The 108546-nt window shown below is 44.4% G+C and overlaps 3 protein-coding genes across 4 annotated transcripts in view; all 3 read left to right on the top strand.

Annotated features, from left to right (window-relative positions):
* The window catches only part of GRAMD1A (GRAM domain containing 1A), a 182007-nt gene extending 180732 nt beyond the window's left edge, over window positions 1–1275 (top strand). Inside the window, exon 19 of the mRNA XM_077456438.1 lies at window positions 1–1275. This exon is cut by the window's left edge and continues 2580 nt beyond it. The gene's annotated coding sequence lies outside the window, so the exon portion shown is untranslated.
* Window positions 1276–5587: 4312 nt separating this feature from the next.
* Window positions 5588–10874, top strand: LOC143933357 (uncharacterized). Its single transcript, XM_077456224.1, has 2 exons — window positions 5588–5655; window positions 5926–10874. The coding sequence occupies exons 1-2, from the start codon at window positions 5588–5590 to the stop codon at window positions 7238–7240; spliced, it is 1383 nt and encodes a 460-aa protein (XP_077312350.1). The 3' UTR covers window positions 7241–10874.
* A 25910-nt stretch (window positions 10875–36784) lies between these two features.
* On the top strand, window positions 36785–108150 carry SCN1B (sodium voltage-gated channel beta subunit 1). Of its 2 annotated transcripts, none has more exons than XM_077456440.1 (7): window positions 36785–37059; window positions 66236–66746; window positions 92330–92496; window positions 96343–96580; window positions 98088–98229; window positions 99104–99207; window positions 100766–108150. In XM_077456440.1, the coding sequence occupies exons 2-6, from the start codon at window positions 66695–66697 to the stop codon at window positions 99168–99170; spliced, it is 666 nt and encodes a 221-aa protein (XP_077312566.1). In that variant the 5' UTR covers window positions 36785–37059; window positions 66236–66694; the 3' UTR covers window positions 99171–99207; window positions 100766–108150. The 2 variants fall into 2 exon arrangements, with proteins under 2 accessions (XP_077312566.1, XP_077312565.1); XM_077456439.1 differs by having other exon boundaries at window positions 36786–37059; window positions 99104–99198.
* Window positions 108151–108546: the final 396 nt, after the last annotated feature.

Raw genomic sequence — 108546 nt, forward strand, 5'->3', positions numbered from 1 at the left:
TTCCTCTGGGGATGGGGAGTCATGTGACTCAGTCTCCTTCCTCTTATGGCAGCAAAGCTGCTTGGGGATTGGTCAGAGAAAGCTCATCTCTATGTAGGCTTCAACAGCATATAAAGAGCGCCCCAGGTTTATAATAAGCCCAGTAAAGGTTTATTTGTTTGACGACAGGTCCAAGGGTATAACCAACACGTTTTGGTGGCTCTACACTCCCCTTCATCAGCGCTGACAGGTTATACTGGGCAGAGACTGTATAAAACAAGGTTTGGAATGTTTGCCAAGTCATCAGTTCAGATTGGACACTTGCAAATATTCAAATTTCTAATTTTATACAAATGCTGCCCGGTAAACTGGCAGCGCTCAAGCCATGTTAAAGGAGAAGTTGTGAGCCCCCAAAATGAGTTGGTTTGATCACCTAACCAGTTGCCAAGATAAGTTGTCATAGATGAATAAACTTTTCCTGGACTTAAAATAAACCTATTGCCCCCTCATCCTTTAAATACTGGTTTGACCACTCTAAGGAAACCAAGGCTGACCAAGAACTTCCTTTGAGAGCTGGTTCTTCACTTACTATTTAGTCCAGTGCTCCACCAACACACTTTTGAAACCCATGTCAAGACTTGGAACTTACACAGAGATGCACCCCCAAGAGTACAGATTGGCAGGGGAGTAAAGGGGACGTAACTGTAAGCAGCTGCAGGGGGGCAAAATTATGGGACCCTTCATGGACAAAGCACAGGTCCACTTTAACCATAAGCTCTTATGTATCTTGCAAATCCTGCACAGTATACCCCTCACTTGCACAAAGCCATTGAATTGGCTAAATTAATTTTAATGGGAATACATTCTATCAGTTAGAATCTAGCCTTGTGGGTGAGGCATGGGATACAATGTGCCTCGCTGTCATTGGCTGCCGGTAAATTGATAAGCTTATTGTTAGTACATCACTGTGCATAGGGGGATATGGGCCTTTCACACTGAAACTCCAGTTTTGTTGAAAAAAAAAATTTTTATTCGAGTCTGTGTATGTTGAGTATTTTAGAAAACATTATTGCGGATTCTTAGCTGCTTCTGCATTGTAGATATTGAGCTAGGCTTTTCCAATGCATGTGCTGAAATCTTTCTAAAGGAGCGCTCAGCAAGGGGTTCGGGTCTTTAGAATAACCAGGTGATCAGTCCCGGTGTTGCATTAAAGAAGCACTGCCTGTGCAAATATCTCATCGTAGAATAAACTCCCAGTACCAATTAGAATCCATCTTGACTTCCTTAAATTGAAGACTTCCTATATATATATATATATATATATTTTTTTTTTTTTTTTTTTAATTATTATTATTATAAATATATATATAAATAAATATATATATATATATATATATATATATATATATATATATATATATATATATATATATATATATATATATATATTTTTTTTTTTTATTATTATTAATATATATATATTAATAATAAAAAAAAAAAAAAAAAAATATATATATATATATATATATATATATATATATATATATATATATATATATATAATTTTTTTTATTAATATATATATATTATTAATAATAATAATAATATATATATATATATATATATATATATAGTTTTCAATTTAAATATATATATATGTGTATATATATATATATATATATATATATATATTTTTTTTTTTTTTATTATTATTTTATATATATATATATATATATATATATATATATATATATATATATATAGAAAATAAATATATAGGAAGTCTTCAATTTAAGGCAGTATAGAAAAATGTAAGAATTTTTTATATATATATATATACATACACACAGTGCTGTGAAAAAGTATTTGCTCCCCTTCCTGATTTTGTATTCTTTTGCGTATTTGTCACACTTAAATGATTGAGATCATCAAACAAATGTTAATATTACAAAAAAATAACCTTGAGTAAATATAAAATGCAGTTTTTAAATGATGATTTCATTTATTAAGGGAAAAAAGCTGTCCAAACTTGCCTGGCCATATGTGAAAAAGTAATTGCCCCCCCCCCCCTTTGCTAAATCTTGAATGAACTTCGATTAACCACATTTTCTGGAAAACTGAGTTAAATTTGACTTGACGCACCCAGGCCTGATTACTGCCAGACCTGTTGAATCAAGAAATCACTTAAATAGAAAGCTGTCTGACAAAGTGAAGAGCACTAAAAGATCTCAAAAAGCAACCAACACATCATACCGTGACCTAAAGAGATTCAAGAAAGTGAAGAGCACTAAAAGATCTCAAAAATCAACACATTATGCTGTGACCTAAAAAAACTCAAGTAAAAGATGAGAAACAAAGCAATTGACATGTATCAGCCTAAAAAAAGGGTTAGAAAAGCCATTTCTAAGGCTTCGGGACTCCAGCCAATCACGGTGAGAGCCATTATTCACAAATTGAGAAAACTTGGAACGGTGGTGAACCTTCCCAGGAGTGGCCGGCCTACCAAAATTACTCCAAGAGGACAACGGGGACTCATCCAGGAGGTCATAAAAGAACCCAGAAGAACATCTAAAGAACTGTAGGCCTCACTTACCTCAGTTAGGGTCGGTGTTCATGATTCAACAATAAGAAAGAGACTGGGCAAAAATGGCGTCTATGGGAGAGTTCCAAGGCCAAAGCCACTGCTGGCCAAAAAGAACACAAAGGCTCGTCAGAAATTGGCCACACAACATCTTGATTTATCCCTAAGACTTTTGGGCAAATATTCTGTGGACTGATGAGACAAAAGTTGAAGTTTTTGGAATGTGTGCGCCCCCGTTACAACTGGCAAAAAAACGAACACAGTATTTCATAAAAAGAACATCATACTAACGGTCACACAAGGAAGTGGTAGTGTGATCGTCTGGAGATGCTCTGCACCTTTAGGACCTGGACACCATGCCATAGCTGATGGAACCATGAATCTTGCGCTCTACCAGAAAATCCCGAAGGTCAATGTCCGGTTCCTGACGTCAAGTTCAACCGCACTTGAGTTATGCAGCAGGACAATGATCCCAAACACACCAGCAAGTCTACCTTTTGAATGTCTCAAAAAACAAAACAAAAATGAAGGTTATGGAGTGGCCCAGTCAAAGTGTGGACTTAAATCTTATTCAGGTGCCGTGACCTTAAACAGGCCGTTCCTGCTAGTAAACCCTTCAAAGTGGGTCAATTAAAACAAGAGTGGGCCAAAATTCCTCCACAGCGATGTGAAAGACTCATTGCCAGTTTTTGCACCGCCAAGGGTGGCCCAACCAGTTATTAGGTTTAGGGGGCAATTACTTTTTCACATAGGGCAAGGCAGGTTTGGACAGTTTCCCCCCCCCCCCCCTTAATAAATGAAATCATTTAAAAACTGCATTTTATATTTTCTCGAGGTTATCTTTGTGTAATATTAACATTTGATTGATGATCTGAATCATTTATGTGTGACAAATATGCAAAAGAATACAAAATCTGGAAGGGGGCAAATACTTTTTGATAGCACTGTGTATGTGTGTGTATATAATATATATATAATAAAAAAAAATATATATATTATATCAATATAATTATTATTATTTTTATTATATATGTATATACTGTATATTTTTTTAAATATATGCATATATATATATATATATCATATCTCTCTCTCTCTCTCTCTCTCTCTCTCTCTCTCTCTCTCTCTCTCTCTCTCTCTATATATATATATATATATATATATATATATATATATATATATTTATTTATTTATTATTTTTATTATATATGTATATACTGTATATTTAAAAAATAAAATATATATATATATATATATATATATAGTAAATATCCAGGGAAGACTGGGACTTTAGATGAAGCAAATTGGATAGTGGAAGTAAATAACATCATATTTAAATTTCACATATATACATTTATATATATATATATATATATATATATATATATATATATATATATATATATAAAACATTTTTTTTCCCAAAACTGGAGTTATTTATGGTTAGGGAGTCCCTTAAGAACCAATTTTAATATTGATTACTTCCGTTTGTGTATTATAATAGTCCAACTGCCTGTTAATTTAATTTATTTCTCCATAACACAGTTCAACTTTGTGTTAACCTATTTTTTAGTTTATCAAAGGCCTGCAAAGTATTTCATTCTTAAAGGGGTTGTCCAGGTATTAACATTTTCGTGTCAATCTCATTCCCCCCCCCCCACTATTTGGAAAACAAGGGTGCTTTGCAGCCAATCGGAAGCCTAGTCTTGATTGCCCATGTGGCCATCCAGGTCCTAAGGGTCCTGTGCCCCACCACTGCGGCGCGCAGCGTTGCATGGCTGCTCCTCCAGCTTGGGTGGCGCCTCTTGCATCCTGCCCTAGCCAAGATCTTAATATGAGAAAGGGCATCGGTGATCGCCAGGTAGTTTTGCCAGTTCCTCTGTCCTGGGTCCCTGCCTAAGGTGCCCTACCGATTAACCTCTGGCCTGGCAGGACCAGCTAGGGGCATTCTAATTTGGGAAGGGAGGGGGAGTGGTGATGGTCCTGGATTACAGTTTATTTTCTAACAACCCCTTTAACTGTATCACTGCCACCAGTCCCTGCTGCAAGGCTTCAGCATATATGTTGTGGGCCCTATACTGAGCTATAGGGCATGATATCACTGCCAGTGTCCCTCTCCTAAATCATTGTTTTATGTATTTATTGTATTAGACCGAAGGCATTGTAAGAATGGGCCGGACCCATTATTATCGGCGCTCAGAAAATACCTCACCAGACTCCATTGCTGTAAAGAGCAAGGAATGAATTCTTAGGCCCGTGTACCCACAAAGGGCCCACTCAGTAGTGGCCACGGGGTCCTTTTTTCTTTGTGACCGATATTTAGGAGACTCCACGTGCTCCATATCTGATCATATAACCTAAGAATGTATGAACTACTTCAGTTCCCGTGCTGTCAACTTGTCAGCACAACTCTTGTGTGGCTTATTTCAGCATGCTTCCCCCCCCCTTTCCAGTCTAATGCCCGTCCCCTGAATATAAGCCTCGCCCCTGAATATAGACCTCACCCCTGAGGGCCTTGCAGGTCATTTAAATGGAACAATGATTTTAATTTTGAGTAAAGAGATGAGAATCATGCCTTTCTGATTTTTCCATAACTGTGTTGATGCTGGACAGGGAAGAGGCCCACTTTGGCTCATCTAGAGGGGGATCCATATTTTCTGAGTGTTAAGGATGAGTCTGGCAAAGATGGGCACTGCTTTTTTTTTTTCTAAACATTTATGTTCTTTCCAGCATTGTGTTTTGTTGGTGACAGTAAGAAGAGCGTAACAGCCGGTTATTGCTGCACCCCACCTCGGCTCCTCCACACACACTGTATTAAGTTATTTTGCACAATTTAATGTACTGTCACTTTATAAAAGTGTTACTCCAGAATTTCTAAGATTTTAATTTAAGAGCCTGTACATGGAGGGGCTGAGAAGGGATTGTTCTAGTATGTATAGTTTTGGGATAATTTGGGGTACTGCACTGCCCAGAGAACAGCGGCACTCAAGGGGCAAAATATCAGTGTCATCCGTACCAACCAATCAGATGTTAGCTTTTGGTTTTTCGTGCTTCAACAGCCCATGTACTGGGAAGTCAGTCTTCAGTTCTCCAAAGTATGCATGTGTGCGTTCCTTCGCTATCAAATGACAGTTTTCATCAACTGGAGGATGTATAAAGCAAGGAGTGGAGGGGTCTTGTGGTCTATGATCAAACTCTTTGTCTCTTTTTTGCTCCTCCAGGCTGATTATACTGATAGAGTTCAGGCAGATGACACAGATAGTTAAGGGGCAGCTGCACCAATGAATCACTTATATACTCCCCCTTTGCCCTCGTAAAAAGCCCAAAGCCATACACATGGAATCTTTGGTGTGCTGACTACATAGGGGGAGGCAACAACAGTTTTCAGCCTTCAGACTCTGTGCCACTGCTCCGTCTCCTGCTATTGATCCTTCTCCTTCCACTGCTCCACCTCCTGCTTTTGATCCTCTTCCTTCCACTGCTCTGCCTCCTGCCAGTCCTCCTCCTTCCCCTGCTCTGCCTCCTGCCAGTCCTCCTCCTTCCCCTGCTCTGCCTCCTGCCAGTCCTCCTCCTTCCCCTGCTCTGCCTCCTGCCAGTCCTCCTCCTTCCCCTGCTCTGCCTCCTGCCAGTCATCCTCCTTCCCCTGCTCCACCTCCTCCTCCTTCTTCCATTGCTCATGCTATTGATCCTCCTTCTTCCTCTGCTCCGCCTCCTGCCAGTGCACCTCCTTCCATTGCTCTGCCTCATGCTATTGATCCTCCTCCTTCTTCTTCTCCGCCTCCTGCTATTGATCCTCCTCCTTATACTGATTGGCATCCTGCTATTGCTCCTCCTCCTTCCCCTGCTTCACCTCCTGCTTCTACTGCTATTGCTCCTCATTTCCCTGCTCCTCCTCCTGCTATTACTCCTCCTTTTCCACTGCTCCTTTTCCACTGCTCCACCTTCTGCTATTGTTCCTCCTTCCACTGCTCCACCACCTGCAATTTTGCTCCTTCCACTGCTCCACCTCCTGCTATTTTTCCTCCTTCCACTGCTCTGCCTCCTGCTATTGTTCCTCCATCTTCCACTGCTCTGCCTCCTGCTATTGATCCCACCCCTTCCACTCCTCCTCCTCTTGCTATTGATCATACTCCTTCACCTTCTCCTCCTCCTGCTATTGATCCTACTCCTTCACCTTCTCCTGCTATTGATCCTACTACTTCCCCTTCTCCTCCTCCTGCTATTGATCCTACTCCTTCCCCTGCTCCGCCTCCTGCTATTGATCCTACTCCTTCCCCTGCTCCACCTCCTGCTATTGTCCCTCCTTCTTCCACTGCTCCGCCTCCTGCTATCGATTCTCCCCCTACCGCTGCTCCTCTTCCTGCTATTGATCCTACTCCTTCCCCTGCTCTGCCTCCTGCTATTGATCCTCCCCCTACCACTGCGCCTCCTCCTGCTATTGATCCTCCCCCTACCATTGCTCCGCCCCCTGCTATTGTCCCTCCTTCTTCCACTGCTCCGCCTCCTGCTATCGATTCTCCCCCTACCACTGCGCCTCTTCCTGCTATTGATCCTACTCCTTCCCCTGCTCTGCCTCTTGCTATTGATCCTCCCCCTACCACTGCGCCGCCCCCTGCTATTGTTCCTCCTTCTTCCACTGCTCTGCCTCCTGCTGTTGCTTCTCCTCTTCCCACTGCATGATATTGATCCTCCTCCTTGTCATGTTCATGCTGTTGTCTCTCCTCCTCCCATTGCTCTGTCTCCTCCCACTGCTCTGCCTTCTGCTATTGCACCTCCTCCTCCCCACTGCTCTGCCTCCCACTATTGTTCCTCCTCCTCCCCTCCGCCTCCCACTATTGCTCCTCCTCCTCCCCTCCACCCCCCACTATTGCTCCTTCTCCTTCTATTGCGCTGCCTTCCTTCTGCTCTTTGGACTAATAGTGAGCATCTGCTGACCCCTACTAATAAGTTCTCTGACTTCTGTAAACTCTTGAAAGTGTCCCTCCCACACCTACTCACCAACCTTTCAGAGCAGACACTCCCACTGCAAGCCTGATTTCAAGGTTAACCTGGCAATGTAGCCAAGCTTAAAAGACTGATGCAGCTTTTGAAAGGCTGCGTATGGGAAAAATCGTCACCAAGAGCTGAAATATGATTGGTTGCGATGGGTGCACATGGCCAGTTTTCATGAATTAAATCAGATTTCTAATGTGTTTGGCTTGGCTTGTTTATTGTGAATAGTGTTCTGAGTTTTGGGACTCTTCCCCAGATGTAAGGGAGAAATGCTGCTCACGTTTTTCACTATTGAGGTTAAACTACGGAAGTTGTTTTCAGTTGCACTGCCACCATTGGCTGTTTTTTCTTTAGCAAAAACGGGCCATTAATAAAACCGGCGATGGATACAATCAGATACAGCTCTGATTTTTGCATATGAAATATCAAATTGCTTCTTACTACTTTTAAGTAGAATTAATAAATGACCAGGTTCCTCACATTGATCCTTTAAAGCCCAAATCCAGCTAATTATTCAAGGTTTGTATGGAGAAGAGGTTAGAACCTCTCAGATTTGTATTACCAAGAATTATAGTCCCAGATCCTGGGGCACTGGTAACCCCATCCACAGTCTGCCCACTTCCCACGTGGTTGCACCCAAATTATGCCCACTTTATGGGTTGATCCTGCCCATATCCCACCTCTGAATATGTGGGTACTGCCCACTTGCAGCCCTGATGGCACTAACTCAAATAAAGTTGATGTTGTGATCCCAGAACATGGCGTTAACGGAACAGAGGGACAAAATGTGTGGCCGTCCCAGTAAATCCAGGACAGTTGGCACCTATGCCTCTCTATTTGGGGAGATATACCTTCACTCCTTGTGCCAAGAGCAAGGTAAGACAGAAATGAATGCATTATCCTTGTATTGGGAACATATACAGCAACCAAAGTATATTTATATACTTGAGTTGAGCAGGGTCTGCTCCTTATGCCTTCCTGTCCTAGCATCACCCACACCCTCACATTTCTTTTCCTGGAGTCACCTGGACAGAAAGTAAGAGGAGATCTTCCCAATGGGGACACAGAGTAATAATCACTTCTGATTTTCCAACTCTTTTGAAAACGAAAGGGTTTTGGCTGGAGTTGGGCTTTAATGCATTGGAAAGGAAACATGGCATTGCTCTCCTCTTTCTCAAAATACTAATTGCCTGGCCATTCCTAGCTTAAATACTATGAGTCACTAATGCCGCGTACACACGACCGGGCTTTTTGACAGCAAAGGTCCGACGGAACGAGTCCGTCGGACAATTCGATCTTGTGTGGGCTCCATCGGACCTTTGCTTGCCAAAAATCTGGCGGACTTTAAAAATAGAACATGTTTTAAATTTTTTCCACCGGAACTCCGCCGGACCCAGTTCCTACCGAGAAATCCGCTCGTGTGTATGTTAGTCCGATGGACAAAAACCGACACGAGGGCAGCTATTGGCTACTGGCTATGAACTTCCTTATTCTAGTCCGGTCGTACGTCATCACGTTCTAATCCGTCGGACTTTGGTGTGATTGTGTGTGGACAAGTCCGTTCATTCGGAAAGTCCGTCAGAACTCCGCCGAAAGTCCGTCGGACCTAGTCCCTCAAAGTCCGATCGCGGCATTACACAGGTTAAAAGGTCAGGGTGAGGACCAATTTGTATACCATTTCCAGGAAGCCATTAGATGTGCAGGACGGCCGGTTACTAGTATTTTCAGGAGAGGTCAGTGTTGGTGGCCTGCATATCTTCTCAGTTGATGTTTCCTAAGACCACGGTACTCAATTAAGGTTCATCGTTTCTGAGTTTCATGATGGCCGATTTGCTGTTGTTGGATTTTATTGGTGAGTTGGTGCAACAGAAAAAAAATAAAACTTGCGTAGTTTATCCAATAGATCAGTTGGTGCAGAGACAAAGTTATAAAGTGCTGTGAGGACCACCCAAGGTCCAAGGATACAAGAAAAGCCCATCGCACACAAGGCAGGGGCCACCGTATGGATGGAAGTGGAAGCAGTTACACGACTTATCTCCAGGCTGCTTTGATGGCTTGTTTGTCGTAAAAGCTATCTGCCCCTTGTTACCATTTCATGATGGGTTGACTCAACGATGAAAAAAAAAATATGTAGCAGATCTACAATTTTTCTGCCTGTATCCAGATTCAACTCACAAATCCCAACCGTCTGAAATCCTAAACTGTGAAGATCTAATATTCGGGTGAACCAAATAGTGCTAAATTAGAGGATCTTGTTTTGAGCTTCCCAAGTGTCTTCCTCGAGATAGTCAACCATAACTTTCAAAAATGCTACATGGAACCTGTGCTCAGGAGATAACCTTAGGCCAGTGATGGTGAACCTTGGCACCCCAGATGTTTTGGAACTACATTTCCCATGATGCTCCAGTACACTGCCGAGTGCCAGAGCATCGTGGAAAATGTAGTTCCAAAACATCTGGGGTGCCAAGGTTCACCATCACTGCCTTAGGCTGTTGCCAGGGCAAGCCAGCTCTATATTAGATACAAGATTTCATCTTTCTGACCGAGACGGTGATTTGAGTTTATATTTACTAGAGCTCCTCAGGGACGGAGGACTGATGGTTTCTGTGTAGGCTTCACGGAATATGCCAGAACTATAAAAATAAATACTATCATCCTAATGTCCTTGTGGGACCATCCTCATAGCTCTACTCGATGGGGGGGGAATTACTAAAACGGGAGCACTCAGAATCAGGTACAGCTGTGCACGGTAGCCAATCAGCTTCTAACTTCAGCTTCGTCAATTAAGCTTTGACAATAAAACCTGGAAGCTGATTGTTGCTATGCAGAGTTGCACCAGATTTTGCATGCTCCAGTTAGTAAATAACCCCACTGTCTTTCTCTGCACCACCCAACGAACCATCTCATTCTTTATAAGGGGAAACATTCTGAAGGATGCTACTATTGACTAAATGTTTTTTTTTTTTTTTGTTATTCTTCATCCTTCCTTGTAAAGGGCACCTGTCATCAAACTTCAGCCATGTTGTATATTGACTGGGAGTTTGCGTCATCGGAATGGTGGCAAATTGCTCCAGACTGGCTGATTGGCTGAATTCTGGGTTGGCTTACGAAATAGCTACCTCCACCATATATATATATATATATATGTAATATATAATGGACAGGTTCTCTTTAAGAAGCACTTTGTGATAATATATTTCCATTGACAATACAATCCAGCCTATTTTGTAGCCACTGGCAGTGCAGGTTTTAGATAGACTTGAAGACACTGTGTGTGAACGTGTGTCCATCGCTAATATTTATTAAAAATCTTCTGAAATGATCACTGTTGTGTTTTATTTTTTATTTTTCTGGCATAATAATGCCTAACCATCCTTGTAGTTTATCTGGACTTTGAGTCAAACGAAGGCCAAGGGGACTTGTATTTTTTTTTTTAGATGGAGGTTAACAGTACAGCCATGGCCAAAGGTTTTGAGAATGACACAAATATGAATTTTCACAAAGTGTGCTGCTTCAGTGTTTTTAGATCTTTTTGTCAGAATTTACTATGGTATACTGAAGTATAATTACAAGCATTTCATAAGTGTCAAAGGCTTTTATTGACAATTACATGAAGTTTATGCTAAGAGTCAATATTTGCATTGTGGACCCTTCTTTTTCAAAGACGTCTGCAATTCGCCCCGGTATGCTTTCACTCAACTTCTGGGCCACATCCTGACTGATGGTAGCCCATTCTTGCATAGTCAATGCTTGAAGTTTCTCAGAATTTGTGAGTTTTCTTTTGTTGACCCGCCTCTTGAGGATCGACCACAAGTTCCCCTTAATGGGATTAAGGTCTGGGGAGTTTCCTCGCCATGGACCCAAAATTTCGTTTTGGCAAGGTGCTCCATCATGATGGAACAGGCATTGTTCCCCACCAAACTGTTCTTGGATGGTTGGGAGAAGTTGCTCTGAGAGGATGTTTTTTTGTACCATTTTGTATTCATGGCCGTGTTCTTAGGCGGTAATAAAAACTGGGATCCAGGCGCTACTGGCTGTAAGGTCACCCAACGTGGGATTCGTATGATCACAGCTTGGACTGTGCTGCTGTCAAGTAGCATAGGATTGGATGCTGGAAGTCTGAAGACAAACAAGGCTGATGTTAAATCCGATTTAAGGGTCTTCAAACAAGACATTCAGATGAGATAGTAGATCCAGATCTTAAAGGGGTTGTAAAGCTTTTTTATTTTCTAAGTAGGTTCCTTTAAGCTTGTGCATTGTTGGTTCACTTACCTTTTCCTTCGATTTCCCTTCTAAATGTTTTTTTTTCCTTTGTCTTAATTTCTCACTTCCTGTTTCTCCTCAGTAAAGTTCACACCATCATCTGAGCGGTGTTTAGTCGGCCAGAACAGCTTACTGAGGAGGAACAGGAAGTGGGAAATTCAGACAAAGAAAACAGAAAAAAAAACATTTAGAAGGGAAATCAAAGGAAAAGGTAAGCGAACCAACAATGCACTAGCTTAAAGGAACCTATTTAGAAAATAAAAAACGAGCCTTTACAACCCCTTTAACCACTTGCCGACCGCCTCACGCCGATGTACGTCATCAGAATGGCACGGGCAGGCATAAGCACATATATGTACGTCCTTTGCCTCCCGCGGGTCGGGGGCCCGATCGGGCCCCCGCCCGGTGCCTGCGGCGGTCGGTTTTCGTTCGGGAGCGATCCCGGACGAGGGGACGGCCATTCATTCATGGCCACCCCCTCGCGATCGCTCCCGACGAATGGAAATCCCCGGTGACATCACTTCCTCTCCTGTAATGTAAACACAGGAGAGGAAGTGATGTATTCTCTCCTCTGTGTCGGTATTTTTCGTTCCGACACGGAGGAGAGCGGATCAGTGAGTTGCACCAACACATCCCACACACAGTAGAACATGCCAGGCACACTCACACCCCCCCTTTACCCCCCGATCACCCCCCCAATTACCCCTGCCCCCCAGTCACAGTGACACCAATGTCATTTTTTTTTTTTTTTTTTTTTTTTTTTGCATTGGTGTCATTTGTGACTGTAATAACTGTTAGGGCAGTTAGGGTTAGCCCCCTTTAGTTCTAATGTACCCCCCTAACCCCCCCAATAAAGGTTTAACCCCGTGATCACCCCCCGTCGCCAGTGTCACTAAGGCTGGGTTCACATTGCAGCGGTTTATGAGAACGAATGTGATTCGCACCGCACTGCAGTGCAAATCACATCCGATCTCTGTGCGATTCGAGTTCAGCCATTCGCCGCACCCGCCGCACCCGCCACACCCGCCGCACCCGCCGCAAATTCGCACGGGACCCTTTTTTTGGCCCGCAGCAGAATCGGATCGCATGGGTGTTCACACCATGCGATCCGAGTTTGCAGATCGCACTGCGATATGCGAACTGATCTGGGGGTGTCAGTAACATTTCACTGACACTCCCAGCAGTTCGCATAGGGCAGTGTGAACTGCCGCCGGGAGGCATGCGATGCGGGAACCCGCCGCGGATTCGCGGCGTTTCCGCATCGCTCCAGTGTGAACCCAGCCTAATAAGCGATCATTTTTCTGATCGCCGTATTAGTGTCACAGGTGACGCTAGTTAGGCAGGTAGGTATTTAGGTTCGCCGCAGCTTTTTATAGCGCTAGGGACCCCCATATACTACCGCATAAAGCCCCCTGATTGCCCCCTAGTTAACCCTTTCACCAGTGATCACCATATAACTGTTACAGGTGACGCTGGTTGGTTAGTTATTTTTTTATAGTTTCAGGGCACCCGCCATTTATTACCTAATAAAGGTTTAACCCCCTGATCACCCGGCAGGTGTCATTTGTGACTAATAACTGTTAGGGCAGTTAGGGTTAGCCCCCTTTAGTTCTAAGGTACCCCCCTAACCCCCCCAATAAAGGTTTAACCCCGTGATCACCCCCCGTCGCCAGTGTCACTAAGGCTGGGTTCACATTGCAGCGGTTTATGAGAACGGATGTGATTCGCACCGCACTGCAGTGCAAATCACATCCGATCTCTGTGTGATTCGAGTTCAGCTATACAGATAGTATGGCTGAATTCGTGTCGCACCCGCCGCAAACTCGCACGGGACCCTTTTTTTGGTCCGCAGCAGAATCGGATCGCATGGGTGTTCACACCATGCGATCCAAGTTTGCAGATCGCACTGCGATATGCGAACTGATCTGGGGGTGTCATTAACATTTCACTGACACTCCCAGCAGTTCGCATAGGGCAGTGTGAACTGCCGCCGGGAGGCATGCGATGCGGGAACCCGCCGCGCATTCGTGGCGTTCCCGCATCGCTCCAGTGTGAACCCAGCCTAATAAGCGATCGTTTTTCTGATCGCTGTATTAGTGTCACAGGTGACGCTAGTTAGGCAGGTAGGTATTTAGGTTCGCCGCAGCTTTTTATAGCGCCAGGGACCCCCATATACTACCGCATAAAGCCCCCTGATTGCCCCCTAGTTAACCCTTTCACCAGTGATCACCATATAACTGTTACAGGTGACGCTGGTTGGTTAGTTATTTTTTTATAGTTTCAGGGCACCCGCCATTTATTACCTAGTCTCACTAGTGTACCCCTAAATTTAGGGGTGTCTACTTTCTAAAATGGGGTCATTTGGGGGGGGGGGGTTTGTGCCATCTTGGCATTTTATGGCCTTCAAAACTGTAACGCCCTTAGAAAGCCTGAAGGCGGTGCTTGGTTTTTGGGGCCCCGTACGCGGCTAGGCTCCCAAAAAGTCCCACATATGTGGTATCCCCGTACTCAGGAGAAGCAGCAGAATTTATTTTGGGGTGTCATTTCACATATGCCCATGGCATGCGTGAGCAATATATCATTTAGTGACAACTTTGTGAAAAAAAAAAAAGTTTGTAATTTTCCCGCAACTTGTGGCAAAATATAAAATATTCCATGGACTCAACATGCCTCTCAGCAAATAGCTTGGGGTGTCTACTTTCTAAAATGGGGTCATTTGTGGGGGTTTTGTGCCATCTTGGCATTTTATGGCCTTCAAAACTGTAATAGGTAGTGAGAAGTGAACTCAAAAAATTACGCCCTTAGAAAGCCTGAAGGCGGTGCTTGGTTTTCGGGGCCCCGTACGCGGCTAGGCTCCCAAAAAGTCCCACATATGTGGTATCCCCGTACTCAGGAGAAGCAGCAGAATTTATTTTGGGGTGTCATTTCACATATGCCCATGGCATGCATGAGCAATATATCATTTAGTGACAACTTTGTGAAAAAAAAAAAAAAAAAAAAAAGTTTGTAATTTTCCCGCAACTTGTGGCAAAATATAAAATATTCCATGGACTCAACATGCCTCTCAGCAAATAGCTTGGGGTGTCTACTTTCTAAAATGGGGTCATTTGTGGGGGTTTTGTGCCATCTTGGCATTTTATGGCCTTCAAAACTGTAATAGGTAGTGAGGCGTGAAATCAAAAATTGACGCCCTTAGAAAGCCTGAAGGCGGTGCTTGGTTTTCGGGGCCCTGTACGCGGCTAGGCTCCCAAAAAGTCCCACATATGTGGTATCCCCGTACTCAGGAGAAGCAGCAGAATTTATTTTGGGGTGTCATTTCACATACGCCCATAGCATGTGTGAGCAATATATCATTTAGTGACAACTTTGTGTAAAAAAAAAAAAAAAATTTTTTTTTTGTCATTATTCAATCGCTTGAGGCAAAAAAATAAAATATTCAATGGGCTCAACATGCCTCTTATCAATTTCCTTAGGGGGTCTACTTTCCAAAATGGGGTCATTTGGGGGGGTTTTGTACTGCCCTGTCATTTTAGCACCTCAAGAAATGAGATAGGCAGTCGTAAACTAAAAGCTGCGTAAATTCCAGAAAACGTACCTTAGTTTGTAGATGTGACAACTTTTGCGCAAACCAATAAATATACAATTATTGACTTTTTTTTTACCAAAGACATGTGGCTGAATACATTTTGTCCTAAATGTATGACTAAAATTGAGTTTATTGGATTTTTCTAATAACAAAAAGTAGAAAATATCATTTTTTTTCAAAATTTGCGGTCTTTTTACGTTTATATCGCAAAAAATAAAAATCGCAGAGGCAATCAAATACCATCAAAAGAAAGCTCTATTTGTGGGAAGAAAAGGACGCAAATTTTGTTTGGGTACAACATTGCATGACCGCGCAATTACCAGTTAAAGCAGCGCAGTGCCAAAGTGTAAAAAGACCTCTGGTCATTTACCAGCAAAATGGTCCGGTCTGAAAGTGGTTAAGATAATATAAGTAGGTGGTTTTTATTCACTGCAGTGGAGAAATACAACACAGTTCTAGGCTTCTATATGCGAGTAAAAGTGAAAGTGTTTCTGCCGTACAAATATCAAGTTTACAATATATACATATGAATATGCATAAGTTCTAGGCGTGTTATAGGTGTGATCGTATAGTTTAGTCCAATCAGCATTCATATCTTCTTAGTAGCAAGGGAACAGTTAAAGTGGTTGTAAACCCTTACAACACACTTTGACCTTAATCTAGGCTTACCTGTAGGTCCAAGAAATATCTCCTAAACCTACACGGTTTAGGAGATATTTGCCAAAAGACAGGCACCACTGTCTACGGCGCATGCGCCGTAGACAGCGGCGCGCAGGCGCACTGAGCGTGGCACTGTCAACTACGAAGATGCCGCGCGTGTCGGCTCCCGTGCGCATGCGCGGGAGTGACGTCATTGCGGCTTCGCCGAATGACAGCGGCAGAGCAGCGAGACCTCATGAGAAGATGGATGCGCCGGACTACAGGGGACAGCGGCGACTTCGCTGGCTCCTGTGTCAGGTAAGTGACACATAATGGGCTACTATGCGATGCATAGTAGTCCATTATGCTTTACCTTTGCAGGGAATGAAATAGGAAGCCAGTTACATGATGTAACCACCCATTTAAAGAGGAAGTAAACCCTGATGAGTTTACTTCCTCTTTGATTCCCTGCAAAGGTAAAGCATAATGGACTACTATGCATCGCATAGTAGTCCATTATGTGTCACTTACCTGACACAGGAGCCAGCGAAGTCACCGCTGTCCCCTGTAGTCCGGAGCGTCCATCTTCTCGGTGGGGTCTCGCTGCTCCACCGCTGTCATTCGGCGAAGCCGCAATGACGTCACTCCCGCGCATACGCACGGGAGCCGCCAGTCGGGGCATATTGCCGTTGACAGGGGCGCGCCCAGTGCACCTGTGCGCCGCTGTCTCTGGCGCATGCGCCGTAGACGGCGGTGCCTGTCTTTCGGCAAATATCTCCTAAACCGTGTAGGTTTAGAAGATATTTCTTGGACCTACATGTAAGCCTTAATCTAGGCTTACCTGTAGGTCAAAGTTGGTTGTAAGGGTTTACAACCACTTGAATTCTCAGTTTATACACATTGAGGATACTCCACTGACCAGAGTGAATCTTACTGTGGGCCAGATGTGGCCCACGGGCCATAGTTTGGAGACCCCTGACATAGATTCATGTTCAGAAAGTGAACAAGTATACACTCTGCAGATAGGCAATGAGAAAATATTCCAAAATGTAACCTGCGGTGATATATGGAGAAGGTCATTTTTGCAGAATGCTTGGAATTACCGCTGATGTCCAAATAGTTGGGAGCTTCTAGGTAGGGAATCAGTGATTTCCAGACACATGAACTTGAATGTCCAACCACATGCAAATAACTCGCCTAGTGTAATATATCCCGGGTAAGTTATAGTGGTGAATTATTTGCATTTTTCTGGGACATTCAGCTTCATATGTTTGGAAATGATAGATTACCTACCTGGAAGCTCCGACCTATATGAACATTGGCGAGGAATCCAAGTATTGTGCAAAAATTAAAGTTGAAGTTTAGGCAATATAAAACCAACATCCCTATTGGTTCTTATATTAATCTTTAATAAATAAACATTATGGGATTTTTTGTTTTTATTCTTTAGCCAACGACAACAAAAGGCTCCATAAGCATAAAAAATAAAGCCATCGCTAATTCATGTGTTTTTACAATAGAAGGAAACGTAAACCAATATTATCCTCCATTAATTCAGATTCGCAATATTTTATTAATCACAAATTACTCATTAATAAGGATCATTAGCACTTCTTGCGTTTATGCACGAGGAGGATATTCATGTTAATTTTATAGGTAGTGGTTCAAGACTCAAGCTGTTGGATGAATACAGCTTAGGGCACATAGACGGATGTAGTCATAACTTTTGGGGCATCAGCCTCAAAATTAGAACAGGAAGGAAGGACGCCTTTGCAGGCTTTGCAGAAAGGGCTAAATAAAATGATATTCATTGAGCAGCCACTAGGGGGAGTAGCTGCAGATTTCCTTCTGAAATGCCCTTATGAAAATATAGAGAAGCAAGGAAAGAGTGAAATCCCTGTTAAAACGTCATTTGTGCATTATCCAATAATAGTCTATATCAGTGTAGGTCCATGTTCTTGGGATAGCGGGCCTCAGGTGTATCCCCTGACATTTTTAAAGGGATGCGCATAATATTAATGGATATATAGTGCTACTGAAAGCTGTAAGCCCTGGTTCACATTGGAGTGATTTGGCATGCGACGCCGCATTTGTGGGGGCCACGGCGATTCCCAAAAGTAGTGTGTCACCCCCCACCCCGAAGGTGGGACTGACTTGCAGGAATTAAATTGTGTGAGTTCAGCTGAACTCGCACGATTTCGTTCCCCCTGTCAGTGTGAACCTGGGCTAAATCGTGCAACAGGAGATGGTTGGAGACTGCAGACATACTACAGGAGATGGTCAGAGACTGCAGACATGATACATGAGATGGTCAGAGACTGCAGACATGATACATGAGATGGTCAGAGACTGCAGATATGATACAGGAGATGGTCAGAGACTGCAGACATGATACAGGAGATGGTCAGAGACTGCAGACATGATACATGAGATGGTCAGAGACTGCAGATATGATACAGGAGATGGTCAGAGACTGCAGACATGATACATGAGATGGTCAGAGACTGCAGATATGATACAGGAGATGGTCAGAGACTGCAGACATGATACAGGAGATGGTCAGAGACTGCAGACATGATACAGGAGATGGTCAGAGACTGCAGACATATTACAGGAGATGGTCAGAGACTGCAGACATGATACAGGAGACGGTCAGAGACTGCAGATATGATATAGGAGATGGTCAGAGACTGCAGATATGATACAGGAGATGGTCAGAGACTGCAGATATGATACATGAGATGGTCGGAGACTGCAGACATGATACAGGAGATGGTCAGGGACTGCAGACATATTACAGGAGATGGTCAGAGACTGCAGACACGATACAGGAGATGGTCGGAGACTGCAGACATACCACAGGAGATGGTCAGAGACTACAGACATACCACAGAAGATGGTCGGAGACTGCAGACATGGTACAGGAGATGGCCGGGGACTGCAGACATACTACAGGAGATGGTCACAGACTGCAGACATGATACAGAAGATGGACGGAGACTGCAGACATGGTACAGGAGATGGTCAGAGACTGCAGACTTACTACAGGAGATGGTCGGAGACTGCAAACGTGGTACATAAGATGGTCAGAGATTTCAGACATATTACACGAGATGGTCAAAGCGCACAGGCATATTACAGTAGATGGTCAGGGACTGCAGATATATCACAGGAGATGGTCAGAAGCCAGCCTGAAGGATAAGCAACTAGGAAAATGCTGCAAGGGCCCTTAGGAGACTCACAAGAAGTGCCAGTCCACAGGTTGGCCACTAGGATGATTTAATGGACTCCAAATGATGGAGTTCAGGTGTTTCTAGGGCCGGGTCCTGTGTCCATAAGCTTGTAGTGCATTAGGGAAAAGGGTGGATGACCAATTATCTCTTTATAGGACCTACTTGGGCTGCCCATGGATTTGAGAGGATGATCTTACGTGGCAGAAGCCAAAAAAACCTTTGAGGGCAAGCCTTCTCCTGGTGGACGCTCTATAACAAGGATATGCAATTAGCGGACCTCCAGCTGTTGCAGAACTACAAGTCCCATGAGGCATAGCAAGACTCTGCCAGCCACAAGCATGACACCCAGAGACATGATGGGACTTGTAGTTCTGCAACAGCTGGAGGTCCACTAATTGCATATCCCTGCTCTATAAACTTGTGTAGTCACATTGAAAGCCTGCATTCTCTTCAGTGGAGTAGGGAGTGGAGAGTAGGATGGTGTCCTCTAATAAAGGCCTAAACAATCGCCATCGAAGGCAATTCTCCAACCCTTCCAATCATTTATTCTTCCCAACAGCAACCAGCATGATTTGGTAAACCCATAGATTGACCTTTTGCCATCTGCTGCTCATGGGCACCTTTTTAGGATGATATGGTGAAAACTTGGCATGGTGTTCTCCTCAGGGACCTGACCGGGCTCATCCCATGGAACACCGTGGCTTTTAATCACGGCTCAGGCCCTGGCCCCTCGGTCGGAAGGGGTTAATGTTTTTGATTGCCCTCTAGTATTGTTTCCGCTGAGCTAGAAAGCACCGACTCAGCACATCTGCATTATTAATGAGTTCTGAGCTTTTAAGTTAACCCCCCGCTTCCCATGAAGAACTGCTGATGTTTCCTATGACCAGGGGTGTTGCTAGGTCTACAGAAGATCTCTGGCTAGAGCCCATAGCAGCGTAGTAAAGAAAGTTATACGCTTGGGCGGGCATACACATGTATATACAGTAATATACGTGTGTGTATATATCCCCAGAGAGGCCCCCACTTACATTAGGGTCCCCAGAGAGCCCCCCTTACATAAGGGTACCCAGAGAGCCTCCTCCTTACATCAGAGTCCCCAGAAAGCCCCTCACTTACATCAGGGTTTCCAGAGCGTCCCCCTTAAATTAGGGTCCCCAGAGAGCCTCCCCCTTGCATCAGGGTCCCCAGAGAGCCCCTCACTTAAATCAGGGTTCCCAGAGAGCCCCCCTTATATTAGGGTCCCCAGGGAGCCTCTCCCTTAAATCAGGGTCCCCAGAGAGCCTCCCCCTTGCATCAGGGTCCCCAGAGAGCCCCTCACTTACATCAGGGTTCCCAGAGAGCCCCCCTTACATAAGGGTACCCAGAGAGCCTCCTCTTTACATCAGAGTCCCCAGAAAGCCCCCCTTACATCAGGGTTTCCAGAGCGTCCCCCTTAAATTAGGGTCCCCAGAGAGCCTCCCCCTTGCAACAGGGTTCCCAGAGAGCTCCCCTTACATTAGGGTCCCCAGAGATCCTCTCCATTAAATCAGGGTCCCCAGAGAGCCCCCCCTTGCATCAGAGTCCCCAGAGGGCCCCTCACTTACATCAGGGTTCCCAGAGAGCCCCCCTTACATAGGGGTACCCAGAGAGCCTCCTCTTTACATCAGAGACCCCAGAAAGCCCCCCTCACATCAGGGTTTCCAGAGCGTCCCCCTTAAATTAGGGTCCCCAGAGAGCCTCCCCCTTGCATCAGGGTTCCCAGAGAGCCCCCCTTACATTAGGGTCCCCAGAGAGCCTCTCCATTAAATCAGGGTCCCCAGAGAGCCCCCCCCCCCTTGCATCAGAGTCCCCAGAGGGCCCCTCACTTACATCAGGGTTCCCAAAGAGCCTCCCTTACATTAGGGTAACCAGAGATCCTCTCCCTTAAATCAGGATCCCCAGAGAGCCTCCCCCTTGCATCAGGGTCCCCAGAGAGCCTTCCCCTTAAAATCAGGGTCCTCAGAGAGCCTGCGCCTTGCATCAGGGTCCCCAGAGAGCCTCCCACTTACATCTGGGTCCCCGGAGAGCCTCCCCTCCCCTTGGGAACCCCTGCAGAGACTCAGGGCTATGGGCCCCAGATTCGCGGCTATAGCCCCAAAAGCCACCCCCTAGTGACGCCACTGCCTATGACCCTGAGGGAAAAGCACAGCCATGACCATGAAAAGGACCAAGTCTGAGCTAGGGACCGCTCTGGACTAATTGGTCACTAGTAGTTTAGTAGGTTGTTCCTGGAAAAGTAAGGAAGGGATCGCTTCCAATGGGTTGACCCCAACAGTGCGTGGTGATGATGCCCCCCCCCCCCCCCGTAGTGGGTTTGGGCTGCTGCCTTCCTGGTCCAATAGATCAATTTTTTTCCGTGGGAAGTGCTTGAATGAGGAGGGAATGAGAAGCGCCCGTGGTCTGGGATGAATGCAACTCTTGATGTAGGATTACAATCATTTATAGGCAGTACATCCAAACTGAGCCAACGCATTTCAGGGGAATTGCCTCCACCTTTTTTAAGGCTTATGGAGAAATGTACCCTACCTAAATTTCTTACGGTGGCAGAGTGCCAGATCGTAGTGGTGGGTGCAGGGGCTGCACAAAATTTAGGTACTACTACAAAGACCACCTTTTTCCATCGGCACATACCAACAGCTCTGAAGAAGAGGGGAGGCAATTACCCCGAAATGCGTTGGCACAATTTGCACTTTTTTTTATACTCTCAATAAATGATTGTAATCCTAAATCAAGAGTTGCATTCATTCCGAACACCAGGTGCCCCCCCCCCCATTATCGATTAAGTGTACCTGTCATTTGAGCCAGTGGTATTTCTGCAGCTCGTTGGACTTTGTATCTGCATGACCGCTGCCATTAGTGGCTGTAAAGGAATTAGCGTGTGTGGCGGCAACCAGGTGAGGAGGACAAATACAAGTGTGTCTTGCCTACAGTCAAGCATGGTGGTGGGAGTGTCATGGTCTGGGGCTACATGACTGGGGGGCTACAGATCATTGAGGGGACCATGAATGCCAACATGTACTGTGACATACTGAAGCAGAGCATGATCCCCTCCCTTCAGAGACTGGGCCGCAGGGCAGTATTTCAACATGATAACGACCTCAAAAATACAAGCTGTACACTCACTACTTCACATTGTAGACAAGTGTCATTTCTTCAGTGTTGTCACATGAAAAGATAGAATAAAATATTTAAAAAAATTTGAGGGGTGTACTCTCTTTTGGGAGATACTGTGTGTGTGTATATATATATATATATATATATATATATATATATATATATATATATATATATATATATATATATATATATATAGTATATTTAAAACAAAATATATATATTTTATTTATATAAATATATATATATACATACATATACATTTTATATTTAAAAAAATATATATATTTTATTTATTTTATATATATATATATATATATATATATATATACACACACACATATATATATTTTTGAAATATACAATGTATATGTGTGTGTGTGTATGTATATCTATATATATAATAAATAAAATATATATTTTTTTAAATATACAATGTATATGTATTTTATTTATAATATATATATATATATATATATATATATATATATATATATATATATATATACATTGTATATTTAAAAAATATATATATTTTATTTATAAAATATATATATATATATATATATATATATATATATATATTTTTTTTTTTTTTTTTAATATACAATGTATATATATATGTATGTATGTATGTATGTATGTATGTGTATATATATATATATATATATATATATATATATATATATATATATATATATATATATATATATATATATATATATATATATATATATATACACACACATACATACATATACATTGTATATTTAAAATATATATATATATATATATATATTATTTATAATATATATATATATATATATATATATATACACACATACACACACACACACATATACATTGTATATTTAAAAAAAAATATATATATATATATATATATATATATATATATATATGTGTGTGTGTGTGTGTGTTTTATACATCATTACAGAATTCCTTCTTTTTTCAACTGAAGCCTCTCATATTTCCGCTCCGTTGCCGCGTCCTTTCTGTTTCTCGCGGTTTTATTCCCACCGTCTACGTTTCGGTGCGTCTTCCCCCACAGGGAATATTACTTGCTGGGCTATTAAACATCCTTTCCATTAGGACGTTAGATTGAATTATTTGCAGCAGCCAGCCCGGCAGCGGTGTGACAGCTCAAGACGCAGTGCCAGGGATGGTGCGCCGATTGGAAATATTTGCCAGGGATGGTGAATGAACATAACGCAGAGTGGACCAAAATCTCATAGAAGCTTCAACATGCTAATGCAAGTTCTTTTTTTTTTTTTTTTTTTTGTTTTGTTTTCAATATTTAGAATTCCACAGCTTTCATTAAAAAAAAAAAAAAAAAATCCCTGGTGATTCTGCCACGAATGCCACATGTAAACGAATGGAACATAAATTAATTATCAAATAATAATAAAAACATTTTATTATTATTAGTTTGTTACATTCAATTCTTTTATTATTTGTTATTTCAGATAATTTGTATTCGTTACGTTCACTAACAGGCAAATTTGAAAGGAAATTCCACTACCTATAATTTAATAGTTAGTTATTATTAGTTTGTTCGTTTTTATTTTGGATTTTTTAATTTTCGAAATTTTAAAATTTTTACAAATTATTGAAAAATAACGAATACCGCATCTAAAAGAATGGAATGTAATGAATTCTAATTTTTACAAATTTACTAATTTATTCAAAATAACTAATTTCGATTAGAAATAAATGACCCGAAAATCGAAAAAAGAAAAAAAAAATTTTATTTTTTTGGCCATGCATATGCCTATTTTCTACTCCCACTGGCCTCAGTCCGGCCCCCCTAACCTCTGAAGGACAATAAACTGGCCCTTTGTTTAGAGAGTTTGGAGACCCCTGGTCTAGGGGGTTAAAAAAAATTGTAATTGGGTGTCATAGAGCAATACACGGCAAAAACGAAAAAAAGTGACTCGGGGTCGGGGGAAAGCTGCTTTTGAAAAGTTTAACCAGAATGTCCCCTCCCCCCATCATATGCATATGTGAGAACTGTCACAGGCAACCAACTGTCAGTTTACTGCTACCCCCCATATGTTCCCTGTCTTCTCATTGATGGAGAGTGTATGTTCTCCGGATTGATTGGTGGGCTGCCAAAAAGAATTCAATACCGGATACAAAAACATGTCCTCCAGTAACGGGTCCATCAAAAATCAGGAATTGTTTTAAGGCCTTGTTTACGCTTTGCCTCCAAGTGTGGCATTGGACAGACTTTTTTTTTTAAAGCACTCTGCATGCCAATCAAAGCTTCTGTCACTAATGGTGACCTTACAGTCCTGGTCACATGTTGGCAGTGGCGGCTGGTGCTCAAAATTTTTGGGGGGGCGCAAACAAACGGAAAAAAAAAAACATCAATTGCAGCCACTGTGCCATCAAACGCAGCCACTGTGCCATCAAACGCAGCCACTGTGCCATCAAACGCAGCTACTGTACCCATAAATTGCCGCCACTGTGCCATCAAACTAAGTCACTGTGCCCATCAAGCACAGCCACTGCGTCCATAAAATGCAGCCACGGTGCCCATCAAGCGCAGCCACTGTGGCCATCAAACACAGCCACTGTGCCATTAAACGCAGTCACTGTACCCATAAATTGCCACCACTGTGCCATAAAACGCAGTCACTGTGCCCATCAAGCACAGCCACTGTGCCCCTCAAATGCAGCCACTGTGACCCTCACACAGCCACTGTGCCATCAAACGCAGCCACTGTACCCATAAATTGCTGCCACTGTGCCATCAAATGCAGTCACTGTGCCCATCAAGCGCAGCCACTGTGCCCATCAAATGCAGCCACTGTGCCATCAAATGCAGCCACTGTGCCATCAAACGCAACCACTGTACCCATAAATTGCCACCACTGTGCCATCAAACGCAGCCACTGTGCCCCTCAAATGCAGCCACTGTGCCATCAAACACAGCCACTGTACCCATAAATTGCTGCCACTGTACCATCAAATGCAGTCACTGTGCCCATCAAGCGCAGCCACTGTGCCCATCAAATGCAGCCACTGTGCCATAAAATGCAGCCACTGTGCCATAAAATGCAGCCACTGTGCCATCAAACGCAGCCACTGTACCCATAAATTGCCACCACTGTGCCATCAAACGCAGCCACTGTGACCCTCAAATGCAGCCACTGTGCCATCAAACGCAGCCACTGTACCCATAAATTGCAGCCACTGTGACCCTCAATTGCAGTCACTGTGCCTATCAAGCGCAGCCACTGTGCCATAAAACGCAACCTCTGTGCCATCAAACGCAGCCACTGTACCCATAAATTGCCACCACTGTGCCATCAAACGCAGCCACTGTGCCCATCAAGCGCAACCACTGTGGCCATCACAGGCAGCCACTGTGCCATTAAACGCATCCACTGTACCCATAAATTGCCACCACTGTGCCATCAAATGCAGCTACTGTACCCATCAATTGCTGCTAGTTTGCCCATCAATTGCTGTCACAGTGCCCATCAATTTCCGCTACTGAGCCTCATCAATTGACGCTACTGTGCCCCATCAATTGCTGCTACTCTGCCCCCATCAAATTCTGCCAGTGTGCATCGCCCGGGAGTCGGGACTTACCTGTCTCACCTTACCTGTCTTACCTGCAATGCATGAATCTATCTATGGTGAGAGAGAGAGGTGACAGGAGAGAGGGGGCGGCTCTTTTATTGACGCACCGCCACTGCGCGTTGGTTTGTTTCTCTTCAAAAATGATCCCCCGTGTCACTTTCTTGGTCCTTTAAAGCGTCTCCAAAGCCTCCATAGAAGTCTATGACAAAGCTCACTTACAGCACCTCAAGCTTTTGAGGAGATTCTATTCAGTGTTAGCTTCACTTTGTATTGGAGGTATGAGATATATATCTTTTTTTTTATTGTTTTGTTTATTATCATTTATACTGATTTTATTTTTAATTAAAAAAAATAAAAAAATTTACACTGTACCTTTATTTTATTTTTGATCAACTTTATCTCTATCACATGAGACCATTCCTTGTGATTTTTGAGGGTCAAGGATTAAATTACAGCAGAGAATGTAGAGCCAGGAGAGTCGCCCCCCTTGATTAGTAGTTTCACCTAAACAAGCCATATCTAACCCTACCAATAAAATTCTCTCATTTGCAATTTCTTTCCATTAGATACAAACATTTTTCATTGCCTCTGTTCAAAATAAATAAATAATAATATATAAATAATAATATTAATAAATAAAAATAAAAAATAAAAAAAAAACAGCCACCTGAGCTGTGGATCTCTGCAGCTCCTCCAGAGTTACCATGGACCTCTTGGCTCTTCTCTGATGAATGCTCTCCTTGCCCGGCCCGGTCAGTTTAGGTGGACAGCCATGTCTTGATAGGTTTGCAGTTGTGCCATACTCTTTCCATTTTTGGATGATGGATTGAACAGAGCTCCGTGAGATGTTCAAAGCTTGGGATGTTTTTTTTTTAACCTAAAACCTAACCTTAAACTTCTCCACAATGTTATTCCTGACCTGTCTGGTGTGTTCCTTGGCCTTCATGATGCTGTTTGTTCACTAAGGTTCTCTAACAAACCTCTGAGGGCTTCACAGAACAGCCGTATTTATACTAAGATTAAATTACACACAGGTGGACTCTATTTAACACTTTTCACATATTAATTTGGAAAAAAATCTTGAAAACCATTTATCATTTTCCTTCCGATTCACAATTATGTGCCACTTTGTGTTGGTCCATCACAGAGGTCTCCAAACTTTCTAAACAAAGGGCCAGTTTAATATCCTCCAGACTTTAGGAGGGCTGAACTGTGGACATCAGGAGTAAAAAAAATGATCCTTGCATCAGTGGGAGTAACCAATGCATCTTTGGTATTAATGGGTGAAATAGTATCCTATTGCTGGTGTCAGTGGGAGGAATAGTGCCCCATCATTGGTATCAGAAGAAGGAATAGTGCCCCATTATTGGTGTCAGTGGGATTATTAGTGCCCCATTATTGGTGTCAGTGGGATTATTAGTGCCCCATTGTTGGTGTCAGTGGGATTATTAGTGCCCCATTATTGGTGTCAGTGGGATTATTAGTGCCCCATTATTGGTGTCAGTGGGATTATTAGTGCCCCATTGTTGGTGTCAGTTTGAGGAATAGAGCCATATCATTGGTGTCAATAGGAGGAATAGCGGGAATAGCGGAAGGAAGTGGAAGTGGAAGGGCCGTAGTTTGGAGACCCCTGGTCTATCACATAAAATCCCAATAAAATACATTTATGTTTTTTGATTATAACATTTCAAGGGGTATAAACACTTTTTCAAGACACTGTGTATATATATATATATATATCTGTATATGTGTTTTTTTGTTTATTTATATATATATATACAGTGTCTTAAAAAAGTGTTTATACCCCTTGAAATGTTATAATCAAAAAACATAAATGTATTTTATTGGGATTTTATGTGATAGACCAGGGGTCTCCAAACTGTTGTCACGTGAAAAGATACAATAAAATATTTGCGGGGTGTAGTCACTTTTGTGAGATACTGTATATATATATACACACACACAGTATATTATATGATTATATATATATATATATATATATATATATATATATATATATATATATATTTTTTTTTTTTTTTTCTAACATATATCTGTTATATCTGTATATGTGTTTTTTTGTTTATATATATATATACAGTATCTCACAAAAGTGAGTACACCCCTCAAATTTTTGTAAATCTTTTCTTGTAAAGTAGTGAGTGCACAGCTTGTTTAACTTGTATAGCTTGTAAATTTGCTGTCTATATATATATATATAGATAGATAGATAGATAGATAGATAGATAGATAGATAGATAGATAGATAGATAGATAGATAGATAGATAGATAGATATGAGATAGATAGATAGATATGAGATAGATAGATAGATAGATAGATAGATAGATAGATAGATAGATAGATAGATAGATAGATAGATATATATAGATATATGTACCGTATATAGATAGATACTGTGTGTATGTATGTATGTAGTATATATACCCTGTTTCCCCTAAAATAAGACCTAGTGTGATTGTCGGTGATAGCTGCAATAAAAGCCCTACCCCCCAAATAAGTCCTAGTTAAAGTCCTTGTAGGTCTTCTTTTCAGGGTAGGGCTTATTTTTGAGGAAACAGAGTAGGGCTTATTTGGGTGGTAGGGCTTATATTGCAGCCATCACCGACAATCAGGCTAGGTCTTATTTTAGGGGAAACAGGGTATATATATATATATATATATATATATATTTTTTTTTTTTTTTGAAAAATTAGAGTTTCCCTTTAAGTGTCGGTTTTGCGGCCTCCACTGTAACCGTCTTCTTTGCCGTAGTTTGCCTAGAAACCATTATAGCTGAGTTGACATCTGGGTGATCACACGGCGTCTGTCTCACGCAGCCAATCAGAGCAGCCGATTGACGCTCCCTAAATTAAGCCTGATCTGTTTTTGTTTTTCCCTCCCAGTTGAAGCTCGCAGTTAACCTAATTTTCTCCTCCTTGCAGCTGAACGGCAGAGCAAATGCAGAGAGATGAAGAAATGTGGCCTCGGCTCGAACGCAGGCACTTGGATGGCGACCACCTACAACAGCATCAAAACAACCCGGCGCACGGCGATGACTCCGTTGAAGGAAAGTGTCTTCAAGATGAAGTTTAATCTGCTTATATTTTCCTTCCCTACTTCTTCCCCCCCCCCCCCCTAACACGCTAATAAAGTTTTCAGTTTTCATTACCTTTTAGATGCCATCACTGGGCCTCTGCGCTTCTCTATGCAATGCAGGCAGATCATGGCCGGTGGGAGGGGCCAACAGGGTACTGTACATATCTTCCTGAAAACCAGTACTAGGGGAAGGTCATCTAGAGCCCAGGGCAAACACACCAAACTGCACCCCCCCCCCAAGATGTATGAGCGTTATGTGTCAGCAAAAATCCTCCCCATGCTTACCCCCTAAGCTTAAATTTCCACTCCTCCCAGTACAAATTCACTCCCCCTGCTGAAATCCCTCCTCGCAGCACAAATCGTTGCCCTCATCCCCCAAATCCCCACAAGACAAATGACCCCTCCCCCCCCCAAAAAAAAATCACGCTCCTACTAAAAATTCTCTATCCCTCAAAGTTCCCCTCTGAGTACATATTCCCCCCCCCCCAACTCAAATCCCCCCTCCCAGCACAAATCCCCACCCCCCTCAATTTCCCCTCCAAGTACACATTCTCACTCCCAGTACTCCATATCTCCTCCTAACATAACCCCCCCCCCCACCCCCACTTCTTGCACAAATCCCCCTCCCCACTCATCCTTACTAACACAAGTCCCCCCAAACAAAGATTTCCCGAACAAAGATATCTAATGTGGATGGTCCCCGCTGATATGTAGTGTTCACAGTTCTATTCTGTCCCTGGTTTAATCTGTGCATTTAACATCTGTGGCAGAGTTTCTCCCTGAGGAAGTGGACTTTGTCCCAGCGAAACGCGTTGGTTATTCCTATATGGCACACCCTGAATGAACATCTGGGGCTCCACCAGGCACCACGTTGATGGGGACACCTACAGCCACAGGATGGAGGCAGTTTTTTTGGACTTTTTTTGCTTTCACTTTCTTTCTTTGGCCCATTTAAGGGAATGTCCCCCTCTATTGCAATATATGTCTTAACCACTTTAATACCGCGCTATAGCTGAACGATGGTTACAGCGCGGCCTTCTCATTCTGGGAGAGCGTCCATGGACGTCCTCCCAGAACATGCCTCCCACGTGCCCCCGGGATGCACATTGGGTTTGCTCTGTCGAGGTCCCTGGGCCAATCACAGCATTACCCATCAGAGCCTCCTCATCCGTGCCCATCAGTGCAGCTTATCAGTGCCAATCAGTGCCCCCTAATCAGTGCCGCTTATCAGTGCCAGGGCCGTTTTTAAGGCAGGGCAAAAGGGGCAGCTGTCCTGGGCCCTGTCATTGTTGTGGGGCCCAAAGCAGCTGCCTCATACTTGCCAACTATCCCAGATTAAATTTTCTTGTCTCTTGCTGTGTCCCGATATCTCAGTGTGAAGTGCTGCTACTAATGCTGCCCAGCTCTGCCCTATTGTTGTGTACAGTTGACTCACTTGCAGACCCTGTGTTTACATGTAAATAACCGGCATTCATATGTAAATAGCAGCAGCATTCATGCGTAAATATCTGCATGGATATGTAAATAAAGGCGGCATCCATATGTATAGCATGACCCCTGGAGTGAGGAGATGATGTGCTGTAACCTCTAGAAACCAGTCAGTGAGCGGTAATGATACACTGTAACCTCTGGCAACCAATCGCAATAGCTGCCTGATCTGATTCAGTAAACCAATTTTGAGTCTAGCTGCTATTTATTATATGTCTCAGAGCAGGTGGAGAGCGAAACTGCATGGGGGGGGGGGGGGGGGGCAAGAAAAGTTTTGCCCAGGGTCCAATCAATATTAAAGACGGCCCTGATCAGTGCCTCCTCATCAGTGCCCATCACTGCAGGATATCAGTGTCCATCAGTGCCTCCTCATCAGTGTACATTAGTGCTGCCTTATCAGTGCCCATCAGAGCACTTTATCAGTGCAGCCTATCAGTGTCCATCAGTGCTGCCTTAATAGTGCCCATCAGAGAACCTTATCAGTGCCCATCAGTGAAGTCTATCAGTGCCCATCAGTGCAGACCATCAGTCCCCATCAGAGCTTCCTCATTAGTGCCCAACAGTGCAGCTTATCAGTGCCCATCAGTGCAGCCTCATCACTGCCTCCTCATCAGTGCCGCTTATCAGTGTCCATCACTCAACATATCAGTGCCCATCAGTGCCTCCACATCAGTGCCCATCAGTGCTGCCTTATTAGTGCCCATCAGAGCACCCTATCAGTGTCCATCAGTGCTGCCTTACTAGTGCCCATCAGAGCACCTTATCAGTGCCTGTCAATGCAGACTATCAGTGCCCATCAGTGCAGACCAGCAGTCCCCATCAGAGCCTCCTCATCAGCGCCGCTTATCAGTGCAGCTTATCAGTGCCTCCTTTTCACTGCCCATCACTGCAGCATATCAATGTCCATCAGTGCCTCCTCATCAGTGCCACTTAGCAGTGCACATCAGAGCCTCCTCATCAGTGCCCATCAGTGCCGCTTATCAGTGCCCATCAGTGCAGCTTATCAGTGCCCATCACTGCAGCATATCAGTGTCCATCAGTGCCTCCTCATCAGTGTCCATTAGTGCTGCCTTATCAGTGCCCATCAGAGCACCTTATCAGTGCCCATCAGTGAAGCCTGTTAGTGTACATCAGTGCTGCCTTATTAGTGCCCATCAGAGAACCTTATCAGTGCCCATCAGTGAAGCCTATCAGTGCCCATCAGTGCAGACCATCAGTCCCCATCAGAGCTTCCTCATCAGTGCCCAACAGTGTAGCTTATCAGTGCCCATCAGTGCAGCCTCATCACTGCCTCCTCATCAGTGCCGCTTATCAGTGTCCATCATTGCAACATATCAGTGTCCATCAGTGCCCATCAGTGCTGCCTTATTAGTGCCCATCAGAGCACCTTATCAGTGCCCATCAGTGCAGCCTATCAGTGCCCATCAGTGCTCCCTTACTAGTGCCCATCAGAGCACCTTATCAGTGCCTATCAGTGCAGCCTATTAGTGTCCATCATTGCAGACCATCAGTCCCCATCAGAGCCTCCTCATCAGCGCCGCTTATCAGTGCCCATCAGTGCAAATTATCAGTGCCTCCTTATCACTGCAGCATATCAATGTCCATCAGTGCCTCCTCATCAGTGCCACATATCAGTGTACATCGGTGCCTCCTCATCAGTGTCCATCAGAGCCTCCTCATCGTTGCCCATTAGTGCCGCTTATCAGTGCCCATCACTGCAGCATATCAGTGTTCATCAGTGCCTCCTCATCAGTGTCCATTAGTGCTGCCTTATCAGTGCCCATCAGAGCACCTTATCAGTTCCCATCAGTGCAGCCTATCAGTGCTGCCTTATTAGTGCCCATCAGAGAACCTTATCAGTGCCTATCAGTGAAGCCTATCAGTGCCCATCAGTGCTGCCTTACTAGTGCCCATCAGAGCACCTTATCAGTGCCTATCAGTGCAGCCTATCAGTGCAGACCATCAGTGCCCATCAGAGCCTCCTCATCTGCACTGCTTATCAGTGCCCATCTGTGCAGCTTATCAGTGCCTCATTATCACTGCCCATCACTGCAGCATATCATTGTCCTCAGTGCCTCCTCATCAGTGTCCATCGGTGCCTCCTCATCAGTGCCGCTTATCATTGCCCATCAGAGCCTCCGTGTCAGTGTCCATCAGTGCCGCTTATCAGTTCCTCCTTATCAGTGCCCATCACTGCAGCATATCAGTGTCCATCAGTGCCTCCTTATCAGTGCCCATCAGTGCAGCTTATTACTGCCGATCAGTGCAGCCTCATCAGCACACATCAGTGAAGGAGAAAAATTACTTATTTGCAAAATTTTATAACATAAACTAAAAAAAATATATATATATTTCTTAAATGTTGGTCTTTTTTTCGTTTGTTCAGAAAAAAACACAATGGTCATTAAATACCACCAAAAAAAAGCTCTCTTTGTCTCAAAACATGATCAATGTAATTTGGATACAGTGTTGCATAACTGCTCAACTGTCAATCAAAGTGTGAGAGCGCTGAAAGCTGAAAATTGGCCTGGGCAGGAAGAGGGTGACAGCGCCCGGTATTGAAGTGGTTAATGTGGATGGTCTCCCCCCGACATGCGATGTTTGTGGTTCTATTCCTTCCCTAGTCTAAGCTGGATGCACATTGAACATCTATGCTATGTTTCGTGCCAGCTCTCCCTGAGGAAGCGGGCTTCTCCCAGCGAAACGCGTCAGTGATTCCTATATGGCACACACTAAATGAACATTTGGGGCTATGTCTAAATATGTATAACTAACAATATATGTAACTGCAGTTCTTTTATATTTGACGCTTATGTGTTTTGATCTTTTTTAATCTTTTTTTGTATAAAGGGTCCCCGGATTTCCCGCTGAACCTCCCCTGAACATGGCTCCCCTCGCTCATCCGCTCCTCTGCAGCATTGTCAATAAAGAGCGATTTATAATGTCTCTGCACAATGAACACACCGCCGTACGGATGAGCTCCACAGAAGCTAATTACACGCAGCACCGCACACACACACACACACAACATATGGAGAGCAAACAGGTTCTGGTCCGCAGGAGAGGCCGAGCGGAATCCACCGAGAGGGGAATCCGGCTAAAACCACCCCAAAACCTGCGCAGCTGCCGCGTGTACGCAAATTAAACGGCACTGTAGGGAGTGCAAGAGCTCATGACCACACCGCTTTGCACGGGATAGGTAAGCCGCGGAGCTCTTGGCCCTGCAAGGGTTAATGGGGAAAACAGAGGCGCCCCTCGTCCCTTGCAGATATTTTCCAACAGGCGGGATGGGTAACCTCGGCCCTTTAAGGGGAGACATCTGGCCACGTAATGGAGCCCACGAGGCAGATATTTGGGGAGGGAAAATGGCTAATTGGGCCCGATTTGGACATTTTCACTTAGGGGCGTCCTGACTTTTGTTGCCGGCGGTTTAGACATTAATGGCTGTGTGTTGAGTTATTTAGAGGGGACGGCAAATTTACACTGTTATACAAGCTGTACACTCACTACTTTACATTGTAGACAAGTGTCATTTCTTCAGTGTTGTCACATGAAAAGATAGAAGAAAATATTTACAATAATGTGAGAAGTGTGGAATACTGTATATTTATATATGTATATGTTCCAATATATATTGGATATAAGGCTTTACTAAGCACTGTTCACCTATTATGATAATTTACATATATATATGTATATGCTCCAATAGATCTCAAAAAAATTTCATTCATACTTTAGCGGTCCGTGTTGCGTTTTGATCCATTGAAAACTTTGATCCCCTACCATTATTAGATTGTCAGCTTTTCTGTCCAGGCTTTCTATTCCAAGCGTTAACTGTCCCTGCGCACATCGCAATGCCGTTTTTACAGCCCCTGGGTGTGCGTCACTTTGAACCGCTCCGCCGAAGACGCTAGCGCTACGTAAATCGATAGTAATAGTATGTCTGAGGTGGTCGCCTCATCCCGACTCACTGCTGACGTGGCCAGCCCTCCACGTGAAAAAAATCGCAGTGGTACTGCAATCCTTGTTGCAGGATTTCTATATATTGGATATAAGGCTTTACACTAAGCGCTGTTCACCTATTATGATGATAATATATATATATATATATATATATATATATATATATATATATGTATATATGTATATATGTATATATGTATATATGTATATATATATATATATATATATATATATATATATATATATATATATTTATTTATTTATATATGTATATGCTCCAATATATATTGGATATAAGGCTTTACTAAGCGCTATAGTTTTATATATATATATATATATATATATATATATGTATATGCCCAAATAGATGCGGCTCTCCAAAAATTTTGATTCATACTTTAGCGGTCCGTGTTGCGCTCTGATCCATTGAGAACTTTGATCCCCTACCATTAGATTGTCAGCTTTTCTGTCCAGGCTTTCTATTCCAAGAGTTAACTGTCCCTGCGCACATCACAATGCCGTTTTTACAGCCCCTGGGTGTGCGTCACTTTGCACCGCTCCGCCGAAGACGCTAGCGCTACGTAAATCGATAGTAATAGTATGTCTGAGGTGGTCGCCTCATCCCGACTCGCTGCTGCTGGTGTAGCCAGCCCTTCACGTGAAAAAAATCGCAGTGGTACTGCAATCCTTGTCGCAGGATTTCTATATATTGGATATAAGGCTTTACACTAAGCGCTGTTCACCTATTATGATAGTAAATATATATATATATATATATTTATATATATATATATATATATATATAAAATATATGTATATGCTCCAATATATATTGGATATAAGGCTTTACTAAACGCTATAGTTTTATATATATATATATATATAATTATGTGTATATGCCCAAATAAATGCGGCTCTCCAAAAATTTTGATTCATACTTTAGCGGTCCGTGTTGCGTTGTGATCCATTGAAAACTTTGATCCCCTACCATTAGATTGTCAGCTTTTCTGTCCAGGCTTTCTATTCCAAGCGTTAACTGTCCCTGCGCACATCGCAATGCCGTTTTTACAGCCCCTGGGTGTGCGTCACTTTGCACCGCTCCGCCGAAGACGCCAGCGCTACGTAAATCGATAGTAATAGTATGTCTGAGGCGGTCGCCCCTCATCCCGACTCGCTGTTGCCGGTGTAGCCAGCCCTTCACGTGAGAAAAATATCGCAGTGGTACTGCAATCTTTGTTGCAGGATTTCTATATATTGGATATAAGGCTTTACACTAAGCGCTGTTCACCTATTATGATAGTTAATATATATATATATATATATATATATATATATATATAAAATATATGTATATGCTCCAATATATATTGAATATAAGGCTTTACACTAAGTGCTGTTCACCTATTATGATTATATATATATATATATATATATATATATATATATATATTTATTTATATTTATTTATATATGTATATGCTCCAATATATATTGGATATAAGGCTTTACTAAGCGCTATAGTTATATATATATATATATATATATAATATTATGTGTATATGCCCAAATAGATGCGGCTCTCCAAAAATTTTGATTCATACTTTAGCGGTCTGTGTTGCGTTTTGATCCATTGAAAACTTTGATCCCCTACCATTAGATTGTCAGCTTTTCTGTCCAGGCTTTCTATTCCAAGCGTTAACTGTCCCTGCGCACATCGCAATGCCGTTTTTACAGCCCCTGGGTGTGCGTCACTTTGCACCGCTCCGCCGAAGACGCTAGCGCTACGTAAATCGATAGTAATAGTATGTCTGAGGCGGTCGCCTCATCCCGACTCGCTGCTGACGTAGCCAGCCCCTGCCACATGTGCGGAGCCTGGATTCAGCACCAAGGACAGAGACCAGCCTTGCATACAAATGTGTGGAGTATAGAGGGGAGAGCAGCACTGCAGCAGCACCAAGCCCAGCAACCAATCTGGGCTGGCAGAGCCATAGCAGCACCCAGCACCATCCTTGCCATATCTCTCTCTTCTTCTTCTCTGTCTCATCAATGCAGAGTGGAGCAGACACACAGAGGGAGGGACAAAGCGCATTCAGGAAAAAGGGAGATATGACAATGATAAAGCAAGGGAGAGGAGAGGGAAAGTGACAGGGGGAGGGAGGAGAGAGGACTGGACAGGGTGGGAGAAAGGCAAAGACAGGCAGATAGAGAAAGAAGGGGGGGGGGGTGGGGGAGGGAGACGACAGGACAGCTTAGGGGGAACCAGCGCAGGCAGAGGCTCACACGGAGGGTCTGTCTCCTAGGGAGACGGTAGGGGATACACCGCATTGCGTTGCATGGATAAATCTCAGCCCTTGAAGGAAATCCCTGACTAGGAGACGGTTACCTGGCTGGGGTCCCTCGCCGCCAGCCACCTGCACCTGGGAGCACGCCAGCGTCGCCGCACAACCCGACAAGACTACAGAGGCCGTTGGGGAAGCGAGGACAAGGCAAGGCAAGGCAAGTAGCGCTTATCCCCGACAATTCTCGGCGTGCCGCATACAATGAGGATGAGTTCACGGCGGAGAGAGGGGGAGATACTGCAGAGAGGAGGAGGCTGGAGAGGGAAGGGAGGCCGGAATCAGCTGTGCAGAACGCAGCGGCTCGGGGAGGGGGGGGGGGGGAAATTAAAAAGTGATGCGGACAGGATGGGGGGGGGGGAGGTGGGTTACTGGGGGTAACATCAAGAACAGAGGGGCATAGAGGGACTCCAAAAGTGAAGTAGGACAAGGGGTGGAAGGATGGCCACAGGGCACCGAGGTGCAGATGTAGTCGCAGAGGCTTGCAGTGGTTTCTAGAGAGAGAGAGAGAGGCAGGCAGGATGGGAGGACAAGGAAAGTGTCGGGGCAGCCCGGGGCTGGGGGGGTGGGGGGAGGCAGGATGGGGCGATAGAGGGTGAAAGCGGTGGGCTTATCTGATGGGGTACCGCTAGAAATTGTTAAGACCCACAGATGGGATTTGGAAGGATGAAGCAGATGGGACGAGAAGGTGGAAGGACAATGAAAGAAAAAAAAAAAAACGAGGAACAACAGAGATGGGTAGGTGATGCAGGCAGGTTTAGGGGGGTAATCATAGCTTGGGGGGGGGAGGTGGGGAGTGGTAGGGTACCATTAAGTCATAGAGATATTTGGATAATGGGATGGGATGGGAAAATGGGGAGAGTGAAAAGGTTCAACAAGGAGGCAGGGGGCATGAGGACTGGGATGTAGGTAGGAAGAGATGATGGGGTTAAAAGGTATGGGGTACCACTGAGGATGCAGAGGAAGAAGAGAGAGATTTGTTAAAGTAGCGCAGGTAGGATGGGATAGTGGGGATCAGCAAAGGTGTATCACTAATACAGGGAAGAAGGGTGGAGGGGGGGTGATGGGGTACACCAAAGAAGGAGACATATGGAAAGTGATGAAAGCAGGATGGGGTAAAAGTGATGGGGCACCACTCAGCAGCAAAAGGCATGTAGAAGGTGATGCAGGCAGGCGGGGGGTTTTTCTTGATGGGTTACCACTCAGCAAAAGACATATGGAAACAGATGTAAGCAGGATGGGATATAGAGAGGGGATAGCATTCAGAAGATATGTAGAAAGGGATTATGGCAGGATGGGATACAGTAAAGTGGTACCACTCAGAAAATAGCATGTAGAAGATGATACAGGCAGGATGGGGTACAGTGATGGGGCACCACTCAGCAGAACACATGTAGTAAGTGATACAGGCAGGATGGGGTACAGTGATGGGGCACCACTCAGCAGAAGACATGGGTAAAATGAGGCAGGCAGGATGGGGTACAGTGATGAGCACCATTCAGCAGATTACATGTGGAAAGTGATGCATGCAGGATGGGGTACAGTGATACCACCCAGCAGAAGACATGTAGAAAGTGATGCAGGCAGGATGGGGTACAGTGATGGGGTACCACCCAGCAGAAGACATGTAGAAAGTGATACAGGCAGGATGGGGTACAGTGATGGGCACCACTCAGCAGAAGACATGTAGAAAGTGATACAGGCAGGATAGGGTACAGTGATGGGCACCACTCAGCAGAAGGCATGGGGAAAGTGATGCAGGCAGGATGGGGTACAGTGATGGGGTACCACTCAGCAGAAGACATGTGGAAAGTGATGCAGGCAGGATGGAATACAGTGATGGGCACCACTCAGCAGAAGACATGTATAAAGTGATACAGGCAGGATGGGGTACAGTGATGGGCACCACTCAGCAGAAGACATGTAGAAAGTGATACAGGCAGGATGGGGTACAGTGATGGGGCACCACTCAGCAGAAGACATGTGGAAAGTGATACAGGCAGGATAGGGTACAGTGATGGGCACCACTCAGCAGAAGACATGTAGAAAGTGATACAGGCAGGATGGGGTACATTGATGGGGCACCACCCAGCAGAGGACATGTAGAAAGTGATACAGGTAGGATAGGGTACAGTGATGGGCACCACTCAGCAGAAAACATGTGGAAAGTGATGCAGGCAGGATGGGGTACAGTGATGGGGTACCACTCAGCAAAAGACATGTAGAAAGTGATACAGGCAGGATGGGGTACAGTGATGGGCACCACTCAGCAGAAGACATGTAGAAAGTGATACAGGCAGGATGGGGTACAGTGATGGGCACCACTCAGCAGAAGACATGTAGAAAGTGATACAGGCAGGATGGGGTACAGTGATGGGGCACCACTCAGCAGAACACATGTGGAAAGTGATACAGGCAGGATGGGGTACAGTGATGGGGTACCACTCAGCAGAAAACATGTGGAAAGTGATGCAGGCAGGATGGGGTACAGTGATGGGGTACCACTCAGCAAAAGACATGTAGAAAGTGATACAGGCAGGATGGGGTACAGTGATGGGCACCACTCAGCAGAAAACATGTGGAAAGTGATGCAGGCAGGATGGGGTACAGTGATGGGGCACCACTCAGCAAAAGACATGTAGAAAGTGATACAGGCAGGATGGGGTACAGTGATGGGCACCACTCAGCAGAAAACATGTGGAAAGTGATGCAGGCAGGATGGGGTACAGTGATGGGGTACCACTCAGCAAAAGACATGTAGAAAGTGATACAGGCAGGATGGGGTACAGTGATGGGCACCACTCAGCAGAAGACATGTAGAAAGTGATACAGGCAGGATGGGGTACAGTGATGGGCACCACTCAGCAGAAGACATGTAGAAAGTGATACAGGCAGGATGGGGTACAGTGATGGGGCACCACTCAGCAGAACACATGTGGAAAGTGATGCAGGCAGGATGGGGTACAGTGATGGGCACCACTCAGCAGAAGACATGTAGAAAGTGATACAGGCAGGATGGGGTACAGTGATGGGGTACCACTCAGCAGAAAACATGTGGAAAGTGATGCAGGCAGGATGGGGTACAGTGATGGGGTACCACTCAGCAAAAGACATGTAGAAAGTGATACAGGCAGGATGGGGTACAGTGATGGGCACCACTCAGCAGAAAACATGTGGAAAGTGATGCAGGCAGGATGGGGTACAGTGATGGGGCACCACTCAGCAAAAGACATGTAGAAAGTGATACAGGCAGGATGGGGTACAGTGATGGGCACCACTCAGCAGAAGACATGTAGAAAGTGATGCAGGCAGGATGGGGTACGGTGATGAGGTACCACTCAGCAAAAGACATGTAGAAAGTGATGCAGGCAGGATGGGGTACAGTGATGGGCACCACTCAGCAGAAAACATGTGGAAAGTGATGCAGGCAGGATGGGGTACAGTGATGGGGTACCACTCAGCAGAACACATGTGGAAAGTGATACAGGCAGGATGGGGTACAGTGATGGGGTACCACTCAGCAAAAGACATGTAGAAAGTGATGCAGGCAGGATGGGGTACAGTGATGGGCACCACTCAGCAGAAAACATGTGGAAAGTGATGCAGGCAGGATGGGGTACAGTGATGGGCACCACTCAGCAGAAAACATGTGGAAAGTGATGCAGGCAGGATGGGGTACAGTGATGGGGTACCACTCAGCAAAAGACATGTAGAAAGTGATACAGGCAGGATGGGGTACAGTGATGGGCACCACTCAGCAGAAGACATGTAGAAAGTGATACATGCAGGATGGGGTACAGTGATGGGCACCACTCAGCAGAAGACATGTAGAAAGTGATACAGGCAGGATGGGGTACAGTGATGGGGCACCACTCAGCAGAACACATGTGGAAAGTGATACAGGCAGGATGGGGTACAGTGATGGGGTACCACTCAGCAGAAAACATGTGGAAAGTGATGCAGGCAGGATGGGGTACAGTGATGGGGTACCACTCAGCAAAAGACATGTAGAAAGTGATACAGGCAGGATGGGGTACAGTGATGGGCACCACTCAGCAGAAAACATGTGGAAAGTGATGCAGGCAGGATGGGGTACAGTGATGGGGCACCACTCAGCAAAAGACATGTAGAAAGTGATACAGGCAGGATGGGGTACAGTGATGGGCACCACTCAGCAAAAGACATGTAGAAAGTGATACAGGCAGGATGGGGTACAGTGATGGGCACCACTCAGCAGAAGACATGTAGAAAGTGATGCAGGCAGGATGGGGTACAGTGATGGGGTACCACTCAGCAAAAGACATGTAGAAAGTGATGCAGGCAGGATGGGGTACAGTGATGGGCACCACTCAGCAGAAAACATGTGGAAAGTGATGCAGGCAGGATGGGGTACAGTGATGGGGTACCACTCAGCAAAAGACATGTAGAAAGTGATACAGGCAGGATGGGGTACAGTGATGGGGCACCACTCAGCAGAAGACATGTGGAATGTTATGTAGGCAGGATGGGGTACAGTGATGGGGCACCACTCAGCAGAAGACATGTGGAATGTTATGTAGGCAGGATGGGCAGATAGTGATGGAGTAACACTAAGCAGGAGAGATGTAGAACACGATGTAGGCAGGATGTGGGTGTTTTGCTTGGTGTCTATTAAAGGTTCTTGCAGTAAAAAGCCAAGGAAGCTTAGACCTCTGTAGTGTATTAATGTGCTTTACTAAGCAGAAAAGGCGACACATACAACTGCAGGAGACACGACTCGTAGCCGGCAAAGTATTACAAAAAATGCCTACAACATGCACAACCAAGTATCATTTCGGCAATGAGGAAGCCTAGCACAAGACATGTGGAAAGTGATGCAGGCAGCGATGGAGTACCACTAAGTAGGAGAGATGTGGAACATGATGAGGTACCACAAAGCAGCAGGGATGAGAGAAGAGATGCAGGTAGGATGACAGGATAGTAAAGAAAGGATGTTAAAAGGGAGATAGGCAGGATGGTGGATGGTGATATGGTACTACTCAACAGGTGAAATGTTTAAGGTTATGCAGGCCGGGTGGGGGAACCGTAATGTAGTATCACCAAGCAGAAAAGATGTGGAAGGCAATGCAGGCAGGACTGGTAGAAATGGACGTGGTACCACATAAAAGAAGAGACGGTCTTCCGGTTCTGCGGCACAGCATGTGGGCTCCAGGAGCTCCAATGAGCAAAGGTGGTCCCTCAAAGTAGCGCCAAGATCTGTGAGACTTCAATATGTGGTTGTGTTGACCACCACTGTTGGGAAGGTTGCAGAGACCTCACTGAGCCTGTCCTAAGAGGTTGTGGTCCTAGAAGGGAGAGAATGGGGACAGAGAGCTTTTGGAAAACAATATGGCAGATACCCTTAACTGTGAAGGCCCAAAAAAGTCCTTTGCTAGACTTTATGGACCACTCAGCAATACCGGGACAGGTCCATCCAGGGCAAGGATGAGGTGCTGTGCCTCCTCCCCCACTACTAATGCCTGTTGTAGAATGGGTGTGCTGCCCTACGTTTATTCTCAGCCCCCTTGTTCTGCTGTGCCCAGGGCAGCTACTCCTCTGCCCACCCCTTGTCCTGGCATTGCCACTCTTTTTCTGCCATTGTTCTTCTATGTTTCTGTGAAAAGTGATGTAGGCAGCGTGGTGGAGGATAACGGTTATCACTCAGCAGGGGACGTGTAGAGAATCATTCAGGTAGGATGGAGGTAGAGGTGGGGTATTGGTCGGGTACCATTTAGCAGAAGAAATGATAAAGGTCACACAGGCAGGATGGTGAACAATGAATTGGTACCGTGCGTTATGAGAGATATGGAAAGTGTGGCATGCAGGATGGGGGAGTTCTGATAAGGTACCATTCTTCAGGAATGATGCTTATGTAACGTACGCCCCAAGGAGCCGCGTATGTAAAGGCACTGCCAGCCCACCTGGCCACGGCTGCCCCTTTCACTAGCCCTCCTGGCTACTCTTCCACAGTCCCCCCAGACTGACATTGCATCCATTCTAGACTGCTTCCACCCAGTCCTCTCAGTCCTCCCAACAGTCTCACTCACCAGCCAACCTGGCTGTCTTCCTCCCTGGAGATTTTCCCGGCAGTGTTCTCCTCCAGCTCTCCTCATACCTGCTCCTGTGCCACAGCATACCTCTGTGTGTCGTGAACAGGGTCCCTTCCGCATCCGAGCTCCCAGACCCAAGGTCACCCCCACCCCAAACTAGAGGGTTACCCTCATGGGTCTCCATCTCCAACAGAATCCTAACACTCCATCTCCAGCTTCCAGCTGAACTCCATTGCCCCATGTGGGCTGACCCTGCGTATTTGAGGGGGCCTGCCCCCTGCCACCCCATCTTTTTGGAGATTGGTCAGGGCTCTCAAAATACTCCAGGCAGCTCCTCCTTACCTGCCCTCATATTCTTCTGGAAGTTTCCTTCAATTTCCAGAAGTAGGGCAAGGTCTCAGAGATGCTGCCTGTGAGTCATCCAGCCCTCCCTGAGTCACTCACCCGACCCAGATAAAAACACAGACTTGGCTGACAGCCAAGCCTGACAATTTACCTACACTACAGAAAAAAAAATCTTATTGTAGCACACTAGAGGGTGCTACACTTAAAATTTTGCAGACAGGATTGGAGGACACTGATAGGGTAACACTTATCATTGTAGAAAACAGTGCCAGCAGAATGGGGGGACACTGGCAGGTGGGGTACTACTCGGCCAGAGAAATGTGGAACATGATGCAAGCCTAGATGCATGGCGTTGACAGGATGATAATATTGTAAGACCGACATACAGTACAAGTTTGTTGGGTTGCCTAGTTTTTAACCATTTGTTAATATTTAGATGTAATTCTTTTTCTCTAAGTCAATGCTTTTTTATTTTTTCATGTCAAGCTTATTAAATATTGTGCTACAGGCGGACAGAGGGATTGGCTTTTTGTATTGACTTTTGAAACCGTATTGGGCATCTAGTTTATGGTAATGTAGCACCGTCCCTGCTAGATGGGATGCAAGGAAAGCTAGGTACATTTCATTCTTTTTGGACCCACTGTGATCAGTGGAGAAGTTTGTGATTACTTTGGGCTGTTCTGGTTGCAGGATTGATTGTCGTCCCCCCCCCCCCCCGCCTTTTGGAGGATTCCAGAACATATTGGGCTGGAAAGGTAAATCAACAACCTGAATATTTATGTTAGGGGAAGGTGCCCAGAAGGTGGCTGGGCAGGGTCATACTAATAGCATCAGGGGCCCCTGGGCAAAAATAACTCACCGGGGCTTCACTCCCTCCTGGCCATCCTCTCCTATTCATGGCATGTGATCGGAGCAGTCCACATCCCGCCCACACAAGCAGCAACATTAGTAAGATGCTCCACTTTGGGGGTTCTTCCCTTAGCCCCGCAAATCGGCGGAAGAGCGCAGGAAACCGTGAGAGGAAAATAGCGAGTGGAGATGTCCTTCTGATTGTAGATTTATCCCAGTGACGGGCTTCTGCTGTCCCTGTAGCTCAGATTCCAGGACCCTGCCTGGAACATGGCCATCACGGGACAGCTTAGTAAAAAGTGTGACTGTCCCAGAAAATCCGGGACGGTTGCCAAGTATTATGCGATGCAAGATTATCACGGAGGCCCCCATACACCTAGGTCTCCTGGGCAGTGCCCAGAGGTGTTCATGCGTTAAGATGGCTTTGTGGCTGGGGAGTGCATGAATAATATGAGGTTTGGAACTGCCTTCTCCAGGAGGAGAAGTTCCCAGCCTGAAGGGCTGCTGCCCCTCTAGGCAGCCCAACTGAAATTTTACCTGTGCTCATCGAGGTCCGAGCTATGCTAAAGCTGGGTGGGGCCTGTTTGCTGAGAATCTCTGAAGCTAACCAAGGAATTTCACCGTGGATCTGGTCTAGAGAGTTTACTAGAGAAACATCTGTCTGATATTGGAGGGAGGCATCCAAGCATCCAGGGACGTTGTGAGTACAGACCCGAGTGCAGGATCCTGGTGACTTTTGACGCTGTCATACCTCGTGTGTCAGTACTAGTGCTTGCCTGGCCTGGGATATCTGTGACAGTGCGGTCCAATTTCTGGGCCATTACTAAAGGGGACGGTCCTTGGGAGCAAAGCCAAAGGCTATTTTCAATCTAACTGCTAAAGTGAGAGCCCAGGAGAAACCCTTTTTCTTCTAGATTTGAATAGGGCAGGTAAAGAAAAGAAACAGTACCGGGGTTGAATTGCTGTTTATGCCCCCTTTAAGTCACTCTAATTTTCTGTCCTGGGGATACCGTCAACAGGAAAGAAAGAATGCATAAATCTAAAGATTTACTGTTTTTACCAGAACAGGAAAAGTGACAATATCTCCCAATGGGGACACTTATTTCTGGTGACAACAGTCCAACGTCCTGTTGTGTCTCCATTAACGGGAGTGAGGGGAAATCACTGCAATGGGGACAGACATGTAGAACCTCTCTGACACCCCCAAGGCAGGATAGCTCCTGCAGAAGCCACCTAGCATGTCAGTCCATGGCTAAAATGGGGGGGGGGGGGGGAACCAAGAAAGGATATTGGACGCCAGTCACTTTTGTCTTTTTAAAGTTTAATTGCAGAACAGTTAAGGAGGTGAGGAGGGTTAGGGGGTACAAGATACCTTAGCAGATCACGTACAGACTGTCCAGCTCAAGATCAATGTCCAGCTTTACAGTGAAAGAACCTTTAAGCAGGGCTGTCTTTAATATTGATTGGACCCTGGGCAAAAATTTTCTTGGGCCCCCCTTCCCATGCAATTTCACTCTCCACCTGCTCTGAGACATACAATAAATAGCAGCTAGACTTAAAATCAGTTTACTGTATCAGATCAGGCAGCAATTGCGATTGGTTGCCAGTGGTTACAGCATAACAGGATGTCTCCAATTTACAAGCCGACCTGGATGCTCTGTCTAATTGGGCGACTATGTGGCAGATGAGGTTTAATGTTGAGAAATGTAAGGTTATGCACTTGGGGGCTAAGAATATGCATCATACATGCTAGGGGGAGTACAACTGGGGAAATCCATAGTGGAGAAGGATCTGGGGGTTTTGGTAGATCATAAGCTCAATAATAGCATGCAATGCCAAGCTGCGGTTTCCAAAGCGAGCAAAGTCCTTTCCTGTATTAAGAGAGGTATGTACTCCAGAGAGAGAGACATAATTTTGCCCCTGTTCAAATCATTAGTAAGACCTCATCTGGAATATGCCGTTCAGTTTTGGGCTCCAGTTCTCAAAAAGGATATCGGGGAACTGGAGAAAGTGCAGAGAATGGCAACCAAACTGATAAGAGGCATGGAGGAGCTCAGCTACGAGGAAAGATTAGAGGAACAGAATTTATTCTCTCTTGATAAGAGGAGATTAAGGGGGGATTTGATAAACATGTACAAATATATAAGGGGTCCATATAGGGAACTTGGTGTCGAGTTATTCACTTTACAGTCAACAATGAGGACAAGGGGGCACTCTTTACGTCTAGAGGAGAAGAGATTTCATCTCCAAATACGGAAAGGTTTCTTCACAGTAAGAGCTGTGAAAATGTGGAATAGACTCCCTGCAGAGGTGGATCTGGCCAGCTCAGTAGATTGCTTTAAGAAAGGCCTGGATTATTTCCTAAGTGTACATAATATAACTGGGTACTAAAATTTATAGGTAAAGTTGATCCGGGGAAAATCCGATTGCCTCTCGGGGGATCAGGAAGGAATTTTTTCCCCTGCTTTAGCAAATTGGATCATGCTCTGCTGGGGTTTTTTGCCTTCCTCTGGATCAACTGTGGGTATAGAATTGGGTATATGGGCTGGTATATTTATTTTATATATATATATATATATATATATATATTTTTTTTTTTTTTTTGGTTGAACTGGATGGACTTGTGTCTTTTTTCAACCTGACTAACTATGTAACTATGTAACATTACTGCTTAATGACTGGTTGCTAGAGGTTACAGCACACATTACGGCTCACTGATTAGTTGCTAGAGGTTACAGCAAATTATTTCTGCTTGTTAATTGGTTGCTAGAGATTACTGTACAGTATTACTGCTCACTGAACGGGTGCTAGAGGTTACAGCACATCATCTCCTCACTGCAGGGGGGCATGATCTACATATGACTGCCGCCTTTATTTACATATCAATGCCACCAGCCGCAGCTATTTACTTAGTAATGCCGCCAACTTTTACATGTGAATGCCGGTTATTTACATGTAAACACAGGGTCTGCTGGTGAGTCACCTGTACACAACAATAAGGCAGAGCTGTGCAGCTTTAGTAGCAGCACTTCACACTGAGATATCGGGACACATCACAGGACTAAAACTTCAAGGGACAAGGGAATTTAAACTGGGATAGTTGGCAAGTATGTGGCAGTTGCTTTGGGCCCCACAACAATGACAGGGCCCAGGGCAGCTGCCCCTTTTGCCCTGCCTTAAAGACAGCCCTGCCTTTAAGCAACACAGTAAGCACGTTCCCAAATTCAGTGCATCCTCCAAGTGCGTCTCTAGGTCCTTCTGAGAGACCAGACTTCTTCCTGGTTCTCTCCAGCAAGGGGTCTCCGTCTTGAAAACAGCTTCCTCCACATACTGTTGCCACCTGTTTGGGATTCACCTGGACAGTTCGGGTTTTGAATCATGTGTTCAGGGGTTTCAATCCACCTGAAACCCGGACACAATATTCAGACAGCATTGTGGCTTAGAACAGAGCCCCATAGGAGGGTGAGGGGAGCACTATGCATGCCACATTACTATTTTCTTTGGAGTGCCCAAAGGTGTCCCAGGCCTGTTACAATCCTATAGATCAGAGATCTCCAAACATTCTAAAGAAAGGGCCAGTTTACTGTCCTTCAGACTTTAGGGTGGCCGGCCTGTGCCCAGTGGGAGTAAACAATGCCCAATCTTTGGTATTAGGGGGAGAAATAGTTGGTGTCCATGGGATGAAACGTGCCCAATTTTTGTTGTCGTTAGAAGAAATGATTCCCAATCGTTGATGTCAGTGGAAGGAATACTGCCCATTGGTGGTGTCAATGGTATGAATAATGACATCAAGGGCCCGATAAAGGCAAACAAAGGGTCGCATATGGCCCCAGGGCCGCAGTTTGGAGACCACTGTTATGGTGTATAAAATATATATATTTGCTAAAGCGTTCGGGTTTGGCTTGAAGAAAAAGTGGCAACCCTACCTCCACGCCAGGTAGGACAGCTTCAGGACCACTTCAACACATGTTAGACAACAAACCAGGCTATTGGACCCAACAGCAGAGCTCCAACCATCAGCACCTCCCTAGGTCTCAGCCCAAGGGAAGGAAGAGAGCACATGGCCTGTCCCAAATATTTATATCCTCCCCCAGCATGCACCAGTGGCATAAACCTCCTACTGGATTGGCTTGACTTAGTTTTGTTTGTGAAATCTCGTAATATAACCACTAACACCAGTGACACCTACTGGTGACAGTGAGAAATAACAAGCCAATTTTAGCTTAGGGAAAAACCTGTTAAAAAACTATACAAATAGTCTGAGCTAACTACAGCTCAGCCAAAAACTAAACTGGCATAGTGGCCCCTGTTTAGGACAAGGGGGGGTTACAGGCAGAGATAAAAACCTATTCCTTCCCCAATATAACAACATTTTCAAAAAAGGCTAGTATGAACACTCCCTTAGGGTGACGGTGAGAAGCAGGTCAAGCCTTGATGAGGGGGGACTGGTGAGCCCCTAATACTCGTTGGATAGCTCTGTCACTTCTACTGTGGCAAATAACGCAATACTAGACCTGATAAAATATTTTAGCTGCTTTTATCTTTCTGTCATTTTTAATTGCCATGCAGATGTAGACAGAGAGGTGTAAAGAAATTTGGAAGGTGGTGCAAACAAGATTAGATGATAGGGAGGAGATGATGGGGGGGGGGGAGGGGGTGAAAGATGGCACTAAGCAGACATTATCACACAGAGGCTCGAGGGTTTGGAAAGTGGTGCAGGCAGGATGGGGACATAAAGGACTAGAGGTTATTTACCTCTCATTTTATGATGTCTGCATTATTTCAGGGTCAATAAAAACTGACATCAATGATCTTTTTAGCTATCATTAAGGTTGGCATTTGTTCCATTTGCCACCAATGTAAGGAACATTCTTCCCAATGACCACCAATGTAAGGAACATTCTTCTCACTGATCATCAATGTAAGGAACATTCTTCTCACTGATCACCAATGTAAGGAACATTCTTCTCATTGATCACCAATGTAAGGAACATTCTTCTCACTGATCACCAATGTAAGGAACATTCTTCTCATTGATCACCAATGTAAGGAACATTCTTCCCACTGATCACCAATGTAAGAAACATTCTTCCCACTGATCACCAATGTAAGGAACATTCTTCTCACTGATCACCAATGTAAGGAACATTCTTCCCACTGATCACCAATGTAAGGAACATTCTTCCCACTGATCACCAATGTAAGGAACATTCTTCTCACTGATCACCAATGTAAGGAACATTCTTCTCACTGATCACCAATGTAAGGAACATTCTTCCCACTGATCACCAATGTAAGGAACATTCTTCTCACTGATCACCAATGTAAGGAACATTCTTCTCATTGATCACCAATGTAAGGAACATTCTTCTCACTGATCACCAATGTAAGGAACATTCTTCTCACTGATCACCAATGTAAGGAACATTCTTCCCACTGATCACCAATGTAAGAAACATTCTTCCCACTGATCACCAATGTAAGGAACATTCTTCTCACTGATCACCAATGTAAGGAACATTCTTCTCACTGATCACCAATGTAAGGAACATTCTTCTCATTGATCACCAATGTAAGGAACATTCTTCCCACTGATCACCAATGTAAGAAACATTCTTCCCACTGATCACCAATGTAAGGAACATTCTTCTCACTGATCACCAATGTAAGGAACATTCTTCCCACTGATCACCAATGTAAGGACCATTCTTCTCACTGATCACCAATGTAAGGAACATTCTTCTCACTGATCACCAATGTAAGGAACATTCTTCTCACTGATCACCAATGTAAGGAACATTCTTCCCACTGATCACCAATGTAAGGAACATTCTTCTCACTGATCACCAATGTAAGGAACATTCTTCTCACTGATCATCAATGTAAGGAACATTCTTCTCACTGATCACCAATGTAAGGAACATTCTTCCCACTGATCACCAATGTAAGGAACATTCTTCTCACTGATCACCAATGTAAGGAACATTCTTCTCACTGATCACCAATGTAAGGAACATTCTTCTCACTGATCACCAATGTAAGGAACATTCTTCCCACTGATCACCAATGTAAGGAACATTCTTCTCACTGATCACCAATGTAAGGAACATTCTTCTCACTGATCACCAATGTAAGGAACATTCTTCCCACTGATCACCAATGTAAGGAACATTCTTCCCACTGATCACCAATGTAAGGAACATTCTACCCACTGATCACCAATGTAAGGAACATTCTTCTCACTGATCACCAATGTAAGGAACATTCTCACTGATCACCAATGTAAGGAACATTCTTCTCACTGATCACCAATGTAAGGAACATTCTTCTCACTGATCACCAATGTAAGGAACATTCTTCTCACTGATCACCAATGTAAGGAACATTCTTCCCACTGACCACCAATGTAAGGAACATTCTTCTCACTGATCAGCAATGTAAGGAACATTCTTCCCACTGATCACCAATGTAAGGAACATTCTTCCCACTGATCACCAATGTAAGGAACATTCTTCTCACTGATCACCAATGTAAGGAACATTCTTCCCACTGATCACCAATGTAAGGAACATTCTTCCCACTGATCACCAATGTAAGGAACATTCTTCTCACTGATCACCAATGTAAGGAACATTCTTCCCACTGATCACCAATGTAAGGAACATTCTTCTCACTGATCCCCAATGTAAGGGACATTCTTCTCACTGATCACCAATGTAAGGAACATTCTTCTCACTGATCACCAATGTAAGGAACATTCTTCTCACTGATCACCAATGTAAGGAACATTCTTCCCACTGATCACCAATGTAAGGAACATTCTTCTCACTGATCACCAATGTAAGGAACATTCTTCTCACTGATCACCAATGTAAGGAACATTCTTCTCACTGATCACCAATGTAAGGAACATTCTTCTCACTGATCACCAATGTAAGGAACATTCTTCCCACTGATCACCAATGTAAGGAGCATTCTTCTCACTGATCACCAATGTAAGGAACATTCTTCCCACTGATCACCAATGTAAGGAACATTCTTCTCACTGATCACCAATGTAAGGAACATTCTTCTCAATGACCACCAATGTAAGAGACAGCTGAAACATGGCTCTAAGCCAGTGGTTGTCAACTTATGAGCTCAAGGGGGCCTTATATTTTGTTGGATGAACTGGATGGACTTTTGTCTTTTTTTTCAACTAGACTAAATGTAACTAAATGTGTCCCCTGACAGCACCAAAGGGCTGCATATAATGTTCAGTATATGTAATGCCTGAGAGGACTGTCATAGGCTGCAGACCTAATAGAGGAGACGAGGGTCAGTATACAATGTTGGCTGAGGAGATGCAAAACTGTGAACCTGTTACATGAGGTTAGTAGAGATCAATGCTATTACCCTAATCCATGTTCTTAATTTAGATTGCAGAGGTCCGAGGGCCGCACATCATATGAATGGGTCGCATGTGGCATTCACAGGCACAGTAAAGCTGCATTTATTGGGCCATTGTGTGTGATTTTGTAGACAGGGCCCCAGTGCACTGTATTGCCCGGGGGCCTATAATGCTCTTAAGATGGCACTGGATATATATCACATAGAAGTCCAGAGGTTTGGAAAGTGATGCAGACAGGATGGAAGGATTGGGGGGTGATCTAAGAAGATATAATCAAATAGAGGTCCAGAGGTTTGGAAAGTGATGCAGATGTTGGGCAGACAAGGCCTGGGTAGCACCAGGCTGGGGCTGAACGTCCTGTAGGCAGGTCTCAGGTTTGTGCAGCAGCTTGGCAAGGTCACAGCCATTGTCCCTGCAGAGGCTTCTGGCTGCAGCAGTCTCTCGGAAATCTGTCTTCAAGCCTTCCTGAGCACAGCCGGTGACTGTGGACTGCAGTGCTCAGCAACCGCAGCGCCTGGGAACAAGACACAACCCTAGCTCCTAGCTGGCATACGGCAATGCCAAGCCGGGGACACAGCAAGTCCCAAGGACAAACCCGCCTTGTTTCATGGGGCAGTGCAAAGGACAGGGATGACGTACAAAGAGCAACAACCCCCAATCAGCACACTGACATTCTTTTCTTTCATTTCTGCAAAAAAAAAAAAATTTCATACCTTCCATGTAATCCAGAATTTGCCAAAACCCTGAAAGACGATACTTAGAAAATAACCGCAGCTATCCCTGAAAATAGATAGCGACAAGTATTTTCTGATTCTGCTAGACAATTTGATAAGGATTGACTAGCCAGCAGTAATGTGTAGACCCAGCATTATATAATGCAATATAATTATCTTAGGCACAGTGCTGCAAATGTGAACCTTCCTGATATGTTGACGCTGGAGTCCCGCCTTTTTTTTATGCCTTTTTTTTTTTTACCGATTATTAATAATCATGTATTTTTATGTGCTGCCTTATTATTATTATGAAACGGAATTTATATAGCACAAACAGTTTGCGCAGCGCTTTACAACGTGAATCATCAAAAGGCTTTATAACGTGTTCTGCTGCACCAAAAAAAAAAATGAGCAATACATCTTACAGATGTGAACAAGCTCCTTCTAAAACAATGGGCAACAGATGCCGCTCTCCATGGGCAATTTCATGCAGATTTCCATGTGCTATCAGTACTTGCTTCCCTGTGCTGCCATTGTCATCAATAAACCAGGGACATAGCATCAATGGGGCTGAGGTGTAAGATACAAGACAGTGGCATCTGCACTATATTTTCAAAAGTATTGGGACACCTGCCCTTTACACGTACATGACCATTAAAGAAGAAGGAAACCCTGATGGGTTTACTTCCTCTTTCATTCCCTGCAAAGGTAAAGCATAATGGACTACTATGCATCGTATAGTAGTCCATTATGTGTCAGTTACCGGACACAGGAGCCAGCGAAGTCACCGCTGTCCCCTGTAGTTCCGAGCGTCCATCTTCTTGGTGGGTCTCGCTGCTCTGGCACGGTGATTCGCCGGAGCAGCGATGACGTCACTCCCGCGCATGGGACCCATCACTCGCGGCATATCGCTGCGATCTGCGGCTTACCCAGTGCGCCTGCGCGCCGCTGTCTATGGCGCATGCGCCGTAGACAGCGGTGGCTGTCTTCAGGTAAATATCTCCTAAACCATATAGGTTTAGGAGATATTTCTTGGACCTACAGGTAAGCCTTAATCTAGGCTTACCTGTAGGTCAAAGTGGTTTGTAAGGGTTTACAACCACTTTAACGGCATCCCAGTCTTAGTCCGTAGGGTTCAATATTGAGTTGGCCCATCCTTTGCAGCTATAACAGCTTCAACTTTTCTGAGTCGTTAAGGAGTAGGGTTGGAAAGCCGGCTGTGGCATTGGGAAGGCCACCCACAAGGTTTAGGATTGTGTTTATGGGAATGTTTGACCATTCTTCCAGAAGCGCATTTGTGAGGTCAGGCACTGATGTTGGAGGAGAGTCCTGGCTCACAGTCTGTAATTCTTCCCAAAGGTGTTCTATTGGGTTGAAGTAGGGTTGCCACCTGTCCAGGATTCACCCGGACAGTTCGGGTTTGGAATCATGTGTCCGGGTTTCAGACTGCCTGAAACCCGGACACATTATTTAGACTGGGCTATGGCTTCCCAGCAGGGTTTCTGCATGCAGTTGTCTAAGCTGAGAGTGTCAGGGTTCTCAGGTCAACCCTTACATCAGAGTTCCCCTTTACACCAGAGGTCACAGTGTTTCCCCTTACATCAGAGTCCTCTCCATACATCAGAGTTCTCTGTGTTACCCCTTAAATCATGGTTCCCAGAGCATCCCTTACTCCCCAGAGTTCTCCCTTACATCAGAGTCTGCAGAGTCCCCCTTATAGTGAAAGGTAACGCTGCGAGTTCAGATGTAAAAAGGGGGCCCTTGTTATTAACTTCATATGATTAGAAATGTTATTTAATAGCAAAATATATGTATAAAAAAAATTGCTGTGCGCCGCTAAAGTGTTCGGGTTTGTGGCAACCCTAGATTGAGGTCAGGACTCCATGCAGGGCAGTTAAGTTCCTCTACCCCAGACTCGCTCATCCATTTCTTTATGGACCTTGCTTTGTACACTGGTGCGCAGTCATGTTGGAACAGGAAGGGGCCGTCCCCAATCTGTTCCCACGAAGTTGGGATCATGAAATTGTCCAAAATGTCTTGGTATGCTTAAGAGTTTCCTTCTCCGGAGCTAAGGGGTCAAGCCCAACCCATGAAAAACAACCCCACATCATAATCCCCCCTCCACCAAATGATTTGGACCGGTGCACAAAGCAAGGTCAATAAAGACATGGATGAGCGAGTTTGTGGTGGAAGAACTTGACTGGCCTGCACAGAGTCCTGACCTCAACCCGACAGAACACCTTTGGGATGAATTAGAGCAGTTACGCAGCCTCCTCAGTTCTCACATGACAGGTTTCCTGTAAAGGCACTTTTTTCAGGAAGGCATATTTCATCATGTGTGACAAGTGATCTGTCCCCGGGGGTCAGGCAAGGAGGAAGCCATTGATCAGTGCAATGATCTGACCGTTCTCCTCCATCTCTCCTCTCTGCAGTCAATGCAATAATATTACACGGTGCAGAGACCACAGCCCACGCCCCAGGGACATCAGTGCTGGGACTTGTGGTTCCTCAGCTTCCAGGACTGGCAGGCTACACAGCTGGCGCAGAGGGCTTTTGCCCAGTGATCCATCTGAAATGTTGTGGGGTCAAGTATCCGAAAGTGTAAAGATTATACAAGTAGATTGTAGCCTGTGTGGCCAACCTTAAGTACAGCCTGCATAGGAGGATCTGTATGTTAGAAGTTTAATGCACAGCAGTATACTAGCTATTGAATGACTGAGGATCAGTAAATATGTTACAGGATGAGAATGTGGATCAGTGTGTAAGACATGGAGTAAAGCAAGCATCAGTGAGTGAGTTACACAGCTAGTTTGTGGATGTGGATCAGTGAGAAAGACTTGAAGTAAAGCAAGTATCAGTGAGTAAGTGATAGAGCTAGCTTGTGGGTGTGGACCAGTGAATAAGACTTGGAGTAAAGCAAGTATCAGTGGTAAGTAATAGAGCTAGCTTGTGGGTGTGGATCAGTGAGTAAGACTTGGAATAAAGCAAGTATCAGTGAGTAAGTGATAGAGCTAGCTTGTGGGTGTGGACCAGTGAATAAGACTTGGAGTAAAGCAAGTATCAGTGAGTAAGTGATAGAGCTAGCTTGTGGGTGTGGATCAGTGAGTAAGACTTAGAGTAAAGCAAGTATCAGTGAGTAAGTGATAGAGCTAGCTTGTGGATGTGGATCACTGTGCAAGACTTGGAGTAAAGCAAGTATCAGTGAGTAAGTGATATAGCTAGCTTGTGGGTGTGGATCAGTGAGTAAGACTTGAAATAAAGCAAGTATCAGTGAGTAAATGATAGAGCTAGCTTGTGGGTGTGGATCAGTGAGTAAGACTTGGAATAAAGCAAGTATCAGTGAGTACGTGATAGAGCTAGCTTGTGGATGTGGATCAGTGAGTAAGATTTGGAATAAAGCAAGTATCAGTGAGTGAGTTACACAGCTAGTTTGTGGATGTGGATCAGTGAGTAAGACTTGGAGTAAAGCAAGTATCAGTGAGTAAGTGATAGCGCTAGCTTGTGGATGTGGATCAGTGAGTAAGACTTGGAGTAAAGCAAGTATCAGTGAGTAAGTGATAGAGCTAGTTTGTAGATGTGGATCAGTGAGTAAGACTTGTAATAAAGCAAGTGTGAGTGAGTAAGTGATAGAGCTAGCTTGTGAATGTGGATCAGTGAGTAAGACTTGGAGTAAAGCAAGCATCAGTGAAAAAAGTTAGAGAGCTAGTTTGTTGGTGTGGATCAGTGAGGAAAATACCAGATGAGTATATGCAATGATCAAATCTAGGATGATAATATTGACTGGAGAGTAAGAGAACAAGAACATAAATGACTTTATAAGAAAGAGAATAAACATGTGGCTTGGTAGTTAAGTGAGAATATGGACGAATAATACACATTTTGCAGCTTAATTGTGAGATATGATATCATGTGGATCAGTGAAAAAGACAGAGGGTACATATGGATCAGTGAGTAAGTTAAAGGGCTAGTCTGAGGGTTGGTGAGTAATATACCAAGTGTGACTGGGGATCAAGGAACAGGATGCCAAGGGAGGACATGGATTTTTAAAATACAAGCTGATAGCATGGCTTGGTGTGTAAGAGAACACGAATAGGGGTCTTTTTGCAAAAGGCAAAAGTTACGTGAAAATATGAGCAATTGGATCTCTAAGACACATGTAACTTACTCTTAAGATATTTAATTGGAATATGGGTCAGTGAAAAAGACAGAGGGTACATATGGATCAGTGAGTAAGTTACAAGGCTAGCCTGAGGAGCAGTGAGTAAAGGGAACAAAAAGAAAAAAAAAGGAATTCAAAGAAAACCTGTGAGTAAAATAATAGGTTGATAAGTTGATAGTATTGCTTGTGGAGTAAGAGAACAAAAGCAGAGATCACTGCGCAGGAGGTAAAATAACAATGTGGCTTAGTGGTTAAGTTAAAAAAGTAAAAAAACGAGCAACTGGATATTTAAGACACGCTGTAGCATAATTGTAAAGATATTGGATCGAAATGTGGGTCAGTGAAAAAGACGGATGGTGCATATACACCAGTGAGTACGTTAGTATGCTAGCCAGGGGTTTGGTAAGTAATATACTAAGTGTGAATCTGGATCAGTGTTTGCGACAACAAAGGGACACATTTATTTTTAAAATACAAATTGGTAGCATGGTTTGGTGGATAAAAAAAAAACATGAACAGGGGTTGTTTAGCATGAGGCAGAATAATAATCTGGTATGCCTGAGGGCTAGTGATTAGTGATTAGTAATAGGATACTAAGTGTAAACATGGATCAGTGAATAAGATGCTAAATGGCAACATAGATTTATTTTTTTAAATAAAAGTTGATAGTATTGCTTGTAGGGGTAAGAGAACAAAAAATGGGAACTCAAAGTATTGGCATGATGGCCAGGCAAGTAGCATTTTCAGAAGAAGGCCAGTTACTCAGTTTCCTTGGTTCTCACGTAACAGGTTTCCTGTAAAGAGCGCTTTGCAAGAGGCAGAATACAAATGTGGCTTGGTGGTTTAAGCTACAAAATTAGCAACTGGATGTCTAAAAATACTGTAGCTCAATGGTAAGATATAGGATCGGAATGCGGATCAGTGAAAAAGAAAGAGGGTACATATGGATCAGCGAGTTAGTTAGGGAGCTAGCCAGGGGGTCGGTGAGTAATATTCTAAGCTGAATGTGGATCAGTGAATATGATACCAAAAGAGGACATGAGTTTTTCAAATACAAGGGGTCTTCCAAAAGATTATGCACTTTTGTATATTTAATAGAGTTTAAAAAAAAAGTGGGGACATTTTTTGAAGAACCCTTGTACAAATGGATATTGTGGCTTGGTGGGTAAAAAAAAGAACATTAACAGGGATTGCTTATCAACAGACAGAATAGCAATGTGGTATGCCTGAGGGTCAGTGAGTAGGAATAGGATACTAGGTGTAAATGTGGATCAATGATTTAAATGCCAAAAGGGAACATAGATTATAGAAGTTGATGGTATTGCTTGGGGGGTGTAAGGGCTAGCCCCCGGACCAGTGAGTAAGATCATAAGTCTGAATGTGAATTAGTGAATAAGAGGACATTTATTACATTTTTTAAATACAAGCTGATTATATTGCTTAGGGGGTAAGAGAACAAAAACAGGAATAGCTGGGCAAGAGGCAGAACACCAATGTGACTTGGTGGTTAAGGTCAAATATGAGCAACTGGATGTCTAAGCCCTTGTACACACAGTCGGAGAATCTGTCGGAATGTGTCCTATCGGACCGTGTTGTCAGATAATCCGACTGTGTGTGGTTTGCATTGGACTGATTCCGTCTGAATATCCGTCGGACCCAATTTTCCAACTTGTTGGAAATATTTCCCGACCAACTGCTCCGATCGGACATACTCCGATCATGTGTAGAGAATTTTGATCGGACCAAGTGCCACGCATGCTCAGATCAAATTCCTACATCAAAGCTATTGGCTACTAGCCTGAACGTAGTCCCATCGTAACGAAATTACGCCATCACGTTCTGAAAGATCGGATTTTTCAACAACTTAGTCCGACCGTGTGTATGCAACAGTTTCGGACAAGATCCGACGGACAAAATCCGACGGATTTGGTTGTTGAAATCTCCGACCGTGTGTACAGGGGTTAAGACATGCCGTGGCTTAATTGTAAGATATGGGATCAAAATGTGGGTCAGTGAAAAAGAAAGAGGGTACATATGGATCAGTGAGCAAGTTAGGGAGCTAGCCAGGGGATTGGTAAGTAATATACAAAGCTGAATGTGGATCAGTGAATAAATATGATTCCATAAGAGGACATGAGTTTTTCCAATACGAGGAAACTTCAAAAGGTTTCCACGTTTTTTTTATATTTAATAGAGTTAAAAAAAAAAGTGTGGACACTTTTTGAAGAACCCTTGTACAAGTGGATATTGTGACTCGGTGGGTAAAAAAGAACATTAACAGGTATTGCTTATCAACAGACAGAACAGCAATGTGGTATGCCTGAGAGTCAGTGAGTAGGAATAGGATACTAGTTGTAAATGTGGATCAATGAATAAAGTGGCAAAAGGGAACATAGATTTTTTTTTGAAAAATACAAGTTGATGGCATTTCTTGGGAGGGGGGGTTGTTAGGGTTAGCCTAAGGACCAGTGAGTAAGAAGTCTGAATGTGGATCAGTGAATAAGATGCCAAGAGAGGCATTTTAAATACAAGCAGGTAGTATTGCTGGGGGGGGGGGGGGGGGGGTTCGGGTAAGAGGATGTCTAAGACATGTTGTAAGTGTAAAAAATAGAGGGTACATATGGATCCGTATGGGAACATATTTTTTTTTTTTTTTTAATACAAGTTAATAGCATGGCCTGGTGGATAAGAGAACAGAAACATGGATCACTTTGGAAGAAACAGAATGACAATGTGGCTTTGTGAGTAAGATGGGCAGTGAGCTTTGGATATCTTAGACATATCTTTCAACCTAAGCGTAAAACATGGAACGTGGATCAGTGAGTTAAGCACAGGACAAGAGCTGATGGAAAACATGGACTGGTGGGTAAGACACAGCAATTGAGTTGAAGAGAAGGGCAGAGGATAATAGCGTGGCACATAACAGGAAACAGTGAGCTGAATATGTTAATTAATATTCCGGTTCATTATGGAAAAAGATGATTAAAGTTTGTGTCATAATTATTTGAACTGTCCCCAGAGAGGGAGGGGGAGGGGAGCGCGTTCATTATGGAGAAAGGAAAGTGTGCGCACAGTGAAATATAAAGGTGGAAATCATTTGGCTTTTAGGGAATTGTTTGGCTGCATTTGTGGCCGCGGCTTTTTAATTTTCTCTGATACATTTTACTTATTTTTGTGTCTGGAAATGTAACAACCATCTGGCTGATGAGTAGCGGTCCTGTATATACCGCGGACATAAATTACAAAGTATCAAATCGGAGCTTCTTCTGTTTTTGATCATCACTAAGGATGGGCTTCGGTTCTACGCTGATTATGAGCTGGACCTGAACCCATTTTGTTTGCATTTCATCAGACGTGCAAGCAAATTGACCATGCTTGGCCAATTCACCCACCCAACCCAAATGGCAGATCCACACCGGCTTTTGTTTGTAAACAAACCACCCTGGGTGACATACTGGGTGATGTCACTGACGAAGGATGGTCATAAACATATTTGGTCAATGACATCACTCTGCTTCCCCAGCTGGCTACTTGGCATACAGCATCTGGCTGAGGATCTGTCATTTGCAGCGGGGGGTGGCTGCAGGTAAAGATTGTCTGAACCAATGATTGTCCTTAAGTTTGCATTGAAGACATTATATTTATTTATTTTTAAGAGGACGTTCTTCATGGTGTGGGTGTGCTCATTTATTATTTCTTTTTTTGTGAATGAGTAATGATGTACCCTGTACTCCTTCACGGATTCTGATCCAAGATGTGGGGGATGAGGCCTTTGCAGCAATCAACATAGGGACAAGGTGCCTTGCCAGGCTGACCCCCCAGTGTTCAATGCATGTAGCCTGGCATTTTTCAGGAAGGGGCCACCCAGGCTACACACCTGAATAAGGGTCTTTGGATATATTAGGGGGACCCCGCCTTATTTTTTTTGTTTATGTGGGGATGAGGCCTTTGCACCAATCAACATGAGAAGACACCTTGCCAGGGTGGCCTCCCAGTGCTGAGTGCATGTGGCCTGGTATTTTTAAGAATGGGGGGGCATCCAGGCTACATGCCTAGTAAAAGGCCTTTTGAATATTTAGGGAAATCCAACCTCATTTTGTAATGTGGGGATGAGGCCTTAGCATCAATGAACATAGGGACAAGGTGCCTTGCCAGGCTGACCTCCCAGTGTTGGATGCATGTGGTCTGGTATTTTTCAGGAGGGGGAGCACCCAGGTTACACGCTTGGATAAAGGTCTTTGAAATATTTAGGGGGACCCACTCCATTTTTTTATGTGGGGATGATGCCTTTGCACCAATCAACATAGGCACAAGGTGCTTTGCCAGGGTGGACTCCCAGTGTTCAGTGCATGTGGCCTTGTATTTTTCATGCTACATGCCTAGTTAAGGGCTTTTGGAATATTTAAGGGGACTTGACTCAATTTTTTCTGGATATTCTTAAAGAGAAAGTACATACTGTATACTTTTGAAATGTATACTGCCCTTTTAGGAACAAAAGCACAAAAAAGGCATCAATTACATCATCCAGCAATGTAGATCCATATCAATCATGGTAACTCCTTAATGCGATGACCCACCTGGGCCAGACAATGTTCAGCCAGCCGCTACTAGCGTTGCAAATTACAGATCTCCAGTTGGCTTCTGTATCGCCATCTGGAGATCCGTCATTTAGTGGTGGTAGATGCTGTTTGTTGGCAGACACTTTTAAAGGAGTACGTCATACTGCTCTGCAACTTCAGTTTTAAGGCGTTCCCAATGCATGGTATTTAAAGAATTTGTGTATTTTTAAGTTTACACAAGCTGTCCCCTGCCAGCTCTAAGGCTGTGAACTGAGCGATCACATGACCGCTGATTGCTCAGTTCTGGGCTTTCAGTCAGCTGTCAGTCACTACACTGCCCCTCCAGCAATCACTGGAGCCCCAGGCAGGAGAATGGGTGGGAGTGTCTGGCTTAGGATCTCAGCGGCACACTGAGAGGCTGAGCCAGCTGCTGATCAGACATCTGGGTGGATCCCATTATTTTCGGGAGTCTAGAGCAGCTCTGCGATGTCAGCCGACATCGACTTTATGCTGCTGTTGGCTGATTCTGGGTCACAGGGGAGCAGAACTAAGTGCATTCCCGTGACTCACATGAGAAGTATGTCCAAAGGAGCTTCTTGTCTTTCTCTTTTTTTGCTTGCCAATACACTAAAGCAGGGGTAGGCAACCTCAGCCCTCCATCTGTTTTGAAACTACAAGTCCCACGAGACATTGCAAGACCCTGACAATCACAGGCGTGACTCCTAGAGGAGGCATCAGAGGCCTGATGGGATTTGTAGTTTCACCACAGCTGCCTACCCCTGCACTAAAGCACGGATGCTCAACCTGTGGCCCTCCAGCTGTTGCGGAACTACAAGTCCCATCATGCCTCTGCCTTTGGGAGTCTTCGGGATAACTGTCAGCCTTGCGGAACTACAATTCCCATGAGGCATTGCATACCCCCCCAACATTTTGAGATGGGAATGAGGGACACCTACTAACAAGTGTATGTAGGTGTAGGACACGCCCCCCTGCCACACCCCCTTAAAGGAGAATTAACCCAAAAAAAAGGTTAATTAAATCCACAAGGACTTTTTTTTACCACTACTATTCCTTTATATTGGCTTTTAAAATGTACAAATGCAGCAATTTAGAAATAAGATGAAAGGTTTAGCACTGGAAAACACTTTTTGAAAGATAAAAAGTGCATTTTATATACAACTACATAGATCAGACCAAAATGAAGGACAAATGAGGAGGGATGAGGGACAGAGGGACATTGCTCCAAATCAGGGACAGTCCCTCGAAATCAGGGACAGCTGGGAGCTATGGGCATTGCAAGGCTGATAGTTATCCCAAAGACTCCCAAAGGCAGAAGCATGATGGGACCTGTAGTTCTGCAACAGCTGGAGAGCCACAGGTTGAGCACTCACGTTCTAAAGGGTCTATTTATAACATATTTCCTGTGTGTAAGTTGTGTAACATGCATATTTTCATTGTCAGTGCCATCTAGTGGCCATAATGCAATATATTCATGATTGTAGTATTTAAGGAAAATACTGCATTATGGCCACTAGATGGAGCCAACGCTCAAGGGAAATAAACATATTACACAAATGACGGAGATTATTCTTGATGGCTTTGTGAATTTTTTTTATTAATAGACTGCTAAGTATTTGTGAATATAAAGCAGACCCCATTCTGCCTTCCTGCAATGGCCCTGTCTTTTAATATTTATTTTTATTAAAATAATCACCTTAAGTTAAGGGTGGAGGTTGTACAAAAGGATAATATATCGTTCAGGGTAACGGTGATGTCCAAATATGGCCCTGATAACATCCTCAGTCTTGAAGGGGTTAAGTAGCGGCAGCAGGTTCTGGGGCAAAAAGCCAGATATTGATAATTGTTAGAGAATTCACAAAAAAAAAGACGAGAGAGCGAGTCGTGAACAAAAGCAAGAAGCAGCCAAGGCAGGGAGCTCACTTGGTAAAAATTATGAACAGGGTAGACGGCGGGCCTGCTGTGCGGAGATCAGACGGAGGGGGGGGCGGATTAACGAAAAAAAACCCGGGGACCCGCTAGTCCTACGTAGGGCTGGATGGGGCGCAGCTGAAAAGTGTCAATCCAAGAAAACCTCTCATTATCCCTGCACTGATCTCTAAATATTATGGGGCTGCAACAATGGAAAAGCTTTCATCTGTAAAACATTTCCTTATATCAAACAAAATGAAATAAAGGCGAACTCCAGGTGGATATACAACGAAGAATTCTTTAATCCGGTTATGTATTTCTTGATACATCAACGCGTACATTTTTTGAAACACAGCTGAAGACAAGATATGTAGATAAATATAAATTGCCCATTTAAAAAAATAAAATAACAGCTATTGCTGTATTATTCAACTTCAATACAGGGATTTCCCCCCCGCAGTACTTTTTATCTGCCACTAGATGTCCTCAATGTCCCCGGCCTCAGGTGCAGCATCATCCAACCCACTTCCTCTAAACCCTTGTACGCACGGTCGGACATTCTGACAACCAAATCCGTTGGATTTTGTCCAACGGATTTTGTCCGAAACTGTTCCATACACAAAGTTGTCGGAAAATCCGATTTTACATAACGTGATGACGTTATTTCGTTACGACGGGACTACGTTCAGGCTAGTAGCCAATAGCTTTGGTCTAGGAATTTGATCTGAGCATGCGTGGCACTTTGTCCGTCGGAGTAGGCTACACATGATCGGAGTATGTCCGATCAGAGCATTTTGTCGGAAAATTTTACCGGCAAGTTGGAAAAGTTGGTCCGTCGGATATTCCGACGGAAACAGTCCGATGCAGACCACACACAGTCGGAATATCCGACAAAACGGTCCGATAGGACACATTCCGTCGGAATCTCCGACCGTGTGTACAAGGGCTTAGATATCCTGGACCCACCGCCACAGCCTGTGGCTGGACAGTGAAGAAAGAAGTAGCCCAGGGATGAGCATAACTCTCTGTCACTCTGCTCTCTCTTGCAATCAGCGTTCTTAATGTTAGCACATGAACCAATTGACATCTTGCACTGATTCTTCTCCAGCTTTGCTGTTTGTTACAAGAGGCTGATACCAAGTCAAATTCAGGGACTTACACCTGCCTGCATAAAAAAAAAATAATACATTTAATGAATATATTTAAAGCCAATCACTAAAATCTAGTAACAGGTTTAAACATGTTCAATTTCAAGCATAATTATTTTTATATTATATTTTCCCTATATATATTTTCATATCTCAATTCATTTTTTATCGATAGGCTTTTATCAGCAGGCTTCTTGTTAGCGAATGAACCAATTGGCCATGTTGTGCTGCTTCTTCTTCTCACACTCCAGCCCTGCTGTACAAGAGGCTGATACCAAGTGCAATTCAGGGACTTACGCTGGCCTGCATTAAAAAAAAAAACATATTTAAAGAATATAAATAAGATAATATCTATCTATATATATATATATATATACGTACACACACACACACACACACACTATATATATATATATATAAAATGTTATTTATAGCCCTTAAAGAAAATTGGAAAATGGCTAATTGGGCCCAATTTGGACATTTTCACTTAGGGGTATACTCACTTTTGTTGCCAGCGGTTTAGACATTAATGGCTGTTTGTTGGGTTATTTTGATTGGACAGCACATTTACACTGTTATACAAGCTGTACACTCACTACTTTACATTGTAGACAAGTGTCATTTCTTCTGTGTTGTCACATGAAAAAAAGATTTACAAAAACGTGAGTTATGTACTCAATTTTGTGAGATACTGTACATATATATATATATATATATATATATATATATATATATATATATATATATAAACAGGAATGCTACATTCTAATAAATGTATTTACAATTATAATATAAGAGAGAGAGGGAGAGTTATAAACATATATTTATATATACATATTAATATTATCTCAATTAATTTTTAATTGATTGGCTTTTATATTTCAATATATTTCTATTGATTACATAAATTGTTACATTTCCTTTTTTCTTTTTTCTTTTTTTTTTAGAATATTTGGCATTTCTGCCAAGGAGATCCCTATATATTGAACTTCTGGTTATAGGGTGACAACCCTCAGCCCCTATCTCCAAATTGTGCTCCTGTCACCTTGTCACATGTGGCTAGAGCCACTGTTGTCACCATCACCAAGATACATACCAGGCAAGGCTGTGTGCAGGAATGGCAGCTTCAGATCCCCCCGTGATCCTGGCCAGGGGATCTATCTGGAGCTGCTGTTCCTGCACACAGCCTAGCCTTGTCTGCATCTTGACGATGGTGACAACCCATGCTGTTGTCACCATCAGGAAACCCGCCCTGAGACATGCCATGGCGCCATTGGTGGAGTGCATATACACAGGAAGTAGCCGTAAAGCAGTGTTTCTCAATTCCAGTCCTCATGGCCCACTAACAGGTCATGTTTTCAGGCTTTCCATTATTTTGCACAGGTGATTTGATCAGTTTCACTGCCTTAGTAATTACCCCAGCTGTTTCATCTGAGGGAAATCCTGAAAACATGACCTGTTAGTGGGCCATGAGGACTGGAATTGAGAAACACTGCCGTAAAGGGATAAAAAGGTGATTTATAATGATGCACAGAGCCAGGGCTGGGAAAAGTGGTGGGCAGGAGGGGCAGCTGCCCTGGGCACAGCAGAGCAAGGGGGCATAGAATGAAACGTAGGGCAGTACACCCATTGTACGACATGCATTAGTAGTGGGGGAGGGGGCATAGTTCTGCATCCTTGCCCGGGGGGGGGGGGGGGCGCTGGATGGACCTGTGAGTCACACTAAGTGATAGTGAGTTAGGGTTTAAACCAAGGGGCACTGCGTGGTAGATAAAGGAGAACTGGCTGCAGTACCTTGAGTTATTTCCTTTTATGTGGATACACTTTGTGTTTACTACTCCTTTAAACGTTTTGCTTCCGTTACCAGTGAATATCTTGTTTGCTGTTTCTAATTATATGCGCCCGCTGTGGCAATGTGGTCTGGCTAGCAGAAGTTTTAGCGACAGATCTGGACTCTGTGGGCAGAAGTACGTTCTGACATGACATCCATACCACACGTGGGCAAATGTGTCTCCGGAATGCCATAAATACCTGGTGACAGAATGACATTGCAAGTTCAACTTCGGCTAACCCCCCCCCCCCCCTCTCCCCTCTCCTCTCCTCGCAGAGCCCCGTTCTCGCCACCCTCTCGGTATTTCATGCCAATTAAAATGTCTTTTCTGATTTTTTCTTACAGAGTTCAACTTCTTCCTGACGGACGTACTCCCCCCGCCCTGCCCTTCGAGGACCTGAATGATATAACCTCCACCTCCAAAGAAGAGCTTTGGGCAGGGCGAGCGGGGGGCGCCTTCCAAAACGAAATCTAAAATTAGCCCCCCTGAGAACGGTCAGCTGGGGATCGAGTGACACCTTCTAGAAGAGGAACACAAGAGAAGGGGGGGGGGCGGGCGGCATCCAGGACCAGACGAGGAAAGAGAACAGAAAACACAGGAGAATTTGGAGGGATTCTACGCTTTGTAACCCCCAATAATAAGAAGAGGACGTGGATATGTAACAAATATAGGAACCCAACGAGCCGCGATAGGATCAAGAACTATAAACTCATAAAAACAGAACATTTTAAAGAAGGGGGAGGGATTCGTAAGCCGCTGGGTCTCGACTATCGGGTTCCAATTTCCCGTAAAGGACTTTATTAATGGCCCAAGTCATGGACTACTGGCTGGTGTTGTTACTTTGCCTTATGGCAGGTAAGTGACTTTCTTGTGCTGTTTTGTGACTATAGTGGCAATGTTAGGCCAAAACACCTGTGAGAGGTGCCCCTTCTTGTCTCAACCCCTTCACTTGCTCATGATATTGGCACAGCAGGTGGCTGTTATGCCACGTACACACGACCGGACTTTTTCGAGGGACTAGGTCCATTTAGAGGTTAAACTCTAATGCCGCGTACACACGACCGGACTTTTTGACACCAAAGGTCCGACGGAACGAGTCCTTCGGACAATTCGATCTTGTGTGGGCTCCATCGGACCTTTGCTTGCCAAAAATCCGGCGGACTTTAGAAATAGAACATGTTTTAAATTTTTCCTCCGGAACTCCGTCGGACCGAGAAATCCGTTCGTCTGTATGCTAGTCCGACGGACAAAAACCGACGCTAGGGCAGCTATTGGCTACTGGCTATGAACTTCCTTATTCTAGTCCAGCCGTACGTCATCACGTTCGAATCCGTCGGACTTTGGTGTGATTGTGTGTGGCCAAGTCCGTTCATTCAGAAAGTCAGTCGGAACTCTGCCGAAAGTCCGTCGGAAAGACTGTCGGACCTAGTCCCTCGAAAAAGTCCAGTCGTGTGTACGCGGCATAACGGCCACCTGCTGTGCCAATATCATGAGCCAGAGTTCCGACTGACTTTCTGAATGAACGGACTTGGCCACACACAATCACACCAAAGTCCGACGGATTCGAACGTGATGACGTATGGCCGGACTAGAATAAGGAAGTTCATAGCCAGTAGCCAATAGCTGCCCTAGCGTCGGTTTTTGTCCGTCGGACTAACATACACACAAACAGATTTCTCGGTCCGGCGGAGTTCCGGTGGAAAAATTTAAAACATGTTCTATTTCTAAAGTCCGCCGGATTTTTGGCAAGCGAAGGTCCGATGGAGCCCACACAAGATAGAATTGTCCGAAGGACTCGTTCCGTCGGACCTTTGGTGTCAAAAAGTCCGGTCGTTGTGTGGCATTAGAGTTTAACCTCCAAATTTATTAAGAATGCATTCCTATCTTTTGAGAACGTAAACCGCATCCATGGTGGTGTTACGGTTTCCCTCGTGTCATGTTAAGTGTTGTTGACGGCATCATGAATGTCATTCACGAGGAAAGCCTTAACTACTCTGTGGGTCTCCTTGGGGATGAGTCCAAAAAAAATGCACTTGACACGCCCCAGTGTGGGCCAAACCTTGAATGGTGGGTTTCGTGATACCCTGGATGTTGTTCCAAAGCAGTGGTTCTCAACCTCAGTCCTCAAGTACCCCCAACGGGCCATGTTTTCAGGTTTTCCTTTACGTTGCACAGATGCTTTAAATCAATATAAACGATATGGTATTGATAAGAGCTATTTTATCTAAGAAAAGTTCCCAAAACATTGCCCGTTGGAGGTACTTGAGGACTGAGATTGAGAACCACCTTCTTGTTGCGCTTAGCACCTCCTTTCCCCAGTCCCTTCCCTCCTTTACTGCAGCCAGACATTTTGGATTTCTTCAAACACACTGATATTGGCACAGAGGTACAACCCAAAATGGGAAATCCAAAATGTTTCAGTTTTCAATGGCCTAAGAGGGTATATCTTTGCTTTGTAGAGATCTCTGACTTCCTGCTGTATTCAGGATTACCAAAACCCGGCAACACTCGGCAAGCAGACTTTGATTTTAATTTGGCTCTTCTCCTGGAGAAGATATGCCCCTTTCTTAAGTCCTTTACTTGCTCATGATATTGGCACAGTGGTCCAATCCAAAATGGGAAATCCACATTTGAGTTGACATCTCCTCTTACTTTCTGCTGTGTCCAGGATTACCAAAACTCTGCCACACTCAGCAAGCAGGCTTTGACTTTGCCTTGACGTTTGGCTCTTCTCCTGGAGAAGAGATGCCCCCATCTTAAGTCCTTCATTCGCTCATGATATTGGCAGAGTGGTCCAATCCAGATTGGGAAATTCAGAATTTTAAGTTGATATCTCCTCTTTACTTCCCGTGATGTACATGACTACCAATACTCGGCCACACTCAACAAGGAGGCTTTGACTTTGCCTTGAAATGTAGCTCTTCTCCTGGAGATGAGGTGCCCCCGTATTAAGTTCTCACTCACTCATGATATTGGCACAGTGGTCCAATCCAGACTGGGAAATTCAGAATTTTAAGTTGATATCTCCTCTTTACTTCCTGTGATGTACATGAGTACCAATACTCGGCCGCCGTCAACAGGCAGGCTTTGACTTTTCCTTGAAGTGTAGCTCTTCTCCTGGAGAAGAGATGCCCCCTTCTTAAGGCCTTCACTCCCACATGATATTGGCACAGTGGTCCAAACCAAACTGAAAAACCCCAAATTTTGATTAAAAACCATTTATCTTCACCTGACCCAAAAACCTAATCTGTAATTTGAACATAACTGTTAAATGAAACACCATAACCTGACTAATACTAACTACGGGATGGCTAAATTAATTCTCTGACATGCTGGAAAATACCATCTGGCTGTTTGGTCCCTTTTTCCCACTTTGAAAGGTAAGGATATTTTCCTCACGCACGTTGAATACAGCTACTAGTAATTTCCATTATGGTAGCACAACTTCCTCAAGTAAGAGATCTAGTAGTGAACCAATAAGATTAAACAACCCTGAACTTGCATTTATAGGACTGAGAAGAATTGATCTTTGGTGGACCTGCCATAGATCTGAACCCTATTAACATTACTGTTCTAATAATTGTCTTTTAGAAGGTCTATCATATAATAATTGATTCCAGATCTTCTTTTGTATGGTCCAGGCTTACCAGAACTTGGCCACTCTCAGCAAGCAGGCTTCGACTTTGCCTTCTGGAGGAGCCCTAGGTCTTTGGTGGACCTGTCATAGATCTGAACGTTATTAAGATTACTGTTTTATTAATTGTCTTTTAGAGGGTCTATCATATAATAATTGTTTTCAGATCTTCTTATGTATGGTTCAGGCTTACCAGAACTTGGCCACTCTCAGCAAGCAGGGTTTGACTTTGCCTTCTGGAGGAGCCTTAGGTCTTTGGTGGACCTGTCATAGATCTGAACGTTATTAACATTACTGTTCTAATAATAATTGTCTTTTAGAGAGTCTATCATATAATAATTGATTCCAGATCTTCTTATGTGTGGTCCAGGCTTACCAGAACTGGGCCACTCTCAGCAAGCAGGCTTCGCCTTTGCCTTCTGGAGGAGCCCTAGGGTTCAACAGAACCCTGGTTGCCCATGGCCCTTCTCGTTATTTTTCCACTACTGGAACCCCTAAAATAGTTTTTAGGTCTTGAGGAATCCCCCTTACATTGGTGGTCAGTGGGAAGAATGCAACCTCTTATGGCGATGGTCAGAATGCAACCCTTTCTGAAAACGTAGACATCACTGTTGTCATGCTGGCTCTGTCAATTGGCATTGGCCTTGGAATTACAGTGGGCATGATACACTTAGCGGAGAAAGCCTTGGTAGCAAGCACAGAGGTAAGATGTTTTCTTGCAGTTGGTGAGCAGGTTTGCACACATCTCAGGAGGGAGCAACAAAGGAGGGGCTTAAGAAGAAGCACATTAAGGTCATGGAGTGACCTAGCCAGTCTCCAGACCTTAATCCTATAGAACATTTATGGAGGGAGCTGAAACTTCGAATTGCCAAGAGACAGTCAAGGAACCTTATGTATTTAGAGAAGATCTGAAAAGAAGAGTGGACCAAAATCCCTGTTGAGATGTGTGAGAACCTGGTCACCAACTACAAGAAAGATCTGACCTCTGGGCTTGCCAACAAGGGTTTCTCCACCGACTACTAAGTCATGTTTTGCTTGGAGATCAAATAGTTATTTTACTCGCTGAACTGCAACTCAATTTTTAACATTTGTATCGTGTTTTTTTCAGGATTTTTGGTTGATATTCTGTCTTTATCATTTAAAATACACCTATGATAAAAATGATAGACCCTCCATTTCTTTATAAGTGGGCAAACTTACAAAATCTGAAGGGGGTCGAATAATTATTTTCCGCACTGTATGTAAGCACCCTCAAATGTGAGGTCAATCAGCCACAGCTCAAAGAACACCCAAGAACCTCTGGAGGAACCCTAGTTGATAATGGCATAGCTAGTGCTTTGGCTCTCCTCCCACTGTCCCACCAATTGGTGGGCATCTTCTTTCAGTGACCGTGAGGTTGGCAGGATGAGGATCCTAGCTGAGCTCTGAGTTGTGAGTCTGGCTATGTTTGGGGGTTCCTGGAATCCTGGAGGAACCCTAGTTGATAATGGCATACCTAGTGCTTTGGCTCTCCTCCCACTGTCCCACCAATTGGTAGGCATCTTCTGGCGGTGACCGTGAGGTTGGCAGGATGAGGGTCCTAGCTGGGCTCTGAGTTGTAAGTGTGGCTATGTTTGGGGGTTCCTGGAATCCTGGAGGAACCCTAGTTGATAATGGCATACCTAGTGCTTTGGCTCTCCTCCCACTGTCCCACCAATTGGTGGGCATCTCCTGGCGGTGACCGTGAGGTTGGCAGGATGAGGGTCCTAGCTGAGCTCTGAGTTGGGAGTCTGGCTATGTTTGGGGGTTCCTGGAATCCTGGAGGAACCCTAGTTGATAATGGCATAGCTAGTGCTTTGGCTCTCCTCCCACTGTCTCACCAACTGGTGGGCATCTTCTGGCGGTGACCGTGAGGTTGGCAGGATGAGGGTCCTAGCTGGGCTTTGAGTTGTGAGTGTGGCTATGTTTGGGGGTTCCTGGAATCCTGGAGGAACCCTAGTTGATAATGGCATAGCTAGTGCTTTGGCTCTCCTCCCACTGTCCCACCAATTGGTGGGCATCTTCTGGCGGTGACCGTGAGGTTGGCAGGATGAGGCTCCTAGCTGGGCTCTGAGTTGTGAGTGTGGCTATGTTTGGGGGTTCCTGGAATCCTGGAGGAACCCTAGTTGATAATGGCATACCTAGTGCTTTGGCTCTCCTCCCACTGTCCCACTAATTGGTGGGCATCTTCTGGCGGTGACCGTGAGGTTGGCAGGATGAGGGTCCTAGCTGGGCTCTGAGTTGTGAGTGTGGCTATGTTTGGGGGTTCCTGGAATCCTGGAGGAACCCTAGTTGATAATGGCATAGCTAGTGCTTTGGCTCTCCTCCCACTGTCCCACCAATTGGTGGGCATCTTCTGGCAGTGACCGTGAGGTTGGCAGGATGAGGGTCCTAGCTGAGCTCTGAGTTGTGAGTCTGGCTATGTTTGGGGGTTCCCGGAATCCTGGAGGAACCCTAGTTGATAATGGCATACCTAGTGCCTTGGCTCTCCTCCCACTGTCCCACCAATTGGTGGGCATCTTCTGGCAGTGACCGTGAGGTTGGCAGGATGAGGATCCTAGCTGAGCTCTGAGTTGTGAGTCTGGCTATGTTTGGGGGTTCCTGGAATCCTGGAGGAACCCTAGTTGATAATGGCATAGCTAGTGCTTTGGCTCTCCTCCCACTGTCCCACCAATTGGTGGGCATCTCCTGGCGGTGACCATGAGGTTGGCAGGATGAGGATCCTAGCTGAGCTCTGAGTTGGGAGTCTGGCTATGTTTGGGGGTTCCTGGAATCATTAAATGCACCTATCATAGGTGATGAGGTCTTCCTGCTCAACTATTGGCGAAAAAGTGTCCATTTGAAAATCCTATTGGTATTTCTTAATTATTAGGCATGTCCCTAGTCGTTACAGGTATAGCTATAAACATTTTTATAGGGTGGGGAAAGGTTCAAACCATTTAGTCTGGCTTTCTAAAGAAGCAGAACATTATTAGTTGGCAATTCAGTTTTCACCTAGCGAGTACGGCGATGGTGGACTCCATAATTTGGTCTTGTGCTCCTGACGTGCTCCTGACGTGCTCCTGACGTGCTCCTGACGTGCTCCTGACGTATGTTTTATGTTTGTACATTGCTGGCATTGTTAGTCTGTCCCAAATGTCACACAGGCCACTTTGCTGTACGCCCCGCTGAGTACACCACTGTAACCCTACACTGCTGCTCCCGCCAGAGATACCAGGGACCTCACTTATTGAGTAAGAAGAGACAAGTCCACCATCGTCATGGGTGGCACTAACAAAAACATCTTCAGGTCGGGTACTGTGTTAGACAAGAAGGCCTGGCTCGCAGTCTCTTATCTAATTCAACCCAAAGGATTTCTATCGGGTTGAGGTCAGGACTCTGTGCAGGCCAATCAAGTTCCTCCACCCCAAACTCACTCATCCATGTCTTTATGGACCTTTATTTGTGCACTGGTCCAAATCATTAGGCGGAGGGGGGGATTATGGTGTGGGGGGTTGTGTTTCAGGGGTTGGGCTTAGTGCCTTAGTTCCAGTGAAGGGAACTCTTAAGGCGTCAGCATACCAAGACATTTTGGACAATTTCATGCTCCCAACTTTGTGGGAACGGTTTGGGAATGGCTCCTTCCTGTTCCAGCACTGCTCTAATTCATCCCAAAGGTGTTCTATCGGGTTGAGGTCAGGACTCTGTGCAGGCTGATCAAGTTCCTCCACCCCAAACTCACTCATCCATGTCTTTATGGACCTTGCTTTGTGCACTGGTCCAAATCATTTGGTGGGGGGTTATGATGTGGGGGTTGTTTTTCAGGGGTTGGGCTTGGCCCCTTAGTTCCAGTGAAGGGAACTCTTAAGGCGTCAGAATACCAAGACATCTTGGACAATTTCATGCTCCCAACTCTGTGGGAACAGTTTGGAGATGGCCCCTTCCTGTTCCAGCACTGCTCTAATTCATCCCAAAGGTGTTTTATCGGGTTGAGGTCAGGACGCTGTGCAGGTCAGTCAAGTTTCTCCACCCCAAACTCGCTCATCCACACTATATTTCCAAAAGAATTGGTCCACCCTTCCAAATCATTTGGTGCTGGGCCGGGGGTTATCCCGTGGGGTTAGTTTTTTTAGGGGTTGGGCACGCAAAAGCTGCGTGCGTTAGCAGATGCGTAGGCGGCGACATTAACTAGGGTCTGCTAAACGGCAGCGCGTTTCTGTGCCTGTTACATATGTGCGATTCATTTCGTTCCGAACAGGAATTCGAATGAATTTTTCTTTATTCAGAAACTCGGATGTTTTCCGAAATTTCCAAATCACAATAGTAAAGAATGTAACCGAATCCTCCGAGATAACAAAGCGAAATTTGTCCCAAAACAACCAAATTTGAATTCCATTCAAATTTGGAAAGGAATGTGAAATGTGAACATAACGCAATTCTTAAACGTGAAAAATTCGGAAAATTTGAATTTGAATTTAATTCCGAAACGAATAAATAAAACGAAACAAAATGAATTGGGTTGCGGCATTGTTTTGGAAGGGACTTCTTTTACGCGTTTCTCCCCCATAGGGCAATCTATTAAGATCACATTTTAGAAATCAGTTACGGATGTTTTTTGTTTTTTTCCTTTTGTAATAAAGGCTTTACATAAGAAAAAAAAAGCTGATCATTGCAAGCCGTACCGGGACAGGGTCATCCAGTGCCCAGGGCAAGGATGCAGAATTGCACGCCCCCCCTCCCCCCATTATTAATACATGCCGTAGAATGGGTGTACCACCCTACGTCCAATTTTTTTGCCCCTTTTTGCGTCACTGCGTCCCTCCTGCCCAACCCCCTTTTCTTAGCCCTGATTGTAAGCACCCCTGACAGTGCTAAAGGATTTGTCTCATCCCTGTAAACTGATACATTCTGCTGGAGAGCTTGTGCTTCTGGAGAAAAAAAAAACAGACTTGCTGGCTGGATCAGTGGAAAAGAATAAAAGAAAAGAAAAAAAGAAAACTAATGCAGCCATCACAAGAATTAGTAAGCTGCAATATGAGAAATGTTTGATTTTAGGTTTAGTACTGCTTTTCAGTAGAGCTGATGCCCATAGGAAATAAATACTAATTCCCTGCTCTTCTTCAACTCCATCTAGTGGCCATAATGTGGTATTTACCTGAGCCACTTTTTTTTATGAATGAATAACATTCGACCTGTAGAGGATATGGAAGAAGAACATTCCTCATTTGCACAGAATTAATGTACCAGCTGTTTCTCCCTAGACCAGTGGTCTCCAAACTGCTGCCCGGGGGCCAGATGTGGCCCTTTGCTTGCTTTTGTCTGGCCCTTGGGGCAATATTTAATTCACTGACACCAACAAAGGGGCACAGTTCCTCACAATGACACCAACAATGGGACCCAATGACACCAATGATGGGGGACCATTCCTCCCGATGACACCAATAGGGCACAATTCCTCATATTGACACCAAAGATGGGGCACTATTCCTCACAGTGACACCAACAATGGGGCCCAAAGACACCAACAATAGGGCACAATTCCTCCCAATGACACCAAAGATGGGTCACTATTCCTCACAATGACACCAACAATGGGGCCCAAAGACACCAACAATAGGGCACAATTCCTCCCAATGACACCAAAGATGGGTCACTATTCCTCACAATGACACCAACAATGGGGCCCAAAGACACCAACAATAGGGCACAATTCCTCCCAATGACACCAAAGATGGGGCACGATTCCTCACAATGACACCAACAATGGGGCCCAATGACACCAGTGATGGGGGACCATTCCTCCCAATGACACCAACAATAGGGCACAATTCCTCATAATGACACCAAAGATAGGGCACTATTCCTCACTATGACACCAACAATGGGGTCCAATGACACTAACAAAAGGGCGCAATTGCTCATAATGACACCAAAGATGGGGCACTATTTCTTCCAATGACACCAACAATAGGGCAAAATTTCTCACAATGACACCAAAGATGGGGCACTATTCCTCACAATGACACCAACAATGGGGCCCAATGACACCAATGATGGGGGACCATTCCTCCCAATGACACCAACAATAGGGCACAATTCCTCCCAATGACACCAAAGATAGGGCACTATTCCTCCCAATGACACCAACAATAGGGCACAATTCCTCCCAATGACACCAAAGATAGGGCACTATTCCTCCCAATGTCACCAAAGATGGGGCACTATTCGTCACTATGACACCAACAATGGGGCCCAATGACACCAATGATGGCTGACCATTCCTCCCAATGACACCAACAATAGGGCAAAATTTCTCACAGTGACATCAAAGAAGGGGCACTATTCCTCCCAATGGCACCAACGATGGGGCCCAATGACACCAATGATGGGGAACCATCCCTCCCAATGACAATAACAATAGGGCACAATTCCTTCCAATGACACCAAAGATGGGGTACAGGTCCTCACAATGACAACAACAATGGGGCCCAATTACACCAATGATGGAGGACCATTCCTCCTAATGACATCAAGGTTGGCACAATTCCTCCCATTGAAACCAAAGATGGGGCACTATTCCTCACAATGACACCAACAATAGGGCACAATTCCTCACAATGACACCAACAATAGGGCACAATTGCTCATAATGACACCAGTGATGGGGCACATTTCCTCTCACTGACACCAAAGATGAGGTTTGGAGGACCAATAGCTATATTTAAAAACAACAGACTAGCTGGCTAGATCACCATATCAGAATAGAAGAAAGAAAAAAGCCTAAAAAAAGGAAAACAAATGCAGCCGGCACAGCTAAGAATTGGCTAATCCGCAATATAATCAATTTTTGCTTTGGCTTTAATTCCAAATAAACAGATAAAATAAATCGCGCTCGTCTGATGCCGCGATTAAGAATTCTTTACAAGGATTCTTTTTCTCTTTCTCATTCTGAGCTCCTCCAAGCTGGAGGTTTTCAAGTGTAACAATTCCCGGCGACTTTCCTCTTCTCCCCGGCTGGCGCAGGGAATTAGAAATGCTGATGCGGCAAGATTCCCTTGAAAGAGAATACAGGAGATTTGGCAGCGGATGAGGGGGGGGGGGGGGGGGGCGGCCATTACTGGCTGGGGGAGGGGAGAGAGAGGAGAGGGGGGGGAGGGGGACAAAGAACGTGCCGCTGACGCATCGCTTTACACATCATGCAGCTGGTACGCGCTTCCGCAAAACGATGGAGTGCGACAGATGACGGAAACGCAGACCGGCCGGGACTGGGGGACGACAGTCCCCCAATAAAAACAATGCGCTGGGACGCAACCAATCATCTTTCATGACTTTTCCTGACTTTTTAGAGCTTATTCACGCCATCGGAATGGTACTCCAACGCACCTTTCCCATTGGGCGTGCATCGCGGCACGCGTCCTAATTGAATTCCTATTTGAATGCCCCTCATGTGATGCTGAGCCCCCATGATTGCAAACAAACTGACATCCGATGAATAAGAGGGGCGAGCCAAGGACTGGCAGGCTGGGCTAGATGATGCTGGACCTCCTCCGGCCAGGAAACGAAGGCGGAGCTCTATCTATCTGGCTCGTCAAAGCTTCTAATGCACGTTGTGAGAAGCTCACAGTGTGCGGTGGAATTAGAGGAAGCCGTTCCAGGCCAGGAGAGGAGCCGGTACAACTGTTGCAAGGCTGAACTGAAGGCCGGTGGGAGGATTTAACCACATGACCATGCTGACCATATATGGTCATTAGAGGAATCACAATCTCAGCAACAGTCTATAAAAAGTAACTGTCAGTTATTCCTGTTCTGGGAACACCCCAAAATTTGGGATTTTCCCCTCACTTTCGATGTGAACGACAAACGACAACTAGAGGGCGAGTCTCCCTGGGGTCCGGGTCACACCAGGGCATTTTGCAGTGCGTTCTCAGTTTTTTTGCAGAAACGCACTGCGGTCCATTTACCATGATTTTCTATGGGCCATGTTCACATCTGTGCGTTTTCAACCGCTGCGTTTTTGTTTTTTGTTGGAAAGGGTTCAGGGACTATTTTTGCCTGCATTAGGTGGTGTTTTTAGTGCCATAGACTTCCATGGAAACACAGCAGAAATGCATCAAAAACGCAGTGCTTGCGTTTTTGATGCGTTTTCGCTGGTCCCCCCCCCGCATGACAACAGACACCTCCCTCGAAAAAGGCGAAAGGCATAAAAAAAAAGCATTAAAACACATGTAGAAAAAATGTAAAACGCATCGGGAAAACACAGAGGCGTGAACCAGGCCTAATGGAGGCACAGCAATAAAATCCTGACAGAGGATCTAATCCACTCGCCAAAATAAAAATAAAAAATAAAAGTTTTGCCTTTAGTTTTTCTTTAACTTAAATATATTCCTCAATAACCACAAAGGATAAAAATCCAACTTGTGTGCAGCAATTGCCTTTGCAAACCCAGATCTTACCTGGTAAAAGCAGCAGTGACATCATCACTGTGCTGTACATAGCCTGTGAGCAGAGCTGTGGGAGGGGCCCAGCAGGCTCCACCCACTACAAGTAGAAATCTACAGGAGGGGGCGGAGACCAGACCAGTCCCCCTGCACAAGGAGCAAGAGCAGAGCTGTGGGAGGGGCCCAGCAGGCTCCACCCACTATAAGTAGAAAACTACAGGAGGGGCCGGAGGCCAGAGTGGTCCCCCTGCTCAATGAGAGAGAGAAGAGCTGTGGGAGGAGCCCAGCAAGCTCCACCCACTACAAGTAGAAAACTACAGGAGTGGGTGGAGACCAGATCAGTCCGCCTGCATAACGAGAGAGAGCAGAGCTGTGGGAGGGGCCCAGCAGGCTCCACCCACTACAAAAAGGAAAGGAGGGGTGCAGACCAGACCAGTCCCCCTGCACAAGGAGAGAGAGAGAGCAGAGCTATGGGAGGGGCTCAGCAGGCTCCACCCCCGACAAGTAGAAAACTACAGGAGGGGGTGGAGACCATATCAGTCCCCCTGCATAAGGAGAGAGAGCAGAGCTGTGGGAGGGGCCCAGCAAGCTCCACCCACTACAAGCAGAAAACGACAGGAGTGGGTGGAGACCATATCAGTCCCCCTGCATAAGGAGAGAGAGCAGACCTGTGGGAGGGGACCAGCAGGCTCCACCCACTACCAATAGAAAACTACATGAGGGGCTGGAGACCAGACCAGTCCCCCTGCACAAGGAGAGAGCAGAACTGTGGGAGGGGCCCAGCAAGCTCCACCCACTACAAGTAGAAAACTACAGGAGGGGCGGAGACCAGATCAGTCCTCCTGCATAAGGAGAGAGAGAGAGCAGAGCTGGGGGGAGGGGCCCAGCAGACTCCACCCACTACCAATATAAAACTACAGGAGGGGGCGGAGACCAGACCAGTCCCCCTGCACAAGGAGCGAGAGCAGAGCTGTGGGAGGGGCCCAGCAGGCTCCACCCACTACAAGTAGAAACCTACAGGAGGGGGCGGAGACCAGACACTGAACTACTTCACAGCTCTGGAAGGAATCCACGAAGCTCGCTGAGATTCAGGAAGGATTCACGTGATGAATGGATGTAGATGATATTTGCTTATCCGGGAGGTTAGCTTCAATGACTCTGTAATTGGCTCATCACATAAAGTTGCAGCCTGGATACAATGTATATATTTAAAGTGACTCAATCAGAACAATTCCCTTCCCGACGCGTTTCATTAAAGAAGTCTTTGTGCTCTTGAACTGTATTGTGAAAACAACACATCCCTTGCTTATGTCGAGCTGATAATTACGGAGGTTAATACACGGCAAGCGGCGCATAAACCGCAAATTAATTAGCCGACTTTGAAGGCGCAAACAAAGCTTGGCGGGCAAATGTCACCCTCTGATGCGCCACACTGTATCGTGTATGGAGATGAAAAGGCGCTCAGTCCTCCATAGTAAGTGTTTTATTGCTGGATATTAAATTGATGGAAGCGGGATTAGAGAGTAAGCCGAGCGAAGATCGGCAAACAGCTCATCAGGCAAGAAAGCTGCTCCGCGTTTGTATTTTTGCCCATCCAGTCCTGGGATTTGCTCAGCTCTGCCAGGCCAGTCTGGCAAGGGATTCGATCCTTTTTTTTTTTTCTCTCGCAGTTTCACTTTCACTTACAGGTCTAATCCCCAATCTGTGACTGGGCAGTGAAAAGAGAAGCAGCAGACTAATGAGCTTGTCTCAGTCACTCTGCTCTCTAGACATGTGTGATTCGTTTAGTTCCGAGATCGGAATTCGGACTCATTTTTTTCGTTATTCGGAAATTCGGATGTAACAATAGTAGCGAATTTCCGAAATAATGAAACTAAATTTTGGACGAAATCTGAATCGAATTCAATTGAATTTCGGAATTAAATAAAATAGAATAGAAAATAAAGGAATAGAATAGAAAAGAATGAAATAGAAAAAAAAAAAGAATAGAATAGATTAAAACAGAACAGAATAGAAAATAAAAGAATAAAAAAAAGGAGTAGAAAATAAAAGAATATAATAGACTAAAAATAAGAGAGTAAAACAGAACAAAACAGAATAGAAAAAAAAGAACAGAATACGATAAAATAGAAAATAAAAGAATAGAATAGAAAAGAATAGTAGGTTAAAACAGAACAGAATAGAAAAATAAAGGAATAGAAAAAAAAAAGAATAGAAAAAAAAGGAGTAGAAAATAAAAGAATAGAATAGAAAAGAATAGTAGGTTAAAACAGAACAGAATAGAAAAATAAAGGAATAGAAAAAAAAAAAGAATAGAAAAAAAAGGAGTAGAAAATAAAATAATACAATAGACTAGAAAAGAATAGAGTAAAACCGAAAAAAATAGAATAGAAAAAAAAAAGAACAGGATAAGATAAAATAGAAAATAAAGGAATAGAATAGAATAAAAAAAAAGAATAAAACAGAAAGTATTCAACCATCGTCTGAATATTCGAATTTCAAATAGAATGCATTTGAATAGAAAAAAAAAAGAATAGAATAGAAAAAAATAAAAGAGTAGAATAAAAAAATTAGAAAGAAAGCTTCTTCCGAAATTGGACCTTTGAATAGAACAAATGCGTATTCAAATGGAATAAATATGAATTTGATTAGAATAGAAAATAATAGAATAGATAATAAAATATAAAAACAAAGGAATAAAATAGACTGAATAAAACCATTTCCAAAAATCTGAACAGAATAAATTTGAATAGAATAGAACAAAAATAGATTAGAAATAGAACATAAAAAAGAATAGAATAAAAGAGAAAAGAATGGAATAGAACAAAATAGGAAAAAAGACAATAGAATAGAACATAATAAAATAGAAATAACATTACCATCTTCCAAAATTCTAATTTCAATAGAATAAAATCAGAATTTGAATAGAATAGAAAAGAATAGAATATAAAATAAAATAATAGCATAGAAAAGAACAGCATAGAAAAAATAATAAAATAGAAAGAGTATAACTTTCTTCCAAAATCCAAATTTTGAATAAAATTAATTCAGATTCGAATGGAATAAATTTGAATTTGAATAGAATAGAAAATAATAGAATAGAATAGAAAATAAAAGAATTGAATAGAATAGAAATGAAAAAAACAATAGAATAGAATAGACTAAATATAATCACTTCCCAAAATTTTAATAGAATAAATTAGAATTTGAATAGAATAGGAAAGAAAAGGTTAGAATAGAATAGAACAGAATAGAAAATAATAGAATAGAATAACATGGAAAGAATATAACCATCTTCCAAAATTCAAATTCCAAATAGAATAAGTTTGATTTTAAATGGAATTAAATTCCAATTAGAATGGAATGGTACTATAATTCGAAATGGATTCAAATTTTCAGAATTCAGTCAAATTGAAATCAATTCGACCAAATTCGGAAAATTCGATTTGATTAGAATTTTAATAATAAACGAATTCCGAAAATGAATTAACAAATTTAACAAATATAACTAAATGAATTTATGTAGATAACAAATTCGAAACTAAACAAATTAGTTTCATTCCCCATTCGTCTGTCCTGCTCTCTCCTCCTATCAGCATGTGGAAACTCTGTGCGTCTCTGCAAGTTCCCATAGAACAGTGCTCTCCAAACTGCAAACCTTTGCTTGCCTTTATGTAGCCCTTGGAGCACTATTACCCCCCACTGATACCAATGATGGGGCACTATTCCTCCCACTGATACCAATGATGGGGCACTATTCCCCCCCCCACTGATACCAATGATGGGACACTATTCCTCCCACTGATACCAATGATGGGGCACTATTCCTCCCACTGATACCAATGATGGGGCACTATTCCTCCCACTGATACCAATGATGGGGCACTATTCCTCCCACTGATACCAATGATGGGGCACTATTCCTCCCACTCACACCAATGATGGGGCACCATTCCTTCCACTGATACCAATGATGGGGCACTATTCCTCCCACTGATACCAATGATGGGGCACTATTCCTCCCACTCACACCAATGATGGGGCACTATTCCTTCCACTGACACCAATGATGGGGCACTATTCCTCCCACTCACACCAGTGATGGGGCACTGTTCTTCCCACTCACACCAATGATGGGGCACTATTACTCCCACTGATACCAATGATGGGGCACAATTCCTCCCACTGATAGCAATGATGGGGCACTATTCCTTCCACTGACACCAATGATGGGGCACTATTCCTTCCACTGACACCAATGATGGGGCACTATTCCTTCCACTGACACCAATGATGGGGCACTATTCCTTCCACTTACACCAATGATGGGGCACTATTCTTCCCACTCACACCAATGATGGGGCACTATTACTCCCACTGATACCAATGATGGGGCACTATTCCTCCCACTCACACCAATGATGGGGCACAATTCCTCCCACTGATAGCAATGATGGGGCACTATTCCTTACACTGACACCAATGATGGGGCACTATTCCTCCCACTGATACCAATGATGGGGCACTATTCCTTCCACTGATACCAATGATGGGGCACTATTCCTCCCACTCACACAAGTGATGGGGCACTATTACTCCCACTGATACCAATGATGGGGCACTATTCCTCCCACTGACACCAATTATGGGGCACTATTCCTCCCACTGACACCAATGATGGGGCACTATGATTGGGTACTATTCCAGTAAACCGGCCCTTTTCTTAGAAGTTTGGACACCCCTGCCATAGAGCAGCAGACATCTCCTCCAGATCCTACACATCCCACCGCATCTCTGCCACTGCGCTACATTGGCGAGGATTCTGAAAGCAAAGTGTCATTTATTGTGTATATGGAAGTTTATTTATGTATAATGTAAGTTATTATTATTATTCTTTTTATTATTGTTTTATTTAAAAAGAATCCAATTGCGTCAGAGGGGATGGGGGAGGGGATGGGGAGGGGGGAGGGGCTTATTCCCGGGTGAAATGCCTTTCCTTGTCCTCCATCACACATGGAGCGGCGGCGGACCATCCCACCTCCGGCCAATCACTAATGCTTATTCCTGGAACCCTCCTAGAGACGTCTCTCTATTCCTGACAGTTCATCTTCCCATGGGATTGCAGAAGCCAATGCTCCCTGCAGCCAATCACGCGCAAGCCTTCCTGTCCTGAGGTGGGGGGGGGGGGGGGGGGAGTCAGGGGGTAAAAATTGACGGCTTCTGAGTCAAGAAATAATATGACATGTAGTGTCATCATAGCAACGCCATAGCAACGGCTGGTGGATATAAACCCCGAAGACGTGACATTTACATCGCCAAAGCTCATTAGGCTCAATTCACAAAACATCTATAAAGAGATCTTTAGTTATAGCCATGTGACCGGCGTTTTCAAATCTTATTGGCTATAACGGAAAATACGTGTTTTTTTTTTTTTTATCTTTATCCTTGTGTGTTAGCTTTGTGAATTGTGCCAATTGTAATCTACACTCACCGGCCACTTTATTCAGCCCCCCCCCCCCTGCTAATAATGGTTTGGCCCACTTTTGCCTTCATTCTTGGTGGCGTAGATACAACAAGGTGTTGGACACGTTCCTGCAGATTTGTCGGCTGCACATTCATGATGCCAATCTCCCGTTCCACCACATCCCAAATGTGCTCTATTGGAGGAGATGTGGTGAGTGTGGAGGCCATTGGAGGGACAGGGACCTCATTGTCCAGTGGTGAGATGATTGGAGCTTTGTGACATGGGGCATTATCCTGCTGGAAGGAGCCACCAGAAGATGGGGACACTGTAGTCATAAAGGGATGGACATGGTCAGCAACAATACTCAGGTAGTCCGTGGTGTTTAAACGATGGTCCATTGGTACTAAGGGGCCCAAAGTGTGCCAAGAAAATATCCCCCCCACACCATTACACCCCCACCACCAGCCTGAACCGGTGATACCCCATCCCCCACACCATTACACCCCCACCACCACCAGCCTGAACCGGTGATACCCCATCCCCCACACCATTACACCCCCGCCACCAGCCTGAACCGGTGATACCCCATCCCCCACACCATTACACCCCCACCACCAGCCTGAACCGGTGATACCCCATCCCCCACACCATTACACCCCCGCCACCAGCCTGAACCGGTGATACCCCATCACCCACACCATTACACCCCCACCACCAGCAGCCTGAACCGGTGATACCCCATCCCCCCACACCATTACACCCCCACCACCACCAGCCTGAACTGGTGATACCCCATCCCCCACACCATTACACCCCCACCACCACCAGCCTGAACCGGTGATACCCCATGCCCCACACCATTACACCCCCACCACCAGCAGCCTGAACCGGTGATACCCCATCCCCCACACCATTACACCCCCACCACCACCAGCCTGAACCGGTGATACCCCATCCCCCACACCATTACACCCCCGCCACCAGCCTGAACCGGTGATACCCCATCCCCCACACCATTACACCCCCACCACCAGCCTGAACTGGTGATACCCCATCCCCCACACCATTACACCCCCACCACCACCAGCCTGAACCGGTGATACCCCATCCCCCACACCATTACACCCCCGCCACCAGCCTGAACCGGTGATACTCCATCCCCCCACACCATTACACCCCCACCACCACCAGCTTGAACCGGTGATACCCCATCCCCCACACCATTACACCCCCACCACCAGCAGCCTGAACCGGTGATACCCCATCCCCCCACACCATTACACCCCCACCACCACCAGCTTGAACCGGTGATACCCCATCCCCCACACCATTACACCCCCACCACCACCAGCCTGAACCGGTGATACCCCATCCCCCACACCATTGTACCCCCACCACCACCAGCCTGAACCGGTGATACCCCATCCCCCACACCATTACACCCCCACCACCACCAGCCTGAACCGGTGATACCCCATCCCCCACACCATTGTACCCCCACCACCACCAGCCTGAACCGGTGATACCCCATCCCCCCACACCATTACACCCCCACCACCACCAGCTTGAACCGGTGATACCCCATCCCCCACACCATTACACCCCCACCACCACCAGCCTGAACCGGTGATACCCCATCCCCCACACCATTACACCCCCACCACCACCAGCCTGAACCGGTAATACCCCATCCCCCACACCATTGTACCCCCACCACCACCAGCCTGAACCGGTGATACCCCATCCCCCACACCATTACACCCCCACCACCACCAGCCTGAACCGGTAATACCCCATCCCCCACACCATTACACCCCCACCACCACCACCAGCCTGAACCAGTGATACCCCATCCCCCACACCATTACACCCCCACCACCAGCCTGAACCGGTGATACCCCATCCCCCACACCATTACACCCCCGCCACCAGCCTGAACCGGTGATACAAGGCAGGATGGATCCATGCGCCAAATACTGACCCCACCATCTGAACGTCACAGCTGAAATCCAGACTCATCAGACCAGGCAACGTTTTTTCCAATCTTCTATTGCCCAAATTTTGGTGATCCTGTGTAGCCTCGGTTTCCTGTTCTTATCTGAAAGGAGTGGCACCCGGTGTGGTCTTCTGCTGCTGTAGCCCATCTGCTTCAAGGTGCGATGTGTTGCGTGCTCAGAGATAGTATTCTGCATACCTTGGGTGTAAGAGAGGTTATTTGAGTTACTGTTGTCTATCATCTGGAACCATCTGCCCCATTCTCCTCTGACATCAACAAGACATTTCCCTCCACACAACTGGATATTTTCTCTTTTTCCCACCATTCTCTGTAAACCCAGAGAGATGGTTGTGTGTGAAAATCCCAGAAATACTCAGACCAGCCCGTCTGCCACCAACAACCACGCCACGTTCAAAGTCACCAAAATCCCATTTCTTCCCCCATTCCGTGGCTCGGTTTGAACCTCAGCAAGTCGTCTTCACCATGTCTAGATGCCTAAATGCATTGAGTTGCTGCCATGTGATTGGCTGATTAGCAATTTATGCTACCCAAGCAACTGAACAGGTGTACCTACTAAAGTGACCGGTGAGTGTATATAACCTGCAATCCCCGTGCTATTCAAACCACCCAACAAGGTGCTACCCAACTTTAAAAAAAAAAAAAAAAAAAAAAAAACAGAGTTGTTGCCACTCATTTGTGCGATCACAACACAAATAGAACATACATATAAAATTACGGAGCGGACGCAACACGTCAGGCGGGCGGCACGTTGTGACGTCACCGCACTGGGCGGAGCTTATGCCCCATCTTGGATTTTGCTTGTCGAGCTTTATAAAGAAGACCATTGTATGTAAACCTTGATATGCTTTAAAAAGTTGCACTGCAGGGGATAAATGTCCATTTAGGTCACAACAAAAAGGACTAGGGTTGGTGTCACCTGGTGTGGTAAAAGATAGTGTCACCCCCCCCCCCCCCCCACCACCACCACCTCCTGCCGGCCGATTCGGTAAAACATGACATCACCGATACCAAATACCAACCCACTCCCACCCCCCTCCCCGGTTTGATAAAACATGGTGTCACCCCTACCCCCTCCCCTGATTTAGTAAAACAAGTTGTCACCCCCTCTGTCACGTTTCGCCCACACCCCCATAGCGTCACCACTGCTTACTTAAAGCGGGAGTTCCGCCGTTTTTTTTTTTTTTAAAAGCCAGCAGCTACAAATACTGCAGCTGCTGACTTTTAAAATAATGACACTTACCCGCCCAGCGCGCCCGCGATGTCACCACCCGAAGCCGATCTCTCGATCGTCTCTCGGGTGCTGCCGCTGCCATCTTGGGTATGGGAATCAGGAAGTGGAGCCTTTCGGCTTCATTTCCCGGTTCCCTACTGCACATGCGCGAATCGCGCTGCGCAATAAGGATGGTCCCCGCTGTCTCTGGGATCCGTGTGTTTCCCAGCAGGCAGCGGGGCACTTTCGGAAAGGGGCGTAGATTCTGCGGAAAGGGGCGTGCCTTCTGCAGAATCTACGCCGGAAGTGGGTGCAGATACCTGTACTGTACAGGTACCTGCACCCCCTCCCCCCTAAAAGGTGCCAATTGTGGCGCCAGAGGGGGGCAGGATTCCAATGAGCGGAAGGTCCACTTTAGGGTGGAGCCCCGCTTTAATCCTTTGCTCTTGCAGGCTCCACTCAGCCTCTTCCCTAAGGCACCCCATTGGTTGCAGGCCCTCTGACGTCATCAAGTACAATGCAGGGCCGGTATTCAGCCCTCTTGTCCAAGGTGCCCCACGCACTGGCAGGGCAGGCACTACCCTCTATGGTGGACACCGCTCAGTACTCTGGGGACCTACAACGGCTACCTAGGCACCTACACTGCCTGCTCTTTACTGCAGGGCCCCCAACCCTTACTATGACCATGTCTACTGACCAGTTAGGGTAACTACACCGGACACTCCTGTACCCCTACCCTACAACCCCCACAACAAAGGCATGGTCCACAATTGTCACCATCAGGAAACCTGTCCCCAAGAACTGCCATGACGCCATCACTGAAGTGTGCATGTAGACAGGAGGTGGTTGCAAAGAGGATGCAGGCGATCAGCAGCACTGAGATGTAACAAAGACAAAACAATTTCTTTATTATGAACAAAGCTTTAGCAAACTAACTGCAGCTGCAAGGCGCTGGCCATGGAGGAGTTAAAATGTAAGCCTTTCCATTAAGGGATGTCTTCCTCGAGTTGTGAGTTCTCAGCCAGGCAAAACTTCCATTAAAAGGCTGTTGGTTGAGAAGGGCTGCTGGAGCCCGAGGGGCCCTCAGACGCTGCCTCAGCACACAGCTTCTTCCCATTACACGCTTTAGTGCTGAACATCCGCTTTTTTTTCCCCCCAACTGTAAAGATGTCTGCACGCCCGATATATAATTTATACTCAAGACGCAACAATGGAGGCGCTAACACCAAACATGGAGCCTTCATGTAAAGGTCCCAAAACCAACCAATATTTGATTGTGTAAAGCTGGCCCACCAATAGAGCAATAAGGTTCATAGCTGTAAAGCAGGAGTCTCAAACTGGCGGCCCTCCAGCTGTTGCAAAACTACAAGTCCCATGAGGCATTGTAAGGCTGACAGTTAAGAGCATGACTCCCAAAGGCAGAGGCATGATGGGACGTGTAGTTTTGCAACAGCTGGAGGGCCGCCAGTTTGAGACCCCTGCTGTAAAGGTTTACAAAGCCTACAGTACAATATATGGATATGGCGGGTCGAGTCAGCCACCCCGGGACATATCTTCACCACCAAGTAGCTAATATGGGCACCATGTATATTACATAGTAACTGGAAAGTTTACAAGTTCCACATCCATAGAAATAACAAGATGTATAGATTATTGATTACAGCAATACACAACCTAGGGGTCTTTTACTGAGTGTCTAAAGATTCTACTGAGTGCCTGGGGTCTTCAATTGGGTAACTGGGGTATTCTACTGAGAGATCCAGGTCTTCTACTGAGTGCCTGACTCTTCTATTGAGTTCCCAGGTCTTCCATTGAGTTCCGTGGGTCTTCTACTGACTGGCCAGGGTCTTCTACTGAGTGCTCCAGGTCTTTTACCGAGTTCCCCAAGTCTTCTACTCAGTGCCCGGTCTTCCATTGAGTTTCTACTAAGAGCCACAGGTCTTCTACAGAGTGCCCGGGTCTTCTACTGAGTATGTGGATCTTCTACTGAGTTCTACAGGTCTTCTACTAAGTGCCCCAAGTCTTGTACTGATTGCCTGGGTCTTCCATTTAGTTTTTTTGGGTCTTCTACTGAGTGCCTTGGGTCTTCTACTGAGTGCCTTGGGTCTTCTATTGAGTGCCCGGGGGCTTCTACTGAGTGCCTTGGGTCTTCTACTGAGTGCCCGGGGTCTTCTACTGAGTGCCTTGGGTCTTCTACTGAGTGCCCGGGGTCTTCTACTGAGTGCCTTGGGTCTTCTACTGAGTGCCTTGGGTCTTCTACTGAGTGTGTGGATCTTCTAATGAGTGCTCCAGGTCTTCTACTGAGTGCCTGAAATCTTCTACTGAGTTCCCCAAGTCTTCTACTCAGTGTTCGGGTTCCATTGAGTTTCTTGGGTCTTCTACTAAGAGCCACAGATCTTCTACGGAGTGCTCTTGTGTCTTCTACTGAGTGTGTGGATCTTCTACTGAGTTCTTCAGGTCTTCAACTAAGTGCCCCAAGTTTTGTACTGATTGCCCGGGTCCACAATACTGAGTGTGTGGATCTTCTACTGAGTGCTCCAGGTCTTCTACTGAGTGCCCCGAGTCTTGTACTGAGTGCCTGGGTCTTCCATTTAGTTCTTTGGGTCTTTTACTAAGAGCCACAGGTCTTCTACTGAGTGTGTGGATCTTCTACTGAGTGTTCCAGGTCTTCTACTGAGTGCTGCAGGTCTTCTACGGAGTGCACCAAATTCTCTACTGAGTGCCCGGTCTTCCATTTAGTTCCTTGGGTCTTCTACTAAGGGCCACAGGTCTTCTACTGAGTGTGTGGATCTTCTACTGAGTTCTTCAGGTCTTCTACTAAATGCCCCAAGTTTTGTACTGATTGCCCTGGTCTTCCATTTAGTTCCTTGGTTCTTCTACTGAGATCCACAGCTTTTCTACTGAGTGCCCGGGTCTTCCATTGAGTTTCTTGGGTTTTCTACTAAGAGCCACAGGTCTTCTACTGAGTGCCTGGGGTCTTCTACTGAGTGTGTGGATATTCTACTGAGTGTGTGGATCTTCTACTGAGTGCTGCAGGTCTTCTACTGAGTGCTGCAGGTCTTCTACTGAGTGCTGCAGGTCTTCTACGGAGTGCACCAAGTGTTCTACTGAGTGCCTGGTCTTCCATTTAGTTCCTTGGGTCTTCTACTAAGAGCCACAGGTCTTCTACTGAGTGCTCTTGGGTCTCCTACTGAGTGTGTGGATCTTCTACCAAGTGCCCCAAGTCTTGTACTGATTGCCCGGGTCCATTGAGTTTCTTGGGTCTTCTACTAAGAGCCACAGGTCTTCTACTCAGTGCCTGGGGTCTTCTACTGAGTGTATGGATCTTCTACTGAGTGCCCGGGTCTTCCATTGAGTTCCTTGGGTTTTCCACTGAGTGCCTGGGGTCTTCTACTAGGTGTATGGCTCTTATACTTTTCACATATTTATTTGTAAAAAAAAAAATGTAAAACCATTTATCATTTTCCTTCCACTTCACAATTATGTGGCACTTTGTGTTGGTCAATCACATAAAATCCCAATAAAATCCATTTATGTTTTTGGAAGTAACATGACAAAATGTGGACAATTCCAAGGGGTATGAATACTTTTTCAAGGCACTGTAGATGTTGACTGTACTTCGGCCCCTCAGCTTAGTGACGTCCTCCTTGTCCACGGACTTGAAGCTCTGATCTTGCTGTAAAGCACAGGATGACTCGAAGCTGTTTAATTATTTAGGATCCGGGGGGGGGGGAGGGGGCAGGATGGAGCTGAGCAGTAAACAATCTATGGAAGGCACCATAAACGCATGCAAGCTTTGCAGGATGCGGGCGCCTTACCCACATGCTTTTTATGCCATTTATCCGTGATTTTAAAGGTCCGGCATCGGCATATCTGTAATCTGTGCATATTCTGCGTTACTCTTTACAGTTTGTCTAAAATGTGTATTTATTTTCTCTGGATGATGCCTGAACAAAGATGGTGCCATCCTTCTGGAGAGAAAAGCAGATTAAAGTGGTTGTAAACCTCAGTCGTGAAATATGAACAACGCACATCCCTCTATAGTGGGTACTTGTCTCAATCCGGAGAGCTAACTGTCATTTCTGTCTGCTGCCTCCTTCCTCTGCTATCAGCATGAGTCACTTCTGACAAGTTTTCCTGACACCAAGAGGTAGAAAGGTGACAGGGGAGGGATCTCCAGCACACAGCCTGTGATTGACAGCCTCGGCTCTGCTCCTGTGTGCTGTGTGAAGGTGACAAATGAGGAATCTCCAGCACACAGCCCATGATTGACAGCCTCTGCTCTGTTCCTATGGGCTGTGTGAATGTGACAGGGTTTGGATCCCCAGCACACAGCCCGTGATTGACAGCCTCGGTTCTCTTCCTGCGTGCTGTGTGAAAGTAACTGGGGAGGGATCTCCAGCACACAGCCCATGATTGACAGGCTCTGCTCTGTTCCTATGTGCTGTGTGAATGTGACAAATGAGGGATCTCCAGCACACAGCCTGTGATTGACAGCCTCGGCTCTCTTCCTGTGTGCTGTGTAAATGTGACAGGATTGGGATCTCCATCACACAGCCTGTGATTGACAGCCTCCGTTCTCTTCCTGCATGCTGTGTGAGAGTAACTGGGGAGGGATCTTCAGCACACAGCCTGTGATTGACAGCCTTGGCTCTGTTCCTGTGTGCTGTGTAAATGTGACAGGATTGGGATCTCCATCACACAGCCTGTGATTGACAGCCTCCGTTCTCTTCCTGCATGCTGTGTGAGAGTAACTGGGGAGGGATCTTCAGCACACAGCCTGTGATTGACAGCCTTGGCTCTGTTCCTGTGTGCTATGTAAAGGTGACAGGGTTGGGATCTCCAGCACACAGCCCATGATTGACATCCTCGGTTCTCTTCCTGCATGCTGTGTGAAAGTACCTGGGGAGGGATCTCCAGCACACAGCCTGTGATTGACAGCCTTGGCTCTGTTCCTGTGTGCTATGTAAATGTGGCAGGGTTGGGATCTCCAGCACACAGCCCGTGATTGACAGCCTCGGCTCTTATCCTGTGTGCTGTGTGAGAGTAACTGGGGAGGAATCTCCAGCACACAGCCTGTGATTGACAGCCTCGGCTCTGTTCCTGTGTGCTATGTAAATGTGGCAGTGTTGGGATCTCCGGCACACAGCCCGTGATTGACAGCCTCGGCTCTTATCCTGTGTGCTGTGTGAAGGTGACATGAGAGGGTGTTCCAGGGGGGTGTCCCTTCCCTCTAATCAGCTCTCACAGAGCTCTGCAGAATGTAACTTCTCCCCCCCCCCCTGCTTTCTGAAAGCTCAGACAAGCTGTATAAATTCCTTACTTTGAATGGTTTCAGAGAAGAGAGAGCCCCAGATAAACAGGTACAACTTATGTAGGAGGATTTCTTTTTCATCTCTGTGTATCACCTAAGGCCAGTCACTTGCATGTAAGGGTTTACAACCACTCTAAGGGCATGCCAGGGGGGTGTGGTGTGATCCCCGTGAGAGGTAATAAATATCCAGAAGTGTTACAATGACACATTAGTTATTATGTTGCACTGACCATGAACACATCTGATGACAGGTCCTCTTTAACTGCGATCCCCGCTACAATATAGAAAACGCATGTCATCTGCTCTTGTGAACCTGTACTTGCTGCTGTTTGTAACCCCTTCCTCTCTGTCTCTTGTCCTCTAGCGCCCCCCTGCTGGACAGGCTGTGTAGAGGTAGAATCGGAAACAGAAGCCGTGGTAGGCCATGAATTTAAGATCCGGTGTATCTCCTGTAAGAAGAGAGGCGAGACGGTCGCCAAAACCTTCACCCAATGGTTCTTCAAAGGGGAGGGCATGGAAAACTTTGACGAGGTGAGCTCACGCCGGGTTAAAGTATATGCTTGTACAAAAAAAAAATGTAAAAAATATTAAAAAAATATAATTACAAAATAAATTAAGAAAAACAGTTTAATTATTGAATAAGGGGCTAAAATATATGCCTGGGAATTTTTTTTTTTTTAATGACTTAAAAAATATACTTAAAAAAGAAACAAAAAAAAGACAGTTTATGTCACATGATTCCATCCTTAAACCAACAACCCCCCCCCACGCCTGTGAGTGGGAAGGCGTTTAAAAAAATATTAATAATAATAATAATTACTCAGGATTAAAATATATGCCTGGGAACATTTTTAATTTTCTTTTTTTAAATATACAAATTTCTAAAAAAAAATGTTTAAATATATTTAAGACAATTTAAAAAAATAGTCAGTTTATGTCACATGACTGAGAAGTCCATCAGCCAACCCCCCCATCCCCCCCCCCCCCCCCGTCTTAAGACGCTGTGAGTGGGCAGGCACTTAACAAAATATGGGAAATTGGAAAAAAAAGTTTAAAATATATTTCTCTGAGGTTAAAGTATATTCCTGCAAAATTAAAAAAAAAATGTAAATATTTGTAAAAATATATTTTAAAAAAACTTTAAATTATTTATTCTGCGGGAAGGTAGGAAGGGGATAATGTATATGTCTGGGGGGGGGGGGGGAATATGTATATATTTTAAATATATATTTAAAAATGTTTACAAAACAGTTGCATTCTTAAATAAGGGGTTAAAGTAAATTCCTGGGAAATTTTAAAAAAAAGTAAATATATTTAAAAAAATATATAAAAAAAAACTGTTTAGTTATTTACTCTGGATGCTGGGAGCAGGCAGGAAGGGGATAAAAAATTATATATATATTTATATATTTTAAAAAATATATTTAAAAATGTTTCAGAAAATGTAACAAAAAAAAAAAAGTCAAAATATATTTTTAAAAATGTTTAAAAAAAATGTTTAATTATTTACTGGGGGGTTAAAGTATATTCCTAGGAAATGTAAAAAAAAAAAAAAGAAATGAAATATATTTAAATATATATCTATATATATATCTATATATATATATATATATATATATATATATATATATATATATATATATATATATATAAACTATTTAGTTAATTAGGGGATGCTGCAGGCAAGCAGGAAGGGGATAATGTATATACCTTGGGGAAAAACTAAATATAAATATATATAAAATATATATTTAAAAATGTTTAAGAAAACCAGTTGTTTTCTTGAATAAGGGGTTAAAATATATTCCTGGGAACTTAAAAAAAAAAAAGTTTAAAATATATTTAAAGATATATATATATAAAAAAAACGGTTTAGTTATTTACTCAGAGGATGCTGGGGGCAGGCAGGAAGGGGCTAACAGATATGCCTTGGGAAAAAAATTATTTATATATATATATATATATATATATATATATAATATATATTTAAAAATTTTAAGAAAACCAGTTGCTTTCTTGAATAAGGGGTTAAAGTATATTCCTGGGAAATTAAAAACATTTTTTTTAAATATATTTAAAAATAGATATAAAAAAACTGATTAGTTATTTACTCAGGGGATGCTGGGGGCAGGCCGGAAGGGGATAACGTATATGCCTTGGGAAAAATATATATATATATTTATATTCAAAAAATATATTTAAAAATGTTTTAGAAAAGCAGTTGCATTATTGAATAAGGGGTTAAAGTATATGCCTGGGAAATGTAAAAAAAAAAAAGTCAAAATATATTTTTTTAAATGTTTAAAAAAAATGTTTAATTATTTACTCGGGGGTTAAAGTATATTCCTGGAAAATTAAAAAAAAAAAAAAAAAAATATATATATATATATATATATATATATATATATATATATATATATATATATATATATTTAAAAATATATATTTAAAAAAAAAAACAGTTTAATTATGTACTCAGCTGTAATATGCCTAGGAAAATGTTTTAAAAATATTTTAAAAAAATTTATTTGAAAAAGTTAAATTTAGTCACCTGATTGAGAATTTCATCCTTAAACCCCCCCAGGAAATGAGGTGGGTTCTTTTGGACTTGCTGTAGCTTCTAATGCACAATGTGAGAAGCTCACAGTGTGCAGTGAAATCAGAGGAAGCCATTTCAGTACCGGAGAGGAGCCGGTACAACTGTATAAGACTGAAGGGAAGTCAGGAGTTCCTCTTTAAGGAAAGGTCTGGGAATTATCTATGCGGAGATGAGGAGCTCCGACACTCTTCTCCGTAGCCGACAGCCATACAGAACATCAAAGATATTCTGGCAGCTCTGCGCTCCTTGCAAACCCTGACAGATTATCACACGCATGTGAGACGCATAAATATTCCAACACTTATTTTTCACTTTTTTATTATGTGATAAATCTATTAATAACGCTGGCTGCTATGGAGGGGGGAGAAGATGACATTTCTGCCGAGAAATTCCCAGTGAATTTGGCCTTTTTATTGGCAATTAATAGGGAATATGGTGAGAGATTTCCCCTCACTTCCTGTCCCAGTGACACCACGACAATAAATCAGAAGGTATGGGTGTCACTGGGGCAGGAAGACCCAGTGAGTAAAATAAACCTAAAAAAAGTTATTTTGTTGCAGTGTTTGTTCCCATTGGAGAGATATCCCCCTCATCTGACCCCTTCACCTGGATAGAAAGAGAGGAGATTTTCTCTCATTTCCTGTCCGACACCTAGATAGAAAAAGGGAAGATTTGCCCTCATTTCCTGTTCTGTCTGACACCCCTCATCTGATAGAAAGAGAGGAGATGTTTCTCTCATTTCCTGTCTGTCACCTGGATAGAAATAGAGGAAATTTTTGCAAATTTTCTGTCTGTCACCTGGATAGAAAGAGAGGAGATTTTTCTCTAATTTCATGTCCGTCACCTGGATAGAAAAAGGGAAGATTTGCCCTCATTTCCTGTTCTGTCTGACACCCCTCATCTGATAGAAAGAGAGGAGATGTTTCTCTCATTTCCTGTCTGTCACCTGGATAGAAAAAGGGAAGATTTTCATTCATTTCCTGTCCTGCCTGACCCCCTTCACCTGGATAGAAAGAGAGGAGATTTCCTCTCATTTCCTGTTCTGCCTGACACCTGCCACTTGGATAGAAAGAGAGGAGATGTTTCTCTCATTTCCTGTCTGTCACCTGGATAGAAAAAGGGAAGATTTTCTCTCATTTCCTGTCCTGCCTGACACCAGTCACTTGGACAGACACTTCCTGTTCTGTCAGCTTTCACCTGGTTAGAAAGTAGGGACATTTTTCTTCACTTGCTGTTCTGATACCCTTCACCTGGATAGAAAGCGGTGAGATTTCTACTTACTTCCTGTTCCCTCTCACCTGACACTCCTTCCTGATAGATGACTATGACGTGTTACCTCCAGGGGTGGGGTTGGGGTGGGGGGTTGGGGGAATTGTGCATACCTACCAACTTTTTGAGATGGGATTGAGGGACACCTATAAGCAAAAGTATGCAGGCATAGGACACACCCCTTGCCACGCCCCCTTAAAGGAGAATTGTGCAAAAAAAAAAAAAAAACAAGATTGGTTAAACCCACAAGGGCTTTTTTTCCACTACTATTCCTTTATATTGGCTTTTGGGATTTACAAATGCAGCAATTTAGAAATCAGATGAAAGTTGTAGCGCTGGGAAACACGTTTCGATATTTATATACAACTATATAGACCGAAATGAGTGACAAATAAGAAGGGATGAGGGACAGAGGGACATTGCTCCAAAACCGGGACAGACCCTCCGAATCCGGGACAGTTGGGAGGTATGGAAATGTGTAATGAATTCGTTGTCTTCTCGTGGGGCAGATCCTCATCTACCAATGGCCGAAACCGCAAGTCCTGGATCAGCGCTTCGATGGGCGGCTAAAATGGAACGGGAGCGCCCACTCGGAAGACTTGCAGGACATGTCCGTCGTCATCACCAACGTCACCCACGAACACCAGGGGGAGTACATGTGCCGGGTCAACCGTACGCTGACCTTCGAGAGTCACGACTACAACACCAACGTCACCAAATTCATCCAGGTGACGGTGGTGGACAAAGGTGAGCCATAAGGGGGAGACCAATCCTCGGAGAGGACATTATGGGGGGTCCATGCCTAGATACAAATACTGTATCCACTTGCCGATCTTCTAGCTGGAAAAATACATCATGTTTTTACACCGGAATGCCGGGGGTTAGGGCCGCAGCTAGATGCCATAAGCATTTTCAGCAGGCGATTATTTTTCCTGCTAAAAGTGGTCCAAGTGGCTGATTAGCCTCTGGATCACTTTTAGGGGCGGTCGCCCTCCCACTGCTTTTTGTTGGTTCTCAGGCTTACCTGGCTCATTGGCAAAGCCTGAGAACTGATCTGACGGTGGTGGCAGCTGGCCATAGAGATAAGCAGAGGAAGGATGGTCTCTGCTCATCTCTATGACCTAGGAGGCCTGGAGCAATGTCATTTTATTTATTTATTTCAGTTATTTATATAGTGCCATCAATTTATGCAGTGCTTTACATATACATTCACATCAGTCCCTACCCTCAAGGAGCTTACAATCTAAGGTCCCTAACTCACATTCATACATACTAGGGACAATTTAGACAGGATCCAATTAACCTACCAGCATGTCTTTGGAGTGTGGGAGGAAACCGGAGTAAACCCACGCAGGCACAGGGAGAACATGCAAACTCCAGGCAGGTAGTGTCGTGGTTGGGATTCAAACCACCGACCCTTCTTACCGCTAGGCGAAAGTGCTATCCACTACACCACTGTGCCACCCTTGACTTCTGGTCCACGGATGATGTAAGCAAGGCCATTTTTTTTTTTGATCCGATCCTTTCCATTGTAGAGGAGAGAGGTGGGGGTCTCCATAAAGAGGACCTGTCATGCTTTAATGTCGTCACAAGAGGTGTTTACATTTCTTGTGACAGCAATAAAAGTGATACAAAAAATAACACACATTAATGAAAAAAATATGTAAACACACATTTTTTTTATTATTACAAATGTTTAGTAATATTAATAAAAATAATAAATATATATACTAAGAAGCAGTTTAAAAATAAAAAAATTCATGTACTAAAATAAATTTAAATATTTTTTCCTTCACCCTTGCTGGGTATGGAGACGAGTGTGGGGAAGATGGCCCCCCACCGGTCACCTTAGGCAGTCTTCAAGGGATCCCACATCCATAGAAAATTCAGTTACATCAGCATCAGGTGCTTGATAGCTGCTGATCCAAGACTGATACATTTTTATGAATGCGAGCCTATCAACGGAGTCTGTGGACAGGCGCACTCTACGATCCGTTACACAGCACTAAATGTGCATTCAGAAAGAACCCTGATGCAGGGCGGAGACGATGTCAAAACGTCACTCTCTCTTAAAGGGCCTTTTTTTTTTAATTACAATTTTTTTTTTTATTGCTTTTTAGTGTAAATATGAGATCTGAGGTCTTTTTGACCCCCCAGATCTCATATTTAAGAGGTCCTGTCATGCTTTTTTTTTCTTATCCTGATGCTGGATCCAAAAATTTCTAAAGAGCTTCTATTTTTTTCCCCCACTTAGCCAACAGAGACATGGCTTCCATCGTGTCGGAGATCATGATGTACGTCCTCATCGTGGTGCTGACAATATGGCTCGTGGTGGAAATGATATATTGTTACCGCAAGATCGCCGCAGCCGGGGAGGAGACAGTATTGGAAAATGCGTGAGTATACCCTAAAAACCCAAAAATAAAGGTGATGAGAAATTGTTAAAAAGAAAGCTGGCTTCCAGGCAAGATGAAATACAGCTGCCAAAAGACTTGCATTTCATCCAGTCCTAAAATGTACACAGCACTGCTACACAGCACAGCCCTTTTTATTTGGCAGAGCTGGAGACCTGATTTTCCCCCGGCTGTAATTAAGTGACAGTTACAGGTCTCGCCCCTCCTTCAGCCTTTGACTGGACAGTGATAGAAGGAGAGATGAGCTCATTGTCACTCTGCTCTCCCCTCCTATCAGCATGCCCCTTGCTAGCAGATTAAATACAGGGACTTACACTGCTTGCATAAAAAAGGCTTTGATGTTTGTATTTTTTTTATCTCTCTTTAATTCAGCTTAAGAGAAATGTACATGCTGAAAATTCTTCTTTAAACATTAGTTGCAGCAAGACACAACCAGACGACTCGCATTTATAGGAGTTCAGCAAAGGCTCCTATGTAATTCTCTGCTTTCCTATAGAGGTGCCATCGGGGAAATAGTTTTGTTAAAACAGACTTGCACATATGCTGAAAATTCTGCGTATATTTATTTCTATATTTTTCACATATCTATCCAGCCTTGTATATTAATGGCTTTGGGATGGTTCAATGCAGAGACTATATACTGTATATACAACAAAGTCCACTGTACAGTACCTAACCGTTTGTATCTGGTGCCATCTAGTGGATAAAAGCAATATTGCAGCCTAGAGCCCTGGCCTGTAATACATTTCATCTTGTGCTGACAGGGCAGTTGTATGCCTTTATTTAGATACAGTGTAACATTTCTAATGTTTTTTTTTAATTTAATGTAATTTTTAATTTTTTTTATTTTGAGCAGCTCAGACTACTTAGCAATAACATCGGAGAGTAAAGACAACTGTCTGGGGGTGCAAGCACAGGAATAGCTGAACCGCAAAGACTCAGGGCATCCCGGTAAGGACTGTAAGTGTTGAAGTCACTAAGACAGAGGCTCACCCTTTCCTTTCCCTTTTCCTTTCCCTTCCTTTCTTTCTGTCTGCCTTTTCATTTACTTTTCCTTCTGTCTTTTCGTTTCCTTTCCTCTCTCTTTTCCTTTCATTTTATTTTCCTCCTCACTCTCTCTTTTCCTTTCCCTTCCTTCTCTCTCTTCCTTTCCTTTCCTTTCCTTCTGTCTGTCTTTTCCTTTACTTTCCCTTCCCTCTTTCCTTTTCCTTTCATTTCCTTTCCTTTTCTTTTCCCCCTCACTCTCTCTTTTCCTTTCCTTTCCTTCTCTCTCTCCTTTCCCTTTCTCTCTCTTTTATTTTCCCTTTCCTTCCCATCCCCCCTCTCTCTCTTTTTCTTTACTTTCATTCTCTCTCTCTCTTCATTTACTTTCCTTTTTCTTTCCCTTTCCTTTCCCCTTTCCTTATCTCTCTCTGTTTTCCTTTCCTTTCTCTCTCCTTTCCGTTCCTTTTATTTCCCTCTCTCTCTCTCTCTCTCTCTTTTCCTTTCCTTCTCTCTCTCTCTTTTCCTTTCCTTCTCTCTCTCTTTTCCTTCCCATCCCTTCTCTCACTCTTTTCATTTCCTTTCCTTCCCCTCTCTTTCTACTTTCCTTTGCTTTCCTTCTCTCTCTCCTTCCAATCCATTCTCTCCTTTCCTTTCCTTCCTATCCATTCTCTCTCTCTCTCTCTCTTCCTTTCCTTTCCTTCTCTCTTTCTCTTTTCCTTTCCTTCTCTCCCTCTTTTCCTTCCCATCTCTTCTCTCCCTCTTTTCATTTCCTTTCCTTCTCTCTCTTTTCTTTTCCTTCTCTCTCTCTTTTGCTTTCCTTCTCTTTTCCTTTCCCTTCCTTGACTCTCTCCTCTCCTTTCCTTTGCTTTCCTTCTCTCTCTCCTTCCCATCCATTTTCCCCTTTCCTTTCCTTCCCATCCCTTCTCTCTCTTTTCATTTCCTTTCCTTCAATTCTCTCTCTCTCTCTTTACCTTGCCTTTCCTCTCTGTTTTCCTTTCATTTCCATTCACTTCCTTTCCTTTCTTTCCCTTTCCTCGATTGCCTTTTCCTTCACTTCTCTCTCTTTTTCTTCCCTTCACTTCTCTCTCTCTCTCTCTTATTTCCTTTCCTTTATTTTTCTTTTATTCCCTTCCCTCTCTTTTCCTTTCCTTCACTTCTCTCTCTCTCTCCTTTCCTTCAGTTCTATTTCTTTTCATTTCCTTTTTCTCTTTTCCTTTCCTTTCCTTTCTTTTATTTCCCTTCTCTCTCTCTCTCTCTATTTCCTTTCCCTCTTTCCTCCTGGAGCAGTGAGCGGTTCTCTTGATAAGACTCCTCCTCTGGCTGCTGTGTTCCCCTCCTCTGCCAGTCCTGATATCAGTCATGGGGTAGAGCGCTGAGCTCACTCAGGGCTTCCTATTCCGGGGCAGTGAGGGGTTGTTGGAAAGATGGACACCGGCAGGGCCGCCAAGAGAACCCGAATGAACCTGAAGGGGTAAAATTGACTCTTTAAATGAAGTGAAGAACTCCTTTAACTTCAGTTTTGTTTCTTCGGCAGCTGGAGGAACGGATTACCCCGGAGGCCAATCGACACGGACCGGCTCCGACCGAAAACTGTAACGGGTCACAGACAAGGCCATGCCCAGCAACTAACCCTTTCACTCCCTGGAGCCTGTCACCCCATTTTTACTCTTCTTATGTCCGACTAGAACTGCTGCCCCATCCGACCCGTCTGAGTCACCATGATATGCAGTCATCTTCAGCTCTCTCCCCTCCCCCACCCCAGAATTCTTGGGGGTGAAGATCTGTTGCTTCCATGAAAGAACGCCTTGTTTCCAAAAAGACGCCGATTGCTTCCTTTTTTTTTTTTCTGATGCGTTTACAGGAGCCTGGGGTCACCTACCTTCTGAAACGCGTTAACCATCAGCCGGCATTAAGCAGTTTATGAGGCTTTTACAACATGCGTTGACCCAGGATTGCCGACCACAAACAGAGCCACCTCCACCCTGAACTGAGGACGTATGGAGGCCACCATTGCCAACCTCTACTTCTGAAAATACTAGTTACCTGGCTGTCGTGCTAATCCCGAAGCTTCAGGTTTTTTTTTGTAGGACTTTAGTTTGGGGTTTCCCTTTATGGGAAGTTAGTTGGGTCCTTGTAGAGTTCCTAGGCTGCTCAACTCTGGCAGGTCCCCAGTAGGGGGGGCTGGTTCCTCAGGCAGGACATTTGTGTGTGTGCAATTTAATTCTAAGCCCTGAAGAAGGGGAGGCAGATTTCCCAGAAGCGTGTTGGTTATTTATTTTACAAAAAAAAAAAAAAAAAACGCCTGGAACCAAATTTTCAACGTGCTCCTCGTGGCACCCAGCTAATGTCCTGCCATGGGATCACCACCTTACCTGGTACAAGTTGACTTTGCCCAGCTGCTCCGGTTTTGAAAAAAATCCTCTGTGACTGGGGAAAATACCCCATTATGGCCACTAGGTGGAGATGAGGAGCATATTTATTACCTGGTATACTCAGCACCATCTAGTGGCCATAATGCAGTATTTCTCCCCATTCACACTAAATAACATTTAATCTACAGAGGGAAAAAAAAGGCTGAGAACATTTGATTTTGCACAGCTGCTTCAGTTTTGATAAATCCTCTGTGAATAGGGAAAATACCCCCCACTAGATAGAGCTGAAGAGCATACTTGTTACCTATGATAGTCAGCGCCATCTAGCGGCCTTAATGCGGTAATTCTGCCCATTCACACTAAATAATATTCAATCTACAGAGAAAAAAAGGCTGAGGACATTTGATTTTGACCAGGCACAGCTGCTTCCGTTTTGATAAATCCTCTGTAAATGGGGAAAATACCCCATTATGGCCACTAGGTGGAGATGAGGAGCATATTTATTACTTAGAATACTCTGTGCCATCTAGTGTCCATAATGGGATATTAAAAAAAAAAAAAAAAAAAAAAGCCTGAGAACATTTGATTTTGTCTATCCACAGTTGCTTCAGATTTGACAGATCCTCTGTGAATGGGAAGAATACCCCATTATGGCCACTAGATGGAGCTGAGGAGTATACATATTAACTAGGATAGTTAGCGCCATCTAGTTGCCATAATGGCATATTTGTAAAAAAACAAACCTGAGGACATTCGATTTTTCCCATTCACAGCTGCTCCAGCTTTGACAAATACTCTGTGAATAGGAAAAATACCCCACTATGGCCACTAGGTGGAGCTAAAGAGCATACTTATTACCTAGGCTACTCATCGCCATCTAGTGGCCGTATTGCAGTATTTCAACCCAATTACACTAAATAACATTCAATCTACAGAGGAAAAAAAGCCTGAGAACATTTGATTTTGACCAGGCGCAACTGCTTCAGTTTTGAAAAATCCTCTGTGAATGGGAAAAATACCCCAGTGTGGCCACTAGGTGGAGCTGAGGAGCATAATTATTACTTAGGATACTCAGCAGCATCTAGAGGGCGTAATGCAGTATTTCTCCCTATTCACGCTAAATAACATTTGCGAAATACCCCAATATGGCCACTAGATGGAGCTGAGGAGTATACTTATCAACTAGGATACTTAGCGCCATCTAATGGCTATAATGGGAAATTTCTAAAAAAAATAAATAAAAAAGCCTGAGAACATTTGATTCTGACCAGGCGCAGATCCTCTGTGAATGGTAAAAATACCCCAGTATGGCCACTAGGTGGAACTGAGGAGCATACTTATTACTTAGAATACTCAGCACCATCTAGTGGCTGTAATGCAGTATTTCTCCCTATTCACGCTAAATAACATTTGAGAAATACCCCATTATGGCCACTAGATGGCTCTGAGGAGCATACTTATTAACTAGGATACTTAGCGCCATCTGGTGGCCATAATGGGACATTTCAAAAAAAAAAGTCTGAGAACATTCTATTTTGTCCATGCACAGCTGTTCCAGCTTTGGTAAATCCTCTGTGAATGGGGAAAATACCCCATTATGGTCACTAGGTGGAGCGGAAGAGCATACTTATTACATAGGCTACTCATCGCCATCTAGTGCCCGTAATGCAGTATTTCTACCCATTCAGATTAAATAATATTCAAGCTACAGAGAAAAAAAGCCTGAGAACATTAAATTGTGCCCGTGCACAGCTGCTCCAGTTTTGACAAATCCTCTGAGAGTGGGGAAAATACTCCATCATGGCCACTGGATGGAGCGGAGGAGCATACTAATTACCTAGGATACTCAGCGGCATCTAGTGGGCAGAATGCAGTATTTCTCCTTATTCACGCTAAATAACATTTGAGAAATACCCCCTTATGGCCACTAGATGGAGCAGAGGAGCATACTTATTAACTAGGATACTTAGCGCCATCTAGGGGCCGTAATGCAGTATTTCTACCCATTCACACTAAATAATATTCAAGCTACAGAGAAAAAAAGCCTGAGAACATTCAAATTTGCCCATGCACAGCTGCTCCAATTTTTACAAATACTCTGAGAATTGGGAAAATACCCCAGTATGTCCACTAGGTGGAGCTGAGGAGCATACTTATTACCTAGGATACTCAGCGGCATCTAATGGTCAAAATGCAGTATTTCTCCCTATTCACACTAAATAACATTTGAGAAATACCCCATTATGGCCACTAGATGGAGCAGAGGAGCATACTTATTCACTAGGATACTTAGCGCCATCCAGTGGCCATAATGGGATAGTTAAAAAAAAAAAAAAGCCTGAGAACATTTAAGTATTTTGTCCATGCACAGCTGCTCCAGTTTTGACAAATCCTCTGTGAATGGGGAAAATACACCATTATGGCCACTGGATGGAGCGGAGGAGCATACAAATTACTTACAATACGCAGTGCCATCTAGTGGGCAGAATGCAGTATTTCTCCCTATTCACGCTAAATAACATTTGAGAAATACCCCACTATGGCCACTAGATGGAGCTGAGGAATATACTTATTAACTAGGATACTTACTGCCATCTAGTGGCCATAATGGGATATTTCTAAAAAAATAAAAAGCCTGAGAACATTCAACTTTGCCCATTCACAGCTGCTCCAGTTTTGACAAATCCTCTGTGAATGGGGAAAATACCCCATTATGGCCACTGGATGGAGTGGAGGAGCATACTTATTACCTAGAATACGCAGTGCCATCTAGTGGGCAGAATGCAGTATTTCTCCCCATTCACACTAAATAACATTAACTAGATAGAGCTGAGGAGCATACTTATTACCTAGGATACTTAGCGCCATCTAGTGGCCGTCGTGCTGTATTTGCTAAATAACATTCTATCTACAGAGAAAAAAAAAAAAGCCTGAGAACATTCGATTCTGCCCCGTTAGCAAAGAGAGATTTTTACATGCAGTTTCGAAGGACGAAGAGATATTCAGATTTTATATAGATACACCCTTTAGTTTAAAGAAATGTATATTTTAATAAGTCGAATTGTAGCAAATGAATACTGTTATGCAAAAACTGTCGTCCCAGAGCCTTTAGCGCCTGAACCGCAAGTCTCACAATGACCCGGGTCGCCCAATTTTTGATTTATCAGGCATGTTCAGAAGATGTTTGCATGTCGCTATCCACAGATATATCTGCTTTTTTGTTATTTTTTTTAATTTTCCCGCCGCGTAATGCCCCTAGGCGTAGTACTTACCTTACCGGGGCCGGGGTCTGTAATCACAGTATTGTAACAAAAAAAAAAACGCCGTCCTGAGCCGTCCGGCGCCCAAATCCACGTCCAAAGCTTTAATCAAACGGTCACGTCGGCGGTCAGGTGCTGCGGAGGTGGGGGGAGCAGGGTGGCGGGACACCGTCCGATCCCGCTTCTTCAGTCGCCTTCCGCCAACATGGCCGACGTTGTGAATGTTGAAACGTTTAAACACCGGGAAACAGTCCGGCCGCGGCGACCCGATTCCGGAGATCGTGGAGCTGGGGGGGGGGGGGGGAGGGGTAGAGGGGTGCGGGGAGGGGTGGGTCAAAAGGGGGTTAAAGGACTTTTTAACAAAGCATGTTATTTATTTTGTAATACGGAAAATAAAGCGGAATCTAATTAGAATTATATTATGTATGAACGATGAAGGAAGATTCGAAAAGGTCGACTCTCTCTCTGCGAGGCTTGCTTTAGGATGCCGGCCGTGCGTTTTTTGCTTGCAGGCTTTTTACGAGCAGCAAACAAGGCACAGGTTTACTATTTAAGGTCCAGCCTTATTGGAGTGCTGGCTGTAGCTTTTTACCCATGCTGCTAGCAAAGCTTCAATCTTTTAGCGACTCGCTTAAAGCTACAGCCAGCTCTTTTTAATAGCATCCTTATTCAACCTTGTAGCTGAAGGATGTTTAAGGGGCTCTGATTAAGCTGCTCAGGACTTGTTTTAGGGGTCAGCAAAGCTCTCTCCTGTAACTGACATCAAACCAAATGAAGTCTGATTGGCTACAATTTATTGTAGGGGAATGTACTGCACACACGGGTGCAGCGTTGGATGTGCCTAAGCCTATGAAAATGCATCCAAGGTGCCCTTGGTTGCCTTTGACAAATGCCTTGAGTAGGAAATGTAGAGATGCTTTACAGCCCAACTTCACTCCTGCACTTTAGGAATGCTTCAGCGCATCTTAATCTGCACAAACGGCATGCAAAGCTCTGCACCGTTGCATTGACAGCTACAGCCTGCATCAATTCCTAACATTGAGCTGCATTTCTAAGGCTGTCTGTAAGCTTCCAGCATTTATGATCGGAGCCCAATTGCACTTTTGCACTTTAGGAATGCTTTAGTGCATCACACATGGCATGCAAAGCTGAGCCTGCATGGCTGCTTACTGTTGAGCTGCATTTAGGAAAACGCTGTTTCCAGTATTTCAGACTTCAAGACGCTCTGAGACTGCTTGCTGTACACATTGCACTTCGGGCATCCACGAGGGTGTACATGAATCGCAAAGGGTACAATGACCTTTACCTAAAATCTTTGTACTGTATATACCCCAAGGTACTAGACTGCCCCCTCGGGGCCCTTTTCAGTAAGCAGTTTTTGCATTAGATCTGGGAACTCTGCTGCCCCCTGGGGACCCTTTATTAGTAAGCAGCAGTTTTGCAGTATATTTGGGAACTCTGCTGCCCCCTGGGGGCCCTTTTCAGTAAGCAGTTTTTGCAGTATATCTGGGAACTCTGCTGCCCCCAGGGGACCATTTACGAGTAAGCAGCAGTTTTACAGTATATCAAAAAACTATGCTTCCCCCTGGGGGCCCTTTACCAGTAAGCAGTAGTTTTGCAGTAGATCTGGGAACTGTGCTGCCCCCCTGTGCTGTTTCTTCAGTATATCTGGGAACTCTGCTGCCCCCTGGGGGCCCATTATCAGTAAGCAGCAGTTTTGCAGAATATTTGGGAACTCTGCTGCCCCCTGGGGGCCCATTATCAGTAAGCAGCAGTTTTGCAGTAGATCTGGGAACTGTGCTGCCCCCCTGTGCTGTTTCTTCAGTATATCTGGGAACTCTGCTGCCCCCTGGGGGCCCATTATCAGTAAGCAGCAGTTTTGCAGAATATTTGGGAACTCTGCTGCCCCCTGGGGGCCCATTATCAGTAAGCAGCAGTTTTGCAGAATATTTGGGAACTCTGCTGCCCCCTGGGGACCCTTTATCAATAAGCAGCAGTTTTGCAGTAGATCTGAGAACTCTGCTGCCCCCTGGAAACCCTTTATCAGTAAGCAGCAGTTTTGCAGTAGATCTGGGAACTCTGCTGCTCCCTGGGGACCCTTTATCAGTAAGCGGTTTCTGCAGTATATCTGTGAACTCTGCTGCCCCCCCTATGGGCCCTTTATCAGTAAGCAGCAGTTTTGCAGTATATTTGGGAACTCTGCTGCCCCCTGGGGGTCCTTTTTGAGTAAGCAGCAGTTTTAAGGTATATCGGAAAACTCTGCTGCCCCCTGGGGGCCCTTTATCAGTAAACTGTTTCTGCAGTATATCTGGGAACTCTGCTGCCCCCCGGGGACCCTTTATCAGTAAGCTGTTTCTGTGGTATATCTGGGAACTCTGCTGCCCCCTGGGAGGCCTTTATCAGTAAGCTGTTTCTGCAGTATTTATTGGAACTCTGCTGCCCCCTGGGGACTCTTTATGAGTAAGCAGCAGTTTTGCAGTATATCAGAAAACTCTGCAGCCCCCTTTATCAGTAAGCAGCAGTTTTGCAGTATATCTGGGAAGTCTGCTGCCCCCTGGGGGCCCTTTATGAGTATGCAGTTTTTGTAGTATACCTGAAAACTCTGCTGCCCCCTGGAGATCCTTTATCCATAAGCAGTTTAGCAGTATATCTGGAAACTCTGCTGCCCCCCCCCCCCCCCGGAGACCCTTTACCAGTAAGCAGCTTTGCAGTCATCCTGCTGCCCCCCCTTCTGGCGAGTCTGATGCATTACACCCTTCCTTCCAGGCCTCAGAGAGAACGTCACGCTCCTGACAGATTTTCCTCAGTAGTATATAATTTAGTAGGGCTACTGCGTAGCCGCCAAACCAAGTAGGATGCATGCCGAAGTTTACTGTACCAACAGGCTACGGGCCTTGCCGAAAGCAAGCTTCTACCGTTTTCTTGTGCCTGCTTGTTAACCCCTTCCGGTTTCGCGCACTTGCAGATTCTGGGCAGGAAGGTGTTAAACACGAGCGTCTGTCCGTCCCGTCTGTCTCTTATTACTCGCTGTCACTCAGTATTCCCTGCTGTACAATGCCATGGAAATATCCTTTTCGTCATTTCCATCTTCCTCGGTTTTCTCTCGGTTGGGTTTTTATACATATTTGCAATTTTTATGTTGTTTGATGAGCTGAGGATTTTGCTGGCTGTGTGGCAACTTTGTTTCTTTTTTTTTTTTTTTTTTTTTTATTTCTTTTCTTTTTTTTTTTTTTGAAATAAAATATTCTATTTATTTGATTGGAAAATAATAAAGAATTCTAACAATGCCAACGTCTTGCTATGTCCCTGTAACCTTTTCCATTGTGTTTTCAGCCAGTCCGGATCTCGGGGGATTGCGGAAGTTACCTGATTTATTGGGTTTTGTTTGCTGTTCCATATTTTCATGATGATGCACATTTGAAGGATCTTGGGGGTGGTGGTGGGGGGGGGGGGGGGGGAGCGTAGGTTTTTTAACCATAAATATACACACTGGGCATTTACAAAGCTTGGCAAGAGTTTCAAGACGCTTCCTTTAAGTAATTCAAATGTATCAAAAACCAGAGAACACAAATCTGATATATTGCAGCTTCCCGATCCTCACATGTGCTGGTTCAATTTCCATTTTTTTCAGGCTATTTCCCATTATTTTCCCCTAGTGATCCTGCCAAGAACACGCTTCCTAT

The sequence above is a fragment of the Lithobates pipiens genome, unplaced genomic scaffold (assembly GCF_037356315.1).
Source record: "Lithobates pipiens isolate NorthernLeopardFrog02 unplaced genomic scaffold, aLitPip1_a1.2 Scaffold_27, whole genome shotgun sequence".
Lineage (NCBI taxonomy): Eukaryota > Metazoa > Chordata > Amphibia > Anura > Ranidae > Lithobates > Lithobates pipiens.

Coding starts and splice junctions, on each gene's coding strand:
- LOC143933357 (XM_077456224.1), top strand. CDS start 5,588: ATGTTAGCTTTTGGTTTTTCGTGCTTCAACAGCCCATGTACTGGGAAG. Junction 5,656..5,925: donor TCAGTCTTCAGTTCTCCAAA/GTATGCATGTGT, acceptor CTGACTACATAG/GGGGAGGCAACAACAGTTTT.
- SCN1B (XM_077456440.1), top strand. CDS start 66,695: ATGGCCCAAGTCATGGACTACTGGCTGGTGTTGTTACTTTGCCTTATG. Junction 66,747..92,329: donor GTTACTTTGCCTTATGGCAG/GTAAGTGACTTT, acceptor CTTGTCCTCTAG/CGCCCCCCTGCTGGACAGGC. Junction 98,230..99,103: donor GAGACAGTATTGGAAAATGC/GTGAGTATACCC, acceptor TATTTTGAGCAG/CTCAGACTACTTAGCAATAA.